The sequence below is a fragment of the Rhinoderma darwinii genome, chromosome 2, assembly GCF_050947455.1.
Source record: "Rhinoderma darwinii isolate aRhiDar2 chromosome 2, aRhiDar2.hap1, whole genome shotgun sequence".
NCBI classification, from domain to species: domain Eukaryota; kingdom Metazoa; phylum Chordata; class Amphibia; order Anura; family Rhinodermatidae; genus Rhinoderma; species Rhinoderma darwinii.
In genome coordinates this window covers 459132601-459276779 of record NC_134688.1, presented here as the reverse complement: position 1 = coordinate 459276779, position 144179 = coordinate 459132601, and the positions used below count along the sequence as shown (strand labels likewise).

The following is a 144179-nucleotide window of genomic DNA, read 5'->3' as shown; positions in this document are numbered from 1 at the left end:
CAGACAGCAGCAGGGCAGGCTCGGCTAGGACTAGGCAGCAGGTAGACGTCAGGCGAGGTGAAGCAGGTCAGACGTGGAATACAGCACAACACGACTTTGGCACAGCACAGTGCTCGACCAGGATGGTATGGAATGCAAGGAACAGGAACAGGTACAGGAAACACACTAGGAGGCCATCACATAGACAAACTAGGAAACATCAACAACGCTCAGGCATAGAAGCAGGGGGCTGGACCCCTCTTATAGTCCAGAGTACTCACGGGTCAAAGTTCATCAAAAGTCTGGTACACGCGCTGCCCCTTTAAGAGCGGGCATGAGCATGCGCGCGCACCCTACGGGATCCGGCTGAGGTGAGTGTAAGCGAGCGCTGGCGTATCCTGAGGAGGAGGCTGCGGCCAGCGCTTGCCGACTCGTGGCTGCAGCTGTCAGGAGGAGATTGGAGCTGACAGCCCGCAGCCACGGACATTACATGTTGCAATTCATTGTATACTGTCCGGAAGTTTTAACCCTTTGAACTGCCACCATGTGGTAATACATGACCTGACAATATTTCCAAACATTCCCCATAATCTTTTTTTTAGCTGCAGCAAAATCTATAGAATCAACTTAAAACGGTGCACACTATATGCTAATTACTCTATTATGGGTGATGGGGCAGAGCCGCTATCCTGAAGATTCACAGAGTCCTGACCACAAACCCTCCTTTCCATGCTTGATTTACATCCCCCTGGCTGTTCTACACTAATACCAGTCTCCTCCAACTTTTTCGATGCGCCATTGCCTTGTACTACTTGGGCACACACCGTGCAGTGAGGTGTTTCCTGCCCGGCTTCGTCGCTGCACCGCGCATGCCAGGGGAGTACAAGGCAACGGCGCATCCAAAAGAGTTGGAGGAGGCAGGTAGTGATGTAGAACAGCCTGGGGATGTGAATTAAAATCTGGGGGGCGCCATATACATTTTTGCCTCAGGCAGCAGAAAAGCTAAAATCGGCTCTGGATCAGTGGCATGTTTAGGATCGGGATCAGTGAGGGTATTTCAGAATGTTAAATTTCTGTTTAACCTCTTAACGCCGAAGGATGGATATATCCGTTCTGTGATGGCGCGGGCACTGACAGTGTACACATGCGATCAGCGTCAGGAGCACGGCTGTTATACACAGCCTGGCTCCTGCCACAACTGCCGGAATCGAAGCGTGCTTCGATTCCGGCAGTTTAACCCATTAAATGCCGCTGTCAATAGCGACAGCGACATCTAATGTGTTTGACAGAAAGGGGGGGAGCTCCCTCTGTCACCCTATCGGCGCCCCCACAAAGAAATCGCGGGTTGCCGTCGGGTTTCCATGGCAGCCGGGGGCCTAACAAAGGTCGAAGATTAATAGATTGCCTGTCAGTTTTTTTTTTAAATATCCTTTTTATTATCAGTTTTCACATTTTCTTACAAACATTTCACGTAAAAGTTACATCATGAGTGCGCAGCACTCTACTGTCATGGAATTAACTTTGAATTAAATTCAACATAACACATAAACATATAAACATATGAACATGGCATAATTGTCTATCTTCAGCTGGACCGAAAGCATGACTTCCCCCAACCCCGACACGACCTAGGTCATCCATAAGTTTCTACTCATCCTTTTTCCCCCAGCTGATTCAGAGTTGCAACCCCCCTAAAGTGCCTGCCAAGAGCTGTGTACAATACCACTTTGTGTACTGGAAGGGCCTAACAATTTCCGCTATTTCGGCTGCTGTACATTGCGATTCTATGAATGTTTGCCACTTATCAAATAGCTTCTTGGTTCCCGTTTCCTTCCGCCTTTCCACCTCCACCCTCTCAAGAACCAATAACTGTTTCAGCCGTGACACAATCATTTCTAATCCCGGCATGCCTGCCTCTAGCCATTTACTCAGGAGGCATCTCAAGGCTACCAGTAGAATCGTGTGCACCAGCGCCGGAGGTGATCTCACTCCTCGAGCACCCTCTTCCTCCGGCGGCCGCGCCAGATGGAATAGTAGCGCTTGAGGCGTCATTGGGAGATTCGTTTTCCAATGGTCCTCAATATATTTCTGTACCATCCCCCAAAATCGTTTAGTATGTACACACCCCCACACTCCATGCCACAAATTCGTCAGTGGTGTATTGCACTTGGGACAACTTGTAATGCGGTCAGGGAAAGATTGTGAAGGCAGAATATTGAAGCCATATATAGCTCTCATTTATCACACTCTTCCGTACCGTCTCCCAACCCCCCAGTATGATCTCTCCTATACCTGGATCCTGAGTCCACCGTTCCCAGCTTTTAAAACTAATCCTTGATTGTGGCCGAACAAAACCATCTCTCAATGCTCTATACAGCCCTGAAATGGTCGCCCGCCCAGTTTTTGGACCTATGACCTCATCCAGAGTGTGTGAGGTAGCTTCCTTACTCAAATCCCTGAGCCTGGAGGTGCAAAATGCTCGTACCTGAAGTACTTGCAAAAAATTGACCCTACCTGTTATGTGTCTGAGTTTAGTGGTGATTTCCTCCCCAGTTAACCACCTCTTTTCCTCTGTGTGCATAAGATCCCCTGCGTTGCCAATGCCTACCCTCCCCCATGAGGCAATTCCGTCCCCCTTGTCTATTCCCGGTAAAAACTCTGGATGTCCGCTTAACGGCATATATTTCGAGACCAGGTGAGGTAGCCCAAACTGTTTACGTACCACTTTCCAAGCTAGAACTGTATCTCTCAGTACAATGGAGGTTTTGAGACGGCACGGAAGAGAAGCAACTCTACAATGTAACAAAGCTTTTAGGTTCCAGGGTGAGGCATACTCCCCTTCCAGATCTCAGTTGGAATAATTGCTTGTCTCATGAAGCCAATCCACTACATGGCGAAAAAGACAGACCACGTTATAACCCCTGACATTCGGAAAGTTCACACCCCCTTCTTGTTTACCCATCATTAACTTGGTGAGTGCTATGCGCGGCCTTTTTCCTGCCCATATGAATTTAGTGAATGAAGCCGTCAGTTTCGAGACATCCACATGCTTCAATAATAGAGGAAGTGTTTGAAAGGGGTATAGCAATCTGGGGAAACTAACCATCTTAATCAGATGGCATCTTCCCAGGAGGGACAACGGCAATTGGCCCCATCTAGTGAGTTCCGCTTGTATTTTTTTAATTAACGGGGGATAATTTAGGCCATACAGAGTGTCTGGTACCCTCCCTATTTTGATACCCAGATAAGTAATGCAATGCTCAACCGGTGATATCCCGCAACCCAAGGATTGCCAAAAGGTCTTAGGCAATGGCCTGCCCAACTCCAGCAGTTCGCTCTTAGCTATGTTGACTTTATATCCCGAGCATTGCCCAAATTCCTGTAAAAATTGAAAAACCTTCCCTAAATGCTCTTGAGGATTCGACATAAACAGTATGACATCATCAGCGAACAGGGCTAATTTCACTGCACAAGACCCTACTTGAATGCCTCTGAACATATCCGATTCCTCCAGGTATCTAGCCATAGGTTCCAATGCCAGATTGAATAACAGGGGTGATAGGGGGCAACCCTGTCGTGTTCCTTTATGTAATTGGAAGGGATCTGATAGGAACCCTGAGGAGTGAACACGTGCTTGCGGGCTATTGTAGACTCCCTTCAGGAAGACCCGGAAGTCTCCCTGAATGTTCATTTTGTCTAGCACCATCCCCAGCCATTCCCATTGTATGTTATCAAAGGCTTTCTCTGCGTCTAGCGCTAAAAGTGCCGGCCTGGTACCTGGCTGGGGATCATGCCTGACTGTTTCTAGCACCGTCAACACCTTGCGTAGATTTGTCACTGCTGCCCTGCCCTTTACAAAGCCTACTTGGGATTTTCCCACCAGTATGGGTAGATACATAGCCAGCCGATTGGCCAAAATTTTTGTGAGCAATTTCTGATCTTGGTCTATCAGCGAAATGGGACGGTACGCCCCCGGGTCAAGAGGATTCTTCCCCTTCTTGGGTAGCACCTTTATATGCGCTACTTTGGCCTCTGCTGGTAAAGCCCCCGTGCCTAGTAAAATATTATAGTATGCCACCAAGGTAGGGCTGATTTCCTCTCTCAGAGATTTAAAAAACTCCCCTGTGAATCCATCCGGACCCGGGGCCTTTCCGTTAGATAAGGTCTTAATGGCGCTCCAGACTTCCTCTAATGTAATCTCTGCGCTCAAGTGTCCATTTTGCTCCAGGGTGAGCCCTGGCAGCTTCACCTTCTCCAAAAATTCCCTCCCTTTTTGGAGATCTATGGGTGTTTCTGAGTAAAGGGCTTGGTAGTACTTACTTAATATGGTGTTGATTTTTTTTGGGTCTGAGGTAGGAGTTCCATTTGATTCGTTAAGTGTTGATATGTGCGACGGTGCATACCTCCCTTTTGCTAATCGCGCTAATAATTTGCCCGCTTTATTGCCGAAACGCATTAAATCGGCATCAAATTGGGACCAGTAAATACTCTCTCTTTTGTCTAACCATTGATCAAACTGTCGCTTGGCTTCCCTCCATTCCTCCCCCAATGGCAGTGATGGAGAGTGTAGAAATGCTGTGTATGCACACCGTAATCTGTCGCTCGCTGCCTTGTATCCTTCGGTCGTCTTACGTTTAAGATTAGACATATACTGCATGATTTTCCCTCGTATTACCGCTTTGGCTGTACGCCAATACAATGACGGTTCCGAGCGATGCGATACATTATCCCCATCAAATTCCATCCACCACCCCTTAAGCTTCTGTATAAAGCCCTCATCCTTTGCCAGAAAGGCGGGAAACCTCCAGATAAAATCCGTTCCTCTAGCTACTGTGTCGGCCAAGGTAATGGTAACCGGAGCATGGTCCGAAATGACTAGATCTTCAATTGTCGCTTCACGTAAACTCCGCGATAATGCGTCACTAACTAGCAAGTAATCAATACGCGACCATGACTGATGAACATGGGAGAAATGTGTATATTCCCGCGCATCTGGGTGTAGACTCCTCCACGCATCTATTAGGGCCATGTGTCTTAAAAAGTCGGGCAAGATCCTATCTCTATTTCTCTGCGAACTAGTCCCTGCGCTCCTATCTTCCTTTGAAGATCTTACAGTGTTAAGGTCTCCCCCTAGAATCAAAAACCTATTGCGATCCTGCTGGAGTTGGGTTTCCAAATGACCAAAAAAACCAGTGTTAACTGTATTTGGGCCATACACATTATGAATACTGATGGTTTCCCCTGCATGCTCCATCACTAGATGGATCCAACGGCCCTCGTCATCCCGCTCCTGGGACACCAGTGTAAACACAAAATTTTTATGTACCAAAATTATGACTCCCGCCTTACCCTCCCTTGCCGACGAGCCAAAAACCTGACCCACCCAGAATTTTTGCAAATACTTAAACTCCGGCTCGGTAAGGTGAGTTTCCTGCAATAGGGCCACATCTGGGTGCAATCGTTTCATGTGTCGTAAAAGCTTGGTCCGTTTCTATGGGGATCTCAGCCCTTTAACGTTCCAAGAGACTATTTTCATGTTATTGGGCCATGTATAAGATGAGCTAAAGTGCCTAAAAGTCGTGCTAAGTTCGGGGAATCAGATCCGCCTTTTTCCAAGAGCCATGTATAAACATTAACAACATAACCAAAACCCGGCTTATAAGCCAGAACCAACAAGGCCAACCGGCCCTTATCTAACGAAACCCTCAAATCACCTGCGGCAAGGGTTAGCAGCCCCTTCATACCCACTGGTGTACGTGACTTCACTTTTTTCTGTTATGTCAGAACATGCCCCTCCCTCCCCCTCCCCCCCAGCCTGCACATATGACTCCTTCCCTGAGGAAGTAACACCTGCCCTTGCCCCCTCATTACCTCTTTGTCGCCTGTGCACACTCTTATACATTCCCATATCATCAATTTTAACAGCCTAGCGTCCGTTTGGATTATATCCTCATGACTTTTATGCAAACAGACTTAAAATCACGTATCCACATGAATCTTGCTTCGCCTCAAGGTTTCCCTACCTCCTTTTCCCATATCTTCTATCACAATTTCCCCAGTCTGCCATCTGTGACTGATACAACTAATCCCTTGCGTGGGGGAGGCATTGTCTCATTCCCGGTCAGTCCCACCCACAAGGAAAAATCTCAGAGCCTGATCTAACTCCCTCACTAATCTCCTGTAGTGAAAATGCAGGGAAGTACCAGAGTGCATACATTTCAACCTTATAACATTGTAACATTATAACAATAGGCCAGCTGTTGACCGGTACAGAGTGCCGTATACTACCGCCAAATATCTCCCTCAAAACTTTCAAATTATCTGTAAACTTATCTGTATCTGGTCGGAATCTGCAATTGGTCTACAGCGTCCACAAAATCATCATCACATCAGCTTAAAGGCATGGTGTCGCCCGAAAAACATGTTTTTTTTTTAAAATTTAAACATTTAGTGTGTGGGTGATTAAACATTGTTCAAATTTTTTTTATTTTTTTCGCGAGTCAGGAAATATTATAAATTTTTTCACATTTATAATACTACCCATTTTTGGTCACTAGATGGAGCTAGTTCCCAAAATTGCAGCATTGCAACATTGGGTTAAAAGCTCTCGCTCTAGTGAGCTCTCAGCATCCCCCCCTCCTTTATCCTGGCTAGTGCCGGGATAAACGAGGGGTTTGAAAGGTTTAACCTCCTACACTGTGTGTCGCCATTTTTTGAGGTAACCCACAGTGTAGTAGGTTTACATACAGTAGTAAACACACACAAACACTAACATACATTGAAATCGCTTACCTGCTCCTGCCGCCGCGGCTCCCTCCGGCCCGTCCGCTCCCTTTGCTGCCGCTGTTCCATGTGCACAAGTCCGGAAGCCGCGACCGGAAGTAGTAATATTACAGTCCGGCCGCGACTTCCGGTCCACAGGAAAATGGCGCCGGACGGCGCCAATTTCGAATAGGACTGTGTGGGAGCGGCGCATGCGCAGTTCCCACACAGACGCCGTACACGGACGTGAATGGGACGGGAGCCGTTCACAGTCCCTATGGGACTGTGGCTGCCGTACTCCATGTATGTGTGTGTCGTTAATCGACACACACAGAAATGGAACAAAAAATGGCAGCCCCCATAGGGAAGAAAAAGTGTAAAAATAAGAAACAGTAAAACACAAACACACAAATGAATATAAACGTTTTTATTACAGCACTAACATCTTTAACATATAAAAAAATTATTTGCCATGACACTGTTCCTTTAAATAAAATGTGCTGAAAAGATCTTCGTCCGTCAATCAGGAGACGTGGATTGGGTGCGGTCACGCGTACGCCTCTGCGGTTTCGGAGAGTCCCCTCCATTTCCGGCTCGACCCCCCGGGATCTTCCAGGTGTGGGCATTAAGGGTATGTTCACACGGCCAAATTTCAGACGTATACGAGGCGTATTATGCCTCGTTTTACGTCTGAAAATAGGGCTGCAATACGTCGGCAAACATCTGCCCATTCATTTGAATGGGTTTGCCGACGTACTGTGCAGACGACCTGTTATTTACGAGTCGTCGTTTGACAGCTGTCAAACGACGACCCGTAAATTCACTGCCTCGGCAAAGAAGTGCAGGGCACTTCTTTCAGACGTTTTTGGAGCTGTTTTCTCATAGACTCCAATGAAAACAGCTCCAAAAACGAGTTGGTAAAAAAATGAGTTGGTAAAAATGCGAGTTGGTAAAAAACGTCTGAAAAGCAGGGTCTGTTTTCCCCTGAAAACAGCTCTGGATTTTCAGACGTTTTGGTTGACTACGTGTGAACATACCCTAAAGCTTCTGCCCAGGTTCGCTCCATATTTAGTCGGTTCCGTTTGGCTTCTCTCGACTTGCGATTCGGACTGTGTACTGGACTGTGACTCTCCTCTTGCTGTGGTCTGCGCCTACAAAGCTCCGTAAGTGCGTCCTCCGCTTCCTGTGGCGTGGTGAAAACCTTGTTCCGCCCGTTCTCTTGAAACACCCGCAAGATGGCTGGGTACTGCAGGTTAAAACGTATTTTTGCTTGGAACAGCGTGGTGCAGATCTTGCTGAAAGCCCGCCTTCGTTTTGCAACCTCCGCCGAGAAATCCTCAAAAAGTAGCACTTTCATGCCCAGTATTTCCAAGGGACGCGATCTGCTGCGGAAAGCTTTCATAAGTGCCACCTTATCATTGTAATCCAACAGCTTAAAGATTACTTGTCTGGGACGAAGCGAACTGTGGTCGTCTGTTGCTGGGAGGTTTCTGGGGTCCGGCCTCACTCTGTGCGCCCTCTCCACCCGGCAGGGACGGGGAAGACCTAAAGCTTCCGGCAATGTCCTCTCACACACTCGTTGCAAATCAGAAGATATCACCGCTTCTTTCAACCCCACCAGTCGCAGGTTGCTCCTCCTGGAGCGGTTTTCCAGATCCTCCACCTTGTCCCCCAACTGCGTAGTAACAGACAGCACCCCTCTGAGTTTGGATTGCAGACGCTCATTTTCATCCTCCAGCAGCGTCATACGCTGCTCTAACTCATCAGCTCTGATAGTTACTTGTGCCAGCTCTGCTTGCACGCGGTTTAGGGAATCTTGCACCGTTTTTTCCAGCGCCTTTTGCAGGTCTGGCGCTATCTGTTTGGCTACTTCACGGGCCAGGGCTACATAATCAATGGCTGCAGGAAGAGCGGACATTATGTGCTCTGTCGGGCTTGAAAGCTGGGACTGATGGTGCTGCAGCTCATCTTCCTGTGTGTATAGCAGGGTCGCAGTGGCGGGAAGCGCCGCCATCTTACCTCCCTTTACCACGGCTGCGGCTGAGTCTTCCATGGCTGGCTTCTGCGCGCTTCTGAGGAGGTACCTGTCCATACAGGCACCACCTGTGATGATTCCGTGTGCAGGGCTGGTGACTTCACCGCTGATTGTCGCCGCCGAAGCGACTATTGCAGGCAAATAGGCTGGACAGGAGCGGGAGCTCAGTCACTCGAGTCCTGCATCCCCAGCGCCGGAACCGGAAGTAGTCTTGCCTGTCAGTTTTACACTGACAGTATATCAAAGCATTATTGCCTAAGTATACCAAAGCATTATATAAGCAATCAGCAGATCAGATGGTGAAGTCCCCTGGTGGGACTAAAAAAAAAAATGTAAAGCAGTTAAATAAAGTTTGTGAAGAAAAAAAAAAAATGTAAAGCAGTTAAATAAAGTTTGTGAAGAAAAAAAAAAATGTTACAGTCAAAATAAAATAAAACCAAAAAGTGGTTTTATTTAGTAAAAGTGTCAAAACAAATAACACATACACATATATGGTATCCCAGCGATCGTAACGACTTGAAGAATAAAATGAACACATTAATTAAACCGCCGGATGAACGGCGTCCAAAAAAACCGCAATAAACAACGGCAAAATTCTCTCTTTTCTCCCATTCCCCCACATAAAAAATTAAATAAAAGTTAATATATAAATCCTATGTACCCCAAAATAGTACTAATGAAAACTACACCTTGACCCTCAAAAATCATGCCCACATACGGCCACATTGACGGAAAAATTAAGTCTCTTGGAATGCGGCGACGCAAAAACAAGTAATTTTTTTCTTAAAGGCTTTTTATTGTGCAAACATAGGAAAACATATAAAACCTTTACATATTTGGTATCCCCGTAGTCGTGCCGACCCATAGAATAAAGTTAACATGTTATTTACGCTGCACAGTAAACGGCGTAAATTTATAACGTGAAAATCAATGCTGGAATAGCTGCTTATTTTCAATACTCTCCTAAAATAAAGTTAATAAAAGTTAATCGATATATTATAAGCATCGAAAAATGGTACAATTACAAAATACAACTAGTCCCGCAAAAAACAAGCCCTTATACGGCTATGTCGACGGAATAAAAAAAAAAAGTTACGACTCATGGAATGCGACTGTGAGAAAACAAAAAATAATCCTTGGTCATTAACGCGCAAAATGGCCCGGTCATTAAGGGGTTAATATACGTGTTTCCAGGCCAACAAATAACTTATTTACACAGATTACAATGCATTCCTCATAGTTTTGATAGGATTATTTCATAATATAACAGTATGAACGGCAGCCAAGTCTAGGTATTAGGTTATGTCCAGACATGCAGGTAACTGAAATTTTTACATAGTACAGATAGGGATTTTTAAAAACTCCCTTTACACCATGTTGTTAAGAATCTTGAGCTTTTTAACCCCTTCCTGCCGCAGCCATTTTTCAGATTTTCATTTTCGTTTTTTCCTCGCCACTTTCCAAAAGCCATAACTTTTTCATATTTCCGTCGATATAGTCCTATGAGGGCTTTATTTTTGCGCGACAAGTTGTAGTTTTTCGTAGCGCCATTTATTGTACCATATAATGTACTAGGAAACGGGGAAAACAATTATTCGTGGCATAGAAAATGAAAAAAAACCTGATTCCGCTATGATTTTTTGCTCTTTGTTTTTACCGAATTCACCGTGCAATTAAAACAACTAATTAACTTTATTCTGCGGGTGAATAAGATGATGGCGATACCAAATAATTATAGTTTTTCCTATATTTTATTACTTTTACAAGGAAAAAACTAACTAAAAAATAAAAAGTATTTTGTGTCGCCAAATTTAGAGCCATAACTTTTTAATTTTTCTGTTGATTAAGCGATATGAGGGCTTATTTTTTGCGGGATAAGCTGTCGTTTGTTAAGAACATACGAGTTATTGATCACTTTTTATTCAATTTTTGGTGGGAGATGAGGGGACCAAAAAATAGCGATTGTGGCAGTTTTAAGTTTATTTTTACGGCGTACACCGTGTGGGTTAAATAATGATATATTGTAATAGTTCAGACTTTTACGGATGCGGCGATACCAATTATGTTTAATTATTTACTTTTTTTCAATGCTTTAGGTGGAGAATTGGAAAAAGTGTTTTTTTGAATTTTCAATATTTTTTTTGTACAGTTTTTTCATTAGTCCCCCTAGGGCACTTGAACCAGCGATCGTTGGATCGCTTGCACCATATACTGCACCATATACTGCATTACTACCGGGTTTTGACGTAGCCATACGTCAAATGTCGGGAAGGGGTTAAACCAGATATACTGGGGCAATTTATTAAAACTGCCGTTTCATACAGCAGTCTAAATAGAAAGAAAACTTGGAGTAAAATGCTACACATTTATGAACAGGGGAAAGCATCTTAATAAATGCCCTGCATCGTTCACCCAGGCCGTGCGCCATCCATTTCCCCCACAATTTTTTAAAAAAAATGTAAAAACACATATTTACCTATACTCACAGCTCCTCTTCTCCCCCTTTCTGTTCCCTCAGCATTCCCGCACAGCAAATATAAGGTCGTGGCGCCAAGTAGCATCAGGGCATTATATGAGACGCAGCACTTCAAAGTCTTCAGTACTGCGTTGCAAACAACGTCCTGACCCTGGCTGGTGTTAGTATATTGTATGAGCTGCGTCATGCTGAGGGAGCCAGAGGCAGAAGAGGAACGCTGAGATGAGAATAATTTTTATTTTAACCGCCCCCCTTTCTGCAATAGTGGCGAGGGCAGTGTTAAAGGCCACTTTTTGGGCCCTTTTGAGACTTTTCTGTGGCAGAAAACTGGCATAGAAAGGTTGATAAATTACCCACACTGTGCTTTACGGCCAGGTTCACACATAGCGAAAATACTGCAGATTTTCCGCAATAATCCACAGCATGATAAAGTAGCAGCAGAGTAGATAAGATTTGAACAAACCTCATCCACATGCTGCGTAAATAATAAGTGGAAAGACCGCAGATATATCGCAGATGTTGCTTTTTCTGTGGCGGAAAAGCTGGGATTCCACCGAAAAAATCGTAACTCAGGAAAAATAAAAATCTTGTACTTACCCAGAATTCTGTGCTTCTTCATCCAGGCCGGCCTTCTTGGATGACGTTTCATCCAATGTGACCGCTGCAGCCAATCACAGGCTGTAGCGATCACATGGGATGAAACGTCATCCCAGTGCTGCAGGACGTCAGGACGTCGAAGGTACGCGTCTTCATGGTAAGTAGTATAGCCATAATTTTTTTCAATTGCAAGATTTCCACAGCGGATATTCTGTGATTGGCTGCAGTGGTCACATGGGATGAAACGTCATCCCAGGAGGACAGCCTGGAGGAAGAAACACAGACTTCTGGGTAAGTATAAGATTTATTTTTTTTCTGAGTTGTTTTTTGCGGCGGAATCGCTGAATTCAATGGGGAAAACCCACAACAAATAAAAAGCGTTTATGAAAATACAATTGACATGCTGCAGAATAAAACTGCGCACCACACGTAAATTTCTGAGCAGTTTTTCCGCTCACTATTAAAGCAGCGTGCTGATGAGATTTGTTCTACCGTATCTCATCCACTTTGCTGCTACTGTATTGTGCTGTGGATTTTCAGCAACAAATTCCATTGTGGACAATCCGCAATATTTATTCAACGTGTGAACTTACCCTAAAACGTTGTCATTGTTATTTTATTTCCATTTAATTGCAGTCTGCAGGGTGTTTTGTTGCAGTATAGAGGATCTGTCAGCTCTCCTGTGTGGTGTAGTATAGAGGATCTGTCAGCTCTCCTGTGTGGTGTAGTATAGGGGATCTGTCAGCTCTCCTGTGTGGTGTAGTATAGAGGAGCTGTCGTTCTCTTGTGTGGTGTAGTATAGAGGAGCTGTCAGCTCTCCTGTGTGGTGTAGTATAGAGGAGCTGTCAGCTCTCCTGTGTGGTGCAGTATAGAGGATCTGTCAGCTCTCCTGTGTGGTGTAGTATAGAGGATCTGTCAGCTCTCCTGTGTGGTGTAGTATAGAGGATCTGTCAGCTCTCCTGTGTGGTGTAGTATAGAGGATCTGTCAGTTCTCCTGTGTGGTGTAGTATAGAGGATCTGTCAGCTCTCCTGTGTGGTGTAGTATAGAGGAGCTGTCAGCTCTCCTGTGTGGTGTAGTATAGAGGAGCTGTCAGCTCTCCTGTGTGGTGTAGTATAGAGGAGCTGTCAGCTCTCCTGTGTGGTGTAGTATAGAGGAGCTGTCAGCTCTCCTGTGTGGTGTAGTATAGAGGAGAGCTGTCGTTCTCTTGTGTGGTGTAGTATAGAGGAGCTGTCAGCTCTCCTGTGTGGTGTAGTATAGAGGATCTTTCAGCTCTCCTGTGTGGTGTAGTATAGAGGAGCTGTCGGTTCTCCTGTGCGGTGTAGTATAGAGGAGCTGTCGGTTCTCCTGTGTAGTGTAGTATAGAGGATCTGTCAGCTCTCTTGTGTGACGTAGTATAGCGAGGACGTCAGCTCTCCTGTGTGGTGTAGTATAGAGGAGCTGTCAGCTCTCCTGTGTGGTGTAGTATAGAGGATCTGTCAGCTATCCTGTGTGGTGTAGTATAGAGGATCTGTCAGCTATCCTGTGTGGTGTAGTATAGAGGAGCTGTCAGTTCTCCTGTGTGATGTAGTATAGAGGAGCTTTCAGTTCTCCTGTGTGGTGTAGTATAGAGGATCTGTCAGCTCTCCTGTGTGGTGTAGTATAGAGGATCTGTCCGCTCTCCTGTATGGTATAGTATAGAGGAGCTGTCAGTTCTCCTGTGTGATGTAGTATAGAGGAGCTTTCAGTTCTCCTGTGTGGTGTAGTATAGAGGATCTGTCAGCTCTCCTGTGTGGTGTAGTATAGAGGATCTGTCCGCTCTCCTGTATGGTATAGTATAGAGGAGCTGTCAGTTCTCCTGTGTGATGTAGTATAGAGGAGCTGTCGGCTCTCCTGTGTGGTGTAGTATAGAGGATCTGTCGGCTCTCCTGTGTGGTGTAGTATAGAGGACCTGTCAGCTCTCCTGTGTGGTGTAGTATAGAGAAGCTGTCAGTTCTCCTGTGTGATGTAGTATAGAGGATCTGTCAGCTCTCTTGTGTGGTGTAGTATAGAGAAGCTGTCAGCTCTCCTGTGTGGTATAGTATAGAGGAGCTGTCAGCTCTCCTGTGTGGTGTAGTATAGAGGATGTGTCGGCACTTCTGTGTGGTGTAGTATAGAGGATCTGTCAGCTCTCCTGTGTGGTGTAGTATAGAGGATCTGTCAGTTCTCCGGTGTGGTGTAGTATAGAGGATCTGTCAGTTCTCCGGTGTGGTGTAGTATAGAGGATCTGTCAGCTCTCCTGTGTGGTGTAGTATAGAGGAGCTGTCAGCTCTCCTGTGTGGTGTAGTATAGAGGAGCTGTCAGCTCTCCTGTGTGGTGTAGTATAGAGGAGAGCTGTCGTTCTCTTGTGTGGTGTAGTATAGAGGAGCTGTTAGCTCTCCAGTGTGGTGTAGTATAAAGGATCTTTCAGCTCTCCTGTGTGGTGTAGTATAGAGGAGCTGTCGGTTCTCCTGTGCGGTGTAGTATAGAGCATCTGTCAGCTCTCTTGTGAACTTAGCTTTTGAAAAGGGCATCATTCCCAAGAAGATATATGATGGATTGGTGACCTCTGCCCCAAAAATACCGACCCTGTATTTCTTGCCTAAAATACACAAAAATCCCACCGACCCCCCTGGACGTCCGATCGTCTCCGGCATTGACGGACTCTGCGACCCGATATGTAAATTTATTGACTATTATTTGAAACCACTGGTCGCAGAGTTACCGTCATATGTCAAGGACACGACGGACGTCCTTAGGAGGATCGATGGGATTCAAATTGAACAAGATACGTATCTCGTGACTGCTGACATAGAATCCCTATATACCAGTATTAAACATCAAGATGGGCTGGGGGCGGTCCGCTTTTTCCTGGGGACCAGTAACTGGGATGGCCAACTATGTGATCTGATTATGGACCTATTACAATTTATTTTGAGTCATAATTTTTTTGTATTTAAAGATCTTTTTTATTTACAGAAACAGGGTACTGCAATGGGGGCGGCGTGCGCTCCGTCCTATGCGAACCTGTTTCTCGGTTTCTGGGAGAGGCAGGTTTTCCATGGGGACGGAGCCTGCGCCGCCGACCATGTACTTTCCTGGACACGTTATATTGACGACATTTTCTTTACCTGGCAAGGACCGGAGTCTGGGCTGATGACCTTTATGCAGCATTTGAATGACAATCAGTTCAATATCAAGTTAACGTATAAACATCATCCCCATCGAGTAGAATTTTTAGACATACAAATATTCACCGATACTCTGGGCTTTCTACATACCGATGTGTTCCGTAAGACCACATCGGTTAATGCTTTGCTGCATGCGTCATCAGCCCACACTCCCTCCACTATTAAAGCCATCCCAGTTGGTCAGTTCCTCAGGATGAAGCGGATCTGCTCCTCAGATATTCTGTTTGAGCAGCAGTCAACTGATCTCTCTAAAAGATTTAGAGAAAGAGGATACAGTAACAGGAATATAAAATTAGGCTACAGGAGAGCGAGATCTACCCCCCGCACGGATCTCTTTAAACCAAAATCACGAGCCACTAACAATTCAAATGTGCGGTTCATATCAACCTTCAATGGGCAGTGGGATGCAATGAGGACCATCTTAACCAGGCTTTGGCCGATTTTAAAATCTGAACCACAGTTGGCACAGGGTTTATCAGTAAGACCACTAATGACAGCAAGGAGATCTAAAAATCTTAAGGATCTCCTTGTTTCCAGTCACTATGTACCCCAACAATCATGTCCATTTGGGTCGCGAGGGCCTAGGAAAGGGTGCTTTCCATGTGGTGACTGTAAATCCTGTGCCAACATTTGCCGTGCAACGCACTTTTCCACTGTTGATGGGAAAAGACAATTCCAAATTAGAGAATACATCTCATGCAGCACCACCCATGTGGTGTATTACGCGACGTGTTGGTGTCCAAAAGTCTACGTGGGACTCACTTCTAGGGAGCTACGGGTCCGTACGAGGGAACACGTGCGTGACATTATGGGGGCAAGAGAATCTGTCGACATTACACAATTAAAAACACTACCGAGGCACTTTAAGACACATCATGATTGTAACCCCAAAACTTTATCAATACGGGGTATTGAGAGGGTTCATTGTGGCATCAGGGGGGGTAATGCGAAGAAGATTCTTGCACAGAAAGAGTGCAGGTGGATTGTCCTATTGGGGTCAATGAAACCTGACGGATTGAACGAAACATTAAGTTTTGCCCCTTTTCTGTAAAGTCTACTGCTGATTTTATCAGTTATTAATTATGTTTTTTGTATTATAGTTATTTAGTTATCCTTCTACTTGTCCTATGTGTTTGGTATCCTGGTGTGGTGCAGATCGGAGGCGACCTATCTGAACTCTGAGAAGAAGATAAGATCAAGAAAAGGAAGATATATATTTGATTCTTTTTGATGATAATCACTACTCTGTAACAAAGTAATATGAGATGTAGATGGCGCTACTGTGCCGTAATACTTTGTCCTGATATAGCTTTCCTATGAATGGCCTGTCATGAGACTAATTTAAATACAATAGGGTTGAAATGTAACATTCTTGATATTTACGCACCCCGGAACAATGTCTAATTTAGTGAATCTCTGGAGTTATATGTACTGATGCAACTGAGTTCGTATATAATATCACTTGGGGAGAGAGCTCTCTATAACGCTCTACATTTCACTGGGTGTTTGTCTTGATAGGGAATATCATACAAATGTGTATGATTCTGGTATTGCATAAGGCTATATCTATCAACCTTATGCTCTTAATATTAGTATTAATATTTATTTTTGTTTGTTCACAATTTGTATATTTTAACACTGTATTCTTAATTTATGTCCAATGCAATACAATGTATGTGCTTTGACATATCATACACATTGTTTTCTTTCTTTTTTGTCTGTTTCTCACTTTATTCATAAAATTTATGTATTTGTTTATTGTGATCAGACTGCATATAACTGTGCATCACGTCTCTAAATATATTCAATTCATTATTTATTTATGTATTAATCATTATTCTGTATCACTGACCTTCTTTTATTGCATCTTCACATATGCCTTTGATTCCTATTGTAATCTAAGACGATCGTATAATGATATCATTATGTCAACGGAACTACTAAAATACAATATACAATGTACATCTAAGACTCTGGGATCCTGATCTTGTCAAGTGTGCCCTTTGAATCCACTTACCTCCTTGATGACGTGCGCTTGCTCGGTGGGGCGGTCTGCGGCGATGCCTGCCCCCTTCGGCCTCGATACATGCACTGCGCATGTCCGGAACTCCCGTTACGCGTCGGGAATCCGGATATGCGCTCCAGCATGCGGGGCCGGATGTGGGGCATGCCTCTCTTCCGGTCGCGTCATCGGACAAGCGCCGACTCTTGTCTCGGCGCTAATATGGATTTACCTCGTTATGTACACACACTATAAAAGGACTACACACACTATGGGCTTAATGTACCCCCTGAGGAAGCAACCAAAGATAGCGAAACGCGCGTTGGGGTTGTACTGTGGACCTCTCAGCACGGACATATCGTGAGACTCTCACTTTTTAATGGGTAAGACAGCATCACTATAATTGCTCACCATACAATTACTGATTTTCCCTATGTCACTATATTGTGGCCAGGTATTGATCCACTTACCACATAAACATTAGGACTTTGATAATTATCAGTATATGATCCACTTGGATAAGATACCTTATATACTTTTTTGTATGGGTAGTGAATACGGGTCTGCCCTAATATACCACTCTGTTGTCTAATTCTGTCCTGTGCTGTATTGTATACCACGGTATTAGTACTAGAGTCTTTTTATGATGTGTTTTTAAATGTATGTCATTTTTTATTAATAAAATTTACATATTCTTGCATACTTAGACGTTATAGCTCTTTTTTCTTCGGTATGGTTCTCCTGTGTGGTGTAGTATAGAGGAGCTGTCGGTTCTCCTGTGCGGTGTAGTATAGAGGAGCTGTCGGTTCTCCTGTGTAGTGTAGTATAGAGGATCTGTCAGCTCTCTTGTGTGACGTAGTATAGCGAGGACGTCAGCTCTCCTGTGTGGTGTAGTATAGAGGATCTGTCAGCTCTCCTGTGTGGTGTAGTATAGAGGATCTGTCAGCTCTCCTGTGTGGTGTAGTATAGAGGAGCTGTCAGCTCTCCTGTGTGGTGTAGTATAGAGGAGCTGTCAGCTCTCCTGTGTGGTGTAGTATAGAGGAGATGTCAGCTCTCCTGTGTGATGTAGTATAGAGGAGCTGTCGGCTCTCCTGTGTGGTGTAGTATAGAGGATCTGTCAGCTCTCCTGTGTGGTGTAGTATAGAGGAGCTGTCAGCTCTCCTGTGTGGTGTAGTATAGAGGATCTGTCAGCTATCCTGTGTGGTGTAGTATAGAGGATCTGTCAGCTATCCTGTGTGGTGTAGTATAGAGGAGCTGTCAGTTCTCCTGTGTGATGTAGTATAGAGGAGCTTTCAGTTCTCCTGTGTGGTGTAGTATAGAGGATCTGTCAGCTCTCCTGTGTGGTGTAGTATAGAGGATCTGTCCGCTCTCCTGTATGGTATAGTATAGAGGAGCTGTCAGTTCTCCTGTGTGATGTAGTATAGAGGAGCTTTCAGTTCTCCTGTGTGGTGTAGTATAGAGGATCTGTCAGCTCTCCTGTGTGGTGTAGTATAGAGGATCTGTCCGCTCTCCTGTATGGTATAGTATAGAGGAGCTGTCAGTTCTCCTGTGTGATGTAGTATAGAGGAGCTGTCGGCTCTCCTGTGTGGTGTAGTATAGAGGATCTGTCGGCTCTCCTGTGTGGTGTAGTATAGAGGACCTGTCAGCTCTCCTGTGTGGTGTAGTATAGAGAAGCTGTCAGTTCTCCTGTGTGGTGTAGTATAGAGGATCTGTCAGCTCTCCTGTGTGGTGTAGTATAGAGGAGCTGTCAGCTCTCCTGTGTGATGTAGTATAGAGGATCTGTCAGCTCTCTTGTGTGGTGTAGTATAGAGAAGCTGTCAGCTCTCCTGTGTGGTATAGTATAGAGGAGCTGTCAGCTCTCCTGTGTGGTGTAGTATAGAGGATGTGTCGGCACTTCTGTGTGGTGTAGTATAGAGGATCTGTCAGCTCTCCTGTGTGGTGTAGTATAGAGGATCTGTCAGTTCTCCGGTGTGGTGTAGTATAGAGGATCTGTCAGTTCTCCGGTGTGGTGTAGTATAGAGGATCTGTCAGCTCTCCTGTGTGGTGTAGTATAGAGGAGCTGTCAGCTCTCCTGTGTGGTGTAGTATAGAGGAGCTGTCAGCTCTCCTGTGTGGTGTAGTATAGAGGAGAGCTGTCGTTCTCTTGTGTGGTGTAGTATAGAGGAGCTGTTAGCTCTCCAGTGTGGTGTAGTATAGAGGATCTTTCAGCTCTCCTGTGTGGTGTAGTATAGAGGAGCTGTCGGTTCTCCTGTGCGGTGTAGTATAGAGCATCTGTCAGCTCTCTTGTGTGACGTAGTATAGCGAGGCCGTCAGCTCTCCTGTGTGGTGTAGTATAGAGGAGCTGTCAGCTCTCCTGTGTGGTGTAGTATAGAGGATCTGTCCGCTCTCCTGTATGGTATAGTATAGAGGAGCTGTCAGTTCTTCTGTGCGGAGTAGTATAGAGGACCTGTCAGCTCTTCTGTGTGGTGTAGTGTAGAGGATCTGTCAGTTCTCCTGTGTGATGTAGTATAGAGGAGCTGTCAGTTCTCCTGTGTGTAGTATAGAGGAGCTGTCAGTTCTCCTGTGTGGTGTAGTATAGAGGATCTGTCAGCTCTCCTGTGTGGTGTAGTATAGAGGATCTGTCCGCTCTCCTGTATGGTATAGTATAGAGGATCTGTCAGTTCTCCTGTGTGGTGTAGTATAGAGGATCTGTCAGCTCTCCTGTGTGGTGTAGTATAGAGGATCTGTCAGCTCTCCTGTGTGGTGTAGTATAGAGGATCTGTCGTCTCTCCTGTGTGGTGTAATATAGAGGATCTGTCAGCTCTCCCGTGTGGTGTAGTATAGAGGATCTGTCAGCTCTCCCGTGTGGTACAGTATAGAGGATCTGTCAGCTCTCCTGTGTGGTGTAATATAGAGGATCTGTCAGCTCTCCTGTGTGTAGTATAGAGGAGCCGTCAGTTCTCCTGTGTGGTGTAGTATAGAGGAGCTGTCAGCTCTCCTGTGTGGTGTAGTATAGAGGAGCTGTCAGCTCTCCTGTGTGGTGTAGTATAGAGGAGCCGTCAGCTCTCCTGTGTGGTGTAGTATATAAGACCTGTCAGCTATTCTGACATGTCTGGTTTAAGTAAACACTTCTCATGAATTCTTTATGAGGCATATTTTTTTAGAACTCGTGTTGTGCTGTTCTGTTATTCCTCCTGGAAATGTATTCATGAATTGACTTTGGGCGCAACCACTCCATTTCTTAATAGGTTGTGTCCCTACTCAATCTGACACTGTCAGCACTGATTGGACAGTTTTAGATCGTGTAGAGACCGACCCCTTTGACAAGAGGAATGGTATCACACAGTTGTGAAAGTTATTCACTCATTTCCAGGAGGAATAACGGAGAAATGGCACAATGCAGATTTCTAAGAGAAGAAGTTCCAGAATTGTTATTTCATGGGGACAACAATCATTTACTCAATCAGACCTTTCAGGAGAGCCGAGAGGTTTTATTTAAAGGGGTATTCCAGTTTGAAATCAAAGTTCTTCTTTGTATAATGAAAAGTTATAACATTTTTCAATATAGTTTCAATTCCTCATGGTTTTCAAGGCCTCTGCTTGCTGTCACTCAACATGAACCTACATTATTTACTTTCAGGGGATAAAACTTGTCCTGGTTATGTGATGGACACACAGGTGCATGGCTCGTTACAGAACTCTAAAAACTGTAATCAGTAATATTGGATGGGGTCATGTGCAAATCTTCCCAGCACGTGATGTGGGTGTGACAGTAAGGGTATGTTCACACGCAGAGTTTACAGACATATTTTGGGGCGTAAATGCCTCAAAATACGCCTTAAAAACCTCTAGCTAAACTCCTACAAAAATCTGCCCATTGAATTCAATGTGAAAAAAACGCATTTAGTTCAGACGGGGTTTTTTTTACGCTGCGGTTTTAAAAAAACATAACAGGAGAATGTCATTTCTTGACCCGTTTTTTTTCAGCTGTTTTTCATTGTGTTAATGGAAAAACAGCTCCAAAAACAGCTCCTAAAAACACCTCAAAAAAAGTTTTCGGTTACAAAAACGGCTTCCCGTTTTCCCTTGAAAATGGCTCCGTCATTTTCAGCCGTTTTTGAACGTACCGTTGTGAACATACCCGAATGGTTTAATCCATTTCCACTTCCTCAATACTGCACTTACCTTCCACTCACGTTGCAATTTGAGCATAAATCACACCCAAACACAGTGCACACACCCCAGACACACAACCCGCTGCTGCCACCACTTACTGAGGTCCGGGCAGATAGTTACCCAACATACACACTGCTCTCCAGCAGTCAAAGGGATGACAGACCCAAAAAAAGACATGCTATGGATTCTCTTGTATAAACAAGGACCAAACTTATTAAAGTTTGATGCTTTAATATAAAAGGTGCAGTGCTTACAAAAGTATAGAAAGAATAAAATACAAAATTGCAGAGAAGTTAAAAAAACAAAAGTAGTAACAGAAAGTCAGCAAGGACTCATGCACACGACCGTAGTGATGTGCACGGCTGTGATTTGTGGCTCGGACGGCCATGGAGGTCACCCGCAAATCGCAGGCCGCGCAAATGGCCGCGTGCATTCATTTCTAAGCCTGGACCTCAAGGTGCTGCCATAATAACACGTCCGTTCTTTTTGCGGTCCAGGCTCCTGGGCCATTTACGGACCGTGGAAACCACGGTCGTGTGCATTGGCCCATTGAAATGAATGGGGCCGCAATTCACCCGCAGATTTGCGGGTGAATTACGGCAAATACGTTCGTGTGCACGGGGCCTAACACTATCAATCATTAGTCTGTTCTGTTTCCATGAGGGTAGGAAAGAATAGAGATGCGCACTTCAGACTTTAATTTGCCCCACAATGTGAACCACTTTCTTATTGTCCAAGTCATATTTTTATACCCTTCGTCCTTGGCTCACATATACGGAACTGCCACCACTACATTAGATAAATGAGGTCTGTGAATGGACAGTGAGGTGATGAGGATCATGAATATTAAATAATTTATTGTCATTTTATTCAACTCACTATGATCCCTTAGTCCGGGATGAAGAGATGTTCATTTGCCCATCTTTGATGTCTATACAGACCAGACTAGGTAGTAATGGGACACTATGGGGCAGATTTACTTAGGCTGGTGTTTCATACGCCAGTCTTAATCCAGACTTTGCAGAAGTTAAATGCACCAAATTTTTCAAGAGGCGCACATCTCAATAAATCGGACACATTGTTGGCGGTCCAGGCTAATCCGGATATGAGCAGGTGTAAATTTGCACTATCTGTTACAAGCTCTGGCAGAAATGATAGTGACTCTGTCGAGGCATTGGTGGTCCCGCTCCATCCCAGTTAACTCTGCCCACTTTCAACACTTCTGAAAAGTGGCAAGAGAAGTAAAAAGTCAGAAATGTTAGAATATATATGGCGGGCGATACAATTTTTTATTGTTTAAAGAGGCTCTGTCACCACATTATAAGTGCCCTGTCTCCTATATAAGGAGATTGGCGCTGTAATGTAGGTGACAGCAGTGCTTTTTATTAAAAAAAACGATCTATTTTCACAACGTTGTACAGGGGAGTGCATGACGCTGACCAATCAGCATCATGCACTCCTCTCCATTCATTTACACTGCACTAGCGATATAAATATATCACTATGTGCAGCCTCATACACAAGCCCTAACATTACTAGTGTCCTGATAATGAATACACATGAAATCCAGCCTGGACGTCATGTGTACTCAGAATCCTGACACTTCTGACTCTTTTCTGTGAGATTCCGGAAAGTGAAACCAAATCTCGTTTTGCTCCGAGATCTCGCGAGATTTCGTATCCGTTGCTGGAATCTCACAAAAAAAAGAGTCAGAAGTGTCAGGATTCTGAGTACACATGACGTCCAGGCTGGATTTCATGTGTATTCATTATCAGGACACTGTAGTAATGTTAGGGCTTGTGTATGAGGCTGCACATAGTGATATATCTATATCGCTAGTGCAGTGTAAATGAATGGAGAGGAGTGCATGATGCCGATTGGTCAGCGTCATACACTCCTCTGTACAACGCCCACTTGGTCGAAAGTAAAAGTACGCCCACTTGGACATTAAGAAAGCTCATTACCATAAACCAAAATCGCTCCTAACGTTGTGAAAAAAGATCGTTTTTTTTAATAAAAAGCATTACTGTCACCTACATTACAGCGCCGATCTCCTTATATAGGAGATAGGGCACTTATAATGTGGTGACAGAGTCTCTTTAATGCCACAAAAGTGTCGTAAAGCCCTTCGTTAATTCCCATGTCTTTACCAAGGGGCCCTAAACTCTGGTCCCTGCTATAATCCCTGGTCCAGCAAATACAGAACAACAAGAACATTTCATGGCCACTCTGGATATTTCAAGAGTTTATTGTCCTTACTCAAGAAATTAACCATGTGTTTGCCAGTTACGCACGGACATATTACCTATTCGTTACAGGTGTACATAGCTTGGAGCATTACTTGGTCAATTCTATTCTAAGTATATTGACCCATTGGAAGAAACAAATATGACATTTTGACCGTCCTTGAACTTGCTCAAGCTGTTCTTTGAAAACAGGAAGGATTGGTGGTGGTCCAACATCAAAGAATAACAGAGAAATAATGCCTTTATATAAATATCTATATCATATATACATATATACACACACACACACACACACACACACACACACACACACACACACAGCTGTACAGTAAACAAAAAAAACGACTTTATTTCTGCTACCTGCAAGAGTCATCCAAAGAAAAGTCCATGGGTGTTTAAGTTATGGCTAATGGTATGTGCACATGTAGTGTTTTCAGCTGTTTTTCGGCCTGTAAACGGCCCGAAAAACGGCTGAAAAATCGGAAGCAGAACGCCTACAAACATCTGCCCATTGATTTCAATGGGAAATCCCGGGTTCTGTTCCGACGGGGCGTTACTTTAAACAGCCGAAAAAGAAGTGCAGGTCACTTCTTGAGCCGTTTTTGGAGCAGTTTTTCATTTACTCTATAGAAAAACCGCTCCAAAAAACGGGCGTAAAAAAGAATAAAAAAATGGCTGAAAATTAGGAGCTGTTTTCCCTTGAAAACAGCTCCGTATTTTCAGATGTTTTTGAGTTTGTGTGCACATACCCTTAGGCTGCATTTGCTCATACATATATTAGATCACGGTGACTGTCCAGCTGTTGAAAAACTACAACTCCCAGTCTGCATCGGTCAGACATGCTGTGAGTTGTAGTTTCACAAATGCTGGACAGTCACTGGTTGGAGATCAATGCATTAGAAGGTGGAAGAAAACGACAAAAGCATTTCCAAAACAATCATACATGACAGACAAGTGTATGCGCACATTAAAGGGGTTTTCTGGTCTTTAAAAATGATGAGCAGATGACGGGGTGGCATTGTAAAAACGTGACAGGAATCTACTTGCAGATATGGATTTGGGAGTGTAATATGACTTTTTTTGTCACAGAGTTCAGGTTTCTTTTGTGTATTGCAAAAGTGTGAAAATTGTCCCCAAGCCGTTGGCAGTGAAAGTGTTAAAGAGGCTTTCCCGGCCATATTGGTTGTCACCTTTAAATTAGCAACTCAAACTGATAAAGCCGTCATTCTGCCAGGATTTTCTAACCACAAAGTAACAATTCTAACATCAGCTGTCACACGACAGATCCAAATGGAGCCCGACAGACCCCAATAACTTACAACGAGGTCCATCAAGGTTCCTTTGAAATTTCCAAAGCTTTTAACCTACCAATGTGGGTGTCGTTTGATTCTGCACTGGATGTCGATTTCTACCTTCTCATCTCACGAGGTTTTACATTTTAGTAGTTAATTTTGCATTTAAAAATGCATAAAAAAGGTCCATAAGATGTAAAGAACATGATCCTACGAGCAGATAGATTGCAGACCTGTTGCTTTGTACATCAGCTATTAGTATAAAATGTGGTTCTACACGGATTTGTTGCGTGTATATATATACACACACACACACACAGATGTGTGAATGTGTATATATTTCTATATATACATCTCAGTGGTTAAAACAGAAAATGTTTTTCTAAATACAAGTGGTTATAAATGCAGAATGGTATAAAGATCATCTTCTCATGTAGCCTGAAATCAGGTGGTTATCAGAGTCATTGTTCTCCGAAATGTCCTCTTCCTCCTCGTAATCACTACAGAACTCTTCTTCAAGGCCATCAACACCTAAACAGATGTCATTGTATTGGTCTAGTACAATCCCAGCTTCGTGTGACTTTATTGAACCTTCTGCCTCCTCCTGTGGAACATCTACCTGCTTGAAACCCGTCCAGACCTCTGCACGGTCGGCTATGGAAACAGTGTTCAGGTTTATGTTGAAGATCCCACTGGTGTCAAATGGGCGGTTTGAAGAGTCATCAGTGGCACTAACTGGCAGATGGGCAATGGAAGACCCTCTATCTCCTAGATGTCCTACAGAAAGGTCTTCCTCAGCAGAGCAGTTTGCTGGTCCACTTGACCCGATGGATGACGAGACAGCTGAAGGAAGATCTCCACTTGTCGTGGTGCCACTTATGTCACTGTCCAGGAGTCTTTTTCGGTTTGCATAGCCTCCTTCACAGTATTTATCCTCACTTTCTTGCTTTTGCTTCTCCTCAAGTGTTTCACTTATGTCCACAGAAATAGAAAATGTCGGGGAGGTAAATTCACTTACATCTATGAATGCAGTCTCGGAAGTTGGCATGGATTTCTTGAAAAGAAAGAAAATCTGATCAGAAAGCCGTCACATTACACCCAAAGATCTTATTTTACACAGTCCAGTGCTAAAAACAAGGAAAAACAGAAAACTCAAACAAAATTCTTGCCAGTCTTCTTCCATGCTCTCTTCATAATGACCACATTAAAAAACTAAAATTCCCTTGAGTACATTGGTGGCAGCACTGGTCTCTAGCATGAAGATCTGGCATTGTTACCCATTTACTAAAACAAAAAGTACAAAAACTAGAAACTACTAGATCAAAAACCACTGAGAGTAAATCGGTCCCCTTAAAAACAACCTTTAATAATTGTATCTTGAGTTAAAAAAATAAATGTGTGATTTATCATATACACTATGTGGCCAAAAGTATGTGGACACCCATCCTAATTATAGAGTTCAGATGTTTCAGCCACACCCAATACAAACAATTGCATAAAATCAAGCACACAGCCATGCAATCTCCATAGACAAACATCAGTAGCAGTATGGGTCATACTGAAGAGCTCAGTGACTTTCAACGTGGCACTGTCATAAGATGCCACCTCTGCCACAAGTCAATTTGTGAAATTTCTGATTTGTTAGACCTGCCTTGGTCCTCTGTAAAGTGCTATTATTGCGAAGTGGAAGGGTCTAGGAGTAACAACAGCTCAGCTACAAAGCGGTAGACCATGTAAACTCACAGAGTGGAACCACTAAGTGCTGAAACACGTGGTACAAAAAAATAGCCTATCCTCGGATATATCACTCACTACAGAGCTCCACAGTCTCTGGAAGTGACATTAGCCCAAGAAGTGTGCGTCCCGAAACTTCATGAAATGGGTTTCCATAGTCTTAGGCCCCATGCACACGACCGTAAAAAAGCTCAGTAATTGCGGACCGTAATATGGTCCAAAATTACGGACCCGTTCGGTTCTATTGGCCACGGACAACTTTCCATATCGCTACGGATAGGTGTCCGTGCCGTAGAACCGTTCCGGGAATTATGGAGCATGTCCTACTTTTCCTTTTTTATGGGCAATGCTCCCATACTTTGTATGGGAGAACAGCCTGAATGCGTGATTATGGGCACAGCCGTGTGCATGAGGCCTAAGATCTCCATGCTCAAAGCCAATAGTCTGATGGAGTGGTGCAAAAGCACAACGCCACAGGACTCTGGGGCATCGTGTTCTCTAGAGTGATGAATTATGGCTCACTATCTGGCAGTCTGATGTTGGAATCTGGGTTTGGTGGATGTCAGGAGAACATTCCATACCAGGATATATAGTGACTACCGTAAAATTTGATGGAAGAAGGATAATGGTCTTGGGCTGTTTTTCAGGGTTCGGCCCCTTAGGCTGGGTTCACACGACCTATTTTCAGACGTAAACGAGGCGTATTATGCCTCGTTTTACGTCTGAAAATAGGGCTACAATACGTCGGCAAACATCTGCCCATTCATTTGAATGGGTTTGCCGACGTACTGTGCTGACAACCTGTCATTTACGCGTCGTCGTTTGACAGCTGTCAAACGACGACGCGTAAATTGACTGCCTCGGCAAAGAAGTGCAGGACACTTCTTTGCAATGTAATTTGAGCCGTTCTTCATTGAAGTCAATGAAGAACAGCTCAAGATTACGGGCGGCAAAGATGCCTCGCATAATGCGAGGAGCTTTTACGTCTGAAACGACGCAGCTGTTTTCTCCTGAAAACAGTCTGTCTTTTCAGACGTAAAAGACAGTTCTCGTGTGCACATACCCTTATTTTGAGTGAAGAGTAATGTTAATGCTACAGCATACGAAGAAATTTTGGACAATTGTAGCTTCCAACTTTGTGGGAACAGTTTGGGGTTAGGCCTTTTCCTATTCCAGCATGACTGTGCCCAAGTGCACAAGGTCCATAAAACACGAGGGCAGAATTAATAAGACTGTCACTTCATAAGCCAGTCTTAGTATGAACACCTCTGGAGTAAGATATGCCTAATGTATTACGTATCTGGCGTAAATTATAGTGAATTTGTTGGGCCGCGAGTGGCCCCTCCACTTATGCAAAGTCCAGCACAGTTTATTCAAAAGTAGCAGAGGTGGCGAAAAATGTCAAGTCGGAAATTATTGCACAAATATTTTGTGCGCCATAATTTGCAATATTTTTACGCCATAATACTGGCGATGGTGTGAGGGTGTGGTGAGTATGAACGCAAGTGATTGCACAGAGCCCTGACCTGAACCCCATACAAAAATTTTTGGGATGAATTGGAGCCAGACTGTCTCCTCCAACATCAGTGTCTGACCTCACAAATGAGCTTTTGGCTGAAGGTTCAAAAATTGCCACAGATACTCCAAAATTTTGTGGAAAACTTTCCCAGAAGAGTGGAAACTGCTATAGCTGCAAAAGGGGCCCAACTCCATATTAACAGCCATGGTTTTGCAATGGGATTTTTAACAAGCTCATATAGGCGTGGTGATCAGATGTCCACATACTTTTGTCCATATAGGAGTATCAAATGGACAAAACCCACATACAAACACTAGTCCCTAGGACTTAAAATGTATAAACATAATATCTCTTTGTAGCGTGGCAAACATTCAATATTCATATGTCATTTTCTAGCAGTACAAAACCAGTGATTTGCATTTTTGGCAAACAGCTAGTATTATGTGAAGAGAAGCGTGCTTTCTACAACCTCGACATACCACTTCCTGCATTGTCACTTTGATGCCAAGCCATGGACAGGTGAAGAACACTGAACATGAGAGGACTACCAAATATTTTTCTTGACCCTTAGTCACACACTGTCGGACAACATGAATACAGTTAAGCACATGGCGACCCCCGGTTCTCCAGATATGTGCGGGGCCCACACATTCATAGACACACAAGGTCATATTGATGAATCATTCATTCATGTCCTATTTATTGAAGCCCCCACTCACACACTTTTTATAACACTTAGTGTCGGCAGTATACCAGAATTAAGGATAGGTCATCAATATCAGATCAGTAGGGGTCCAACTCCTGGGGTCTATAGCACGCAGTTTTTAGCAAGAATAAATCTTTTTAAAAAGTCCCTGCGTCTTATAGTCGGCAGTCAAGGGACCCGGCAGCGCCGGGTCCCCTGACCGCTTCTTACTTAAAGGGAAGATGTTGCGAAAAAAAAATAATTTTATATAGAAATTTGCTTTTAGTGTGTTATTAAAATACATTTTATTTATTTGTGTTTTTGTGTTTTACTTTTTTCTTTTTTCGTACTTCTACTTCTCTATGGGGGCTGCCATTTTTTTTTTCATCTCTGTATGCGTCGATTAACGACACATACAGAGATGGAATACGGCACATACATCCCCATAGAGAATGCAAACGGCAGCCGTTCCATCCACTATGCTGTACGCCGTCTGTGTGGGAACGGCGCATGCGCTGCTCCCACACAGTCCAAAAGGAAGGTCTTCGGCAGAGCGACATCCGGCGCCATTTTCATGTGGACCGGAAGCCGCGGCCGGACAGTAAGAGGACTACTTCCGGTCGCGGCTTCCGGACATATGTTCCAGGCAGCGAAGACGCCAGGATAAGGGAGGGGGGATTGTGTGAGCTCACTAGAGCGAGTGTGTCTACACCAAATTTGCAGCATAAAGCAATGAGGTTGCTTTACCACATTGCAATTTCGGGAATTGCTCCCTCTAGTGACCAGCACATGGAAATTTTATAAATTAGAATCTAATTTATAATATTTCCTGACTTGTGAAAAAAATTAAAACAATGTTTAATCACTTAAATACTAACTGTTTAACTGAAAGAAATAAAAAATAAAATTCTAGCGACACATTCCCTTTAACCCCTTCCTGACCTGTGATGTGCCTACATCACGGAGCGGGGAGGGGATGTTTGGCGCAGAGCGGGCTCCATACACTGCAGATGTCGTCAGCTGTGTTTTACAGCGGACACTCTGCTCTAACGGCCAGGGACAGTGATGGCGCGGTTCCTGGCCGTTTAACTAGTTAAATGCCGCGGTCAATAGCAACCACAGCATTTATAGGGGTCTTCCCATGAAGGACATTTATGACATATCTACAGGATATGTCATAAATGTCAGATAGATGCGGGTCCCGCACCTATCTCTAGAACGGGGCCCCCTAAACCCTGTTCTATCTTACCTGGCTCCGCTGTCTCCCGGCCACTTCCTGGTTAAAATGGTCGAGTTACTGAAACAGCCGAGTGCTCGCTGAGCTACGCTGTTTCCGTAACTCCCATAGAATTGAATAGTTACGGAAACAGCGTAGCATGCTATGCTGCTTCTGTAACTGCCATTTACTCCTATGCGAGTTACACGGTTTCCGTAACTCATCCATGTATTGCAGTGTGTCGTACCAGCGATCTAATGATCGCTGGTTCAAGTCCCCTAGGGGAACTAATAAAATGTGTAAAAAAAAAGTTAGATCAATTTTCAGGAGTGTAAAAAATTTTTAAAAGTTAAAAAAAACAAAAAACACCTTTTTCCCATTTTTCCCCAAGCAGAATGTAAAAATAAAAAAATTTGTATTGCTGTGTCTGTAAAAGTCATAAACTATTACAACATAGCGTTATTTGACTTACACAGTGAACGGCATAAAAAAAAAAATTTAAAACCCCAGAATCTTTGTTTTTTGGTCAACATAGCGCTAAAAAGAATGAAATAAAGTGATAAAAAAAATTGTATGTACCAAAAAATGGTGCTAATAAAAACTACAGCTCGTCCCGCAAAAAATAAGCCCTCACACTGCTCAAATGATGAAAAAATATTATATACATAAATTTTTAATTAAAATATTTTTTTTTAACCAATAGTTTTTGCTTTGTAAAAGAAGTAAAATATTAAATTTTTTCCTATTTTCCGTTGTCTAAAACCTGGGTGCGTCTTTTAGTCCGAAAACTACGGTACTTATCAGACACAACTTTATACTTGGTAGTTAATGGGCTCAGTTGGGTTTCCGTCAGGCTGTCCATAGTTTTACCAGAAGAAATAGCGCAGCAAGCTGTGCGATTGTTTCCGGTATTCTCGTCTGGATCTGCGACAATGTATTATATGGTCGCTCATTGAGTGTTGTATATTTTCCCTCTATTCATATGAATATACGTTCTAGAAATAATGGCTGTACTGGAAACTAATTACAACACAGGTTTGATGTAACAGGGCAGCATGAAGCTTTACTACACTAGTCCATGCAGAGTCATACAGTATAACAATGTTATATAACCTTCTATTAGAGGTGTATGGCTGAAAATTCTCTTGGCGTATACGTCCGACAGGAGGCTCAAATGTAATGTGAAGCTGTGCGTACCACTTCCCTCCTCCATTACCAAAGATATAATAGAAAAAAGACAAAAAAGTGGAAAGTGGATACAAAACACCACAACACAGTAACACTATACCTACCAAAACTTTTGGGATAAAGCTCCTTGCTCTGCAGATGTATCCTGAAATGTCCAGTACACTCAAGCAAATGACTAAACCAATCAAGAGCAGAATTCCGCAGACTACAGACACAATAATATATACAGTGCCGCTCCCTGTAATAACAAAGAAAACTTTATTTAAAAAAACAAGATTTTTTTAAACGAAAGGTGTCAGAGACAATAAATATATAACAGCGATCAGCCATAACATTAAAACCACTGATGGTGAGGTGAAGAACATTGATGATCTGGTTATAATGGCGCCTGGCACGTGGTGGGGGGGGCGGGGGATATATTAGGCAGCAAGTGATCAGTCAGTTCTCGAAGTTGATGTTGGATGCAGCAAAAATGGGCAAGTGTAAGGCGGGATTCACACGACCGGGTCCCGCCCGATCCCGAGTGTCGGCCGGTAAAGTCGGCCATTTTGCCCGGCCGGTTTGCATAAAGTTTTGCATCCGTTCCGGGCAGATCTGGACAGTGAAATCAGCGGCAACTCCTGAAGGGGAATCCCCATGTGTTCGGGGATTCCGCTTCAGGAGTTTCCCCTGATGTCACTGCCCAGATATGGACAGAGACATCAAGCGCTCTGTCCCGGAGCGGAATCCCCGAAAACACGGGGATTCCGCTCCTTCAAGGAGCTAAAGTGCGGCTAGCACATAGCAGAGCGGGGAGATACCTCCCTGCTCTGCTATAGTGGCATCGCTACAGTAGTAGCAGCCGCAGCAGCAGCTGCTAGCGGCGCCATCGAAGGTGTCGCCGGGCCAGGGCGCTTTTAAAACAAGCTGGGGAAGGGAGCCAGCGCAGCACTCCCTTCCACCTGCTGTACACCCCGGCCCTGCCACACAGTGTACAGCCATTCGTCCGAATGGCATCAACTCCTCCTCCTCGCATGCACTCTGTACTGTGAGGAGGAGGAGATAGAGAGCAAGCGCCGGAAAACCCGGCCATCACTCGGGACACATTCCGGTGATGGCCGTGTATTACCCGGCCCCATAGACTTCTATGGGAGCCGGGCGGCCGGGTACCCGGCCGAAAATAGAGCATGTCCTATTTTTTTACGGCCGGTTTTCCCGGCCGTCAAAAAATCGGTCGTGTGAATAGCCCCATTAGGGGTCTATTATTCCTAATGCAGCCGGGAAACCCTGTCATGTGAATGAGGCCTAAGGATCTGAGCGACTGTGACAAGGGCCAATTTGTGATGGCGGACAACTGGGTCAAAGCTCCAAAACGGCAGGTCTTGTGAGGTGTTCCTGGTATGCAGTGGTGAGGACCTACCAAAAGTGGTCCAAGGAAGGAGAACCGGTGAACAGGATCATGGGCGTCCTAATCTCATTGATGTATGTAGGGAGTGAAGGCTAGCCCGTCTGATCCCACAGAACTACTGTAGAACAAATTATTTAAAAAAGTTACTGCTGTCTAGTGCGTGCAGACCGGTCAGAGTGCCCATACTGACCCTGTCCACCTACAATGGGCACATGAGCATCAGATCTGGACCATGGAGCAATGGAAGGTGGCCTGGTCTGATATTCTTTTACAACATGGATGGCCGGGTGCGTGTGCGTTGATTATCTGGGGGGAGATGGCACTATGGGTTTACACAGCCGGTGGAGGCAGTGTGATGCTCTTGGTAATGTTCTACTGGGAAATCTTCGGTCCTGGCATTCATGTGGATGTGACATGTACCACATATATAAACTTTGTTGCAGACCAGTACCCCCCTTCATAGCAGCGCCCTCTTTCAGCAGGATAATGCCCCTGCCACACTGCAAAAAATTTCAGGAATGGTTTGAGTAACATGACAAAGAGTTCAAGGTGATGACTTGGTCTCCAAAAACCCCAGCTCTTAATCTGATCGACCATCTGTGGATGTGCTGGAAAACTAGTCTGATCCATGGAGGCCGCACCTCACATCTTACAGGACTTATAGGATCTGCTGCTGACGTCTTGGTGCCAGACACCACAGGACACAAATGGAGTCCATGCCTCGAGGGGTCAGAGATGTTTTGGCGGCAGGACGGACCTACACAATATTAAGCAGGTGGTTGTAATGTTATGGTTGATCAGTGTATATTTTAAATAATAGTAATAACAATATCCAGGTAGCGTCCTTTAGGTTCTTTTTGATGGCAGACCTCTGTTGGGTACCCAGCCCTCATTTTACCCCATCAGAATCACACGATTGCATGGGGCACTGATTGGATGACATAGACAGCACCCTGTATTTGTATAAGTCCTTAGGCGCAGCGGTAGCTACTCAGATAACTCTGCCGGTTAGTAACTCTCGTTCAGGGTCAGAGAGTAGACCTAGGTTGTGTCATTTCTGTAGTGTGTACAGGGTTTATCGTGGGGTAACTTAAGCTCTAATACTACGTGTGTGATCATCTATGGGATCCACTTACCGTGCGCATGGTCCTCAGTGACGACACATTTCAGTTCAGACAGTATTGGGGTCTTGAAGTTCACCCTTGCACTTACAGTTACAGACACACAATAGTTGGTATTTGGCAGCAGGTTGGAGATAATTTTATTCTCTTCATTGAGATCTATTTGAAGGGTTTTGACCTGTCAAGGTTAACACATTAGTGTTACAAAATAAACCATCAGCAGCAATATATATTTTAGCAGAATTAGACAGTGGACATTGAGATTTAGTTTTTTGCAACTTAAGCTTGAAATGTAGGATTCCTTTAAATTTTAGGAAAGCTGGGTAATAACCAATATGGCCGCCACTACAGCTCTATGGTTGTCACCCAGGTTTCCTATACTCCTAAAAGATATTTGCCTAGTTATGTAGGGACGTAGGATTGAACACTGCACACCAAGGGCGACAAACCCTTAGAATGTGCCTAAATTGACGTTCATTTTTCTAGAAAATCCTCTCAAATGCCATCTTGGTCCTCCTATAGATCAGCTATATTTGTCCCTTGAAGGACCAATACTACACTAATCTAAAGGCCCTTATATATTATATATTTAAGTGGACATGTTCCCTTTAAGAGTGGCACTATAAGTTGCCATACGGTCGTATACTGCTTGAAGGACTCTGGAGAAATCCCAATGGGGATGAAACGCGTCAGCTGTTACATTTAACATACGCACGGCACAGAGAGACATCACCTTCAGCGTTGCTGAAGGCTGCACGAGATGCTGGACAACACTGTTTTAATTTACCGCTTTGGCCGCTAAGTACTTGGATTTCTCCCCCCTGAAGCTTATACCTTCTCTGCGATAATTGCAACTAACTTACCAGTTAGGTAATCACTGAGATTGGGCTTCTGTGAATGGGGATTTCCCGCATTTCCCTGGGCAGCCGGGATTGCCTTGAAGCCGTACCATACGGATGCATCTGACTCGGGAGAGGACAGGGCTGAGACCACCCCTGGTTAGTCCGGAATGGACACTACTTACTGCCTGGAGAAAAACCTATACCTCTTCCGAAAAGGAAAACTGGGCCAAATAAAAAAAAAAAAAAAAAAAGAGTAATCTTCTGCATTTGATGTGAAAGCTGATAAGCTGCCCCCAAAAAAGGAAGATAAACGCAGAGGAGTATAAATTGCTATTTTTTCATCCTGTCCAAACTATCTGCATTATGAAATCTCTGTTATATGGACATACTAGTCCTTCTCAATGAATTAAAATATCAAAAAGTTAATTTATTGGCTGAACAAGATGGACGTCTAGGAAGAGAGCTTTCCCCGAGACCGCCGGTATCCAAACTTAATCCTGCAGTTCAGCCATATTATTTTCGCTGGGATTCTGTAGTATACTGGTGACTGAGCATTCTGAATCGTATGCAGTGAAAATTTGTCTCCGCGGTACTAGCGAGAGACACGAGGCAGGCTCTGACATTGAGGCCTGAATCGCCACGAGGGGATCTCTTCTGCTTGCCTGCTCCCTCTCCTCCTCATCTCACATCTTTGCCTGCGGGTGAGATCTGGAGCCTACCGGATTGTCTGGCCGGAACTTTGGCCGTACCTGTATCGGAGGATCTGGAGGTTTTTTGCCACCTGTTACTGCGGCCTGCTGGAAGCACGCGACCGCGGCCTGGATTTGGCTTCTCACACATCTATAGAGTGGCGTGCACCACCACGAAGAGGCCTCCCTGCATCTACTCCCGGAGGTTTCAGTCCTGTGGTGCTGGCTGACAGTGAGTAACTAACACATTTACTGAGCATAGCTCTAATTTTTATGGAGTACTCAGTGACTGTTGGGGCCTCTATTGACTCACATATTGCAATTGCTGGGGTCTATGGCCCAATTTTAGTTTTTTGGGACGGTCTGTAAAATGGTGCCAATCTGATTTGATGGACAGAGAGGAGAGGTTACTTGAAGAGCACAGGACGATTGTATTGCAACTTATTAAGTATTGATCAGTGCATAGCCATGGTCAAGGGCAATAAAGCTGAGAACTGGGATACCCGCAAGCAAAAAAAAAAAAAAGTCAATCTGACATGGATGCATTTTTGAGTAGAAGGTCTCCTACTTTGAAGAAAGATGCTCATTAAAATGTGCAGGCTACTTCTCAACAACCTAATCTGATGGATTCCTGTGGTGATAGCTCATGGGATGAAGCTCCTAGAGGCGTTAGCTCCATAAATTTATCAAAGACTGCTATGCAAAAGATAATAGAAAATGCACTTAAAGAGGCTCTGTCACCAGATTATAAGTGCCCTATCTCCTACATAATCTGATTGACGCTGTAATGTAGATAACAGCAGTGTTTTTTATTTTGAAAAACGATCATTTTTGAGCAAGTTATGAGCTAGTTTAGATTTATTCTAATGACTCAATGGACAACTGGGCGTGTTTTTACTTTTTACCAACTGGGTGTTGTACAGAGGAGTGTATGACGCTGACCAATCAGTGACTAATCAGCCTCATACACTTCTCATTGTTCCAGCCCAGCTTCTTTCACTGCACAATCACACTGTGCTGTGGATCATGCTAGGCTGGAACAATGAGAAGTGTAGGACACTGATTGGAGGACGATGATGTGATCGACACTGTAATGTAGATTACAGCAGTGTTTTTTATTTAGAAAAACAACCATTTTTGACGGAGTTATAACCCATTTTAGCTTTATGCCAATGAGTTTCTTAATGGACAACTGGGCAAGTTTTACTTTTTGGCCAAGTGAGCATTGTATAGAGTGTATGACGCTGACCAATCAGCGTCATACACTTCTCTCCATTCATTTACACAGCACATACACACTAACGTTACTGAAGTGTCCGGACAATGAATAGACATTACCTCCAGCCAGGACATGATGTGTATTCAGAATCCTGACACTTCAATAACACAATCGCGACACTACAGCACAGCAAGCGTAATCTCTCGAGATTACGCTGTAAACTGTCATTTAAAACGAGATTACGCTTGCTGTGCTGTAGTGTCGGGATTGTGTTAGCGAAGTGTCAGGATTCTGAATAGACATCACATCCTGACTGGAGGTAATGTATATTCATTGTCAGGACACTGCAGTAACGTTAGTGTTTGTGTATGTGGCTGCACATAGAGATATAGCTATATCGCTGTGTGCTGTGTAAATGAATGGAGAAGTGTACGACGCTGATTGTACAACGCCCACTTGGCCAAAAAGTAAAACACGCCCAGTTGTCCATTAAGAAACTCATTAGGATAAAGCTAAAATAGGTCAGAACTGTCAAAAATGATCGTTTTTCTAAATAAAAATCACTGCTATAAACTACATTACAGCGCTGATCACATTATGTACAAGATAGGCCACTTATAATGTGGTGACAGAGCCTCTTTAGCTCTTTCTGGGACTAGTGGTTTCCCCCGTCAGACGTTCGAAGCATACTTTTCCATCCTTCCTAAGGATGACAAAGATCTAACTCTTTGTAGTAGCTATCGCCCTATCTCGTTGCTAAATGTTGATATTAAGTTATATGCTAAGACACTGGCTAATAGACTAAAATTCCATTTACCAGAGTTGATACATCCTGAACAAGTGGGCTTTGTAGCTAGGAGAGAGGGCAGAGAGAATACTTTGAGGCTGCTCCATTTGATCCAATTGGCTCGCCATAGAAAGTTTCCTCTAACTTTGTTGTCAACGGACGCTGAAAAGGCGTTCGATCGTGTAGATTGGACTTTTATGGTCGGAGCTCTTCGGAAATTTGGTATACCGGAATTTACCATTGCTCAAATTATGGCTTTGTATACGTGCCCCATAGCTAGAGTTCGAGTAAATGGCACTTTGTCTCCTTCATTTGGAATCTTGAATGGCACAAGGCAGGGTTTTCCGCTATCGCCTCTCTTATTTGTTTTAACGATTGAAACATTAATTCAGCATATTCGCCAGAATACACAGATTAAGGGCGATGAAGTTGGAGAACAGTTGAAGTTGCATCGGACGGCAGCTTTCGCAGATGATCTCCTGATCCTAACTTCAAATCCGAATGACTCCTTTTTGGTCTTGGCAAAAATATTTGCACGTTTTGAAATCTTCAATTTTAAGATTAATCCTAATAAATCTGTGGCGCTTAACATATCGTGCTCTAGGGAGGTGGTAGCGGCGGCCCAGACTTCGTCTCATTTCACGTGGTCATCGAGATCTATAAAACATTTGGGTTTGCAGATATCCTCTTCCCCAGACTCTTGGTTTCTCCTCAATTATAAGCCTCTAATGTCCCATATTGAAAATATGATGAAAAACTGGAATATTCCATATATTTCCTGGATGGGTAGGTGTAATCTTCTAAAAATGTTGTTCATTCCCAAATTGACTTATTTACTACAGACTATGCCCATTTTTCTCCCACAACATTTTTTCCGACAACTTAATGGCAAACTCTTGAGTTTTGTTTGGAACAAGGGAGGGCATAGATTGGCCCATAGTACTTTGATTAGGCCGAAATTGCTAGGAGGTCTTAATTTCACAGACACTTAAACATTCTATCAGGCTATTCAATTGAGTTGTATCATGGATTGGTATGGTACATCACGTTTAAAACTTTGTCTCTGCTGAAGAAGAAATGTGTGGGAGGTCTTTGACTCAAATTTTGTTACGTTCTGTTAGTCTTGCCCGGGGGTATCTCCTACTAATTTGCTTACAAAAGCGACACTGGCAGTCTGGAAAAAATTATCATTTGAGGCAGACATCTGTCCTGCTCCATCACCATTGATAACTTTGGGAGATCTGTTGGGTCTCCGTGATTTGAGAGGTAGTACCAATCCCTTACTCTGTACGGAATTAACCCCTTGAGGACCAAGCTCATTTTGGCCTTCAGGAATAGACCCATTTTTTCAAATCTGACAGGTGTCACTTTATGTGGTAATAACTTGGGAATGCTTTTACCTATCAAAGCGATTTTGAGATTGTTTTCTCGTGACTTATTTTACTTTATGATAGTGGAAAAATTTGGGTGAATACCAAAATTTAGTGAAAAATTGCAAAAATTATCATTTTTCTAAATTTAAATGTATCTGTTTGTAAGACAGGCAGTTATACCACAAAATTGTTGCTAATTAACATCCCCCATATGTCTACATTAGATTGGCATCGTTTTTGAACATCCTTTTATTTTTCTAGGATATTACAAGGCTTAGAACTTAAGCAGCAATTTCTCACATTTCAAAGAAAATTTCAAAAGGCAATTTTTACATGGGCCAGTTCAGTTGTGAGGTGGCTTTTAGGGCCTTATATATTAGTAACCACCAATAAGTCACCCCATTTTAAAAACCTTCACCCCTCAAAGTATTCAAAACAGCATTTAGAAAGTTTCATAACCCTTTAGACGTTTCACAGGAATTAAAGCAAAGTAGAGGTGAAATTTTCAAATTTCATTTTTTTTTTTAGAAATTAATTTTTAATCTATTTTTTTTTTTGTAACACAGAAGGTTTTACCAGAGAAACGAAACTCAATATCTATTGCCCAGATTTAGCAGTTTTTAGAAATATCCCACATGTGACCGTAGTGTGCTAATGGACTGAAGCACCGGCCTCCGAAGCCAAGGAGAACCTAGAGGATTTTGAGGCCTCCTTTTTATTAGAAAATATTTTAGGCATCAAGTCAGGTTTGAAGGGCACTTGCGGTGCCAAAACAGTGGAAATCTACCAAAAGTGACCCCATTTGGGAAACTACACCCCTTGAGGAAATTATCGAGGGGTATAGTGAGCATTTTGACTCCTCAGGTTTTTTGCAGAAATTATTGACAGTGGGCCGTGAAAATGAAAATCTACATTCTTTCAAAGAAAATGTAGGTTTAGCTAGTTTTTTCTAATTTCCACAAGGACTGAAGGAGAAAAAGCGCCGCAACATTTATAAAGCAATTTCTCCCGAGTAAAACAATACCCCACATGTGGTAATAAACGGCTGTTTGGACACACGGCGGAGCTTAGAAGGGAAAGAGCGCCATTTGGCTTTTGGAGCTAAGGGACCAAAACAGTGAAAACGCCAAAAAAGTTACTCCATTGAGAAAACTACACCCCTTGAGGAATCCATCTAGGGGTGTAGTAAGCATTTTGACCCCACAGGTGTTTCATAGATTGTATTAGAATTGGGCAGTGAAAATAAAAAAAATCCTTTTTCTTCAATAAAACGTAGCTTTAGCTCAAAATTTTTCATTTTCTCAACAAATAAAGGAAAAAAAAAAGTACCCAAAATTCGTAAAGCAATTTCTCTGGAGTACGGCAATACCCCACACGTGGTCATAAACTGCTGTTTGGTGCACACGGGAAGGGAAGGCGCGCCATTTGCTTTTGGAGTACAGATTTTGCTGCATTTGGTTTCTGGTCGCTATGTCGCATTTGCAAAGTCCCTGTGGGACCAAAATAGTGGAACCCCCCAGAAGTGACCCCATTTTGGAAACAACACCCTCAAGGTATTCACCTAGGGGTGTAGTGAGCATGTTAACCCCACAGGTGTTTTGCAGAAATTTGTGTGCACACTCTAATTATTATGCGGCGTTTCCCTGTTTTAGAATCACCCTACATGCGGCCCTAATCTTTTGCCTGGACATTAAACAGGGCTCAGGAGTGAAAGAGTACCATGTAAAATTGAGGCCTAATTTAGCGACATATAAAGTATTGGTTCACAATTGCAGAGGCTCTGATGTGAAATAATAAAAGAAACTGCTGAGAAGTGACCCCATTTTGGAAACAGCACCCCTCAAGGCATTTATTAAGAGGTGTAGTGAGCATTTTCACCCCACAGGTCTTTTCCATAAATGATTGCGCTGCGGAAGGTGCATATTAAAATTTTTCCCTAGATATGCCAATTCAGTGGCAAAATATGTCGTGCCCAGCTTGTGCCACTGGGGACACACCTAAAAATTGTTAAAAGGGTTCTCCCGGGTATGGCGATGCCATATATGTGGAAGTAAACTGCTGTTTGGGCACACTGTAGGGCTCAGAAGGGGGAGGGAGCGCCATTTGGTTTTTGGAGCGTGGAATTTGCTTGGTAATAGTTTTGTTTGGAGTCTTACTGGTGTTTCCGTTTATAATGTGGGGCATATGTGAGCTGGGCAGAGTACATCAGGGGCATAGTCAGGTGGTAATAATAAAGTAAAAAAAATAATAAAATAATCCATTAGATGTGACACAATCCTTTCTGCACAGGCCGGTGTCGCACTGATAAATGTCCTTCCTTATCCCCCTTTTGGTCCACACTCCGCACCTTTTGGTCCACACTCCGCACCTTTGCAGTTTGCTGGGAAAGCGTTGTCCTAGTATAATACGGGCGCCCTCGCTTCCAGCAGATATGTTTGGGCCCTCCCCTTCCTGGTTCCCTAATTTTAGTGCCTTGATACATCGCCTTTTGAAACAGAAGAAATGTTCCCCTCGGGCAGCACAACTGGATATTTTTCTTTCCGGACTTATTGGAGCCTTAACTTATTTTATATTTTCATCGACGTAGTGGTATGAGGGCTGTTTTTTTTGCGGAATAAGCTGTAGTTTTTATTGGTACCATATTGGGGTACATGCGACTTTTTGATCACTTGTTATCCTTTTTTTGGGAGGCATAGTTTTTTTAATAAAGCATTCACGATGCGTTATAAACTACATGTTACCTTTATTCTGTGGGTCAGTGCGATTCCGGCGGTACCTAATTTATAGCACTTTTTTTATAACTTTTTGCACAATAAAATTACTTTTGGAAAGAGAATGTATTTTTTCTGTCGCCATGTTGTGAGAGCCATAACTTTTTAATTCTTTCGTCGACGGAGCTGTATGAGGGCTTGTTTTTTGCGAGACGAGTTATAGATTTTATAGGCACCATTTTTGGATACATGCGACTTTTTGATCACTTTTTATTTCAATTTTTGGAAGACAAAGTGACCAAAAAAACAGCAATTATGACAGTGTTTCTTAGTGTTTTTTTAACAGCATTCACTGCGCGGGATAAATAACATAATATTTTTATAGTTTAGGCCGTTACGGTCGCAGTGATACCAAATATGTATGGTTTATTATTTTTTTCAATAATAAATGACTTGATAAGGGAAAAAGGGGGAGATTGTGTTTTATTTTATTACTTGAAACTTTTATTGTATGTTTTACAACTTTTATTTTTACTTTTTTTTACACTTTTCTTTAGTCCCACTAGGGGACTTGGAGATCCAACTGTTTGTTTGATGTTCTAATACATTGCACTACTTATGTAGTGAAAAGTATTGGAACTGTCAGTTGTTCACTGACAGCAAGCCGATCAGGCTCCGCCTCTGGGCGGGGACTAATCAGCTTCCGTAATGGCAGACAGGAGTCCATTGTTAGGGCTCCTGTAGCCATAGTAGCAGTCGCCAGCCTTGCCATCGCATGGCAGGCTGCCGATTTGCTACAAACCTCTAAGATGCAGCGATCGCAATGGATTGCTGCATCGAAGGGGTTAATGGAAGGAATCGGAGCAAGGTCATAACATACAGCGGACACACAATGATGTCGCCGGCTCAGCTTCTGAGTCGCAAGCTGAGCCGGCGCCATCTTGCCGACGATACCGGAAGCCTTTTATACCCTGCCGCCGAGCGGGGCATAGGAGGCTTCCGTTGCTGGCAGAGGTTCCCATCACGTTACTGTACGTGATTGGGCGGGAAGGGGTTAAAGGACACGACATTAGGAGAAATAGTAAATAATGGAGAATTTCCTTCCTTGGCACTTTTAAGAGAAAAATTTCCAAAAGTCCGCTTGAACTACCTGAATTATATGCAATTGTTATCTAATTACACTTTCCTACTTAACCCCTTCCCGCTCCTGGACGTACTATTAGGTCATGGCAGCTGTATCGTTCGCGCTCCATGACCTAATAGTACGTCTCGGGAGTAACGGCCGTTTCGGCCGTCCTCCCGACACATACAGGAGATGTGACAGCTGCTGTCTCATACAGCAGCTGTCACAGCTCCTACAGCGGGGACCGATCGCTGTGTCCCCGCTGATTAACCCCTTAAAAGCCGCGTTCTATAGAGATCGCGGCTTTTTAGGGGTTAAACTGCCATCGCCGGCCTGCTACACGACAGCGGCCGGCGATGGTGACTACGGCAACCGGACACCAAACAATGGCGTCCGGCTATGCCATAGACGGAAGCCCAGTGGGTCCTGACAACGACAACGTCAGGACCCACTATGCTTGCTGTCAGTGAGTAGCTGACAGTTCTAATACACTGCACTACGCATGTAGTGCAGTGTATTAGAATAGCGATCAGGGCCTCCTGCCCTCAAGTCCCCTAGTGGGACAAAGTAATAAAGTGAAAAAAAAAAGTGAAAAAAAGATGTGTAAAAATAAGAAAATAAAAGTTTTAAAAGTGTTAAAAGTAAAAATCCCCCTTTTTCCCTTATCAGTCATTTATTATTAATAAAAACATATAAACAAACAAATAAACTATACATAATTGGTATCGCCGCATCCGTAACGGCCTGAACTACAAAATTATTTCGTTATTTATCCCGCACGGTGAACGCCGTAAAAGAAAATAATAATAAACCATATCAGAATCACAATTCTTTGGTCACTTCACCTCCCAAAAAATGGAATAAAAAGAGATCAAAAAGTCGCATATACCTAAAAATGGTACTGATCGAAACTACAGTTCGTTACGCAAAAAATAAGTCCTCGCACGGCTTTATTGATTGAAAAATAAAAAAATTCTGGCGCTTAGAAGAAGGCAACACAAAAAGTGAATGATTTTTTACAAAACGTATTTTATAGTGCAAACGCCATAAGACATAAAAAAAAACTATAAACATCTGATATCGCCGTAATCGTATCGCCCCGCAGAATAAAGTGAATATGTCATTTATAGCGCACGGTGAACGCTGTAAAAAAAAAAAATAGAATAAAAAAACAATAGTAGAATTGCTGTTTTTTAGTCACCACGCCACCTAAAAATAGAATAAAAACTGATCAAAAAGCCGCATGTACCCCAAGAAAACTACAATGGATTCCTCAAGGGGTCTACTTTCCAAATTGGGGTCACTTTTGGGGGGTTGCCAATGTTTTGGCACCACAAGACCCTCTTCAAACGAGACATGGTGCCTAATAAAAAGGAGGCCTCATAATCCACTAGGTGCGCCTTTGCTTCGGAGGCCGGCGCTTCAGTCCATTACCGCACTAGAGCCACATGTGGGATATTTCTCAAAACTGCAGAATCTGGGCAATACGTATTGAGTTGCGTTTCTCTGATAAATCCTTTCGGGTTATAAAAAAAATGGTATAAAAGAGGATTTTCTGACAAAAAAAAATAATGTAAATTTCAACTCTACTTTGCTCTAAATTTCTGTGAAACACCTAAAGAGTTCATAAACTTTCTAAATGCTGTTGTGAATACTTTGAGGGGTCTAGTTTCTAAAATGGGGTATTTCATAGGGGTTTCTAATATATAGGCCCCTCAAAGCAACTTCAGAACTGAACTGGAACCTAAAAAAATAAATCAATTAGGCAATACTTTGCTTCTTACATTATACTGATAATGAGCTGTGCCCACCCCGAGATGACCCCAGTTTTGACCGTTTGTATAAACGGAGACCCCTATTAGACCGTTTCAGTGCCCGGTTTTCCCAAGCATACACCCCCGAGAAGTGTATTTCTATTGATGAGTCCCTGGTACATTTTAAAGGGAGGGTTCAATTCCGAGAGTACCTGCCGGGTAAGAGGGCAAGGTATGGCGTGAAGATGTATAAGCTGCGAGAGTGCATCAGGGTATACCTACAGGTTTAGGATATATGAAGGAAAGGCTACCCCCAAACCAGACTGCAAACCAGACTACAATAGGTACATGGGAGGGGGGGGGGGACTTGTCAGATCAAGCCCTACAGCGCCATGCGGTGTGGTATAAGAAGTTGGCCAGGCACATCATACAGATGGCATTGTACAATGCGTACGTGCTACATCGATGTACAGGCCAGAGGGGAACTTTCCTGGAATTTCAAGAGGTGGTTATCAAGAACCTAATCTTTAGGGACCAAGAAGGGGGGGGGGCACCCAGTACTTCTGGAAGCGGGGCCACACACATCGTACCAGGGCAACACTTTCCAGGAGAAGTTCCCCAAACTGGCAAGAAGGGAAAAAGTCAAAAGAGGTGCAAAGTCTGTTATAAGAGGGGGATAAGGAAGGACACAATATATCAATGTGACACGTGTCCCGAATAACCAGGGCTCTGTATGAAAGGGTGTTTTAAAATTTATCATACATCCCTTGATTTATAATTTACCCCAATTTTACTTACCCTGATGCACTCCGCACAACTTATTCCCCCTCGTCTTTCCCCTCTGGGCTCTGCTGTGTGCCCAGGCAGCTGATAACAGCCACATGTAGGGTATTGCCGTACCCAGGAGAACCCACATTATAGTTTATGGGGTGTAGGTCTCCGGTCAAAATGCTCACTACACCTCTAGATGAATGCCTCAAGGGTGTAGTTTTTAAAACGGGGTCACTTCTTGCGGGTTTCAACTGTACTGGTACCTCAGGGGCTTCTGCATACATGACATCGCACTAGAAAATCCCCAGTAGGCCAAATGGTGGTCCTTTCCTTCTGAGCCCTCCCATGGGCCCAAACGGCAGTTTATCACCACAAATGGGGTATTGCCGCACTCAGGACAAATTGGGCAACAAAATGGAGTATTTTATTTCTTGTGAAAACAAGAATTTTTGAGCTAAAACGACATATTATTGGAAAAAATATATATATTTTTAATTCCCAGCCCAATTCAAATAAGTTCTGTGAAGAAACTATGGGGTCTAAAGGGTCACATTACCCATAAATGAATTCCTTGAGGGGTGTAGTTTCCAAAATGGGGTCACTTCTGGTGGGTTTCCATTGCTTTGATACCTCTGGGGTTCTGCAAATGCGACACGGCACCCGAAAACCAAACCAGCAAAATCTGCACTCCAAAGAACACACAGTGCTCCTTCCCTTCTGAGGCCTCCCATGGGCCCAAACAGCAGTTTATCGCCACAAATGGGGTATTGCTGCACTCAGGAGCAATTGGGCAACAAAATGGGGTATTTTGTTCCCTGTAAAAATAAGAAATTTTGCTAAAAAATGACATCTTATTGGAAAAAATTACATTTTTTTCATTTCACAGCCCAATTCAAATAGGTGCTGTGAAAAAACTGTGCGGTCAAAATTGTAACAACAACCATATTTGAATTCCTTGAGGGGTGTAGTTTCCAAAATGGGGTCACTTCTGGTGGGTTTCCATTGCTTTGATACCTCTGAGGCTCTGCAAAGGCGACATGGCACCTGCAAACCAATCCAGCAAAATCTGGACTCCAACAAACACACAGCGCTCCTTTCCTTCTGAGCTCCCCCATGGACCCAAACGGCAGTTTTTCACCACAAATGGGGTATTGTCGCACTCAGGATAAATTGGGCAACAAAATGGAGTATTTTGTTCCCTGTGAAAATAAGAAATTATTATCACAAATGACATTTTATTGGAAAAAATGTCATTTTTTTAATTTCACAGCCCAATTCAAATACGTGCTGTGAAAAAACTGTGCGGTCAAAATGGTAACAACAACCCTAAATGAATTCCTTGAGGGGTGTAGTTTCCAAAATGGGGTCACTATTGGGGGATTCCTACTGTTTTGGCACCTCAACACCTTTTCAAACCTGGCATGCGGCCTAAAATATATTCTAATAAAAAAGAGGCCTCAAAATGCACTAGGTGCTTCTTTGCTTCTAGGGCTTGTGTTTTATTCCACGAGCGCAGTAGGGGCACATGTGGGACATTTCTAAGAACTGCAGAATCTGGACAATACGGATTTAGTAGTGTTTCTCTGGTAAAACCTTCTGTGTTACAGAAAAAAAATTTAATACAATTGAAATTCAGCAAGAAAAATGAAATTTGCAAATTTCACCTCCACTTTGCTTTAATTCCTGTGAAATGCCTGAAGGGTTAAAAAACTTTCTAAATGCTGTTTTGAATACTTTGAGGGGTCTAGTTTTTAAAATGGGGTGTTTTATCAGGGTTTCTAATACATAGGCCCCACAAAGCCACTTCAGAACTCAAGAGGTACCTTAAAAAAAAAAGGCTTTTGACATTTTCTTCAAAATATGATATGAAATGTTAAAGACTTTTGTGTCAAAAAAGACAAAAGTATAGAAGGTATGATACCTTTATTGGCTAACCATAAAAAAGTTCTATATGCGGCTTTCAGAGCGCAGAGGCTCCTTCTTCAGGCAGTTTACAAATGAATGACTTAGAAAAAAGCACAACATTTAGATGTTACACAAAGACAATTAGTACATGAGGTGATACATCATTAAGATAAGCCGGGGCAATAAAACTGAGGTTATAGGGGTGATGACTTAGGAGTTAAGGCATCTGGAGTCAGTCTGATGGGGGACGTGACGTGTGTCCATGTAGTGGCTTATAAATCCTGGTGTCAGATTGAGGCCTTGTGTCAATGACTGGAATATTATCATCATCTTGAATTCCCAAATTTTTCTTTCTCTGTTGTTCTTAAAATGACCCTTCAGAATGAGTACCTTTAAATCTGCCAAACTGTGATCAGGTCCAGAGAAGTGTTTTCCCACGGGTGTATCCACCTCCTGTTTTATTGTATGTCTGTGAAGATTCATCCTGGTTTGTAGTTTTTGTATTGTTTCTCCAATGTAGATTCCTTTATTGATGCCCCTTGTACACAGGATCATGTACACGACATTGGGGGATGTACAGGAGAATGTGCCAGTGATTTTATAGTCCTGCTGCGTGTTTGGTATGTGGATGGTGTTTGATGACCAGATGTTGGTACAGGTCTTACATTTTCTACTGTTGCAAGGAAAAGTGCCAGTCTCTGATGGTGGTGAGAGGGAACTTCTGACCAGGAGATTCCTTAGGTTTGGTGGTTGTTTGTAGGCAAGGAGAGGTAAATCTGGGAATATTTCCTTCAGTTTATTGTCTTTGTTAAATATGGGTTGGAGATCAGCAGCAATTTTCCTCAAGATGTTCATTTGTGGGTTGTATATGACCACTAGGGGAACCCTGCTGTTGTCTTCCTTCTTTTTGTACTCCAGAAGATTGCCCCTTGGGATTCTTGTTGCTCTGTAGATCTGATCATCTATAATCCTTGGATGGTATCCCTGTTGTAAGAATGTATTCCTCAGTGATAGCAGGTGTTGTTTTGTGTCTTCACAGTCTGAACAGATCCGTATGTATCGCAGTGCCTGGCTGTAGATGATGGATTTCTTTATGTGTCTCGGATGGAAGCTGTTCCATCTCAGATATGCTGGACGGCCTGTAGGTTTATGGTAGATTGTTGTTTGTATTGTATTGTCTCATGTATATGGTCATGTCCAGAAAATGTATTTGAGATGTAGAGTAGTTGAGAGTGAGTATGATGGTAGGATGGAACTTGTTGAAGTTTTTATGGAAAGAAAGCAGTTCATGTTCAGAGCCTGTCCAGATTATCAGCAGGTCATCAATGTACCGGAAATATGCTAGAGGTTTAGTTGCGCAGGTTGATAAAAACTCTTCCTCTAAGTTTGGCCATGAACAGGTTAGCGTATTGTGGTGACATTTTGCTACCCATAGCGCTTCCCATACATTGCAGATATATGTCTTTGTCAAATAAAAAATAATTGTGATGGAGTACGAACCTGATGAGTTGTAGGGCTGGCTCTGTCGCTAGATTGTTCTTTTGAAGAAAGTGTTGGCATGCGGCTATGCCATCCTCATGGGGGATGTTAGAATATAAAGATTCCACATCCATAGTTGCCAATATTGTTCCCTCTGGTAGTGGACCTAGGGCTGAGAGTTTGCAGAGGACGTCTGTGGTGTCCTGGACATAACTGGGTGTGCACCTCACCAAGGGCTTTAGAAGATTTGGTATCATACCTATTATACTTTTGTCTTTTTTGACACAAAAGTATTTAACATTTCATATTGTCTCTGGCTAACACGGTACTACACTATTTTTTACTGTACTTCTTCAAAATATGAGAAATTGCTGTTTATGTTCTAAGCCTTGTAACGTCCAAGAAAAATAAAAGAATGTTCAAAAAACGATGCCAATCTAAAGTAGACATATGGGAAATGTGAACTAGTAACTATTTTGGGTGGTATAACCGTCTGTTTTACAAGCAGTTGCATTTAAATTCGGAAAAATGCAATTTTTTCTAAATTTTGCAATTTTTCACCAATAAACACTGAATATATCGACCAAATTTTACCACGAACATGAAGCCCAATGTGTCACGAGAAAACAATCTCAGAATCGCTTGGATAGGTTTAAGCATTCCGACGTTATTACCACATAAAGTGAAATATGTCAGATTTGAAAAATGGGCTCTGAGCCTTAAAGGAACAGTGTCATCACAAATTATTTTTTTATATGTTAAAGATGTTAGTGCTTTATTAAAAACGTTTATATTCATTTTTGTGTTTGTGTTTTACTTTTTCTTATTTTTACACTTTTTCTTCCCTATGGGGGCTGCCATTTTTTGTTCCATTTCTGTGTGTGTCGATTAACGACACATACAGACATGGAATACGGCAGCCACAGTCCCATAGGGACTGTGTGAAAGCAAAAATATTTTCCAAAGTGTTTTAGACTTAATGTATATCTTATATACTTATATCCTTATATGCTTGTACAAGTTAGTTATATTAGAAGGTAGATGCTCTGGGACTTTAAGGAGTAGTGCCGTGTGCAAAGTACTACGCAGTAATAATAAGAATTAAAATGGAGAATCATAGTGCGTGTGCAAAACACTACGCAGCAATAATAAGAATTAAAATGGAGAATCAGTGCTGTGTGCAAAGCTACGCAGCAATAATTGGGAAGATGAGGGAACGGCCCCCCTAAGAGCCAATTAAGTTGTGGAACTTTATCTAAACTTTCTGACTCATTTGTTGTTGAAATTTTGTTATAAATATCCGTGCTGATAAGAATAAAGTAGAAGCATTTTCATACAGTAACGTGTCTGTGTGTTTTTGCTACTCCGAGCTGCTCGTATTCATAGGATGATTTTTAAAAGCTAATTTGGAGCTGGATGGAACTCAAGGCGTAGTGTATGCTAGAATTGCACTCACAGTTTATGGCGCCCGAACAGGGACTGCGGCACTAGGAGCCAGAGACCACCCGAACCAGGCAGAGGAGACCGGACGGGAACGTGTAGACCAAGAGCTGCAGCATAGTGTAAGAAGATTTGATTCTCACATTTTGCTCTGCATCTCCCCGTCTGGCCCCCCCTATTTTCGGATGACTAAGGCTCCACCTTAGGGAGTAAGGTATGAAGCCGCAGTTCCAGAACCCTGTACTCCCTTAGAAAGTAAGTGCCTGACTTCCATCTCAGTTTGTGTGAAAGAGGAAACTCCTGTTAGAAGTCAGTTTAGTTTGTTATACTTCTAATCTATTTTGTGTGTGTGTGCGTGTTGGAAAGGGCTGCTCAAAGAGGAAACTCCTGTTAGAAGTCAGTTTAGTTTGTTATACTTCTGATCTATTTTGTGTGTGTGCGTGTTGGAAAGGGCTGCTCAAAGAGGAAACTCCTGTTAGAAGTCAGTTTAAGTTATTTTTAGGGTTGAAAGGATACCCAGTTTAGTTAGTTTGATTTCTGGGGTGAAAGAGACCCAGAATAGTAGTTTAGTTTGATTTCTGGGGTGAAAGAGACCCAGAATAGTAGTTTAGTTTGATTTCTGGGGTGAAAGAGACCCAGAATAGTAGTTTAGTTTGATTTCTGGGGTGAAAGAGACCCAGAATAGTAGTTTAGTTTGATTTCTGGGGTGAAAGAGACCCAGAATAGTAGTTTAGTTTGATTTCTGGGGTGAAAGAGACCCAGAATAGTAGTTTAGTTTGATTTCTGGGGTGAAAGAGACCCAGAATAGTAGTTTAGTTTGATTTCTGGGGTGAAAGAGACCCAGAATAGTAGTTTAGTTTGATTTCTGGGGTGAAAGAGACCCAGAATAGTAGTTTAGTTTGATTTCTGGGGTGAAAGAGACCCAGAACAGTAGTTTAGTTTGATTTCTGGGGTGAAAGAGACCCAGAACACTTTGATTTTTGGGGTGAAAGAGACCCAGAACAATTAGACTTTTGGGGTGAAAGAGACCCAGAAGATTTTGGGGTGAAAGAGACCCAGAATAGTAGTATTAGACTTTTGGGGTGAAAGAGACCCAGAAGATTTTGGGGTGAAAGAGACCCAGAATAGTAGTATTAGATTTTTGGGGTTGAAAAGAGACCCAGTTTAGTTGTATTAGAAGTTGTTTGCATGAGCGTGCGTGTCTGTTGGACTTGTCTAAATTTCAGTATAATAAAATAAAAGATAAAGAAACCCGGGAGTTTGCTGGTCTGATGGAGAGGTCTGGCTTTGCATCTGTGAATTACAAAAAACCGCGGTAGGTAAGGAGCTTATTCTTACACCATTCACACATGTATTGCGTAAGCCTCAAAATTTAGCTGGCACTTTATCCAGCAGTGGTATGAAAGATGAATCCAAAAAGGTATGTTGAAACTTTCTGTGTAATGAAAGGTTGCAGAGGTGCGTACGTGATTTTGAACTGTTGATATGAAATACATGAGAGAATTTTTGCCAGCAATTATATTGTTAAAACAGAGGAAAAATAAAAAAAATTGTGAGAAGTGTAAGACCTCCCCCTTGGAATGCAGTGACGTAGCGCATGGCGGAGAGAAGTCGTAACTCACATGTGAAGTATTTGAAATGAAAGGATTGTAGTACCAAAAGCTATACCCCGGCAGTGAAGGGTTTGTAGATGTGTGAAATGAATGTGACTAACTCCTGTTTGATTCAATGGAGGTTTGTAAAGTATGTGAAGGCAAAAGAACACACTGTAAGGAAAAAGATTGTTGAAGAGGCTGGCAGCCGTACGATGGGAAGTTTGCATGTGATAAAGACAATGGTTTGTGGAATGTTGAGAAATGGAGTGGAGTGGCCAGGACAAGGCCAGGGGCGGACATACCGCATGTGCAGCCGGTGCAGCTGCACAAGGGCCCCGCGTGGGAAGGGGGCCCGTTCCTCTGCTGGCCGACTCAGTTCTCAGCTGCGCGATGCTGAGGACTGAGACAGAGGCCCGTGGACAGTAGCTGCGAGCCCATCAGCGGGCCCCCCGTGGACAGTAGCTGGGCCTATCACTGAGTCGGAGGCCCGTGGACAGAAGCTACGGGCCCATCAGCACCCCCCCCCCGTGGCGCAGCGTGTATTACATAGCTGTTCGGGGGGGGGGAGTTTTGCGACAGTTCAGTCCCCCGTGGCATATTAGTTGCCAGAGCGAGCAGCGTGTATTACACATAGCTGCTCGCCGGCAGGGCGCCGATCAGCTGTTGAACTGGAGGGGGGGGGGAGTTTTGCGCTCTGCCACAGTTCAGTTCTTGTGAAATGTGGCGCCGGCAAGGCGCAGTTCAGCTGGAGAGGGGGGGGAGTTTGCGCTCTGCTCTCTGCTGCTCGCTTCCACAGTTCTTCGGCTACTTGTGGACAGAGCAGAGCTGACAGCGACACACAGCCACAGAGAGCCATTAGTGGAGTGGAGAAGCCCTGCTGCAATATTTACAGCAGCTACAGACAGACAGTATGTATATGGAGAGAGAGAGGCAGTATGTATATATATATTTATGTATAGTAAATAATATCATTGCACTGACACTGCAGTAGTTGTACATTTTCCAGTGCACAAGACAGTGTCATTTATTACACTGTCTTGTGTGCACTGGATGATCACTCACTGCAGGAAGAAGCCTTAACGTCAGTCAGTAAGCAGGGCAGCAAAGCTGCAGTCATTAAATGCCCCGCAGTTCCCAGGCTTGGGATCCCTTGGCTGAAGCATGGAGATCTAAATATATCCGCCCGCCCAATGGCTGCCACGTGTGACCTTAGACTGGATTCACACTTGCGTCCAGAATTCCGTTTTCCTGTTCCGTCAGAGGAGCAAGAAAACGGAATTCAATCTCCGTTACATGACCGTGCCCGACGGAACCTATTCACTAAGCATGCTGTGCTATTGTGTCAGGTAAAATGACGGACACTCCGATGGAACCATTATAGATTTTTTATTTTTTTTGTGCTAATACTAATTTACAAGTTATCCTGTAAAAAACAAGTCCTCACACAGCTCCGTCAACAGTAAAATAAAAATGCTATGGGTCTTTGAATGCGGCGACACAAAAACAATTAAAAGAGTTCTTATTGTGCAAAAGTAAAAAAAACATACAATAAAATACCTGTATATAAATTTGGTACTTCCGTAATTATACTGATGCGCAGAATAAAGTCAACATGTTATTTACACTTTATGGTAAACCCCGTAAAAAGCCCAAAACAATGGACTTTTTTTTAACCATTATCCCCCCCAAAAAAAAAAAAAAAAAATATATATATACTGTATATATATATATATATAAAAGTTATACAATACATGATGTATAACTATATTTGGCTCCAAAATGGTGCCATTAAAAAATACAATTCAGAATGCCCCTGTAACAATGCCAGTGCAGCATTTCTGAAAAAATGGTGGATAATGTACATCCCCCACCAGTACAAAGGGAATGTTCAGCTACATGTTCCATGTGCATTTTTTATGGCTTTTCCCCTTTGCATTGCAAAAGATGAAATCCACAGCAAAGCAAATCTGCTATATATAGGGCATGACAACCTATGAAGAATGAAGTGCAAACACAGTGCTCACATCTGTGTCGGAGCCTCCATCGCAGATTCCGTAATTTTTACTAGAATAGTGCTGTATGCAGCGTTATTTTTCCCGTCAAAATGACAGACACCGAGGTGGAATGCTGGTGTCCGTTATTTGATGAATCCGGCACTGTGCCATGGTTTCCATTTATGAAGGAAACCTTGACGCAGAGGTGAACATGGTATAACATCATATTTGTTAAATAGGCTATAATATTTACTCATAACATAGTAAACATAAATTACCATCTACTTTTCAGAATGGCGCCTGGCCCAAAACCTAAAAGTGGTGCTCAAAAGCGCAGACAAAGAAAGGACGAGTTAGCGCAGACGGCTAAACTACCAAAAATTAGTTCATTTCTTAAACAGGCTGAGAAAGAACAGAGTGAGATACCAGCCCCCTGCAGCAGCACTTCTGGTGACAGTGGTCAGATCAGCTTTATAGAAGAATGTGAAAGCAGTGCACAGGCAAGTGGCCAGGGTGAGGAGAATGAAAACTTACCAAATATATCTACTGAGGCTTCAGAAAATGCAGAGTGCTCAGAGACAGCGTCGAATAACGAATCCTGTGAAGCAGTTACTATAGAGAGTCAGAGTGAGGAACCTTCCAGAGAATATCTGGATGAAACATTTGTAGATGATGAAGGTCATGATACAATTGCTGATAAATTTCCAACAGACCGTGGTAATTTCCCATCAGAGCTTACAGACAGTCAAACAAAGAGATTCATCATTTCTCAGGGGTCTTGTAGGCCACTCATAACATTTCCACGAGACCAAAAACAGGGAGGACGTTGTTTTTCCCATACATTTTACACTAAGAGAACACAAGCTGGAGTATTGCTCCAACGTTCATGGTTGTGCTATTCTCCAAAACTAGACTGTGCCTACTGTGAACCATGTTGGCTTTTTGCTGATCGTACCTGTGGTGCCTACAATTCAGCATGGGTGAATGGTATGAGAAATTGGTCCCATCTAACACAGGCAGTGCATTATCATGAAAGCTCCATGCAGCACATTCATGCTTGCATGTTGATGCAGCAGTGGCGCAGTCACGGTACTGTAGATGAAGAAAACGAAAGGGAAATTAGAAAGCAAAAAAACTTCTGGAGGCAAGTGCTTGGCAGAGTGATTAATGTGACATTAACACTAGCAATGTGTAATCTTCCTTTCAGAGGTCACACAGAAGTGATAGGCCAAGCAAACAGCGGTGTTTTTTTGTCTTTTATTCAGTTGCTAGCAAGGTATGACTCTACTCTGCAGCAATATATGGTTGTGTTCAGATGGCACTGGTTTCTTTGGGTGCTCGAGGTAGGGTCCCAACCCGGGTATAGGTTAAGAATTTGTACTCGGCACACCTTGCTTGTGTTACAAAAATATATTTTTATTTTAATTATGGATGCCAGAGGCTGTATGTGCGACGTCGACGTTTCGGTCAGACAGACCTTCGTCGGGCACTAGAGAAATGTACAATTGATTAGATCATGGCATGGGTATAGGAGAACTATCACTTAAGATTTACATGATAACATCATAAAACATGTCATATAGGTGAAAAAACAGAGCGTATAACTGGGTCAATTCAAACAAAGTACACCTAACACATAGGACTATGAAATCAACGTGAAAATTAAAATCGAAAACAAAAACAAAAACGAGGAAACAGAGACCTGGATCCCATGTACATGCAACACATCAGGGAATGTACCATATGGCTATGGAGAGAAATCTTTTGTCTAGGAAACTCATAATTTGGACGATACGAATCGTTGTGCGCGCACAAGGCGCGGTGGAATCACATGATGATCTATGGTACTGATTTAAGGCATAAATATAGATACGGTCGTCATATTTTACGGACAATATGGAGGTACAACTCAGGTATACACAATGCAGGTATATATAATGCAGAAATAAACACAGAATGCATCACTGAAGAAAACATGGACATAGACATGTCATATAGAAGCGACCAGAAGGTGGAGACAAATAGATGATACAGGTGAAATAGCGGGGGTGTAGTACCCTAAACATCTTCAGATGATGTGTATCTTACCTGAGCCGTGCTGGGGACTGGATCGGTACAAAATGATGCGTGTATAGCGCTGCTGTGGTCAGTAACCGGCGGCTTACCGCTCTGTGTTGGCGCTGGTATACCCTGGTCACTTCCTGGTTTATATGTGTGTGTAAGATGGTGGGTGTGTCTAGACGTGTGGAATGTATCAGCCAAGATGGCCGTGCGTTCCACTGACACGTCGGTGGAACGCATGCGCATGCTCAGAGGGAATGGTTGTGTTGGGCAGAGGAATATCACTATAACTGTAGATAGTGTGCTTGGTTGGATATAATAACAATATTCCAGACTAGATAGTCTGTGGGTAGATGGCTACGGGAGAAAATACTGGAGCGCTATTGATTTGAGTAATATGCCTTAAATCAGTACCATAGATCATCATGTGATTCCACCGCGCCTTGTGCGCGCACAACGATTCGTATCGTCCAAATTATTAGTTTCCTAGACAAAAGATTTCTCTCCATAGCCATATGGTACATTCCCTGATGTGTTGCATGTACATGGGATCCAGGTCTCTGTTTCCTCGTTTTTGTTTTTGTTTCCGATTTTAATTTTCACGTTGATTTCATAGTCCTATGTGTTAGGTGTACTTTGTTTGAATTGACCCAGTTATACGCTCTGTTTTTTCACCTATATGACATGTTTTATGATGTTATCATGTAAATCTTAAGTGATAGTTCTCCTATACCCATGCCATGATCTAATCAATTGTACATTTCTCTAGTGCCCGACGAAGGTCTGTCTGACCGAAACGTCGACGTCGCACATACAGCCTCTGGCATCCATAATTAAAATAAAAATATATTTTTGTAACACAAGCAAGGTGTGCCGAGTACAAATTCTTAACCTATACCCGGGTTGGGACCCTACCTCGAGCACCCAAAGAAACCAGTGCCATCTGAACACAACCATATATGCATCTCCTCTTCAGACGAGCACGGTGAATATGTCCAATCCAACCTTTTCCTACAACAAGGAGGAAACAGATAGTATCCTATCTACAGTCACCACATCTAGGGATTTTCTACAGATCCCACCAACAGAAATCCGGAACAGGGATTACGAAAGGAATAAGAGGAAACTCATCAACCAGGAGCTACACAGTGCCACATTGGCCGAATATATTAAGGTCCAACGGATTCCTCGAGGATTACGCGTACAAATCAAGCCTACCATCTTCAAAGAAGACCCTGATTACTGTACGCAGTTCGAACACATCCTCAATAAATGTTCATTTGATCTGATGACACTCACTGTATCATACCTACAGAAGAATATCACAGAGCTTCAGGAGAAAATCGCAGCCTCCGAACAACAATTGAAAGCAACCCTCTCTAGTTCAGAGTTCTCTGAGTTCGACAGCAAATTGAGAACAAATCTCAACACCCACCGAAGCGAGGTTGAGGCTTTCAAAAGAAGCAAGTTCCAAAGAGATCAAGAGGATTACCTAAGGAATAGAGTATATAGATGGCACGAAGGATTCACATCCATGCGACCACAACGCAGAACACCATACCAGTCATCGGACTCATCGCAATCCGGATCGGGTGGAGAAGGATCGGACTACCACTATCCTGGCTACTCAAACCAAGGCAGATTTCGTTTTTTAGACCAACGCAGGGGCAGGCGCCCAAGAAGAGGACGAGGAGAGGCAGCAGTAGAAGACACAAATCGACTGATGACGACGAGGTCGCAGGTATGACGAGCACCCCACAACCATTGGTAGTCAATATCTCTTCGAAATTACTAGGTCCAGCCGAACTCCTCTTACTACAGAAGGGCCTTTCCTTCTGCCCTACTTACCGGTACGATCTATTCCAGCTGGATATGGATCTTAACCGCTTCTACAGAACCTTGCGTCTACGGGTCTTTTTTTCCAATAAGGGGGAAACACGAGGACCGGAAGGTCCCGCTACGTCGAGTGTGATCCCCACGATCACCTCGAAGGAACTGGGTCTGAGGAACAAGAGTTTGTTTGCTCCCCCAAAGACTTCGCCCCCATTGGAAACGTTTATTGGACTGGTCCAGAGAGACGTGGAGAACTTTCGCCACGACTTCGACCAAGGTCTTTTCAAAAGCCAGACCAACATGAGTAATGTTGAGAGGCAAGCCTTACTCTCCCTAACAAACGATAGGGATCTGATCATCAAACCCGCTGACAAAGGCGGTGCTATAGTTGTTATGGATAGGGACACATATATAGAGGAAGTTCTTAGACAGCTGAATGACACGTCAGTATATAGACGTATTGATCATGACCCAACTAGTAGAATCATGACCAGAGCGACTAAGATTCTAGATAAATACGTAACCAATGGCACCATAGATCAAGAGACAGCATCATTCCTGACAAATAGGTATCCAATTACACCGGTGTTCTATGTCCTCCCGAAAATTCATAAAAGACTCGATAAACCCCCCGGCAGACCTATAGTTGCATCTACTGACTCTATTCTCTCACCCGTCTCAAAATTTTTGGAAAAAATACTTACACCGTTAGTTAGGAAAACAAAATCCTACCTATTAGACACTACAGATTTTCTCTCACATATCAGAGATTTGAAGACAGTATCCACGGAGACCATTCTAGTCACACTAGATGTCTGTAGCTTGTATACGTCCATCCAACATCCAAAGGGCACACAAGCAGTACATGAGATTCTAACTGACACTAGCACAAATCCAGATGTCATAAACCTCTGTGATGAATTACTCCATCTTGTACTCACTGACAATTTCTTCCTCTTTGAGGACCAGTACTATATACAGCTACAAGGTACGGCAATGGGCTCCAACGTTGCCCCCCCATATGCGAATTGCTACATGGCCCATCTAGAAGAGCATCACATCTATCCCAATAACCTCTTCATAAAACACGCACGTATGTGGAAGAGGTACATAGATGACATATTTTGCCTATGGGAAGGACCAATTGATAGCCTTCTCAATTTCACTACTTATTTGAACAACATCTGGCCAGAACTTCAGTTTACTCTGAGCCATGATGTGTCTAAAATCAACTTCCTTGATACTACCATTATTAAAGATCCATTTGGCAATCTTAGCAGTGACCTCTTTACAAAAGAAACGGATAAGAATGGTTTACTACACTACTCCAGCTGCCATCCATTAACTACCAGAAATTCGTTACCTAAATCCCAGTACACACGGGTAAATCGGATTGTAGATAATCCACAACTTCTGAGAGAGAGAACTGACAATATGACCAGAAAGTTCCTAGAAAGGGGTTATCCTAGTAGAGTCTTAAAATCAGCTCAAATACCAACTGTTCCCCAAACCCTGGACAAACCTAAACGTATTCCCTTCGTACATGTCTATCACCCTTGTACCTATAAGATCCATCACGTCATCAGGAAACACTGGCCCCTATTACAAGAAGCCTACCCACAAATTACTGAGTTCAAATCCCCCTTCTTACCCTGTTTAAAGAGAACAAAAAATCTTAAAGATAAGATTGTTAGGGCTGACATCGGATCGTCCCGTAAAATTTCTAGGCAGACTTTCTTGAACACACCCAAGAGGGGCACCTTCCCCTGCAGAAGCTGCCTCCAATGTTCCCACATCATTAGGGGTGACAAAATACACCATCCATCGTCGGGACAAAGTATTCCAATCAAAGAATACTTTGATTGCAACACCAACTTCGTGGTCTACTTGATTAAGTGTCCCTGTGGACTAGCCTATGTAGGAGAGACCACACAACGAATCAAAGATAGAATCAGCCAGCATAAGTCCAACATCAGATGTAGCAAAATATTACTTCCTATCCCTGCGCATTTTGCCCGCCATAAACATAATATTTCCCAACTTATGTTTCAAGTTATTGAACACGTCCCAGCTCATAGAAGAGGGGGTGACAGGATTAATTCTCTGAAACGGAGAGAAGCCTACTGGATTCACAAACTCCAGACATTAGAACCAAAGGGCCTGAATAGAGAGTATGAGATTAGTAGCTTTTTATAACAGTATTCGATGCCGAGATGTCTCGGGTAACCATATCTGTAGTGTGATTCCGTTTATCTATTCCAAGGCGTCACCTCTCTGTACTGTAGGAAAATTAGGTCTTACGTATTGTAAATGTACCATACTGTTATGCGATTGTCATTAATACTGTTTGCATCTGTTTCATCACAGACACGATGATTTTCCCTGAGCCTGCCTATACTGCAAGAGATCCCGCCTATACACCATCCAAATTGACACGGTATCCTTTTAACTAGGGCATACTAGAGTTATCCAGTTCTATTCCCCCTCTTTTTCCCTGCATCTGTACTTATAGCGCAATGTGGCAACCATTCCCTCTGAGCATGCGCATGCGTTCCACCGACGTGTCAGTGGAACGCACGGCCATCTTGGCTGATACATTCCACACGTCTAGACACACCCACCATCTTACACACACATATAAACCAGGAAGTGACCAGGGTATACCAGCGCCAACACAGAGCGGTAAGCCGCCGGTTACTGACCACAGCAGCGCTATACACGCATCATTTTGTACCGATCCAGTCCCCAGCACGGCTCAGGTAAGATACACATCATCTGAAGATGTTTAGGGTACTACACCCCCGCTATTTCACCTGTATCATCTATTTGTCTCCACCTTCTGGTCGCTTCTATATGACATGTCTATGTCCATGTTTTCTTCAGTGATGCATTCTGTGTTTATTTCTGCATTATATATACCTGCATTGTGTATACCTGAGTTGTACCTCCATATTGTCCGTAAAATATGACGACCGTATCTATATTTATGCCTTAAATCAGTACCATAGATCATCATGTGATTCCACCGCGCCTTGTGCGCGCACAACGATTCGTATCGTCCAAATTATGAGTTTCCTAGACAAAAGATTTCTCTCCATAGCCATATGGTACATTCCCTGATGTGTTGCATGTACATGGGATCCAGGTCTCTGTTTCCTCGTTTTTGTTTTTGTTTTCGATTTTAATTTTCACGTTGATTTCATAGTCCTATGTGTTAGGTGTACTTTGTTTGAATTGACCCAGTTATACGCTCTGTTTTTTCACCTATATGACATGTTTTATGATGTTATCATGTAAATCTTAAGTGATAGTTCTCCTATACCCATGCCATGATCTAATCAATTGTACATTTCTCTAGTGCCCGACGAAGGTCTGTCTGACCGAAACGTCGACGTCGCACATACAGCCTCTGGCATCCATAATTAAAATAAAAATATATTTTTGTAACACAAGCAAGGTGTGCCGAGTACAAATTCTTAACATCTACTCTGCAGCAGTTATTGGAAATGCCAAGGGGATCTGTCCGGTATCTTAGCCATAGAGTACAGGATGAGATAATTGCTTTATTGTCAAAGAAGATAGAGCAGGATATTGTTAATGAGATCAAGAGCTCTCCATTTTTTTCCATAATAATAGATACAACACAAGACATTTCTAAAACTGACCAACTTAGTCAGATTTTTCGTTATGTGACAGTTGAAACAAATCAACAGAATACTGTTACAGCATTAAAGATAAATGAAGTTTTCCTCGGATTTCATGCCATCACGGATCAGACCGCTGCAAGCCTTGAAAAAGAAATTGTATTAAGTATTGAAAATAAGGGTCTTGACATAAGTAGATGTCGTGGACAAGGGTATGATGGTGCAGCAAACATGAGTGGCATATATACAGGCGTGCAAGCAAGAATTTCTAAAAGGGAACCTTGTGCACAGTATATACATTGTGCAGCTCACAATTTAAACCTTGCTTTAAACGATTCTGTCCGATACATCCCAGAAATAAACAAATTTTATGATGTAATCGAAAAATTGTACCAGTTTTTTGGAAACAGTATCAAAAGATGGGCATTATTGTCAGAAATATCTTCTGCATCTGAAACTGCTAACATTACGCTGAAGAGACTGTGTCCAACTAGATGGTCTTCCAGGAATGATTCCATCACAGCACTGAGGTACCGTTACACGGATATACTAAAGGCACTGACAAAAATCATCCTGAAGTCAGACAAAAATTCCAGTGACATCAACGATGCCTCTAGTCTAAAAAAGAACATCAGCTCCTTTGAGTTTGTGATGATGGTTGTCCTGCAGTCAAGGATTCTGGATGTTGTAGGACCAATTTCAAAGTGTTTGCAAGCCAAAGACACAAATATAGAAAAAGCAACACAATTACTTCAGAACGCAGTTGAAGTTTTTCAAAAGTTCAGAAGTGACTATCAGGGAGCGAAAGACAGTGCCATAAAATTATCAGAAAAGTGGGGCATAGGAGTTATATTTGAAAAAAGAAGAAATAAACGTGTAAAACGACAGTTTGATGAGTTGTGTCAAGATGAACGGCTCAACGATGCTGAGAGGTACTTCCAGGTTAACATCTACAATTCCTGTCTAGACACAATCATAATGCAACTAAAACAAAGATTCCAAAGTCTTCATGCAACAGTGAAAAAATTTAAAGCAATCCTTCCCAGCTCACTTTTGTCAGCAACTGATGAGGAACTTCAGAATGACGGAGAGAATCTTGTGAAGCATTTCAAAAATGACTTTTCACCAGCTCTCCCTGTACAACTCATTTCTTTCAGAACGTGCTTAAAATCACAAATTGCACAACTGACCACTGTAGAAGAAATAGCCAAGCTATTAATTGTTGAAAACAGTGTGTTATCTACAAGTTTTCCAGAAGTGTGCACAGCATATATTTTGTTCTTGACATTGCCAGTAACAGTGGCTAGTGCTGAACGCTCGTTCTCAAAACTAAAACTAATCAAGAACTACTTGCGGTCTACCATGGGACAAGAAAGGTTAAGCGGATTGGCTATGTTGTCCATAGAAAATGAACGTGCTAGAATGATTGACTTGAATAAGATCATTGATGAATTTGCAGAAAGGAAGGCAAGAAGGAGGAGTTTTAAGTGAATCAATCAACTCTCAGACAGACCAGTAAATGACAGGATCAAATATTCCCAGTTATCTGCCTAAACAGATTGAGTTTTGCTCTTTTGCATACGTTTTTCTATGCCTACATTGTATGGTTGACTACTTTTCAGTTGCCTTGATTCGGCTTTGTTGTGTAAGTTTAAGTACACAGTATTGTTTATTAGCTTTGTATAGTAAGTATTATTTATTTAAAAATGTTTTGCTTTTTTTTCATTGATTCCTCATGGCAATACTTTTACATTCCGTATGTGACATATTGAGATTCAGTCCTGCTTGATAGGTAACAGTGCAGTAAGCTAAGCATGATAAGATCATCTAAATTATTGCATCTCAGTTGCATGAGTGCTTTGTGTTATATTCAATGATTCAATTTAACCTAAGTCTCTAAATGTGGGCAAAGAAAATAAAAAACCTATACTCACCTCCTCCCTCGCCTCCGTTCACCCGCCGCAGCCCCCATCCTCCTGTCTCGGTCTGTGTTACAAGTGTACAAGGCTGCACTGGTGACGCGCTGCCGATGGCACGTGACCGCTGCTGCCAATAACTCCTCATTGGTGTGCTGCTGAGGACAGTAGTTCCACAGCAAATCGCTGTTGAGGGCATTGATTGGCTGCAGCGGTCATGTGCCATCGACCGCGCGTCACCACAGCAGCTTTGTAAACACAGAAAGGGATAGGGGCTGCGGAGGGGGAACGGAGGCGCCGGAGGAGGTGAGTATAGGTTTTTCATTTTCTTTGCCCACATTTAGGGACTTAGTTTAGATAAGAATTTAACCCGGAAAAAAATGTGTTACTTGTGTTCTAAACTGGTAATAAAATGTACAATATAAATCTTCCTTCATAATTTTTATTAGTAAGGTTTATTTTTATATGCATATATATGTTTAGGTAACTTTGTCGGTATTGGGGGGGGGGCGGGGGGGCCCTGGCACATTATCTGCACAGGGGCCTTTTGCAGTCTGTGTCCGCCACTGGACAAGGCATAAGTTAAAATGACAAAGCAGGTGATTACAGGTGGTGACAAGTAAGTTGATGTGAGAAAGAACAATTTGGAAAAAGGTGTAAATTTTGATAGGAGTGAAGGAAACGGAGCAGCCGGGTACAATGCAGTGACTAATGTGGGTCAGAACAGGGGGAGTGTAACATGTGTGATGTGATGTGACATCTGTGTGATGTGTGTAATGTAACATGTGTGATGTGATGAGACATCTGTGTGATGTGTGTAATGTAACATGTCTGAAGTTTGAAACTAATGGCCACACTATAAAGCAGAACTATATTGTATGTTCTTATCTTGAACAGCAGTAATGTCTAAAATTCCTAGTGTTTTGTGTATGGGGTTAAAAATCCGAATGGAATGTTTCTTATCTTCACGCACGCGCAGTCGTCTGTAACTACACCAAGCGAGAAAAATATAACAGCCGGCTGGATCTGTCTATAAAAAGATAAAATTTACACTGCAGATTTATGTGTTATAATGTGATAAGATTTAATGTTGGAATGTTTTGATGTTGATTCAAATGAATTAAAATACAGATATTGTGAGACACGGGGTCTTGATGATGTATGTGCCCCCTCTGTTCCCTATTCTTATGTACAGCTTATTGGTTTGCAGTAATTAATATTACCAGATATATCATTTTCTGTTTTATTGAATAACTAATTACATTTGTTTTGTTTTTGTTTTCACACATGAGGCACGTGCTATGGGGCTGCCTAAATGTTATTTTTGAAAATGTGAGATGTTTTACAGGTAAATGGTTGCAGGTCATTTTAAAGATAAAATGTATTTTTGTCAGGAGAAAGTCATCTTTTTTTGTTCCAGGCTGTTGTGTATTACAAGGGGTTAAATTAGTGCCCCCCCAATAGTGTGTTTAATCTCATTATGTTAATATGTAGTTTTGAACCCTGCTACATTATTTTCGCAGAGTCCAAATAGGAGGGAATGTTGAAGGGACTGATCAGGTAGTTTTGTTTTGTGTTTTATTTTGTTTTGAATTAATGAATTTGGTTCTAGGAGATGTACAAAATGTGTATGAGCTTCAAGGACCATCCCCCTCCAGCATATTTACACAGGAGGCAGAGGTGACGTCACTCACAGATGAGTCTTTACAGATTTAGATGGGGAGAAGGAAAAATAAAAAAAAAATAAAAATAACATTTTTGTCGGAACATTGTTTATTTTATGCCAGATTTCAGTAACATATTTTGTTTGTTTTTGTATTAATCAGGTATTTACAGGACCTGGTGGGTGGGATTTACAAGTGTTCTGGATTATCAGATGAATGTGGAACAATAAAACTCCATCCTTTTGAAATGTTCTATCTATATGTGACATGGGTTTCCAATGTAAATTTGTAATAAAGAGATATTTGATCATACAGCATGTGTAGAACAGGATACGAGGCACAAGGTAAATTACACAGAAACCACTCTCACCTTCTTGTTCATCTCAAGGAGCAGAGCTGGAGGTGCTCGCTGAGGCTTGTAACCTGGCAGAAGGTAAGACGGCCGACATTTACACTGACTCTAGGTACGCTTTTGGCATCGCCCACAATTATGGGCCCATTGGTAGTAGGAACTTTATTGGATCATCGGGTAAGCCAATTGACAGAGCAAGAGAAGACAGACATGACAACAAGAGAATGTGCAGCCAGGTATCAGTAAATTGGCTTGTCCCTGGATACAATAATGCCACCACTAGGTTTGTAGCAGCCGGCATGATGTGCGCACGGCATGACATAGGTAAAACAGCAAAGGTACCTGTGAAAAGTGCAGCCCGGCCAGATTACCCGTCCCAGCGACTGCAGAACATACAACTACCCGAGGTAGAAGTGTATGACAATGTGCTCGTGTGTGTAGACCTGTTCTCAGGGAGGCCTGAAGCCCGGCCTGTATCGTCCCCACTGCAGAACTTGTGTGTAGTGACAGGGGAATAGTGTTCTCCAAAATATTGAACTGATGTTTGTACAATAAGATGTCAGTAGTTCTCCAAATGTTGTCCCAAATTTAGTTTGTTTAATAACTGTATTCAAGAAGTAAAAACTGTGGTTACGTTTTATGTAGAGTTCTAGACCAGCGTGCCTCAGTATTGGACTATAGGAGGCGTCAGATAAAGGTACAGAAATGGAATATTCCCATTTGAAAACATTTTTATTTATTCCTTTTTTTTTTGTTGTTGTTGGAAAGGAAAATTGTGAAAAGAAGATTGTGTGCAGTGTATGTGTGTATATATATATATATATATATATATATATGTGTGTATGTGTATGTATGTATATATATATGTATATATATAAGAAGAAAAATGAGTTTGCATGTATCACTTCTAGTTATTGCTCAATGTGAACGTTTAATGTAAAGATGTTATTTGTTAATGTTTTTTTTCCCCTAATTGAATTATCTAATTAAGATCAATTAATGTTTATGCGATGAAAAAGTTTGTTCTCCACAGGAAGAGTCCAACTGGGAGCGGAAGGCGTGAGAACCAGATTCTGACAGAATGTGGACGGATAAGGGAACGTGAACCGGTAACACCCAAGGCACTCTTGATAGCACTTGTATTGATGGTGTATGACCTCACATATGCTCCAAGACTGCAAGGATCGATTTGGTCTAATTGGTATGTCCCAGGCTTTACAGCTGGTGCTGCTAAATTCTGTTAGAGCTGTTTGATTTGCCTACAGAACAGTCCTGGTAGACCGGTGTCAACCTTATCATACCCGCATCCCACAAAGAGAACAGACCTTGAGAGGCCTTCCCATGCAATACAAATTAGAGTAGGAAAAATTGGTTTGCGACATTTGTCAGATAAACATGTGGAATCTGTGTATATTTTGGTGAGCTGGAAATGTTCCAGGCAATCAGCTCAGATCAAGGTACAAATCCTGCTGAAAAGAGTGACACCAAGTGCAAATGAAATGTACCCAATAATTACATATCTTCTAGGTGCCCTGTCCATTGGAGCAGAGAAGTTTTTCATATATAAAAGGTGTTTGTTTGTTTGATTTTTTAAGGGCCTGACATTGTTATTGTATGTACTTAGAACAACTTTTATAGTACGTAGATGTTATCACCAGATTAGTAACAATTGACAAGGGTTGGGGTTCCCCAGCAAGTGCCAGTAAACATGAACTAAAAGATTTTTAATACGATGAACTCCATTACTGAGATGTGGCAAACGCAGCCGGAGCCAGTACAACGCGTTTGTCATGAACTGACGGAAGTGTCACAATTCCAAGCAGCCGCCCAGACAAGTAAGAAGACAGCTGAGCGGAGGGTTTGTGGGGTCACAATAACACCCCACTAATCCGCCTACGTGGGATCTCACACCAGGCTCACAGCATGAGGTGTTGTGTATAGCCCGGTGACGTATACTAAGAGAGAAGGACCAAACCAAGTCCTGATGACATCAGCAAAGATCAAAGTAAAGACCAAAGACCTGAGTGAATCTGTCAGCAGTATCAAGCGTTTTAATAAGTAAGTGACTAGGAGGGGGTAATCATAAATACCCCATTGGACACCACTGTGCAGTCTGACTCCACAATTGTATGGGTTACGCTGAGGCCGACAGTCAGTGAAGAACAGAAGATAGAAGAGGATGATGATGATAATGATGATGTACAAGATTTGTCAATACACTAGTGGGACCCCATGCCCAAAACTGGACATTGGTGATGGCATCATATAAGTTGTGGCCCTATTTATATATAGTTTGAGTATTATAATCATAATATATAATTTCTGTAATTAAAATATGAGAAAAGGGAGGGTTTGTAAAGGACGGTTTATTTGCTTATATTCTCTGTATGAAATTACATTGTGAATTATCAAGCAGGATGCCGAATTACAAAGATATGTATGATGTGAAAGTGATTATGATAATGTTTAAATGATTTAGTTTTGTGCAGCAGCCATTTTGTCTGGAGTTCCCATCTTGGTTCTTTTGTAGTGAATAAGAAAGTCATTTCCTTTAACACAAGTTATGTTGATTTCATATGTTTTATCTTTGATTTTGGGCTCCCATATGAAGTTTGTAGAGAAAGAACAGGGAGTGAGAAGGGAGAGTGGCAAATATGCTTGTGGGAGAGCCTCCCCCATCTTACAGAAAATGTTTGTATATAGAGATAAAACCACAGAGCGTATGTATGGTTACGGAGGACCCAACACACTAAAACCTTTTTATTACAGGTACCCTTTTCTGGATGTACATTTAATGTTAGTTATATAGAATGGAAGAACCAGACTATTGTATTTCTCCCGGATTTGGATGAGATTGTAAGCACAGTATGGGTACCGGACCCATTGCCAACACTTAATATTAGTTTCCCCTTAGATGAGTTGAACAAAGTTCTAAAAGACGCAGAAGAGTTAAAAGAGATGGTTAGGAGACATAATGTTACACTACAAACAGTCAAAATGAATGCTGTTATAAGTGGGAAGACATTTAGGATCCCAGATTAAGGAGGACACGGCTCATCACTGGTATGATATATATGTACTGTACACAGGGTTTTCTGCCAGTTCAGTGTTAAGCTATTTATTCCAACTATTAATATGTATTATGATTGTTTTTGTTATTATGACTTGTTTTAATTGTTATGTGTTTTATAAGATACGGAGAGCTCTCACAGCGAGGTCTCTGGAGATAAGTGACAGGTTGTTGTGAAATTAGAGGCAGGTAAAGATTACCAGACCTATAAAGTCACAAAAGGGGGGAAATGTGAAAGCAAAAATATTTTCCAAAGTGTTTTAGACTTAATGTATATCTTATATACTTATATCCTTATATGCTTGTACAAGTTAGTTATATTAGAAGGTAGATGCTCTGGGACTTTAAGGAGTAGTGCCGTGTGCAAAGTACTACTCAGTAATAATAAGAATTAAAATGGAGAATCATAGTGCGTGTGCAAAACACTACGCAGCAATAATAAGAATTAAAATGGAGAATCAGTGCTGTGTGCAAAGCTACGCAGCAATAATTGGGAAGATGAGGGAACGGCCCCCCTAAGAGCCAATTAAGTTGTGGAACTTTATCTAAACTTTCTGACTCATTTGTTGTTGAAATTTTGTTATAAATATCCGTGCTGATAAGAATAAAGTAGAAGCATTTTCATACAGTAACGTGTCTGTGTGTTTTTGCTACTCCGAGCTGCTCGTATTCATAGGATGATTTTTAAAAGCTAATTTGGAGCTGGATGGAACTCAAGGCGTAGTGTATGCTAGAATTGCACTCACAACTGCGAACGGCTCCCGTCCCATTGACTGCAGTGTACGGCGTCTGTGTGGGAACTGCGCATGCGCCGCTCCCACACAGTCCTATTCGAAATTGGCGCCGTCCGGCGCCATTTTCCTGTGGACCGGAAGTCGCGGCCGGACAGTAATATTACTACTTCCGGTCGCGGCTTCCGGATTTATGCACTTGCACCAGCGACAGCAAACGGAGCGGACGGGCCGGAGGGAGCCGCGGCGGCAGGAGCAGGTAAGCGATTTCAATGTATGTTCGTGTTTTTGTGTGTTTACTACTGTATGTAAACCTACTACACTGTGGGTTAGCTCAAAAAATGGCGACACACAGTGTAGGAGGTTCAAACCCCTCGTTTATCCCGGCACTAGCCAGGATAAAGGAGGGGGGGATGCCGAGAGCTCACTAGAGCGAGGGCTTTTAACCCAATGTTGCAATGCTGCAATTTTGGGAACAGCTCCATCTAGTGACCAAAAATGGGTAGTATTATAAATTAGAAATAATTTATAATATTTCCTGGCTCGTGCAAAAAAAAAAAAAAAAAATTTGAACAATGTTTAATCACCCACACACTAAATGTTTAATTTTTAAAAAAAAAACATGTTTTTCTGGCAACACATTCCCTTTAAGGCCCAAACTAGGCTGCGTCCTTAAGGGGTTAAGCAGGGTTCTATTGTTAGGCCATTGACGTGGTTTGAGTCTTTGTGGTCTTCATCCACACCAATTTCCAAATCCATTTCATTGATATATAAAAAACTTGGATCTATGAATACGGAGATTCCAGGATAGGTTAATGCTCGTTTATCTTTCAACATGACCATATCTTTTTTGGATGATGTGTTAGTAATGAGGTGGATATGTATACTGTTTCTAGGTGTTATTAAACTAAAATCTACTTGTTCCTGTAGATTGCTGTATAGTATATATAGAAATACGATGTTATAATTTCTTTATGATTGTAAATGTCTATTCAAAATTGTATTTTGATATCAAACGTTTTGGATGTAAAAATGGAAAATCAATAAACAAATTTAAAAACAGTTACATTTATTTCAGTAATTCAATTTAAAAAGTGAAACTCATATTCTATAGATTCATTAAACACAGAGTGATCTATTTCCAGCATTTTTTTCTTTTAATGTCGATTATGGCTAACAGTTAGTGAAAACCCAAAATTTAGTGTCTAAGAAAATTAGAATATTATATAAGCCCAATTTCAAAATTTATTTTTAATACCGAAATGTTGGCCTACTGAAAAGTCTGTCCAGTATCTGAACTCAATACTTGGTCGGGGCTCCGACTCTGCATGAATTACTGCATCAATGCGGCGTGGCATGGAGGCGATCAGCCTGTGGTACTGCTGAGGTGTTATCAATGCGGCGTTGCATGGAGGCGATCAGCCTGTGGCACTGCTGAGGGGTTATCACTGAGGCGTGGCATGGAGGTGATCAGCCTGTGGCACTGCTGAGGTGTTATTAATGCGGCGTGGCAAGGAGGCGATCAGCCTGTGGCACTGCTGAGGTGTTATCAATGCGGCGTGGTATGGAGGTGATTAGCCTGTGGCACTGCTGAGGGGTTATCACTGCAGCGTGGCATGGAGGCGATCAGCCTGTTGCACTGCTGAGGTGTTATGGAAGCCCAGGTTGCTTTGATAGCGGCCTTCAGCTTGTCTGCATTGTTGGGTCTGGGGTCTCATCTTCCTCTTGACAATACACTATAGATTCTCTATGGGGTTTAGGTCAGGTGAGTTTGCTGGCAAATCAAGCGCAGTGATACTGTGGTTATTACACCAGGTATTGGTACTTTTGGCAGTGTGGGCAGGTGCCACGTCCTGCTGGAAAATGAAATCAGCATCTCCATAAAGCTCGTCAGCAGAGGGAAGCATGGAGTGCTGGGAAATGTCCTGGTAGACAGGTGGTGTTTTAGAATATTTTTGTATATTGTTATGTCTGATTATTTTGCAGGAAAAAATGTTTTCTATTTTTTTCCTTCACTTTGATATTTATTTAATACTTTGGGATAGAAAAGTGTATCATTTTTATTATTCAAAGTGCTTGTAGTGACCTGGAATTTTGCTTGTTTGTTTTTTTGTAAAAATAGTTTCTATATCTGGGTCGGCACCGTGTAGTATTTTTATCTACATAATTTTTGTGATCTCTATTCGATTAAATAGATCTTTCTTTAAGTCATAATTGGTATCGATGCGTTAGAAATTTCAGAACTATAACAAAATATATTATTTATCCTGCACGTAAATGCCGCATAAACAAAGAATAAACGCGAGAATTAAATAAAAAGTGATCAATATCTGATAAGTGATCAGCATGTACCCCAAAATGGTATTAATAAAAACTACAGCTGACCCTGCAAAAATCAAGCCCTCCGTCAACTAAAAAAGCTGAAAAATTATGGGACTCAGAATATGGCGACGCAACATTTTAAATTTGTTTTAGCTTTTAAAAAGTAGTAAAACATTAAAAAAAAACACACTACATAAATTTGATATCAACCTACTAATATTAACCTGCACAATAAAGTAAACATGTCGTCATTTTTATTGCACGTGTAACGGCCTGAAAACCAAACCCAAAAAACAAATGAAGGAATTGCAGGTTTTTTTTCCATTCCACCCCACAAAATCCTGCCAGTACATCACATGGTACATTAAAAACTACAACTCATCCCGCATAAAAATGAAAAAAAAGCCATTATATGTAGAAAGAAAAAAAAGTTATGGCTTTTGGAAGGCGGAGAGGAGAAAAGTATTAATGCCTTTGGTGTAAATGGGGATAATTTTATACATAAATATAATTTTTGGGTCAAAAAGTGTATTAATGCAAAAAGACCATAAAACACAAGATCCGCCCTTGAAACTGGGCAAACAAAAAAAGCAAAAAACAACAGCAACCAATGAACTGTAAGTATAAGGTCTACATACCTCCGTCATGTGCATCACCGTTATATTGCAGTCCAGATCTGGAAAGACCATCTCACTATTCATGCTAACAACCTGCTGCTTTTCTTCACTCCATAAATTAGAGACTGGAGGCTGGACAAAAACTTGGATGCAGCGATCACATGCAGCAATATCCACTATAGGGGGCCCCAGGACAGCTGGAAGTAAAACACAACACATATGGCTTAGGCCCCATGCACATGACGCATTCACATTACGGACGCATTCACATTACGGACGCATTCACTTCTATTGTTCACGGACATCTTCCCGTTTATTTATGGGAAGGTGTCCAGGCCGTAGAAGTGTACTGCAAAAGGTAGGACATCTATCTTTTGCTTTTTACGGTCCGTGCTCCCAGACTTTGTATGGGAGCATGGGCCGAAAATGCGGGCGGCCGTGCCCGCAATTGCGGCCCGTGATTATGGGAACGGCCGTGTGCATGAGGCCTTAGTTAGTCACATACATTTTCTGACCACTTTCATTAGAAGAAAAGATTATGGAATTTATACGTTTGAGACAGAGGAGACGTCTAGGATAAACCATAACTTGGTGATTGATGGGGGTCAAACTCACCAGATTCCTAAAATGAAGGGCCTACAGCATTTTTCCATCCCCACTACCGACCAGACGCTGAACAGAGAACGAATAATGTCCTATTCAAGTTAATGGTCTGATCTGTAGATCCTGCACAGGCTAGGAGTGTCAGTGTGCAGAAAGGACAAAAAAACAAAATGGGAAGGAGTTGGTGCCCTTTACCAGTGCCAGCACCATCGTTTCCTACACAGGGGTCTTTAAGGCCCTGTTCACATAGAGGTTTTTGCAGGCAGAAAAAGTAATCTGCCTCAGAATTCCTTCAGGAATTTTAAGGCAGACTTTGAACAGCCTGCGACTTTTAGTCGCAGTTTTCGGGGGTGTATTTTGCTCGCAGTCATTGAATCTAATGAAAGGACCACAAACAAGAAACGGCGCGAAAAATGCTCAGAAACTAGCGCCGCAGGGTTTTTTTTTTCCTCCCATTGATTTCAATGGGAGATCAGAGGCGGAAGCGGAAACCGCAGCAAGAAAGGACATGCCACCTTTTCTTCCTGCCAGTGGCCAAAAGTTGCCCGGGGAAAAAATTGCCTCTGCCTCCCATTGAAATCAATGGAAGGCGATTTCAGACGTTTCTTGGTTCACACCCCCTCCACACCTCAGTCATTTGCAAGAAAGGAAGTACCCGGAGGTATCTTGAAAGAGAACAACTCAAGAGGCAGAGCTGAAAGGGACCCAAATCTGGTAAGGCTTCGTTCACATCTGCGTCGGGACTCCGTTCATGGGTTCCATCAGGGGAACCCATGAACGGAACCCTGACTAAAAAAAAAGGAAACCAGAGGTTTCCGTTTGAATCACCGTTGATTTCAATGGTGATAGATCAGGTGCAAATGGTTTCCGTTTGTCTCCGTTGTGCAAGGGCTCCGTGGTTTTAACGAAAGCAATACCGTAGTCGACTACTGGGCCAGCTCGGAGCAATCAGAATCACTGCAGCCCTGTCTTCCCTGATTATCTTTAATACCCTGGGAATTAGAAAGGGGAGGGATGGAAAATCCCAATTCCTGACCCTAGGACTGACTCAAAGCGTCCACAGCTAGAGGATGATCTAGATGGTTCAGAGAGTAAAATTTCCCTACTTGCTTGTTCTCCCTGGTGGCAAAGAGATCTATCAGAGGAAGACCCCATCTGGAAACAAGCTGCAGGAAAATATCCCTGTTCAAGCTCCACTCGCCTTGCCTGATTTTGACCCTGCTGAGGAAGTCTGCAACATAAGGGTATGTGCACACGATAACTGGCTTTTACGTCTGAAATTACAGACCGTTTTCAGTAGAAAACAGCTGCGTCGTTTCAGACGTAAATGCTCCTCCTCGCATTTTGCGAGGCTTCTCTGACGGCCGTAATCTTGAGCTGTGCTTCATTGAATTCAATGAAAAATGGCTCAAATTACGTTTCAAAGAAGTGTCCCGCATATAATGTATACAAGTGTCCCGCATATAATGTATAGAAGTGTCCCGCATATAATGTATAGAAGTGTCCCGCATATAATGTATAGAAGTGTCCCGCATATAATGTATAGAAGTGTCCCGCATATAATGTATAGAAGTGTCCCGCATATAATGTATAGAAGTGTCCCGCATATAATGTATAGAAGTGTCCCGCATATAATGTATAGAAGTGTCCCGCATATAATGTATAGAAGTGTCCCGCATATAATGTATAGAAGTGTCCCGCATATAATGTATAGAAGTGTCCCGCATATAATGTATAGAAGTGTCCCGCATATAATGTATAGAAGTGTCCCGCATATAATGTATAGAAGTGTCCCGCATATAATGTATAGAAGTGTCCCGCATATAATGTATAGAAGTGTCCCGCATATAATGTATAGAAGTGTCCCGCATATAATGTATAGAAGTGTCCCGCATATAATGTATAGAAGTGTCCCGCATATAATGTATAGAAGTGTCCCGCATATAATGTATAGAAGTGTCCCGCATATAATGTATAGAAGTGTCCCGCATATAATGTATAGAAGTGTCCCGCATATAATGTATAGAAGTGTCCCGCATATAATGTATAGAAGTGTCCCGCATATAATGTATAGAAGTGTCCCGCATATAATGTATAGAAGTGTCCCGCATATAATGTATAGAAGTGTCCCGCATATAATGTATAGAAGTGTCCCGCATATAATGTATAGAAGTGTCCCGCATATAATGTATAGAAGTGTCCCGCATATAATGTATAGAAGTGTCCCGCATATAATGTATAGAAGTGTCCCGCATATAATGTATAGAAGTGTCCCGCATATAATGTATAGAAGTGTCCCGCATATAATGTATAGAAGTGTCCCGCATATAATGTATAGAAGTGTCCCGCATATAATGTATAGAAGTGTCCCGCATATAATGTATATAAGTGTCCCGCATATAATGTATAGAAGTGTCCCGCATATAATGTATAGAAGTGTCCCGCATATAATGTATAGAAGTGTCCCGCATATAATGTATAGAAGTGTCCCGCATATAATGTATAGAAGTGTCCCGCATATAATGTATAGAAGTGTCCCGCATATAATGTATAGAAGTGTCCCGCATATAATGTATAGAAGTGTCCCGCATATAATGTATAGAAGTGTCCCGCATATAATGTATAGAAGTGTCCCGCATATAATGTATAGAAGTGTCCCGCATATAATGTATAGAAGTGTCCCGCATATAATGTATATAAGTGTCCCGCATATAATGTATATAAGTGTCCCGCATATAATGTATATAAGTGTCCCGCATATAATGTATATAAGTGTCCCGCATATAATGTATATAAGTGTCCCGCATATAATGTATATAAGTGTCCCGCATATAATGTATATAAGTGTCCTGCATATAATGTATATAAGTGTCCCGCATATAATGTATAGAAGTGTCCCGCATATAATGTATATAAGTGTCATTTGACAGCTGTCAAACGACGACGCTTAAATGACAGGTCGTCGGCACAGTACGTCGGCAAACCCATTCAAATGAATGGGCAGATGTTTGCCGACGTATTGGAGCCGTATATCAAAGAATAATACGCCTCGTTTACGTCTGAAAATAGGTCGTGTGAACCCAGCCTAATTGTCCTTTCCCCTGCAATGAACTGTAGATAAGCTGTAGAGGTGGAGTTCTGCCCAGAGGAAAATTGACAGTGTTTGTGCTTGGAGGTGAGGAGCTCTCGGACCTCCCTGGCGATTTATGAAAGCCACAGATGTGGTGTAGTCTGAACAAATTCTGACATCCTTTCCCTGTAATAGGGGACTTCCAGCTAGGAGACCCTTCTTTATGGCCATCAATTCCTTGAGATTTGAGGAGCGGGATGTGGTCAAAATTGCTTTCCGGAGGGAGCACTGGTTGGAAAGAAAGAGATCAATTACCCTGTTCTTTAGCGACTGGACTTTGAGAGAGGGGGGGGGGGGGGGAAGCACTTCTGACAAGTGAAGTCTAGCTGAATACCCCTCCCCAAAAAAATCTTGATTTTGGAGTGGGCGAGAGATGATTTTTCCCTAGGGTGGAGAGGATGAGTTGACAGTGGTTGGTCAAAGATTGGCGACAGGACGATATCAGTAGAAAATAGTCTAGATTGGGTACTAGAAGTAACCCCTGGATTCTGACAAAGGCCACTATTTCTAAAATTACCTTCGTGAAAATCCTCGGGGCCTGAGAGACCCCAAAAGGGAAGAGCCTTGTACTGGACATTGAGAAGGCTTCCCTTCATCTAGACAGCCAGCCTTAAAAACCTCTGGGAGGATGTATGCATCGGTAAATGGTAATACGCAGCCCCTAGGTCTAATGTGGCCATTACACAGTGGGGAAACAGAATGTCTTGTGTGTTAACTTTTTTAGGGACCGGAGGTTGATAACCCTGAACTTGCCATTGGGTTTCTTTACTAGAAATGGGGGGGGGGGGGGGGTAAAAACCCCTTTCAATCTCTGCAGGGAGAACCGGAACTAGCGCCCCCTTCTCAATCAAGGATTAGACTTCCCCTAGTAGGGCCTGCCTGTCTCTTGAAAAGATCCCTTGGATTTTTTGCTGGGATAAATCTTCAGGGGGAAGAGAGAAACTCTAGTCTGAGACCCTCTCTTATCCCCTGTAGTTAGTACCCAGTGGTTGAGATATTTCCACAAGCCTGAGGAAAAAAATAAATAAATGAGAGAGAGAGAGAGTCTTCCCCCCACTGGAGGCCTGACATCATTGCTGGCTTATTTTATATTTATCCTGCTGGGGAAAAATAAACCCTTTACCCTTTTTGTTAAAGGGAACCTTCCTTCCCCTTGAGGGTCAAGATAAATTTTTATGGAAAAAAAACCTGATTCCCGCAGGGGGACCTAAAGGCTGAGGAACAGGGAACACCTTTCTATCGGATGCCTTATCTAAATTATCATCCAAACAGGAGCCAAGTAATAGATCTCCCTCACAAGGAATCCCACACAGCCTATTTTTGGATCCCTGATCTCCCCTCTTCCATATTTTAACCCATAGAGCCCTGCGGGTGGAGTTAGACATAGCCGCAGCCCTAGCTGATAATTCTACTGAATCAACGATGCATCTGCCAAAAAGTCTGCAGCTTTTGCAAAGGAAGGGAGAGAAGCAAGAAGTTGTTCTCTTGGGGACTTATCTTTTAGGTGTATCTCTAATTGCCCCAACCAGACCTTCATAGACCTAGCCACACAAGTAGCAGCAATGCTAGGTCTAAGGCTACCTGCTGCAGATTCCCAGGACCTCTTAAGTTCCCAGTACCTGCTTTTCAAACCAGGGGATCCCCTAAACTCCTTAAATCTTCAAAAGGGAAGGACCCCTTTTCGCGACACTGGGGCGTTCACACTACAGGCCTTATCCCAAGTAGCGGAGTCTTTTTCAACAAAGGGATATTTCCTTTTTATGGAAGGAGGAATGATTCTTCCATTCTAGGTCAATTCAGATGTACCGGAAATACCCTCTTCTGCCTAGGAACTAATCGTTCAAACAAAATCTGACACGGATCTAGATTGCTTGATATCCTCTAACCCCATTGTTGCCCTAACTGCTTTTACCAAATGTTCGGTATGTTCTGCCTGGAAGGAGGTAATACCAGACTGTTCTTCATTAGATGAATTTGATCCAGAGGCTACTTCATTCTCATCTGAAGCTGAGCCGGAGTCATCAGCACGAAAGGGAGCAGAGGGTGCACCCGAGGAACTAGCCTGAAAACTCTTCCTCTGGAAAGCTTCCAATGAGGAAGCCACTTCATCCTTCACAATTTGCTTGATACTGTCTATTAAATAAGGCAATGACTCTATCCAGGCAAAAGGATTTAGAGTAAGAGGATGATAAAGTCTTTTTACAGATTCCACAAGTCCTGGCTTTACTAGAGCTGGACTTCTTAACCACTTTAGTAGTCTATAAAAACATAAGGCATAGAAAACCATCAAGATTATGGAAAATGTATCATACCGAATGTTCAGTGGATCCCATCATCCCACAGGACAAATACCGGACTCGGAAGTCTGGGGGCTTCTGATGGGTCAGCGCTTCTTGAATGGACATCACCTGTATCAGTCATTGGTGATTCACCACTGTGATGTCTCTGGTTTTACAGCTCACAGTAATTACAGGCGGAAAACCTTGTTTTTGCAGAGGATCTGCAGGAGTTGGCTGCCTCCCTGTTGCCTATTTATATAGCGACCAGAAGTGCTGTTATTCCTCCCACTTGTTACCAGCACGTCAGACGCCACCGGAAGTGACGTCAGCAAAACCAGAAGTGACGTCAGCGAAACAGGAAGTACCCAGTTACCGGAAGGGACATCAACCATAGCCGGAAGTGACGTCAGGCACATCTCAGACACTGTCCAGCCCACACTGAGAATCCTACCTGCCCACAGAACGTTCACCACTCCAACTTCCAAGAAGGGAAGAGTTTCCTGGACAAGCATGCTGCCCGACAGACAGGAGGCAGCACACGGGGAAGCAGACTAGCTAAATAGGATGCGTTTTACAACGACTTATACCAACCATACCAGGAAAGGAAGACAAAATCATTCCAGCTTCCAGTCCTCAGCCCCGGGTGTGAATAAAAAATGAGATACATATCTCCAATGGGAGCAGAAGATCCCCAGGACAGCCAATCCGGAGGACAGGAAACCTGAAACCGATGTGTGGAGGGGATGTGAACCTTTTTATCTCCTGAGGTTTCCTGTCCTGGGATGGGTGGTCTCCTCGCATGGGTGATGTCATGAGGGATTGTGAGCAATGATTAAAAAAAAACAAACCTTGAAATAGCTGGATGGATGGTAACCTGCATGTACTTACTCTCCATAACTGGTGTCAGGGAAACAGCAGTGGAATGATCTGAAAAGTTATCGTCTATGAAACTGAAGACCTTCATCTTATAATAATGGGTGATATTTGTGAGGTCCTCGGTCAGGTCACAGCGCCGTGTTGTAACATTGGCGCAATATTTTGTCTTCTGAAAAGTGTAGCTTAATATAAAAAGGAAAACAAAGGTTAGTGATATTCAATTGTTCAACTGTAATAGCATGAATAACCAAACTAGCCAGACGCAGCAGTCCCAGGGGGTGACATTGCACTAACTAGATGCTGTATGGTGTATTAACAGCTACAATAGAAAAAAAATTAACTTAATCTCCAAATCTTAAACCATTAAGAAGGAAACGAAAGATGCGCTGTAAAAAAAAATAAAGCTAGCACCACGAACACAGCCACATTTTTCTTGCCTGCTTTAATCTATCATTTATTAAAAATGTCCAGCTTTACTTATAGACGCATCGGTCAGTTCTCCTGTGTGGTGTAGTATAGAGGATGTGTCAGCTCTCCTGTGTGGTGTAGTATAGAGGATGTGTCAGCTCTCCTGTGTGGTGTAGTATAGAGGATGTGTCAGCTCTCCTGTGTGGTGTAGTATAGAGGATGTGTCAGCTCTCCTGTGTGGTGTAGTATAGAGGATGTGTCAGCTCTCCTGTGTGGTGTAGTATAGAGGATGTGTCAGCTCTCCTGTGTGGTGTAGTATAGAGGATGTGTCAGCTCTCCGGTGTGGTGTAGTATAGAGGATCTGTCAGCTCTCCTGTGTGGTGTAGTATAGAGGAGCTGTCAGCTCTCCTGTGTGGTGTAGTATAGAGGAGCTGTCAGCTCTCCTGTGTGGTGTAGTATAGAGGATCTGTCAGCTCTCCTGTGTGGTGTAGTATAGAGGAGCTGTCAGCTCTCCTGTGTGGTGTAGTATAGAGGATCTGTCAGCTCTCCTGTGTGGTGTAGTATAGAGGATCTGTCAGCTCTCCTGTGTGGTGTAGTATAGAGGAGCTGTCAGCTCTCCTGTGTGGTGTTGTATAGAGGATCTGTCAGCTCTCCTGTGTGGTGTAGTATAGAGGATCTGTCAGCTCTCCTGTGTGGTGTAGTATAGAGGATCTGTCAGCTCTCCTGTGTGGTGTAGTATAGAGGATCTGTCAGCTCTCCTGTGTGGTGTAGTATAGAGGATCTGTCTGTTCTCCTGTGTGGTGTAGTATAGAGGATCTGTCTGTTCTCCTGTGTGGTGTAGTATAGAGGATCTGTCTGTTCTCCTGTGTGGTGTAGTATAGCGGATCTGTCGGCTCTCCTGTGTGGTATAGTATAGAGGAGCGGTCAGTTCTCCTGTGTGGTATAGTATAGAGGAGCGGTCAGTTCTCCTGTGTGGTGTAGTATAGAGGATCTGTCAGCTCCCCGTGTGGTGTAGTATAGAGGATCTGTCAGCTCTCCTGTGTGGTGTAGTATAGAGGAATAGAGGATCTGTCAGTTCTTCTGTGTGGTGTAGTATAGAGGATCTGTCAGTTCTTCTGTGTGGTGTAGTATAGAGGATCTGTCAGCTCTCCTGTGTGGTGTAGTATAGAGGATCTGTCAGCTCTCCTGTGTGGTGTAGTATAGAGGAGCTGTCAGCTCTCCTGTGTGGTGTAGTATAGAGGAGCTGTCAGCTCTCCTGTGTGGTGTAGTATAGAGGAGCTGTCAGCTCTCCTGTGTGGTGTAGTATAGAGGAGCTGTCAGCTCTCCTGTGTGGTGTAGTATAGAGGAGCTGTCAGCTCTCCTGTGTGGTGTAGTATAGAGGATCTGTCAGTTCTCCTGTGTGGTGTAGTATAGAGGATCTGTCTGTTCTCCTGTGTGGTGTAGTATAGCGGATCTGTCGGCTCTCCTGTGTGGTATAGTATAGAGGAGCGGTCAGTTCTCCTGTGTGGTATAGTATAGAGGAGCGGTCAGTTCTCCTGTGTGGTGTAGTATAGAGGATCTGTCAGCTCCCCGTGTGGTGTAGTATAGAGGATCTGTCAGCTCTCCTGTGTGGTGTAGTATAGAGGAATAGAGGATCTGTCAGTTCTTCTGTGTGGTGTAGTATAGAGGATCTGTCAGTTCTTCTGTGTGGTGTAGTATAGAGGATCTGTCAGCTCTCCTGTGTGGTGTAGTATAGAGGATCTGTCAGCTCTCCTGTGTGGTGTAGTATAGAGGAGCTGTCAGCTCTCCTGTGTGGTGTAGTATAGAGGAGCTGTCAGCTCTCCTGTGTGGTGTAGTATAGAGGAGCTGTCAGCTCTCCTGTGTGGTGTAGTATAGACAGGCTCTCCTGTGTGGTGTTGTATAGAGGATCTGTCAGCTCTCCTGTGTGGTGTAGTATAGAGGATCTGTCAGCTCTCCTGTGTGGTGTAGTATAGAGGATCTGTCAGCTCTCCTGTGTGGTGTAGTATAGAGGATCTGTCAGCTCTCCTGTGTGGTGTAGTATAGAGGATCTGTCTGTTCTCCTGTGTGGTGTAGTATAGAGGATCTGTCTGTTCTCCTGTGTGGTGTAGTATAGAGGATCTGTCTGTTCTCCTGTGTGGTGTAGTATAGCGGATCTGTCGGCTCTCCTGTGTGGTATAGTATAGAGGAGCGGTCAGTTCTCCTGTGTGGTATAGTATAGAGGAGCGGTCAGTTCTCCTGTGTGGTGTAGTATAGAGGATCTGTCAGCTCCCCGTGTGGTGTAGTATAGAGGATCTGTCAGCTCTCCTGTGTGGTGTAGTATAGAGGAATAGAGGATCTGTCAGTTCTTCTGTGTGGTGTAGTATAGAGGATCTGTCAGTTCTTCTGTGTGGTGTAGTATAGAGGATCTGTCAGCTCTCCTGTGTGGTGTAGTATAGAGGATCTGTCAGCTCTCCTGTGTGGTGTAGTATAGAGGAGCTGTCAGCTCTCCTGTGTGGTGTAGTATAGAGGAGCTGTCAGCTCTCCTGTGTGGTGTAGTATAGAGGAGCTGTCAGCTCTCCTGTGTGGTGTAGTATAGAGGATCTGTCAGCTCTCCTGTGTGGTGTAGTATAGAGGAGCTGTCAGCTCTCCTGTGTGGTGTTGTATAGAGGATCTGTCAGCTCTCCTGTGTGGTGTAGTATAGAGGATCTGTCAGCTCTCCTGTGTGGTGTAGTATAGAGGATCTGTCAGCTCTCCTGTGTGGTGTAGTATAGAGGATCTGTCAGCTCTCCTGTGTGGTGTAGTATAGAGGATCTGTCTGTTCTCCTGTGTGGTGTAGTATAGAGGATCTGTCTGTTCTCCTGTGTGGTGTAGTATAGAGGATCTGTCTGTTCTCCTGTGTGGTGTAGTATAGCGGATCTGTCGGCTCTCCTGTGTGGTATAGTATAGAGGAGCGGTCAGTTCTCCTGTGTGGTATAGTATAGAGGAGCGGTCAGTTCTCCTGTGTGGTGTAGTATAGAGGAGCTGTCAGATCTCCTGTGTGGTGTAGTATAGAGGATCTGTCAGCTCTCCTGTGTGGTGTAGTATAGAGGATCTGTCAGCTCTCCTGTGTGGTGTAGTATAGAGGATCTGTCAGCTCTCCTGTGTACTAAAGAAAACCTCTCCTGACATGTCTGTTTTAATAAATACTTGTATTCCCCATAAAACAACAACAACAACAACAACTCTGGAGCATCTTTTCTTAGAAATTTGTATCGTGATATTCATCTGTTACTCCTCCTGGAAATGTATGAATAAGTTGAGAACCGTGTGTTACCGATCCCATTGTCATAAGCGTGTGTTCCTATACACTCTGACACTGTACATGCAGGGCTGACCATTTTAGGCTGTATAGTGACACACCCTAGTGACAGTGAATGGTAACACCCAGTTTTCAACATATTCATACATTTCCAGGAGGAAGAGAGGAACGCCACAATGCAGAGTTCAATGAAAAGATTTTTCAGATATTTCAAGGGGAATAGAAGTATTTACCTGAGCAGACGTGTCCGGAGAGATGACAGGTGATCTTCAGTAGAGTATAAAGTGACTGCATTGCTTGTATTTGTCCCCTATAGAAGGAAGCGTACAGTATCAGGCCATTCCGGACATCCGTTATATGGATTACACACATTGCAATACACAATTCACAAAGACTATCAACGGGTGGTAACACGCTTAAAGGGGCCTTCCAGTTTCAGCAAATATTAATGAATCTATAATTAAAATCGATGCAATTTTTCAATAGATTCCTCACGGTTTTAAAGATCTCTGCTTGCCGTAATTCAAAAGGAATATTCATTGTCCAGTGGCTAAAGATCAGTCCTGGTCATGTGATGGAAACACAGGTGCCAGTCTCTTTACTAGATGAAGCTCTGACAATTGTACTGTAACGAACCCTGCACCCGTGTGTCCATCACATGACAAGGACTGATAAGTAAAGTGTCCTATTCTTATTGAATGACAGCAAACAGAGATCTTGAAAATCGTTAGAAATTGATAAAGAAAGTATATTGGAAAATTGTATAGCTTTTCATTACAGAAAGATCAGCCTGTATTTGCTAAAAACTGAAATGTCTTTTTAGACCTGGATAACTGAAAGTGCACCCCTAGTAATTATTAACATGCTGCCAATCTGCTTAGTTATAGGTCGAGGCTCAGTTCTATAGAACCCAGACCAGTCTCGTGTCCTTTTACGCAGGAGCCAATCCAAACAAGCAAAGCTTCCCTGTAAAGCATAGGGGAGGAACAAAGCAGCAGCCTTAAGAGGCTCTGTCACCAGATTATAAATGCCCTATCTCCTACATTATCTGATCGGCGCTGTAATTTAGATAACTGTGGTTTTTATTTTGAAAAATGATAAATTTTAAAGGAAGTTATGAGCAATTTTAGATTTATGCTAATTAGTTTCTTAATAGACAACTGGGAGTTTTTTTTACCTTTTGACCAAGTGGGCGTTGTAAAGGCAAGTGTATGACATACTTGTCTCTCCATTCATGTCCATTTGTATTCACTGTACACTATTCACTGTACACACAGCGTGCTCTCGCGAGATGACGCTGTGCTGTGATTAAGTCCCACAGAAACTTTACCGAAGTGTAGGGAGTGGGAATAGACATCACGTCCTGGCTGGAGGTGAGGTCTATTCACACTCAAGACACTGCGGTAAAGTTAATGTAGGTGTATTTAACAGCACAGCGTGATCTCCAGAGATCACGCTGTGCGGAGTAGAAATGGACATGAATGGAGAGAAGTGTATGATACAGATTGGTCACTGATTGGTCAGAGTCATACACTTCTCGCCACAACGCCCACTTAGTCAAAAGGTAAAAAACGCCCAGTTGTCTATTAAGAAACTAATTAGCATAAATCTAAAAATTGTTCATAACTTGCTCAAAATTGATAGTTTTTTCAAAATAAAAACCACTGTTATCTACATTAAAGCGCCGACCAGATTATGTAGGAGATAGGGCACTTATAATTTGGTGACAGAGCCTCTTTAGCCCCAATGAATCCTGATTCAACTTACTACATATCAGAATAGATCACACAGTAATAGATGGGAGACACTTTGTTCGGATCCTCCCAGGTCAGGATATGTTTGAAATTTTTAGAAAAGATTTTGAGGTTTCTTGGAGGTAGTAGAACAGCAGAAACTGGATGAATGGTAGAAAAAAAAAAATTGTAAGAAAAAGAACAAAATTAAATATTATATATATATATATATATATATATATATATATATATACACACACACACACACATCAACAATATAAATGGACATTTTTTAACTTATGAGATCCATCAGGGAGTGTATTCCTTTATGCACTTGGCTATATACAGACTGCTCTGGGGCCATACCATACCAGTGTATATAGTATTCTCCTTCGCAAGAAAAATTACCAAGGTATGTTCCCCTAGGAGCAATATATGGCGACACACAAAGTTCATAATGGTATATAATATGGACTCATAAGGATTCTGTTGGCTGCCATATAGGGTCCATATATTTGATTTTTTTCTCCCCCCTACTAGGCGGATCATAGCACGACTCCATGCAGATGTTAGGCTTCATTCACATCTGCGTCAGGGCTCCGTCTGAGCTTTCTGTCGGAGGAACCCATGAACGGAACCCTGCCTGAAACAAACGGAGACCACAGGTTTCCGTTTTAATCACCATAATTTTATGGCGGCTAATCCGTTGCAAATGGATTCAATTTGTTTAAGCGTTCCGTCATTTTGATGCAATACTGTAGTCGACCACGCTATTCAAAACAAGGGGACCTTTAAAAACAATAATGACAAGCGGAAACCATTTGAAATCAATGGTGATGCAAAAGGAAGCCCATGGTTTCCATTTGTTTCAGTCAGGGCTCCGTTCATGGGTTCCCCCAATAGAAAGCTCCGACGGAACCCACGAGCAGAGCCCTGACGCAGATGTGAACTAAGCCTTACAGAAGCAAACCGGCGTTTTTTCCTGCTCCCTCCCATTTTAATATGTGGTGACATGTAGTGTAAAGTTATGTATCAACTTACCCGATGCTGTATTTCACGGGTAGTCGATCGGTTCCGGGCCGCTGCTAGGTCAAGTGATCTTCACGGACTCTCTGAATCCTAAATCGGCTCCTGTAGAAACTGGAAGTCAATGTCTCAATGCAAATCTACGAGTCTCTCCATGTGAGTCTTATAGACTTGCATTGAGACACTGACTCAGGGCTCTTGCACACAACCGTGTGTGTCGCCCGAGTCCCGTCCGTGGAAACAGAGGACATGTTCTACCTTTCCATGGATCGGAGAGTCAGATCCGATTCACCCGCTGAAGTGAATAGCTCTGTGAAAACTATCGGGAGCCACTTGGATGCCGTGACAAACTGTGGCACTCGGTCGTGTGCACGAGCCCTTGGGGTTTTTACAACAGGCGCTGTAGGATTCAGAGTGAAGATCACGTCATCCTGCGGCGGCCCAAAACGGATCAAGTACCCGTGAAACACAGAACCAGGTAAGTTGATACACAACATTACACCACATATTAAACACACCGGAGTGATTCTTTAAATGGTGTCATACTTCAAAAGTAGTTGAAACTCAGAGATTTCTGTCCAAAATAAATTTAGAAGTTTTTGCTTGAAGTTCAAGAAACGGAGCTCTAAACAAAGAATAACTTCAGCCCTACCAATGGACACTGCTTGGGGCTATTCCTGTCCCTGTTGTGACTCATATTTCCAGAATCCTTTTTGATGAGAAATTTGTGATTGTAATGTTTTGTTATGATTAGAAAATACTAATTTCTTCATATAATCAGAGTTTTCCAGTCAGCCATAGAAACGCCCAAAAAATACAACAGAGCCGCCCGGCGAATTTCAAAGTCATTATAGTTGGTTTGTGTCTCCATAAGTAGAATATAGGCAGACTTCATAAAACAGACTAAACAGCCCAAAGCCAGAGTGGGGAACCCACGGGAAAATTAAAAGGGGTTTATCTGGTTTAGAAAACCCATGTTGAAATCCCCATTAGCATATGGTAAGTTAATTCAGGGTCCATAACTATTAGCCACAAAAGAGAGGGACTACAAAGAACGTGGCTCACTATGGAGGACCAGCATGTCCACGCATTACATAGACAGCCCACGGATTTCATTACGAATGGTGTAATACTTCATTCCTCCTGTGGGGGTGCTAGAGGGAAACAGAACACTTTCTGCTGATTCCTGTACAGATTACAGCTGATCACTGGTGGTCCCACCAGCAGGAATGTGATCAGCTTTTGTCAGGGATCCAAAGTGGACATCAAACTAAGTGTTATGGATGAGCCTACAAATACAGGAGGCCCTGTAGCCGCAGTGCTCAAGATCTGCTCTAGAAAAATGACAAAAAGTGTAATACATTCTCAGAGAATCCCCCATGCATTCTGTCTTGCGTTCTCTCACAGCGCATGTCCACCCAAAACTTCATTTAGACATAAACGCAGGTTATTCAGTCAAAGTAGCAAATTCTTGTTCTTGGACTGTAAGCATTTTGGGAGTCCAAGCTTTTATATAATTAAAAGGGTCTTCTGCTACTCTCAAAGATGAAGAGCTGTCAAGTTGCTAGAGATTCTACTCTGCTCATTCTTAGGGCCTGTTCACATCTGCGTCAGGCTTCCGTTCATTGGCTTCGTTTGACCTTTCCATCGGAGGAACCGATGAACGGAAAGCCAAACGGAAACCATAGCTTCCATTTGCATTACCATTGATTTCAATGGTAATGCTACCGTTGCAGTTGGTTTCCGTTACGTAAAGTTTCTGTTTTTCTTGCGGAAACAATAGAGTAGTCTAATAAGAATATTTACGGAACGAAAATTAACTGCATCGCAAGAATTACCATTGAAAGCAATGGTAATGCAAACGGAAGCTATGGTTTCCGTTTGGCTTTCCGTTATTCGGTTCCTCAGACAGAAAGGTCGAACGGAACCGATGCATGGAAGTCCAACACTGATGTGAACAGGCCCTTAGTTGTACCTCTTTCTTGGTCGCCACTATTGTTCCACCAGGGGTCATCACCCAGCTTAATAAAAAAAAAAAATATAAGAGATTCAATAATATCCATATAACCTAAAATTAACCAGCACATATTTGGTATTCCCATGACCGGAACGATCAGCTGATTTTGCTGGTCACTCATTTGTTGTATTACAGGTGTATGGCCATCCATGTAATACATGGTTAGTCCTAATAGGTATTTTACAAGACTCTAAGGAACTTTGTAAGGTCCCAGTGTCCCATGGAGACACCAGCACTGGGGGCTGTCTCCCTTGTACAGAGCTGCGAGCATGTTTGACTTCAGCGGTGAAGGAGAGAACTCCCGGGATTGACCCGAATCCGGCAAATGTGGGGAGATCAGGTTTGTATATTAGGGCCGCTTTCCCATAGCTGATCTGAAGTGTATACTGGCAGTACCCGCAAGATTGTTATAACGAAATGCACGTTATGATGCGGTAAATGACAGTTGTCCCTGATGGGAATATTCCCCTCGGGACAAGGAGTTAAATATGGAATGCAAGCGCAAGATAAGAATTCTTCATTGGTTTTTATTTCCGGTGTAATGCCCCATCCTATTAAAGCATAGAGGAAACAACTCCACTATCCTTGTAGTCTACACTAGTGAATATTCTGAAAAGATCACATGGTTTTTCAGGAGTTTGTTTTGCATCAGTAAGTTATAACAACAGAAATTCTAAGAACATTTGCCCAATACAGGCTGAAAACCAAATTCCCATAGTATCATTTGCCTACACAGCAGAATACACCATGGACTTGTGGTACACGACACAGTCATGCAATCTCCAGACAGGTAGCAGTATGGGTCGTACTGGAAGGCTCAGGGACTTTAAACGTGGCACTGTCATAGAATGCCACCGTTGACCCAATTTTCGATTTGATAGACCTTCCCCGGTCACCTGTAATTTCTATTATTGTGATGTGGAAGCGTCTAGGAGTAACAATAGCTCAGCTGAGTTCACCTAAGATCACCATGCACAATGTAAAGCCACCGCCACTGGACTCTGGAGCATCGTCTTCTCTGGAGCGATGAATCACGTCTCACTGTCTGGCTGACTGATGGAGGAATCTTGAGTTTGGTGGATGCCAGGAGAACGCTACCTACCGGAATGTATAGTGTCTGCTGTAACATTTGGTGGAGTTGGGGTAATGGTCTGGGGCTTTTTTCGGGGTTTAGCGCCTTATTTTTAGTGAAACGCTACAGCATTCAAAGACATTTTACAGAATTGCATTTTTTCAACATTGTGGTAACTGGAGTTCGGCCTTTCCTGTTCCAGCAAACAGCAAGGTCCATAAAGACATGGGAGGTGGATATATCAGCCAGGCGTAGAAAAGTCTGGAAAAGGCCCAAAAGGGGCAATTTACGTCGAAACGTTTGACTTGTGGGTCTTTTTTTCCCACCCTTGCAGCTTTTTGTAAAAGGACGTTGCTCAAAAAAGTGAATGGCCCGACAAATTTATTATAATTTATGTCGGAAGGGACGTAAATTATAGCGGAGATCTACTCCAGCGTAGATTTCACTCTGTGGGGTATAGCAAGGTAGAGGCCCATGCCGGGCCACGTACCTTGACCCCCAAATCAGACCACCCCTTGTCAGACCACCCCCCCATTGGACAATAAAAATATAATAAAGTATACTTCCCTCACTGCTATTCTTCTCACCTCCTGGGTCCCCTGTGCAGGTTGCGCTGTAGTGACGCCAGGCAGCATCAGGATCTTGTATGTGACGCAGCCCCGATGACGTTGAGTGCTGCACCACATATAAGGCCCTGACGCTGCGATACGTTTGTACCAGTCGCAGCATGCGCGGACTGGAGAAGCGAAGAGGAGCGGTGAGGTGAGCATCCATTTTTCTTTAATTGCATGCTAGCAGAAAAACGTGACATGTAAACTAAGAGATGTGCACCTGTTAATGAACCTGTTTCATCTGACTCCAGCGGAGCAGATAGGCAAGACTGACCTATGAAACACCAGTCTTATAAATCTGACCCATGGCGTGAGGTGTTTGGAGGAACTCGAGTGGCTGCATAGAGCCCGGACCCCAACCCTATCCAACATCACTGGGATTAACAAAAGTGTATTATGCTTACTTTTCTAAAATTCCATACCGCCCAGTCATATTATTGGAGAAATCCTTTAACCCTTTCAATACGAGGCACTTTTTGGTTTAGAGGATATAGCATATTTTTTCCGCTTTTGCCTCACTGAATTCCAGTATCCATAAATGAATTTTTTTCGCTTCTGTTGCTGTTTGAGGTATTTTTTTTGGCGTTTCCGTATTTTATTTTTTTTTGTATAATTTTTCGGTACATAACATAGTGTTTAATTTATATATATTTTTTTTAACAAAATAATTACCAAAACAATAACATTTTGATATTGATTTTTTTAATGCTTTTATTGTTCCGTTGTTCTCCGAACACCTTAAATTAGGTTTTCAATTTTATTGCAAGGGTTGTAAGGTTAACGGTATTTATGTTTTTTGTGTAATAAAAACACTTTGGCTACAGTCATACAACAGAGAAAAACGGCCATGTAATGTCCCAAGGCCGTTTTCAGAACAATGAAGTTCTATGGGTGTATTCACACGGCCATTTTTTAACGACCCATGAATATTGGCCGTCAAAAGATAGGACACGTTCTATTTTTGGCCGTTTTCATGGCAAGAAGGCTCCCATAGAACTCAATAGATCAGTTTTAATGGCCATTTTACAGGAATCAATCCTTGTGATGGTCAAGGACTCCCTGGACACAGCACTACTTTGAGCGCTGAGCCTGTGGAAGCCCTTGACGTCACTGTCCATATATGGACAGTGACTTCAGGGGCTCCCTCTAGAAGCGGAGTCCCCCGGACTGAGCATTGCAAGATCTCTGGCCGGGGACTCCAGTCTTGGGAAAGCCCATGACGTCACTGTCCATATATGGAATACCCGTCTAGAGCGTTGTCGACGCTCTGGCTGTGGATTCTGCTCCTGGAGAAGCCCCTAGCGTCACTATCCATATATGGACAGTGACATAATGGGCCACTCCTGCAGCGGAATCCCGGGCCAGAGTGTTGCCGACGCCCTGGCAGGGGATTCTACTCTTAGATAACACCACCACCCATGCCTGTAGATAGCACCACTGTAGCTCCCTCTAGAAGAATCCCTGGCCAGAGCGTTGCTCCTAAAGGGAGCCCCTGTCGTCACTGTCCATATATGCAACGCACTGGCCGGGATTTCCGCTCCTAGAGGGAGCTAAAGTGGCGCTATATACAGGGAGGATGGCACTGTCTAGGGAGGTATAGCTATATATGAGGGGGTGGCAGTATCTACAGGGGAATCTGGCGCTATCTATATGGGCACGGTGTGTGGCAATATCCACAGTGGGCACTGTACCACTATCTACATGGGCACTATGGTGTTTTCAGGGGGTTGGGACAAAAAAAACCCTAACAAATTAAATCCATCCATTTTTTTCTTAATGGCCATTAAAAAGGGACAGACTAACTGGAAATGGATGAAAATTTGGAGACATACTGATGCAAAACGGCAATGAAAAACTGAAAGTTGATCAGTTTTTAATGGACATTTTTTTTCACAGTCATGTGAATGTAGCCTTTGTCTTTTCTCTTCACATGTAGATTTTAATTTAAAGAGGCTGTTACCAGTTTATTAATTCACTATCTCCTAACTAATCTAATAGTCGCTATGCTGCTGATAACTACAATGTGATTTGTTTTAAAAAAAAAAAATCTATTATTTGCAAAGTTATGAGCATTTTTCTAAATATGATAATGTGCCTCTAATAGCCAATTAGGAGGTGGCTCTTTCTATTCACTTTGGGCGTTGTAATGTTTTCTGTATGACGCTGTCCAATCAGCATCATACAGTTCTCCCCCTTCCCTGCTCAGCAACACAGTGTGATCATATTGTATACAGCTTCTATTCCCGACTGTGTATTCAACCGGTGATATCTCCGGTTGGGTCACTGTGATCCTGGTGCCATATGAAGGATTAGAATTTCCTCTTTCATATGCCACCAGAACCGCTGTTCTAGGTGGTCCACAGCCGGAGATATGGCTGTTTGAAGTGATCCCCCTTCCCTCCAGCCTCAGTCTCTCACACTGTGTGAAGCAGCTTCATGCTGATAGGACAGCGTCAGAGGCTCCACCTCAGGAGAATCGCTGCTGTTACCTCCCACTTGTCTCATAAAAGCTCATTTACATATTTAGAAAAAAAAGATCATAACTTTGAAAATAATAAACGTTTTGGGACACAATTTTCACTAGCATTATCAGTGTGACAGCGCCTATTAGATTAGTCAGGAGATTGGGCATTACTAAACTAGTGACTGATCCTCTGTAACAAAATTATTTGGTTAAAAATTTCAATTATTTATTTTTTTGTCCCAATAGGAGACTTTTACATTACAATTGTATATATATATATATATATATATATATATATATATTATTTTTTTTTACTATGCATTGGAATACTTATGTTTTTTCAATGCATTACTGCCTGTGCATGTGAAATGCACAGGCAGCTGTTGGGCGTACCTATTTTAGGGCATAGGCTATGCCAAATTTAGGATTCCAAGTGCGCCATTTTGATCAATTTGTCACACGGTGCGCCACGTTCGTTGCCTCATAGGATTTATTTTACGACAATATTGTTAAATCTCTGAGAAAGTTAATGATAGTCTTTACATTTCAGTACATTCCACTGACTATTGTTAGAATAAAAAGGATGGATAAAATATATGCAAAAGAAAAATAGAAAAAAAAACAACTGAAAAATGTATAAAAGCAAAATAGAAAAACAAAAAAAACAAAACAGTAAGGCCTTATTCACACGAGCATATTTCACGTTCGTGTTACGCGCGTTAAAACAATGGACGTCACACGTTCCTATGCAATTCAATGGGGCCGTTCAGACATTAAAGGAACAGTGTCATGGCAAATAATTTTTTTTATATGTTAAAGATGTTAGTGCTTTAATAAAAACGTTTTTATTCATTTGTGTGTTTGTGTTTTACTTTTTCTTATTTTTACACTTTTTCTTCCCTATGGGGGCTGCCATTTTTTGTTCCATTTCTGTGTGTGTCGATTAACGACACACACAGACATGGAGTACGGCAGCCACAGTCCCATAGGGACTGTGAACGGCTCCCGTCCCATTCACGTTCGTGTACGGCGTCTGTGTGGGAACTGCGCATGCGCCGCTCCCACACAGTCCTATTCGAAATTGGCGCCGTCCGGCGCCATTTTCCTGTGGACCGGAAGTCGCGGCCGGACTGTAATATTACTACTTCCGGTCGCGGCTTCCGGACTTGTGCACATGGAACAGCGGCAGCAAAGGGAGCGGACGGGCCGGAGGGAGCCGCGGCGGCAGGAGCAGGTAAGACATTTCAATGTATGTTAGTGTGTGTTTACTACTGTATGTAAACCTACTACACTGTGGGTTACCTCAAAAAATGGCGACACACAGTGTAGGAGGTTAAACCTTTCAAACCCCTCGTTTATACCGGCACTAGCCAGGATAAAGGAGGGGGGGATGCTGAGAGCTCACTAGAGCGAGGGCTTTTAACCCAATGTTGCAATGCTGCAATTTTGGGAACTAGCTCCATCTAGTGACCAAAAATGGGTAGTATTATAAATTAGAATTAATTTATAATATTTCCTGACTATTTCCTGACTCGTGAAAAAAATAAAAAAAATTTGAACCATGTTTAATCACCCACACACTAAATGTTTAATTTTTAAAAAAAAAACATGTTTTTCTGGCAACACCATGCCTTTAAGTGTTTTTCACGCAACGTATGTCCGCTGCGTGACACTCACTGCATGTCCTATTTTTGTATGTTTTTTTGCGCATCACGCACCCATTGAAGTCAAAGGGTGCGTGAAAAAAACCAGGCAGCACATGGACGAAATACGCGCGCTGTCCGTGTTTCTCACGCACCAGTTGCTAAAGAAATGATTAGGGGAAAAGAAAACACCTCCTTCAATTTTTTTTGGGTGACGTAAAAAAACGCATGACATACCCGCGTAAAAAACACAAACACAGACGCGCACCGTACACGGATGCCACGTGGAACTGAAACGCAGGAAAAACGCAGCGTTTTTTACGGGCGCAAAACGGACACGTTCACGTGAATAAGGCCCAAGATTGGTGGATAATATCTGAAGTTCTTGAAAGGATAGACAAAGAAAACAGGAAAAGTATTAGGGGAAGTGATAATTTACTTTTTCAATAAAAAGGGAACGGAGCGCTTATTATGCGACATGAGCGGCCATACTTATCCCTTCATAAAGGTCTTTTCGTTGTATTTGCAGAAGTGGGTTTCCGCACTGTATCAGTCATGTGTCAGCATTCATCACGTGTATACAGATTGTTATACAGTCCAGAAACCCTCTTATAACATCATAGAGCAAATGTTAGTGTGCTTGGCTGCCGTGGCCACGTTATATCACACAGAGTTTGAAATGGAGAACCTGCGGCGGAAATAGCGGGCCGCAGCGGTGGCAACAGTTTATTTCAAGACTTCGTATACAGCATTAAAAGATTTTCATTTGTCTACATCCGACACAGTAAAGCTTTCCAAATTCACCAGGATTTAAAAAAAAAAAAAAAAAAAAAAAAAAAATACTTTCAGGCCACATATTATGAACACAATACCCAACCCCCATGGTTCTACTCAACAGAACTTAGGTCATAATACGGTTGTTGCGGACCCTAAAATATGGCTAAATACACAGTCTTTTGATGCCGGTCGGATTCATAAATGGAAGAGTTGGGGTGACAGCGGTGCAGTTACACAACCACATGGGGGGGGGGGGGAACAAAAAGACAAAACAGGGAGTTTATTGCATAGTGTTTAAAGAGGCTCTGTCACCAGATTTTGCAACCCCTATCTGCTATTGCAGCAGATAGGCGCTGCAATGTAGATTACAGTAACGTTTTTATTTTTAAAAAACGAGCATTTTTGGCCAAGTTATGACCATTTTTGTATTTATGCAAATGAGGCTTGCAAAAGTCCAACTGGGCGTGTATTATGTGCGTACATCGGGGCGTTTTTACTACTTTTACTAGCTGGGCGCTCTGATGAGAAGTATCATCTACTTCTCTTCAGAACGCCCAGCTTCTGGCAGTGCAGACACACAACGTGTTCTCGAGAGATCACGCTGTGACGTCACTCACTTCCTGCCCCAGGTCCTGCATCGTTTCGGCCACATCGGCACCAGAGGCTACAGTCGATTCTGCAGCAGCATCAGCGTTTGCAGGTAAGTAGCTACATCGACTTACCTGCAAACGCCGATGCTGCTGCAGAATCAACTGTAGCCTCTGGTGCCGATGTGTCCTCGCTCGTCTGACACGATGCAGGACCTGTGAGTGACGTCACAGCATGATCTCTCGAGAACACGGCTGTGTCTGCACTGCCAGAAGCTGGGCGTTCTGAAGAGAAGTGGATGATACTTCTATACACAACGCCCAGCTAGTAAAAGTAGTAAACACGCCCCGATGTACGCACATAATACACGCCCAGTTGTACTTTTACTTTTCAACACGCCCACTTGGACTTTTGCAAGCCTCATTTGCATAAATACAAAAACGGTCATAACTTGGCCAAAAATGCTCATTTTTTAAAAATAAAAACGTTACTGTAATCTACATTGCAGCGCCAATCTGCTGCAATAGCAGATAGGTGTTGCAAAATCTGGTGACAGAGCCTCTTTAACCCCTTCCTCCTGCTTGCATTCTGGGCCCTAATGACCAAGCCATTTTTTACGTTTTTCCATCGTCACATTCGAAGAGCTATAACTATTTTATTGTTCCGCCGATGCAGTTGTATGAGGGCTTGTATTTTGCGGGACGACTTGTAGTTTTTATTGGTACCATTTGAGAGTAGATGCGACTTTTTGATCACTTTTTATCACATTTTTTTTTAAGTCCGGATTAACAGAAAACAGCAATTTTTCCATTGTTTTTTATTTTATTTTTTACAGCGTTCACCGTGCGGGTTAAATAATGTAACAGCTTTATAGTCTGGATCGTTACGGACGCGGCAATACCAAATATGCGTAACCTTTTTGCTTTATTGTGTTTTTTTTCTTAATAATAATACAGTTTGTAAGGGGAAAAAGTGGGTTTTTCATTTTTTTTATTAACTTTATTCAACTTTTTTTTTTTACTAGTCCCACTAGGGGACTTCCATATGTGATCATCCGATCGCATTTATAATACACTGCAATACTTTTGTATTACAGTGTATTACTGCCTGTCCGTTTAAAATGGACAGGCATCTGCTAGGTCATGCCTCCTGCATGACCTAGCAGGCATTCATTACAGGCCCCCGGCTGCCATGGGAGACACAGACACTCGTATCGCCGGGTGTCGGTGGGAGAGAGAGGGAGCTCCCTCCCTCTCTCCAAAACCACTCTATTGTGCACCGCATCTGAGGGGTTAAACGGGTGAGATCGATACTTATGCCTCTGGCAGCTGAGAGCAGGGAGATTTGACAGCTCCCTGCTCTGTTTACTTTATTTTAACGCAGCGCCGTGGAATGGCGGCGCTGTAGAATAAAGCCCATTAATGACCGCCGTGAAAAGGCTAATCGGCGGTCATTAAGGGGTTAATAAATGGTTCAGGATTGGGTGCTTGTGGGATGAGGAGACTGGGAGACGCGACTATAGGTCTAGAGGAAATAATGTCTGAACCTCGGCAGATTTTTTTTTCTTGTTATTTAGTTACTAAATCAGAATATAAAACATTATAACGAGAGTTCTTTTAGGCCATGTTCACAGGAATTCCATTTTTCTGTTCCGTTATATTGGAGCAGAAAAACGTAAATCTATGCTTCGATGGATCGGTTACGTGACAAACACCAACGGCGCCAGATGAACCCCATTGACTTTAAAAGAAGCCGTCGGATTTTCGGCATTTTAGCAGAAAAAGTTCAGCTAAGTTTTACAGAATCTGTCTTCTAACAAAGTCTCCACGCAACGAACAAAGTGGATTAAAAATATTTTCACCCTCTTTGGCCATAACTGATAAAAACAAAAACAAACCACCACCTAACTTCATGACAAACAAAAAAGGAGAAAATAAAATAAAAAATTGTTTGCACATGATACGGGCTAAAAGAAAAGGGTGGGCATAGTGTTAGCATATGCCCTTGGAAAAGACATTTGGCGAAACTGGAGTCGGACTGAGCTGCATTGGCGTTTTAGCTTGAACCGTTTTATATTCCTTTATTTGATGGATGTTTGGGAGTACAATTAAAACCTTTCACATTACTTTTTGGAGCCGTTTCGTTATAGGGTTTGGTTCCCACACGATAAACTGATCTCTGGGTGCCTTGCTGCTGGGACCCCCAGTGTTCAGCTGTAATCTGCAGTTCAACCTCGCAACAAGTGTTCAATTCCTCTGCAGCGCCACCACAGGGGAAATTAAGCATTACATGGTGCCCTTTGAAGTGAATGGGCTGCCCGTGTAATGCACAGATGACTCATGTGATTAAAAATTACACCTCTTCTTGCCCAGGTAGCAATGAACACTCACCTTGTATCACAACATGGCAAGTGACCAAAAGAGTACTTAGTCCCCACATGTCAGGTGCCGATCACACACCGTGCCACATCCTCCGTCTACTGAAACCTGCAAAAGGGGAAGAATCACAAATAAAATACACAACATAAATAATATAATGTATGCAACAGTCTAAGAAAAATTGCCGGATGTAGCACGTCTAGCAAATTCAAATCAGGGAAATAGAGAGGATTTAGATGAAGGGAAGGGGTAAGGGTAAATCTAAAAACTTAGTTTCTAATATAGATCCAGACAAAGGCAAAAACTCCATAAAATGCACCAATCCGCCCAAAAAAGAAAAAATGTCCTTCTTCCAAGTTGCGATCAAATGGATCAACATTCCTACACGGACTTTTTACATTTACATAAGCGCTGGTATTATTTCATTCTACGAAATCAACTAATTCTTACTTGAAGCCATCAACTGGATGCCAGCTTTACGGCTATGTTCACACAAAGCGGATACTCTGCCTAAAAGTTCACAGACGAAGGAGCAAAGCGCTCAGCTGAGTGCTTCTGCACCTTCGTTTTAGCGACAGTGGGGGTCTCAGCATCCGGACCCTCACCGATCTAAATTTTTAAAATGTCTCTATGACGTATCTAAAGTTTGATGAAAGTGCAGTCACTCTTTAAAGATGTCGTTTACGTCAGACAATCTTCTTCCTTTGCCCAATCTGTAACATGCGCTGTGGGACGGGGACCCACAAAAAACATCCCGCATCACGATGTAACTGTACGTTGTGTTGAAGGCTGAATCGTACCACGACGCCAGCTGTAATATACAGCCACCCTCCCTGTTGCATTGGCCAGGATTGTACATAACTCCTATCCCAGTCTTTTTACCCCTTATATGCCGAGGTAAATAGAGACCCCAGCATTTAAGGGGTATAACACAGGCAGAGGGCTCCCTCTGTTTCTCCATCGGTACAACATGGATAGATGCAAGTCCAACCTCTGGACATATCTCGAGATAGGAGGTCCCCCTATTCGCCCTGTTATGGCTCAGTGGAAAGGTGGCCGGGAGGACGAAAACATCTGAGCTAAACCATCTTCCGCAACTTGTGAGACCTGCAAACAAACAGGCCACATACAGCTACATCCAGGGGAAAATTAAAAAGTGATGGCTCTTGAAAGGCAACGATAAACAGAAAGATAAAAAAAAAAATGAATTGCCCTGAAGGCCCAAAATAGACCTGGCCTTAAAATGGTTAAAATAATAATAGTAATAATCTCCTGTCGAATTAACAGAAATAGCCCCGATAGCGTGACCCTACATCGAATTCCTAGAAGTCAATAAGTCCTCAACGTAATTGGCAGAGACTTCATATATATATATATATATATATGAGTATTGGCACCCAGCAGCTTGGAAGTCCCGTGGATGTCAGATTATGGAAAATTTACTATATATCACCCATACAAATTTTTGTTTACATTTGCGTCAGAGGCTCCATTCGGCGCTTCTGTTTTTCATGTTATTCTGTTCGTATGACTGAACAGTAGAACGGAAAACCTAGCGCAGTTGTGAACAGACCCAAAAGGAGAAAAAAATAAAAATATCAAAATCAAAACCACAAACGCAGATTTAGTAACAAGACCAAAATTGAGGGGGAAGTGAGAACAATGCAGTTTTCACAGAGAAAAGGGACTTTTTACGCCTGACAAGCACCGTACCCAGAACAGCTCAATGTAAAACATGAAAGGTCCTACGGTTTTTGACCGCAGCGTGCTCAGCGTTCCACCCAGGGAATATTCAGCAACATGCGGATGAGATATTTTTAAAATGTCATCCACTCGCCTGCAACAGTCTTCCGCTATAGATTTCTGCCTGCAAATCCGGACGGAAAATCGTCTATCTGTGCAGGGGGCATAAGGCTGGATTCACACGAGGTCATTACGTTTGTAATGGACGGACGTATTTCGGCCGCAAGTCCCGGACCGAACACAGTGCAGGGAGCCGGGCTCCTAGCATCATAGTTATGTACGATGCTAGGAGTCCCTGCCTTGCTGCAGGACAACTGTCCCATACTGTAATCATGTTTTCAGTACGGGACAGTAGTTCCACGGAGAGGCAGGGACTCCTAGAATCGTACATAACTATGATGCTAGGAGCCCGGCTCCCTGCACTGTGTTCGGTCCGGGACTTGCGGCCAAAATACGTCCGTCAATTACGGACGTAATGACCTCGTGTGAATCCAGCCTAAGGGTATGTGCACACACACTAATTACGTCCGTAATTGACGGACGTATTTCGGCCGCAAGTCCCGGACTGAACACAGTGCAGGGAGCCGGGCTCCTAGCATCTACTTATGTACGATGCTAGGAGTCCCTGCCTCGCTGCAGGACAACTGTCCCGTAGTGTAATCATGTTTTCAGTACGGGACAGTTGTCCTGCAGCGAGGCAGGGACTCCTAGCATCGTACATAAGTATGATGCTAGGAGCCCGGCTCCCTGCACTGTGTTCAGTCCGGGACTTGCGGCCGAAATACGTCCGTCAATTACGGACGTAATTAGTGTGTGTGCACATACCCTAAGTCTTACGTTCGCGGCAGTAAGCTGCGTCTAATTTATTAAGAGGCGCACGCCTAATTTTGTCGCATCTCTGGTCTCCGTGTGCCACAAAGTGAAGTCTACGTCAGCTCATGGCAGTTTCTGGTGTTAATTTTAGTTAATCTGTCGGACAATGGGTGTCCCTCCCGCTAAAGCCCCACTCACTTAAAAAAAATAAAATAAGAAAAATATATATATTACAAAAAAATGCTGCGAGCGGTGGAAAACGGCAAAAACTCGCAACTGTGACATGGCAATTATATCTCGGGCTCTGTTCACACCTTGCTACTGGACTATGTCAGACTGAGCGTCCACATAGCATTCTATTGTGCAGACACATGCACGAATAACACCGCCATACACTGCCGAAATAGCAGCTAGTGCCCAGTGCTGCAGAGACTTTAGGGCATTAGCTCATTTTGCCCTGTGTATAACCCGGCCCGGACTATTTTACTTGTGAATTTCCATGCCATAAAAATCCACAGTGACTGCAAGTTGACAGGATTCTTCAAAATACCATTCACACTTCATGGGGAAAAAGAAACAAACATTAAGGGAAATGTTGCTGTAACTGTGGTTGTGTTTCTAACAGGGCAGGTTTTAGTGGGGTGGCAAACTAGGCAATTGTCCAGGGTCGCCACAGGAGCAACCAGAGAGCAGTGCCCCATTCAGAGCCTCCATCGCAAATTCGATGGGGAAAAAAAAAATAGTGCAGTATGCAGCGTTATTTTTTCTTGGAGGGGTATAGAACCCATGACAGGTCCTCTTTAATGTATTTATTAATCAAATAGTCAAAACCGGACACCAGGGGGGTAGAGAACACGATGAAAAGCAAAACAAGAACAGGGAGTGACCGAAAACACAAGTGTTCCGGCCGATGTGCACAGCAAAGAGGTAGCGCCAACTAGGGGTCAGCCTCACTATATGCACACAGCACTATTACAGCTCCATATGTGGCTCCAAGTTATACGGAGGTGTAATACAGAACTCAGACTTCTGGGGGACCCTAATGTACCTCCGTATGATTCCAATTTCTGGAGGATCGAAACGGTTTTTTATTTTGGACTCCATAGGATGTCATATTATGGAGTTATTCTCCCCAAGAGGTATTTGTTCTAGGGGGAAAACCCTGAAATATGGCATCACATGGAGTGCCTACTGCTCCATAGTACGTGTGCCACTGTTTATCCTCCACATGTCCTTAAAGCAGGTCAGCTTAAAGTGCAGCTAAACGTTTCAGAAACCTCTGACATGTCATTAGTTTAGATTGGTGGGGGGTCCGAGGGCTGAGACCCTCACCAATCGCTAGGACGAAGCAGCTGAAGTGCTCGTGTGAGCTCTCAGCTGCTTCGTGTCTGTTTGGCTTTTTCCTGAAAGTCGATGTATCGGAGTACGGGCTCATAGACTTTGTATTTGGGGCTCTTGCTGTGGAGCTCATTTTTGGCTTGATATGCAATACACGGGTTGGTATGGCTTCTGGGACCTACTCTGATTTTTGGTGATACCCTGGTCTCTATACCACTTTATTTACACTGAGATTTCAGTGTTAGCTACCAGTCTCTCGTGTATACTATTTTTTACAGGGTCTGTATTACATTGCTCTGTTTCAGCATGCTTTTTGGAGACACATTTTGTGGTGTCGGTTATCCTTGTACTGTACATTTATAGCATGACTGTCATAGTGACCCTGTCCGGTATTATTGAATGTTGAATATAGGCCATTCTGAGTAGCCTCATGTTCTCCACATTGTATATTTTAATTGTTTGTGGTTTTTAGGTCCTGATGGCCAACATGTTCTTATGTATATTGTAATAAAGAATTTATATTTTTTGCAAGTTACTTATTGTACTTGGTGTCATTATTTTTCCCTTTTGTGAGATTTGATTTGTCTTCACATACAGTTATAGGTATTTATTATTTTTTGTATTGAGTCCGTACACAGATACATTTATTTCCGTAAATAGTCGAGCGCACACGAAGCGGCTGAGCGGTCACACAAGGGCTTCAGCTGCTTCATTGTAGCGATTGGTGGGGGTCTCCGTGCTCGGACCACCTCCAATCCAAACTTCTGACATGTCACTATGACATGTCAGAGGTTTCTCAAACGTTTAGCTACACTTTAACATGCTGCCCTATGTAACGGGTCCGTACTCCTAGTAGCCAAAACAGGCTCTAAATGTTTTTGTGCCGAATTCATGAGAGGAGCGCTCCCCCCGCCTCTCCCTGCTCTCAGACCGGTGATTGACAGGCAGCTGTATACACATCACCACAGAGAGAGGAGGGGGGAGGCAGAGAGAGCGCTACCCCCGTGAACTTATTATATAGGGTATAATGTCAGAAGCTTGGATTGGTGGGGGACCGAGCACCGAGACCCCCACCAATCGCTAGAACGAAGCGGCTGTAGCATTCGCGTGACCGCTCAGCCGCTTCGTGTCTGTTCAGCTTTTTCCGGAAATAAATGTATCGGTGTACGGACACCATACAAAGTCTATGAGCCCGTACTCCGATACATTTATTTCTGGAAAAAGCCGAACAGAAATGAAGCAGCTGCTTCGTTCTAGCGATTGGTGGGGGTCTCCGTGCTCGGACCCCCACCAATCCAAACATCTGACATGTCAGTTGTTTGTCAAACATTTAGCTAAAAACGCATTTCAACTGCAACATGAGAACCTAGCAGAAGGCGACAGGCACACAGCCGTTCTTTACATCAGTGGGCTATCCATTCATTTAACAAATACCACACTGGCCCGATCATCTCTATGGCCCCATGCACACTACCGTGATTTTCACTGATCTGTGTGGGGGGGTCGTGGGACCGGGCCGCAAATCTCAGAGCAGGCCCTATTACTGTCTGTGTTTGTGGCCGGTCTCGTCCATTCAAGTCATACCTAAGGAACGGATGCGAAGGACACACGGATGACACACGGACCGCAAAAAACGGACAACGGATCGGTTGTTTATGGGCCGCAAAATACAAACGGTCGTGTGCATGTAGCCCGAGATGGAGAGCGCCCTCCCCCGACACACTGGCATTAGGTTCTCAAAGCAAGACGTAACCTCCAGTCAGTTTTCTTACGGACTTAAATGCATTGATGTAGCAGAGCTGACTTAGGACACTTTCACACAGACGTAATTGGTATCAGTATTTGTAAGCGAACACCAAGAGTGGGTGCAAAGCACGGAAAAGTTACAAATCTTTCCATTATAGTTTTTCTCTGTTTATGTTCCACTGGCTTATAAATGGCGAATAGAAATACTGAGAAAAATACGAAAGTGGCCTGAGTCAGATGCAGCAGAGCTGAACTGCTCTTCTCATGGCGATAGGACAATATGCGGTTTTAACGCAGTAGGTAAATCCCCTGTGCACTATCCAAAGCAGCCTCATATAGTGAAATGACAAATTTAGCTCTGCCACAAGTGCTTCCTCAGGGGGATGTGAGGAAGCACTTGTGGCGAAACGCGCGTCGGGGTCTATGTGGAGGAGCGGACATTATCACCTAGTTTGCTGATCATGGGTAAGGCTGGTGTCATGCTTATTGTTTTATAATACACCGTCACTTTACTTCATCCTCCTTTGTGTATATATGCGTAATGGACCTATTACACACTCACTAGGTTGGAAATCTTCTCCTTGTGAGGGGAGGTATACACTACTCTATATAAACAACTGCATGTTACTTTGTTACCCCATGTAAATGTACCAGCAACAATACTTGTTACTACTTCCGCCATTTCTTACTAGAGTCTTATCTTTTTGTATTTTTACATTGTTTGTGATATATGTTGAATAAAAGTTAAACATTTTTTATATATGAATTGGCTTCAACTTCTCTATTTTCTCGTGTGTTGAGAATAATACAGTAGCGGCAGAGTGGATGACAATTGAACAAATCCCATCCACACGTTGCGTAAATAAGTGGAAAAACCGCTCAGAAATTGACCTGCGGTGCGGTTTTTTAATCCGCAGCTTGTCAATTGTATTTGCGGAATCGCTGCTGTTTTGTTCCAGTTTTCTTCATTGAATTCAATGGGGAGATAAAACCCGCAACAAACAGCAGATGTAGCGTTTTTTTGCTGCGGAAAAGGTGCGATTCCGCCGTATAAATCGCAACTCAGAAAAAAAAAAAACACGTATACCCAGAATTCTGTGTTTCTTCATCCAGGCTGCAGCGGTCACATGGGATGAGTCGTCATCCCAGGAGGCTGGGCTGCAGGACGGCAGAGGGACGTGTCGCCATGGCTATGGGTAAGCATGAAACTATTTTTTTTACATGCAGATTTCCACAGCGGACATTCAGGCCGAAAAACGACACCGCAATTTGGTGCTGTTTTTCGGCCAGAATTCCGTGCGGCGCCCGGGGCGGATAGGCTGTGTGCTTTTAAGCAGCATATCCTCCCTGTGTGTACATAGCCTAATGGGAAGTTCACACACAGTGTTTTCAGGCGTATTTCGGGGCGTAAACGCCTCGAAATACGCCTGAAAAAAAACAGAAAAACCTACAAACAAATACCCATTGAATTCAATGGAAAAAACTGCGTTTCGTTCAGACTGGGTGTTTTCTTATGCTGCCATTTTAAAAGATGGTGCGTAAAAAGAAAGAGCGTGTCACTTCTTGAGCCGGTTTTGGAACGGTTTTTCATTGTATCGATAGACAAACAGCCCCAAAAATGTCTAGAAAAAAAACTCCCCAAAAATAGTTTTCAGCTTCAAAAACAGCTGAAAATCAGAGGCGGTTTCTTTTAGAAAACAGCTCCGTAATGTTCAGCCGTCTTTGCTCTTGAGTGTGAACATAGCCTTACAGTTGAATGTGACTGTGTAGCAGTTCCCTGCACAACGGGTGGCAAGGTAAAAGCTGAAAGGTCCTCAGTCTCGTCACTCTCAGGGTCGGTCGGGGTCTCAGAGTTCGGACCCCCACTGAACACTATGCCATAACATTACTAGACGGTAATACGCCTTTAACTACTCCTGTAATATATAGCATAGTATAATGACCACATATGGCGACACATTACAGGACAAATTTTTCGGCAGCACAACCACACAGCTGAAATCGCCTACAACCACTCGCCTATTCATGGAACATTTTACTACGGTATACGCAAAGCAGAACGGGTGATCATGGCAGCAATCACGATCAGCGCTGCAAGTGGATCACATAATAGTAGAATGCTAGCGATCTATTCACTAACCACTTAGGCTCTATTCACACGACAGGGTCCGAGTGTCAGCCGATAAAAATGGCCGTTTTGGTCAGTTTTTTTTGGCCGTTTTGCATCCGTTCCGGGCCGTGTTTCCCCCGTCCGTTTTAAAAACGTATGAATTTCATTTGTAAATTTTCTGCCACACGGTTCCCTCTGTAGATAATGCCACAGCCCCCCTGTAGGGAACGCCAAACAGCCCCCCTGTAGGGAATGCCACACAGCCCCCCTGTAGGTAGTTCTACACAGCCCCCCTTTACATAGTACACCCCCCATAGATGGCACCCTCCTAACCTTTCTGTAGATAGTGCCACTGTAGGGGACCGTTCCAGGAGAAGTCCCTGACTTCACTGTCCATATATGGACAGTGAAGTCAGGGACTTCTCCTGGAAAGGAATCCCCAATCACAGCGTTGCGGAAGCTGTGGCCAAGGATTCCGCTCCTACAGGTAGCAAAAAAATAATCTCCCTCTTCCTCAACACATGCAGTTCGCAACGGCACACATTCAAGCGATGGCCGTGTATTATCCAGACTTCTATGGGAGTCGGGCAGCCAGGAGAACGGCCGAAAATAGGGCATGCCACAAAAAACAAAACGGTCGTGTGAATAGCCCCATTTGGGGTCTATATCTCCTACTGCGGCCGTGTTATGGCCGTTTTTTGAACGGCCATTACACGGCCGGGAAACCCTGTCATGTGAATAGGGCCTTAATGACAGTCCACTGAAATTGTGTAGTCGCAGGGTTGGATGTCCGGATATCAGTCACAACCAGACACCTGAGAAAGAACCAGAATTGCATGTAAGTACATGAGGTTTTGCCACTGTGGGGTAATGGTGCTGCTCTCTGATGCACCACCACCCACCAAACCTAACATTTACACTAGACTACGGACTAACCGGCGGCGGCGTTTACACTAGACTGCGGACTGATTCACTATCCAAGGCATTTACTAAAAACACCACTAGGGGGAGCTAAGGAGCCTGCTGCATCATTGGCCTCAATAATAACCCAGAATGAAGTGAGCTCCCTCTAGTGGTTGCTGCAGGTAGACGCTTGTGTGTGTGTGTATATATATATATATATATATATATATATATATATATATATATATATATATATATATATATATACACACACACACACAGCAGTGCTAAAAATAAAATCACTTAGGCGCCTTTGGTTCAGAAGTAAAATTCTAGGAGCCAAATTATATTATTGGTAGCAATTGTGACCATTTTAGCGGCATCTGCAAATGTCCTCATGGGAGTCCTACCCTTATAGGGTGCTGCCAAAAACTGGGGATATCTAATACAGGAGCACAGCCCTGCTCAAATAGCAGCATAAAGTGGCAAGATAATAAAACTATACGATAGAATGGAGAAATAATAGTGACAAAATCACTATATATAATGAGCAGCACATACATAACACGGCCATACAGCTAAATAAAAGTTCTAAATAATATCCCCATACAGTGCCCAAGTAATAATACAGCCACACCATGTACATTATCCTGCTGCGTGCGCGTATATTATATACATAGGGCATCTTCCAGAACTACAAGTACCATCATGCCATGCCAGCACATCCTTACGTCACACATATGGTCACAGCATGTAGCAGAGCTGGGACGCACACGGACACACGCACACGGACACACACACACGCGTCTCTCGCTTCCTTACTTGATCCGGGATCTTTGTAACGCATATGGATTGTATTCCGAGAAACTGCTCAATCGTTTCTCCCGTCCCCTGTTACAGCCCATAGCTAAGGCGTGCTCTGATTGGCTGCAGTCATTTGATTGCCACCTGATCCGACAAATAGCAGTGGAGAGGGAGGGAAGTCACGTGGATCCTTTCACTCGCGGCAGTCCTGGGCATGTGAATTTGCTTTCCTTTTCGTATTACGTTACACGTTTTACGTTTAGAATTGACATGACATGTCTTTTTTATATATATACTGATACTTTTAAAAAAACAAAACATTTTTAGTGACCAGAAATATTTGTAGAAAAAAAATGCACAATAGATTAGGTGATATTCACTAATGTCATTATTTCCTGGGCTGGAATCACCCACAAGGAAAATGCTCCATAACGTGTAGTTGCTCACCGCCATTAGTGTGTCAGGAAGGCCACTCCCCCTTTTATGACACTAAAGAAAACAGGTCAGCTGACCTACATATAGATATACATATAGATATATGGGCACATATTCCAGGGGGCAGGCGGGGCATGTGCCCCCGGGCTCATTCCCTTTTCTCATCCCTTGGTTGAACTTGATGGACGTGTCTTTTTTCAACCGTACTACGTAACTATGTACACGCATCCCCTATAGATAGCGCTACACCCGCCCCCTCTGTACATAGTATGAGGGCTCTCTCTAGGAGTGGAATTCCCAGCCAGAGCATTGCCGAGCCTCTGGCCAGGGATTACTCTCCTGAAGGAGCCCCTGACATCACTGTCCATATATGGATAGGGATATCCGCGGCCAGAGTGTCGGCAACGCTCTGGCCAGGGATTCTGCTTCTAGAGGGAGTCCCCTCCCTACCTTCAGTCCTAGTTGCACCGAGGGGCACATGCATACCTCCCAACTTTTGAATTCAGAAAAGAGGGGCATTTTTAAGCCACGCCCCCTAACCACGCCCAATATCCCGCATAAACACATCAAATCACGGCCAGATCCTTCTGCAAATAACGCGCGCACATTCTCACTGCGGATCTCTAGACTGTCTGGATATCACAGATATTATATTTCAGGTTATATCTTCTTTGTGTTACTTTTCCTGTCTTGGGTATAACATTTGCTCATCACGGCGGCAGCAGCTGCAGGACAAACCAAAAGGCTGAGAACAATGAAAGTCAAGAGGGAGACCCTGTGGTTGATGAGTTTTCAATTGACAGGTAGCAGAGTTACATGATGGGGATTTTTTTTTCCAGTTGTGTAACTCTGCTACCGGTCAATGGAAAAATCATCCACCAGAGCAGAGGCGTAGCTAGGTTCTCCAGCACCCGGGGCAAAGATTCAGTTTGGCGCCCCCCCCAACCTCTTTCCCGACATCTCCTTCCCCCTCGCCGTGTTTGTTTTCTCTACCAATCGATGTGTCATTTCTTTTTATGTAATGCGAGCATAAAATTATTTGTACATTTCACAAGCAATATGGTCCTATATACAGCCCCAGAAGCAAGCTCACTACATATATACAGCCCCAGAACAAATACAGCTCAATTTAGTGCAACCCCTGCCGTATAGGTATGTACGGCGTAAAACTACAGCTCCCAGCATAGCCCGAACAATGATAAGGATATGCTGGGAGATGGCGTTTCACAAAAAATAAATCATATCATAATCATCTCGCTGCAGATCATACAGTGACTACATTACTGATTAGAGGCAGAATAAACATTTACATTAAGTGACTCACCGGTGACGTCTCAGATTCTAGTTCTTTCTCTCCATCCGGTCCAGACCTCTATGGTGACTTCTCCCGGTCCATCTCTGCAGTTTGCCGGTCACATGTCTTCAGCTTCTCACTTTTCCAACATTTCTGCACCTATAAATAAATATAAAGTTCTCATTATACCGCACACTACGTCCCTAAATATAATAGCGCCATACACTGCACCTCTAATTATAATAGCACCATACACCGTGTCCCACACACACCGTGACCCCTGTAGATAGTGCCTGCCATAGAGCCCCCTGTAGATAGTGCCCCCATATAGCCCACCCCTGTATATAGTGTCCCACAAATAACTCCCCCTATAGTGCTCTACAGATAGCCCACCCCTGTATATAGCCCCCTGTAGATATAGCCCACCCCTGTTTATAGCCCCCTGTAGATATAGCCCACCCCTGTATATAGAGCTCTACAGATAGCCCAATCATGTATGTAGCCCCCCTGTAGATATAGCCCACCCCTGTATATAGTGCTCCACATATAGTCCACCCCTGTATATAGTGCTCCACATATAGTCCACCCCTGTATATAGTGTTTCACAGATAGCCCACCCCTGTATATAGCCCCCCTTGTACATATAGTCCACCCCTGTATATAGTGCTCCACAGATAGCCCACCCCTGTATATACTATATACAAGGGTGGGCTATCTGTGGAGCACTACATACAGGGGTGGGCTATATCTACAGGGGGACTATATACAGGGGTGGACTATATACAGGGGGACTATATACAGGGATGGGCTATATACAGGGGGACCATATCTACAGGGGGACCATATCTACAGGGCTGGGCTATACACAGGGGGCTATATCTACAGGGGGGCTATATCTACAGGGGCTATATCTACAGGGGGGGCTATATACTGGGGTGGGCTATCTATGGAGCACCAAATACAGGGGTGGGCTATATCTACAGGGGGCTATATACTATGTAGCCCACCCCTGTATATTGTGCTCTATAGACAGCCCACTCCAGTATATAGCCCCCCTGTAGATATAGTCCCCCTGTATATAGCCCCCCTGTAGATATAGTCCCCCTGTATATAGCCCAGCCCTGTAGATATAGTCCCCATGTATATAGCCCCCCCTGTAGATATAGTCCCCCTGTATATAGTCCCCCTGTATATAGTCCCCCTGTAGATAGACGCCCCCCTGTAGATAGACGCCCCCCTGTAGATATAGCCCCCCTGTATATAGACACCCCCCCACGTAGATATAGTCCCCCTGTATATAGCCCAGCCCCTGTAGATATAGTCCCCCTGTAGATATAGTCCCCCTGTATATAGCCCACCCCCTGTAGATATAGTCCCCCTGTATATAGCCCAGCCCTGTAGATATAGTCCCCCTGTAGATAGACACCCCCCCACGTAGATATAGTCCCCCTGTATATAGCCCAGCCCTGTAGATATAGTCCCCCTGTATATAGCCCAGCCCTGTAGATATAGTCCCCCTGTAGATAGACACCCCCCACGTAGATATAGTCCCCCTGTATATAACCCAGCCCTGTAGATATAGTCCCCCTGTAGATAGACACCCCCCGTAGACAAAGTCCCCCCCGCAGATACAGCCACACGTCTATTACAATTTTAAAAAAATCAAATAAAAAAATTCAAACTCACCTTATTCCCGCTCCCACGCCGTCCGGCAGCCACGGAGATCTGCTCTCTTCTGCGCAGGTCTCCAGGGGGTTGAACACAGCGTCTATGAAAGGCGCTGATTGGCGGGGCAGGATGACTTTCCCTGCCAGTCAGTCAGCGCCTTTCATCGACGGAAGCGTCACTGGTACAAAAGGTACCAGTCGCTTCATTCGTGGAGAGGCGCTGAATGGCCGGGCACGGAACGTGCCCGGTCATTCATTGCTTCTAATTGTACCTGTGTCCTTGCGACACAGGTACAATTATAGTGCAGGAGGAGGGGGCGCTGGCGCCCCCCTCTGAACTGCGCCCAGGGCACGTGCCCCGCCTGCCCCCCCTAGCTACGCCCCTGCACCAGAGCCCCCCTGTAGATCGCTCCACACACAGCCCCCCTGTACATAGCACCAGACACAGCCCCCCTGTAGATTGCTCCACACACAGCCCCCCTGTAGATAGCTCCACACACAGCCCCCTGTAGATAGCTCCACACACAGGCCCCTGTAGATAGTGCCAGACACAGCCCCCCTGTAGATAGCGCCAGACACAGCCCCCCTGTAGATAGCGCCACACACAGCCCCCTGTACATAGCACCACACACAGCCCCCCTGTACATAGCTCCACACACAGCCCCCCCTGTACATAGCGTCAGATACAGCCCCCTGTTTTGGGCCGTTTTTCCTGGCCATTTTGCATCCGTTCCGATTTTGTTCTGGGCCGTGTTGCAATTTTTAACGGATGATTTTAACCCGTTTTGCATCCGTTTTATTTCCCTGTTCGCTTTAAAATCGGATGAATTTCATTTAAATTTGTTGCCACACACAGCTCTCTGTAGATAATGCCACAGCCCCCCTGGTAGGTAATGCCACACAGCCCCCTGTAGGTAATGCCACCCAGCCCCCTGTAGGTAATGCCACCCAGCCCCCTGCAGGTAATGCCACCCAGCCCCCTGCAGGTAATTCCACCCAGCCCCCTGCAGGTAATGCCACCCAGCCCCCTGTAGGTTGGACCCATCTCCCCCCCTTCCAGGAGAAGTCACTGACTTCAATGTCCATATATGGGTCGGGGATTCCGCTTCAGAAGTGAGTGACGTTGCTGTGTCCATATATGGACAGTGTAGTCACTCACTTTTCCTGTAGCGGAGCAAAAAAAGACCCTCCTCCTCCTCACATGCACTCTGCACTGTGAGGAGAAGAGAGAGTGCGAGCGACGGAAGACACGGCCGTCACTCGGGACACATCCGGTGATGGCCGTGTATTACCCGGCCCCATAGACTTCTATGGGAGCCGGCGGCATGGTAAACGGACGAAAATAGGGCATGTCCCATTTTTTGACGGCCAGGTTTCCCGGGCCGTCAAAAAAATCGGTCGTGTGAATAGCCCTATCACTCACCGTCAGAAGAAGGCAGGAGTCTTGCAGCGGCGTTCTCACTGGTGTCGATGCCGGCCCGAGAGTGAACCAGTCCAAGCACATGACCGGTGAGGTCAGATCACAGGTCAGGTGACTGGACTGGTCCACTCCCGGGCCGGCATCAATCCCAGCGAGAACACCGCCGCAAGACTCCTGCCTTCTTCTGACCGCTGCTGCAGTCAGCAGCGATCAGCTGTTCTGATGCAGCGCCCAGCGGGACATTTACAGGCCGCGCGGGACGGCGGGACAGCGGTGAGAAACCGCGACTGTCCCGCCGGATCCGGAATGGTTGGGAGGTATGGGGCTGTACGACTGGTACTGACGTCAGGGGCCCAGCCACATGGCTGAAAAAAAAGGGCCCGTCCAACTCACAGCACACTACCCCCCTCCCGGCACAAAATATATGAGATAGATAGATGGTCAAGGAGGACACAGCACCACAGAGACTCTTTAGCAGTGTATGAAAGTTGCTGTATTTTTATTCAAACATGTACAACAAAAAAAGTGCATACCGAGCTGAAAAGTTTCGATAGGCAAACCCACAGTTGTCAAGCATACAGGTGATTGTACATAGTGGCTCTATATACCCCACCCCCTACATCCAGCACTCACAACACATGTGCGGATGACTCACCCTTAGTATCTTAGCCACCCCAGTAAACATCCCATCCACTGGTGAAAACTTCTCCCAAACTCCACATTTATTCATTTCTATCACATATATGATAGACAATAGTGAATATTGGGTGTCCACAAACCTCACCGCAACCACCATGTTATTTAGGCATTGAAGCCCCTCTGGCTTCTGTATTCCAGACAGGCACAATGGTATTGTTTATACGCAAAATAGAAAATATGTAATTTTTATTAACCCCTTTAGGACGCAGCCTGGTTTGGCCTTGTGGACACAGATGATTTTTTCAAATCTGACATGTGTCACTTTATGTGGTAATAACTCCGGAACGCTTTTACCTATCCAAGCGATTCTGAGATTGTTTTCTTGTGACATATTGTACTTTATGTTAGTGAAAAAATTTGGTCGATAAATTCAATATTTATTTGTGAAAAACGTCAAATTTTAGAAAAAATTTGCAAAAATTAGCATTTTTCTAAATTTAAATGTATTTGCTTGTGAAACAGATAGTAATACCACACAAAATAGTTACTAGTTAACATCCCCCATATGTCTACTTTATGTTTGCATCATTTTTTTTCACGTACTTTTATTTTTCTAGGACGTTACGAGGCTTAGAACTTTAGCAGCGATTTCTCATATTTTCAATAAAATTTCAAAAGGCTATTTTTTCAGGGACCAGTTCAGTTCTGAAGTGGCTTTGAGGGCCTTATATATTAGAAAGTCCCCATAAATCACCCCATTTTGAAAACTGCACCCCTCAAAGTATTCAAAACCACATTCAGAAAGTATTTTAATCCTTTAGGCGTTTCACAGGAATTAAAGCAAAGTAGAGGTGAAATTTCCAAATTTCATTTTTTTTGCCGAAATTCATTTGTAATAAAAAAAAATCTGTAACACAGAAGGTTTTACCAGGGAAACACAACTCAATATTTATTGCCCAGATTCTGCAGATTTTAGAAATATCCAACATGTGGCCCTAGTGTCCTAATGGACTGAAACACAGGCCTCAGAAGCAAAGGAGCACCTAGAGGATTTTGGGGCCTCCTTTTTTTAGGAATATATTTTAGGCACCATGTCTGGTTTGAGGAGGTCTTGTGGTACCTAAACAGTCGAAACCCCCAAAAAGTGACCCCATTTTGGAAACTACACCCCTCAAGGCATTTTTCTAGGGTTATAGTTAGCATTTTGACCCCACAGTTTTTTTGCAGAATTTAGTGGAATTAGTCTGGGAAGAAGAAAATCACCTATTTTTTTGTGGAAACATAGAATTTTTTCATTTTTACAAGGAATAAAGGAGAAAAAGCCGCCCAACAATTGTAAAGCAATTTCTCCCGATTACGGCAATACCCCATATGTGGTCTTAAACTGATGTTTGAACCCACAGCAAGGCTCAGGAGGGAGGGAGCGCCTTTTGGATTTTGGAGCGCAGATTTTGCTGGATTGGTTTTCAGTGCCATGTCGGGTTTGCAACGCCCCGGAGGGACCAAAACAGTGGAAACCCCCCAAAAGTGACCCTATTTTGGAATCTACACCCCTCAAGGAATTTTTCTAAGGGTATAGTGAGCATTTTGGCCCCTCAGGATCTTTTTTAGAGCTAAGGTGACCAAAAAACAGCAATTTTGGCGCTTTAAATTCTTTATTTATTACAGCGTTCACCGTGCGCAATAAATTACGTTTTAATTTATTCTGCCGGTCGGTACGATTACGCTGATACCATATGTGTATAGTTTTTTTTAAGTTTTGCAGCGTTTGCACAATAAAATTAAGTTTCTATAAAATAATTTATTTTCTGGGACACGCTATTCTGAGCCGTAACTTTTTTATTTTTTCGTCAAAAAAGCTGTGGGAGGTCTTGTTTTTTGCTGGACGGGTTGTAGTTTTTATTGGTACCATTTTGGGGTAAATGCGACTTTTTGATGGTGACCAAAAAATAGCGATGCTGACAGTTTTCCGTTTATTTTGTTTGCGGCGTTCACCGTGAGGAAAAATTAACATTATAGTTTCATAGTTTGGGTCGTTACGAACGCGGCGATACCAAATATGTTTACTTTTTTTTAACGTTTTCATTTTTTCCCTATAATAAATGACTTATTATAGGAAAACAAAACCTTTTAATTTTACACTTTTATAAAACATTTTTATTAACTTTTTTTTACTTTTTACACTTTATATTTTTGTTTATGAACTTTTTTTTTACTTTTTACACTTTATTTTTTTGACCTGCAGCTTTGATCGCTGCTAGAATACATTACACTACCTAGGTAGTGTAACGTATTCCAACTGTCAGTGTGACGTCACAGTCACTCTGACAGTTGGTCTACGAGGATCAGCAGAAGCTGATCCTCATAGGCTGACATACATGGCAGACCTGGGGGCCGTTGTCTGACCCCCGGGTGCCATCAGAAGCCCCCACGATTGCATGGGGGCTGCTGATGCGCTACAAACCCGCTACATGCGGAGATCGCAATCGAGCCCCGCATGTAACGGGTTAATTGCCGAAATCAGCGGCGATGAGCCGCTGATCGGCAACACTGGAGAGTGTCAGCTGTCGGGGACAGCTGATCTCCAAGTTCCCGATGCACACTGTCGCCGACAGTGTGCATCGGGAACGGCACAGTGACTTTCTGTCACTCTGACAGGAAGCCTATCAGGACCAGCCGAAGGTTGGTCCTGATGGGCTTCCGTCCATGGCAGACCCGGAAGCCATTGTTTGGCTTCCGTTTGCCATACTAACTATCGGCAGACCCCGCGATTTCGGACGGGGGTCTGCCGATATGCTAGAAACCCCTAAAATTCGGCGATTGCACCCGATCGCCGAATTTAAGGGGTTAATTCGCCGAAATCAGCGGCAAAGGACCGCTGGCCGGCAAGAGGGGAGTGTCAGCTGTCGGCGACAGCTGACCTCCCAGTTCCCGGTGCACACTGTCGCCGACAGTGTGCACCGGGATAAACTCAGTAACTGTACGTCCTCGTGCGGGAAGTAACCTCCCGCAACGACGGACAGTTACGTCCTGGTGCGGGTAGGGGTTAATATCCTTGGCGGCCATGGATCGGTACACTCAGCGGTTGCGGTGAGGTTTGTGGACACCCAATATTCACTATTGTCTATTATATATGTGATAGAAATGAATAAATGTGGAGTTTGGGAGAAGTTTACACCAGTGGATGGGATGTTTACTGGGGTGGCTAAGATACTAAGGGTGAGTCATCCGCACATGTGTTGTGAGTGCTGGATGTAGGGGGCGGGGTATATAGAGCCACTATGTACAATCTCTTGCATGCTTGACAACTGTGGGTTTGCCTATCGAAATGTTGCAGCTTGGTATGCACTTTTTTTTATGTACCTGTCTGAATAAAAATACAGTAACTTTTTTACACTGCTAAAGAGTCTCCGTGGTGCTGTGTCCTCCTTGACCATATTGATGTTGGATTAGGTATCCCATTGACAGCATGCACACATATCACACATATCTTTCATATCATATATATATGTATTGTAGATTTTTAGGCTGGGGCTACACGGCGACTTTCGCTGCGACACTGGTCACATGCACAAAGATCGCTATGAAATCAGCTTTGGAAAGTTTTCTCTCGAAAAGCCAGTTTGCTTACATTTATTGTAAGCTCCGCTTTGCGCCCAGCGTGTAAGAAATGCGAACACATTTAGTATTTCTGAAGTCGGCAGAAGTTGCCAAATATGTATTCAGATGTGTTTACCAGTGGCTGCACCAGTTGTCAAAAAACATCATCTAAAATTACATATTCACATTTTTTTTAACATTTTAAAAAAAAAGTTAAATATATCACTTATTTTTTTTTTTACACAATATGGAAGCTCAACATGTTCTGAGAAAAACAAGACCAAATACATGTAGGTTGGAAGAGTAATAGAAGAACAATTTGCTTTTAAATTGGCTAAAACACCTATTTTCAGTGCGGGTTTACCTTGTTTTGAAGGATGGAATAGCATAGTAGACTCTGCTATTCCATCCTGAGAGATCCTGCAAAAAAATGTATACCGCTCCTGACAAAACTATATGGACAGTAATGTTAGGACCTTCCCAATGCCGGAGTCCCCAGGCAGAGCATCAAAATCGTTCTGCCATTGGACTTCGGCCCTGGGGAAGCTCCTGACATCACTGTCCAAATATGGACATCAGGAACAGCGCCGGAGTCCCTGGGCAGAGCTCTACTAGAAGCTCTGTCCGGGGACTCCAGCCCTGGTAAAGCTCCTGATGCCACTGTCCATTTAGGGACAGTGACTTCGGTAGTTTCACCAGAGCCATTCCCCGGGCGACGTATCCCACTGTATGGCATATGCCATACAGTGGGATACGTTTTAGCTGAATTGAACAAAACCGGTGCATTAACGGTTATTAAAACCAGGGCATTAACCAGTCATGTGCCTGACTTATGGTTTCGTTTCACTGTAATTGACATCAGTACCAAAATCAGTTGGTGTGCATAACATACAAACGTGAGCGCACCACTTTCCGTAGCCCAACCCCCAGTAATGAAGGGGGGTCCAGACTCCTTGGCTCTATGGGGCCCAGAAATTCCTGATGGCGGCCCTGAGCACATGCCCCGCCTGCCCCTGGAATATGTGCCCATATACGTAGGTCAGCTGACATGTTTTCTTTAGTGTCATAAAAGGGGGAGGGGCCATCCTGACACACTAATGACGTTGAGCAACTACTCGTTACGGAGCATATTCCTTGTGGGTGATTCCAGCGCAGGAAATAATGACTTTAGTAAATCTACAAGGGGGGTGGGGGTGGCACTATTTACAAGGGGATGTCTGGCACTATCTACTTTGGAGAGTATGACACTATTTACAAGGGGGTGTGTGTTGCACTACTGGGGGGGAGTGTGGCAATATCTACAGGGGGGCTGTGTGGCGCTATTTCCAGGGAGGGGCTGTGTGGTACTATCTACAAGGGGGCTGTGTCGCAGTATCTACAAGGGGTGTGTGTGGTACTATCTACAGGGGGGGCTGTGTGGCACTATCTACAGGGGTGCTGTGTGGCACTAGCTACAGGGGTGCTCTGTGGCACTAGCTACAAGGGTGTGTGCGGTACTATTTACAAGGGGTCTGTGTGGCACCATCTACAAGGGTGCTGTGTGGCAGTATCTACAAGGGGGCTGTGTGGCACTATCTACAGGGGTGCTGTGTGGCACTAGCTACAGGGGGGCTCTGTGGCACTAGCTACAAGGGTGTGTGCGGTACTATCGACAAGGGGTCTGTGTGGCACCATCTACAAGAGGTCTGTGTGGCAGTATCTACAAGGGGGGTGTGTGGCACCCTCTACAAGGGTGCTGTGTGGCAGTATCTACAAGGGGGCTGTGTGGCACTATCAACAGGGGGCTGTGTGGCACTATCTACAGGGGGCTGTATGGCACTATCTACAAGGGTGTGTGTGGTACTATCTACAAGGGGGCTGTATGGCACTATCTACAAGGGTGTGTATGGCACTATCTACAAGGGTGTGTGTGGTACTATCTACAAGGGGGCTTTGTGGCAATATGTACAGGGGTGTGTGGCACTATCTACAGGGGGCAGTGTGGCACTATCTACAAGTGGGGGCACCATCTACAAGGGGGGCACCATCTATAAGGGAGGGCTGTGTGGCACCATCTACAGGGGGAGTGTGTGGCACTATCTATAAGGGGGTGTGTGGCATTTTCTACAAGAGGATGTTGTTCATTATGTCACCATATAGTCTCATTAGCTTCAGTTATACAATCTGTTTTAGTCCGGCACTGATCTCTTTAATTTATTTTCTTTTAATTTATTGTTATGTTGACTCCCTTACAGAACTATATTGCTTGTAAAATGTACAAATGGTTTTATGCTCAAGTTACAGTAATGAAAATGTGAAAAAAATAAAAATCAGCAAACACATGGCGAGGGGGAAGGAGATGTCGGGAAAGAGGTCCGGGGTGGGGGGCACCGAACAGAAACTTTGCCCCGGGTGCAGGAGAACCTAGCTACGCCTCTGCATATTCTCATACCGGCCTCTAGTAAGCCGTATGCTAGTATGTTTTTGTGGTACCATATGGCTTGTTTACTGAACTGCGCACTTCACTGCCATTTGTCTATACGGCATAGAGGTGGAAATGGAGATTGTCTTGAAGGACACGCCCTCTTTTTGAGACAATTCTGATAAGTTGATGCAAAAACGTGGTGGGGCTTGATCAATATGGCGTTCATGTTGATCGGCTTCTTTACAGAGTAATTACGACATAAAACCGGCTTAATGTGCCGCATGAACAGCGCTATTTTTTATTGTTAGCGCATCACCCGCAATGAGTTGTGTGTAACAGTGATTTCAATATGGCGTAGACACGTCAAACAAATCAGTTGTGTGAACCAAGGACTTAATTATATAATTCGTTGCCTTTTTTTTTTTTTAAAGCTTTTATCTAATAGAAATAGCGTTTATAGTCAATTGCGCTGTTTCGTTTTATAGCAACGTACTTTGCAGATGTTCTTCGAAAAACGACCTACGACACTATATGTAACGTAAAAAAAAACATAATAAAAAAAAGGAAACGAAAATAAATGTCCACCTATTATTACCATTTTGGGGGAAATGATTAACTTTTCTGGGCCAGTTTTCTGGTGTAGAAAAGTTGCAAATGGCACAAAAGTCGCAATTTGTGATAAAAATTGCGTATTTGGTGATGTTTTCCTTCACTTATGACACTTTCTCTATGAGTCCTGGCAGAATTTATACAGCTCTTCACCTGAAAATACTAAAATAATGAAAATTCTCCTATTTAAGGTAATGCTTCTCCTAATTAGTGGGTTCAGATGTTTCAACCACACCCATTGCAAACAGGTGCATACAATCAAGTACACAGCAATGTAATCTCTATAGACAAACATTGGATTTAGTATGGGTTATACTGAAGCGCTCAGTGGCTTGTCACTGGGCCATATAAGTTGAACTAGTTTACTGACCTGAATAGCACTGTCTCCCTGATTCCAGCGCTGTTTTTATTTTTTTCCTGGACCCCCCCATTCCAGAGATATGGCCCAATGTTGTGTTGGCGCCCTCTGTGTTAATTTGCTGTAGTTAGCCAACAGGGTGTGAACTACCCTCGAGCTGCCTTGCACTGATTGGTCAGAATCAGAGGCAGGGAAGCTAGCTCCACCCCGTTGGCTAACTACAGCAAATTAGCGAATAGGGAGCCAGCACTACAGTGGGTCATATCTCTGGAATGGGGGGGGTCCAGGAAAAAAAGAAAAATAGCGCTACTATTCAGGACAGTTAACCAGTTCAACTTATATGACCTAGCCACAGGTCCTCTTTAAATGTGGCAAAATGTAGTCAAAGCAGAAATCATTAATCATTGACATTTACTAATAGAGCAGGTTTTACCCGTGTTTAGAGAGTCAATGTTTTACTCCAGGACCAGTCAAGTAGGAGGTGAGTCACTTAGCCTGCTGATCATTGTAGTACCTCTGCAGACGTCCTCTTTATGGAAAGGATGGATGGAGGTCGAGAATGATGACGAGATGTGGAAGGATCTTTAGATGATGTGAAGATGGTTGTCAGTTCAGTCTTATGTACCATAACCAGGGCCAGACTGGTAGCCGAGTAACAAATACATAGTGGAGCAGTACAGCAGGGCTCACCTATCCTAGCGCTTGATCCTGCGATAATGGCTGATAACAGAGAACAACGACATTTACAAAAACTTTTCCGGACACCTGATGTACCTATGTGCCAAATTTGGGGTCAAATGGTCAAACGGGATGTCTATTCACAATTCCTGCACTTTGTTAACGTTTCTGTGGTACTTACAGCAGAGCAAAGCGCAATATCGCGAGATCACGCTGTAAATGACAGGTTACAGCGAGATTACGCTTGCTCTGCTGTAAGTACCACAGAAACGTTACCGAAGTGCAGGGATTGTGAATATACATCCCATCCTGGCTGGAAGGAATGTCTATTCATGGTCTAAACACTTCAGTAACGTTAATGTGTCAGTATAAGGCTATGTTCACACGCAGTGACCCAAAACATCTGAAAACACGGAGCTGTTTTCAGGCGAAAACAACTCCTGATTTTCAGAAGTTTTTGTAGCAACTCGCGTTTTTCGCGGTGTATTTTACGGCCGTTATTGGAGCTGTTTTTCAATGGAGTCAATGAAACACGTCTCCAAAAACGTCCCAAGAAGTGACGTGCACTTCTTTTTCGCGGGCGTCTTTTTACGCGCCTTATTTTGACAGCGACGCGTAAAATAACACCTCGTGGGAACAGAACACTGTAAAACCCATTGCAAGCAATGGCCGGATGTTTGTAGGCGTGTTAGGGGCGTTTCTTCAGGCATAATTCGAATTACGCCTGAAAACACTGCGTGTGAACATACCCTAAGACAGCACATACTGATCTAGCAGGATCCCTATGCGCGGAGTAGATGAATGGAGAAAAGTGCATGACGCTGATTGGTCACTGATTAGTCAGCGTCATACACTCCTCTGTACAACAGCCAGTTGGTCAATAGTAAAAACACGCCCAGTTGGGCACTAAGAAAGTCATTAGCATGAAGCGAATAAATCGCTAATAACATGGTATAAAAAAGATCGTTTTTCAAAATAAAAAGCACTGCTGTCACATTATAGCGCTGATCTCCTTATGTAGGAGATACTGCACTTATAATGTGGTGACAGAGTCTCTTTAAAGGGAATGTGTCGCTAGAAATTTATTTTTTATTTTTTCTTCAGTTAAACAATTAGTATTTAAGTGATTAAACATTGTTTTAATTTTTTAAATTTTTTCACAAGTCAGGAAATATTATAAATTAGATTCTAATTTATAACATTTCCATGTGCTGGTCACTAGAGGGAGCAATTCCCAAAATTGTAGCATTGCAATGTGGTAAAGCAACCTCATTGCTTTATGCTGCAAATTTGGTGTAGACACACACGCTCTAGTGAGCTCACACAATCCCCCCTCCCTTATCCTGGCTAGTGCCAGGAGAAGGAGGTGGTTGAATCTTCTAATCCTCCTCTACTGTGCATTCGCTCATGTAGGAGGATTAGATACAGTGATAATCAGACAGTATAACACGAACATAATACACACATCACATACACAAACATAACTTACCTGCTCCTGCCGCCGCCGCTGCCTCCGATCCTACTCCTCGCGTCTTCGCTGCCTGGAACATATGTCCGGAAGCCGCGACCGGAAGTAGTCATCTTATTGTCCGGCTGCGGCTTCCGGTCCACATGAAAATGGCGCCGGATGTCGCTCTGCCGAAGACCTTCCTTTTGGACTGTGTGGGAGCGGCGCATGCGCCGTTCCCACACAGATGGCGTACACTATAGTGAATGGAACGGCTCCCGTTCGCATTCTCTATGGGGATCTATGTGCCGTATTCCATCTCTGTATGTGTCGTTAATCGACACATACAGAGATGAAAAAAAAAATGGCAGCCCCCATAGTGAAGTAAAAGTCAGAAAAAAGTAAAACACAAAAACACAAATAAATAAAATGTATTTTAGTAACACACTAAAAGCAAATTTCTATAAAAAAAATAATTTTGCTACACTTTCCCTTTAAGTAAAACAAAAAAGTTTTTGGTGTCTCTGCTCTCAGAAGTCTGTGATGTAAAAAAGCTGTTACTTCGCTTGTGCTGCCATCTAGGGGACAAAATATAAATTGCAGATACACTTACGTTAGTGTTCTGCGGTGTGAGATGCGAACGCTACGAGGCACATTCAATTTCTATCCTAGCGCACCAGGAGTCACGATAATGAACGCTACATCTGTCGTTTTTTTTATTTATTTTTTTACTATTGTTATGTTATCTAAATTTAAGATTATAATCTTTGTCTCATTATGATTATTCCTATTATTGCAGTCAGCAGCGATCAACTGTTCTAATGCAGCGCCCATCGGGACATTTACAGACCGCCCGGGACGGCTGGACAGCGGTGAGAAACCGGGACTATCCCGCCGGATCCGGGACGGTTGGGAGGTATGCAATATTGTGACGGTTAGAACTCGGGACTGGAGCATGTCACTATTGGGTGAGGCTAAACCAAACCGAAGACGGAGTCTAAGGGATCTCCACTTTAAACAAATAGTCAAATCCAAAATTGTAAGCAACAAAAACCCTCAGAAATGATCAGGAGCCAAAGAGCCATTTTGCCCAGAAAAGGAGTGGCAGTTCTCAGTGTATATATATATACCAGTAAAACCTCCCTAAAAGACCACCCCTTTAGGACCACCCCCATACCCGACCAAATTTTTCTGTAATGGATTTCCCCACCGTTATAGTCTATGGAAGCTGCTCCTCTATAAGTCGACCAAATATTTTTTTGAGCACGTTTTTCAGTGGGAACCCTTTTGAAAAGACCACAAATTGGACTTTGGACGTATGCAGTGAATCATCTTGATGCGGGTCCGCACTGCACCACACCACATCACCGGACCAGGGAGAGCAGGAGTAGCAGCATTTCTAGCACCACAGAGCGTCAACGAAGAGGAAGGGGAGAATGGAGGGGGCAAGGGAACCTGCAGACTGCCCCTAAGGCACGGGTCTCAAACTTGGCCGAGTAAGTGGGCCACATATAGCTGAAATTTGCTTACTTAAATTTTCATTTCCTGGAGTCCGGAGGCAGCACACAAATGAGAGGTTATCTCCCTAGGTGTAATTAGAAGAGAACAGGTTAACAAGCAATAACCAATTAACTAGTAATGCAAGGACCTCCTCCTATATAAGGCCCAGAGAAACCCCACCTCCTTGTATCATATGTAGCAGTTAAAATAATTAATCAGGGTGCGAAGCTGTGCTGCCTCCGGATGCCAGAAAATTTTGGTAAGCAAATTTCAGCTTTCCTGATCGTCCGTCGGCAGCACACAAATGATATTTGTAAAGCAATGTTTATAGGGTGGGAGATCCAATCGCTTTATTTAACACCATTTTGCCAAAGGCTGAGCCCTCGGAAGCAGAAACGTCCAACCTATAGTGACGGATGAAGGTTGAAGGTGATGCCCAAGTTGCTACTTTGCAGATCTGTTCTAAGGGCATACGACCAAATTCTGCCCATGAGGTTGCAGTAGAATGAGTGGAGTGAGCTCTTACATGGATTGGAGCCATCTGCCCGGACAGAGAACAACACAGACTGATGGTGTCTTTTATCCATCTAGCCAGGGTAGCTTTACAGTTTTTTTGGCCTTGCCATGAAATTGTAAGAATAAGGATTCTGAATGGTTGTGTCGTCTGAAGGTATGAGAGCCCTGCTCTTTTTACATCCAGAGTATGTAGAGAGGCTTGATGATCCAATTCTGGTTCAGGAAAAAAGACAGCTAGGATGATGTCCTGTTCAATGTGTGACGCAGAAGGAATTTTAGGTCTGAAATTTGGAAGAGTTTGAAGGATGATGCAGTCATGTAATATGCAAAGATATGGTTCTTTGCATGACAGGGCCTGCAGTTCTACTCTCGTTGCCGAAGTGATTGCCACTAAGAATAGAGTTATGTAGGATATGTGTTTCAGGCTAGCTTGAAGAATAGGTTCAAATGGAGGACCAGTTAATGCTTGGAGGCCCAAGGATAAATCCCATGAAGGAACAGGATTATGAACCTTAGGTTTTAGATTTCTTATAGCTTTGAAGAATCTACGGATCAGAGCTGGATTAGAAAATTTATGGCTGTGAAGTGCACCTTCAGCGTGTTGTATTTAAGGCCTTTGTTGAAACCTTCTTGGAGAAATTGACGGGATGCGAGAACGTCCATAGAGACCGAGTTTGAGAAAGCCAGTCTTTATAGATATTCCAGACTCTATTGTACACAGAAATGGTGGCTGGTTTTCTAGCCGGAAGTAGTGTTTTAATGACCACTTCTGTCAGGCCTGATTGAGCGGGAGTCCCTAAAACAGTCTCCAACCCTCAGATGTAAGTTGCAGACCTGTTGGTGAAATTAACCTTCCTGGATGAGGAGGTCTTGATGGGCTGGCAGTTTCCAGAATCTGCCTCTCGAAAGATATAATGCGAGAGAAAACCAAGCCTGGCGTGGCCAGAAGGGTATCACTGCGATGGCTTCTGCTTTCTTGTCTAAGATTTTCCTGAGGACTTTCTGAATTAGAGGAAAAGGCGGGAAGACATAGATCAACTTGTTGGACCAACTTATCGACAGTCCATCTATGGTTACTGTGTGACCTATTGGGGACAGAGAACAAAATGTTTTGTTTTTCGTGTTGTCCCATGATGCCATCACGTCTAGATCTGGTACTCCCATCCTCATGGTGATCTGTCTGAATATCTCTGGATTCAGGCTCCATTCTCCTGAATGTAGAGTGTGCCGACTTAGCCAGACTGCTTGGTGGTTGAGAGAACCCTGGATATGAACTGCCGAATATTCAGAAGATTGGATTCGGACCATGTCATAATAGCTCTGCACTCTTTGGAAAGTTGATGACTCCTCGTGCCGCCCTGTTTGTTTATATAGTAGACCAGGTTGTCTGTCTGGACCAGGACATTGCGATTGTGAAGGACAGAGTGAAAATGATGAAATGCTAGCTTGACTGCTTTTAATTCTCTTAAGTTGGCTGAAAGAGACTTCTCACGAGGTGACCATATTGAAGGAGACTTATTGAAGTAGTCCTCGAATCCGACGTAGTCCAACAACGGAACCTGTAAAAAAAGCACAAACACAAAAAAAACACATTAGTCACACATGTGGTAGGCTTAGATACAGGGCCCATGTGTCATACTGTCTGTTAGACCATGTATCTAAGCCTACCACAAGACAGCCTTAGAGACAGCAAATAGTAATATTATACAGTATAAGCTTACTGTTTGCTGGGGCATTGTATCTAAGCCTACCACGTGGTAGACTTAAATAAAGGCCCCCTGCAGACAATTAATGTTATACTTACCCTCCTCTTCGGCTCAAGCCGCAGCGGAGGTCCTGACCCATCCAGTGTCACGACGATGTGTGCGGCGCACAGCGTCGTGACATTATGCTTGTCGCACAGCGTCGTGACGTCATGACGCGAAGAGACGTCAGGACCTCCGCTGCGCTTCGGACATTAGACAGACATTAAACAGATACATGTGGGACATTACGCAGATACATAGCTAGACCTTACTTCACCCGGAGCAATGGTTTAGTTTGCTGCCCCCACCCTTCTATCCAGGGGCGTAGCTAAAGGCTCATGGGCCCGGGTGCAAGAATTCAGCTTGGGCCCTCCTACAACTCCCAAACACCACCATCATCATTATCATCAGACCCCTGTGCGTGCCTATGCCCAGACGCCTTGCCCAACAGCCCCCATAGTATAATGCCCCCACACAGTATAATGCTCCCATAGCTGCCCCCACACTGTATAATGCCCCATAACGTATAATGCCCCCCATAACAGCCCCATACGGTATAATGCTCCCCATATCAGCCCCCATACAGTATAATTCCCCCATATCAGCCCCCATTCAGTATAATGGCCCCATCTTATCAGCCCCCATGCCATATCTGCCCCCCATGCAGTATAATTCCCCCCACACAATATCAGCCCCCCCATACAGTATAATGCCCCCATATGTGCATAATAAAAAAAATAGCATAATTACTTACCTATCCCCATTCCCACGCCGGGTGCACGTTCCTTCGCCTCCTCCGGTCTGTGCTATGAGTGACTCAGTGCAGGCAGGCGCGATGATGTCGCTACATCCCGCCTGCCTGCGTCGAGCCGCTCAGGGCACAGTGAATGCTGGATCAAGGACATGTCAGCTCCTTGCTCCAGGATTGGATGGAACCGGGACCTCGGTGAGTGACTCGCGACCCCCCGGAGGTCTTCACACGAACCCCCAGGGGGACGCGACCCACAGTGTAAGGATGTCACGATACCAAATTTTGGACTTCGATACCGATATTTCGTTTACAGTAATAAAAAAAAAGTTCTTTCGTTTTCTAATGTGAGGCACGAGGTGTGATGATGAATTTTGAATGTGCCTCACGTTAATAGTAATTAATCCCGTCATGTTTCTCAGTCATAATGGGTTAATGTGTAAGGTACATGATGGGGTTAATTACTATTAATGTGAGGCACATGGAGGTTAAATTCATCGCACCTCGTGCCCCACTATAAGTGATAGAAAGCAGTTTATTTCATTTTCTTACAGCGTACACATCACAAGTAATGCAAAAAAAAACGTTGTGCAGGTTATTACGGCTGCGCCAATACTGATTATGTGTATATTTTATGTATTGAGACTTATTTTAATGTTTATTGTAAAAAAGGCGTATGTGTATTTTTTTTATTTAACATTACTTTGTTTTTAAATTATTTTTAAACTTTAATGTACTGGCATATATCAGATAGTACACAGGCAGTTGTTAGGACATACCTCAGTATGCCCTAACAACAGGAAATATGGTAAGACAGCCCTGGGGTCCTTCAATAGACCCCAGGGCTGTCTGCCCATATATGGTATGGCCCTCGAACGCGTCACAGGAATTCCCATCATCACATCATGCTGACGGCGTGCACATGTCAGGACTCAGGAGCGGGTCAATGGCTGTATTACACAGCCGCAGCCCCGCTCTCATAGTCATGTGTACTATACTGTGATGTATTGTGCAGTTTGCGGTGGAGAGAGATGGGGGGGCTGTGATTTAACGCCCCCCCCCCTCTCGACCGCAAACAGCACAATACATCACAATACATTACAAGGCATCACAACACAACACATTACATCACAATACATTACAACACAACACAGACTGCAGCTTACCTGGAGTCCTCGGCACCGACTCTTCCACTCCACTGTCCGGAAGACGTGTCACGTGACAATACGGTCACATGGTACACTAAGTGTACCATGTGACCGTAACCAAGAAGTGCCGGCTTTACGGCACAGAAGATTTTTTTTGGAAGCATACAGTATGGCAACGGGGGGCCAGTGGGCCCCCCAGGCTTAGGGGCCCGGTCGCAAGTGCGACCGCTGCGACCCCTATAGCTACGCCACTGCTTCTATCTAAATATCCTGACCAAAGCAAAGTGACTTGTTTGCACCTCCTGGCACCCAGCACTCGGGAAGAACATGCCCTGGTAGCCCTCCCCTTAGCTACACCCCTGCGTAAGAATAAAGCAATGTCCTGTGTAAGTGAAATTACTTAGGAGATAAACGCAGACCAGAAAACAGCGGGTCCTCCCTCCTGCCAAATTACCGGGTGCTACCGCCAGCCCTGATTGGACGTTTTGGAGTGCAAAAGATTTAACTGAAAAATGGTGAGATTGGGTAGAACGGTGTGTCAGCAGCATCACAATTACAATATATTCAGCTGTAAACCTGACAACACTAAGGATATAAATGACGTCATCTCTACGATCTTCCTGTTTTCCTAATAAAGAAGTAATGGTGTGGGAGACGCCATGGCGATCAGGGTCTGGCACCCGACATGCCCGGCACGCCAAATAGAGAATTACGTGGCCGCCATTCAGATGAATAGCTGTGAATGTAATACATGGATGTCCAGTCTGCCAGAGCGAGAGTTGCTGTGTGTTAGCGGCTCTCTGGCCTGGCTCTTAGAGATGGGTGCTGAGAGGGGTCACCCCCTTTATGACGTCTATATGCCCTAATAAGACATATAAAAAGGGGTTATCTTCATGAGACAACCCCTTTAACCCTTTCTTTCTCATTTTTTCAAACCCTTTTTGCGTAGTCAAACCTCAATACCCATATCCCTGCTCCACCCCTTGTCATCCCACTTTACCTCCCAACATTTTAATCTCCATTTGCGGAACATTTAGACCCTACCTCTGATCCACCCAGCAATGCCCATAAAACATACCAAATACGCCCATTTTGGATGCATAATGAATGTATAAGCTCCACCCCTTTGCGGTCCATTTCATGGTACAACCCTGTGTAATACGGGACTGTCGGGCGGTATTCTTACACTACATGGTCGTCTTTCTATGTGCAGCGCAGCAGAATATATTGTTGTTTGGTAAGTAAAAAAGTAAATCTTTATATATAAATTTTTTATGAAAATAACGTTTTATGTATAAAATAATATATACAAATATAATAAATCTTCAGCAGCGTAACTATAATGGATGCAGAGGTTGTGGTCGCACCAGGGCCCTGGAGCTTGAGGGGCCCAAATGTTCTCTGCCCCATATGAGGAGACCAGTGCTATAAATGCCACATGACAGTTTGGGGTCATGTTACTGGTTTTACATTGGGGTCCAGGAGCCTCGGGTTACGTCTCTGTAAAGCTGCGCTGGAGTTCAGACGAAGGGTCCTAACACTGTAATACAGACTAGGGGCCCATTTTCTCAGGGTCTGGCTCCTTTTCTTCATTGCTGGGTGATGTTTCCTCCAGGTCGTCCCTCAGGATTATCCAGTCCTCCTTTAGGCTCTTCCTGAATTTTATTGTTAGAACCGGAGAAGAGAAAGAAGAACAGGACACGTTATATCCATTCCTATTCCCTGAGATTCCACGACATATAACAGTCTCTGGAGAGGGGAGGACTGAGCAGACAACAGAAGAGAGAGGGTCCGACAGCTGAGAGCGCCACAGTCCCCTCCTCCGCCAAATGTGTAAGAAATAAGGAGGGAGCAGTGTGAATATGTAGAATAGATCTGATCTCATATACTGACCTGGAAATCCCGATACAGCAGGATTTGACTTATACAGGAGCTGAATAACACCAGCCATTCCAGGATTGTTAGGGATGTTTTTGCAGACTGAAAAAAAGAGAAAAAAATACGTTTGACTTTGTCTTTTCTGTTCTTCTTACCCTTCCATGTAGTGATAAATTATTACTGGGCCCGGGTGCCCCGGGATTGTATATATTATATTCTATACAGCCGCTTCTTAGTTGTATCTGTGTCTGGAAAAGCAGAGTAACAACCTATATGTCCGCCATCACAGCGCTAATAGTTGTCATCCAGGTTCTACATCCTCATGAATAGCAGTGATACGTCCTCCGCTTCCATATTACTGCAGAACTCAGCAGATCACCCAAAACGTCAAGAAAACTGGCGTCACCCCCCCTGTTAAGGGCGTTTTCATGGCAGTCGTATTGTTGACACCCGGCTTTCCCAGAATAAGATATATATAAGAAATGGCTGTATAGAACTATGAAGAACTTGATCCTGAATGGTAAAACACACATACCTGTATACAGTGATCGCTGGTACAGAGGGCATACATAGCCATTTTACATGCCAACTCTGCAAGGAGGATGTATATAGGAAAATAACCGCACACCTGTAAGATGGACTTTATATGTGTCACATGTAAGTGGATAATCTAAGCTGTAAGGAGCGCGGCAGACGATGATGTAATGACATAGAGGAGGGGTCCTGCCACTAAACAGCCACTGAGGCATGAGCCACAAAGCCCCTCATTATACCTCAGTGCTGTTTATAGTCCCTTCTGTGATGCATAAGCTGAAATATAATAACTATTTCTTCCACATAATGGCGGCTCCATTAGAAGTTAGCAGGAGAGGTAGGGGTTAATATTATAGGTCACTTTATGGAGACAGAACTTCCCCAATGCCCACTTGTAATGTGCCCAGAAAAAAGAATATTCAATATGTCCCTTTATTTGCTTCAGCTGTGGGTGCTGGTGGTCATGTCCCCAGGAGAAGTCCAGGGTTGGCAGCGCTGGTGACGTCATCTCTACTCATCACCCACATTGGTGTTATCTGTAGTGATGATGGCGGGGCACAGGAATAAGGAGATCTATCATTACAATAAAGATGCTGCTCGCTATAAATGATAACGTGGTGACTCGGAAAGGATACTGCTCAGGAAGGCCAGAAACATCAGTACGGACAGGGCAGCTTTCGTACAGCGTACACAGCGGACGTTCCTGGATGCCGTGTACAGAGGTCCTGCCAGGCAGATACTGTAGAGTCCGGTACATAACATTGCTGCAAAGCCAATATAATTTCTCACACAGGATTCCTAGAAGGAAACACACAGAATATATTACACGTCCCATCATGGATTACATGTCATCATACAGCGCACATGTCCCCCATATTATTAGATTATCCTGGACACCTTCCATTGTCCGGTTATACACAGTCCCTGCAGTGCTCCTTGGTCAGGGGTCATAGATGAGCAGCTGAGGGTCCGGCACCCTGAGGGGCCCTTACTCCACAGTGTAGGATCCTGGTTAACACTATATACACCAACCTGTAAATATATGGCTATCAAGTTCCCCACACAGGCCGTCCATCCGAGCGCCAGCAGCAGTTTCCGGAAGATGGCGCCACAGATTTGTCTCTCAGCCGCTCTGATCTCTATGAGTCTGTACATTACGTACATGATGGCGACTTCTGAAATACAGAACAAGACATCAGCCCATAGATGTTACATGTACTACACACAATAATGATATGTTATATAAATGTGAAGATAATAACATGTACAGGGGACGTATCACCCAATAACTAGGCAGATTCACCATTCAGGAGTCTGGGAAAGTTGGGTAACAACCTCTGTTGGAGCTGTCATAGCGGCCATGTTGGTTGTTACTCATCTTTCCCAGAGACGGATATAGGTCTTATATTGAGCTCTATCCCAGATATAAATATAAGGCACTTACTTAGTAGGTTAGAGATGGTGGTCACTATCATCAGCACTATGGACTCTGGGATCTTCGCTCCAGTGTCGCTGAGAAGAGATAAAATCCATATGTAACATTAGTAGAGCTCCGTGCAGGTGACTAGAGCTCTCAGTAACACAAGTGACTTCACTGCCGGAGTTCTAGCAATTCCTCCATGTTACTAAGTGACCAAGAAATGAATCTTAATTTGGCCACTGCTGGAATAAGTGCTGGATACATTATAGCGAAGCTCTGGTTATTCCATCATGATTCCCTAAAATCAGGTTATTATCAGAAATGACCCTTTATGAGCTGGAATCACTTTCTACATCACTGTCCCCAGGCCGATATCCCAGTCAGTGCTGTCAAATCATAAAAAGTGACATCATGGGACTCAAGTCATGGAGAAGCTGGTACTGGACGGCAGCAGTGGTTATGTAGCCGGGGTCTCACTTTACCTCCCATATGGCACAGCTCCTCTCTGATTTGGCTGCCAACCAAATGTAAACAGAACGACCACCCTCTTTACACTGGGCAGATATCACCTACTATTATCCGGCTACAGAGACATGATCGGGATACACTTCTTTCACCAACCATGCCCCAGTAATGCCCACAGAACAACGCACCCCCTTACATCACATACACTGCAGCACATTCCTCCTCCTTGTCACATACACACATACAGTAAGTATTCAGTATATACCTCCTTACACCTGAGTTGTTACTTACAGAGTTTTTTCCACTAAAGTAAGAGATCCCATATTGCTGGGATATGTAATCACTTACTGACTCATGGGGGGGGGGGGGGGGCAACTGCCAGAACCCCTAACAATCCTTAGAATAAAGGGCCACATTACTAGATAAGCTTTTCCCTGCACAGCCGCGCTCCTCACCACCCGCTGTGCAGGGAACAGTAACAGGAGCCCCATTGTAATTCCCTGCACAGCGGGTGGCCGGGAGTGTCACTGTACAGGGGCAAGACCAAAGGGACCTTGGTTCCCTTCATTCTCTGGATTGACAGGGGTCCCAGAAGTCAGACCCCCACCAATCAGAATGTGATGGCATATCCTTGTCAGATACTATAACCTTCTATGATGGGAATATCCCTTTAACATGAAATAATTTTTTTTATCCTAAGTTCCTTACATTAAACCCATTCCCATGAATTCCCTGGAGTTATATACAAAAGGGTCTAAAATAAAGTTTTTCTAATCTAGAACCTCATGACCCAGAATTCTTGTTACTATTAACATTCCGTCTTTATTAAGTGTCTCTACATTGTCTATAAAGAGTCTCTTACCTGATGCTCATCAATGGTGTCTCATAATGACCTTCAGCCATAGTCATGGTGTAAGTGGTAATAATACCGATGAAGGTCCACGCTGCCCAGAGACATGGCAGAATAGCCAAGCCTGGGCTCAACATATTGGTGATATATATGTCGTTCAGAAAAGCAGTATATAAATATATTTCGCTAACAAAAGCAGTAGCCTTCTCCTCCTTCTATCCGAAATCAGAGAAAGTGATCAGTTTTCAATTTACCTGTCCTTTGATAGGCACCCAGCTGATGATGTCACAACCCAGCTGATGATGTCACAATGACACAACAACCCAGCTGATGATGTCACAATGGGGCCTTGACATTGACCAGAGCTGGAAAAACTGTTAGATCAGAAATAAAGTTATCTTGTAGAAGTCAATTATAAATATCCGATAAATTGTTATTGATGTATTACGGCCAATCACGTTTCCCCATTTTGGTATTTCAGGAGCCGCTGTAGATTACAGTTACAGTTGCAGCGTTGCTTCATCGTCACATCATAGGCATTATATTATAATAAAATGTATTAATTTTACCACTTACTATTATTCAGGAGGGAGATAACTCTATAGAACAATGCAAATTTATATATCAGTGGGGCAGGATTTCTGCAAATTTGAATAAAAAGTGGCGTTTTGGGGGTTTTTCCGGGCGGAATACTTTTATATTTGGAAATATTCTATGTAGATTGGGCATGGCGGTATGCAGAGTCTTAGCTAGGTTCTCCAGCACCCGGGGCAAAGATTCAGTTTGGCGCCCCCCCAACCTCTTTCCCGACATCTCCTTCCCCCTCGCCATGTTTGTTTTCTCTACCAATCGACTTGTCATTTCTTTTCCACATTTCTTTTTATGTAACTCGAGCATAAAAACATTTGCACATTTTACAAGCAATATACACAACACCAGAATAGTGCTCAGTACATAAATACAGCCCCAGAACCAAGCTCAGTACATAAATACAGCCCCAGAACCATGCTCAGTACATAAATACAGCCCCAGAACCAAGCTCAGTACATAAGTACAGCCCCAGAACCAAGCTCAGTACATAAATACAGCCCCAGAACCAAGCTTAGTACATAAGTACAGCCCCAGAACCAAGCTCAGTACATAAATACAGCCCCAGAACCAAGCTCAGTACATAAATACAGCCCCAGAACCAAGCTCAGTACATAAGTACAGCCCCAGAACCAAGCTCAGTACATAAATACAGCCCCAGAACAAAGCTCAGTACATAAATACAGCACCAGAACCAAGCTCAGTACATAAATACAGCCCCAGAACAAAGCTCAGTACATAAATACAGCACCAGAACCAAGCTCAGTACATAAATACAGCACCAGCACAAACACAGCTCAATTTAGTGCAACCCCTGACGTATAGGTTCACACTAAATTGTTTCCAGCTCCCAGCATGGCCCGAACAATGGTGAGGAGGCTGGGAGTTGCTGTTTCACAAAAATAAATCATATCATAATCATACCACCCATCATCTCGTTGCAGATCATCCAGTGACTACAGTGCTGATTAGAGGCAGAATAAACATTTACATTAAGTGACTCACCGGTGACGTCTCAGATTCTAGTTCTTTTTCTCCATCCGGTCCAGACCTCTATGATGACTTCTCCCGGTCACAGCCCATTTCTGCAGTTTGTCTTCGTCTTCTCACTTTTCCAACATTTCTACACCTATAAACAAAGATAAAGTTCTCATTATACCACACACTATGTCCCTAAATATAATAGCGCCATACACTGCACCTCTAATTATAATAGCACCATACACCATGTCCCACACACACACAGTGCCCCCTGTAGATAGTGCCTGCCATAGAGCCCCCTGTAGATAGCGCCCCCTGTAGATAGTGCCCCCATATAGCCCACCCTTATATAGTGTCCCACATATAGCTCCCCTATAGTGCTCTAAAGATAGCCCACCCCTGTATATAGCCCCCCTGTAGATATAGCCGACCCCTGTATATAGTGCTCCACGTATAGCCCAACCCTGTATATAGCCCCCTGCAGATATAGCCCACCCCTGTATATAGTGCTCCACAGATAGCCCACCCCTGTATATAGCTCCCCTGTAGATATAGTCCAACCCTGTATATAGTGCTCCACATATAGCCCACCCCAGTATATAGCCCCCCTGTAGATAGAGCCCCACCATAGAAAAAGCCCCCCTGGTAGATAAAGCCCCCCCATAGGTAAAGCCCCCCCCTGTAGATAATGCCACACACTTTTTTATTACGATAAAATAACAAACTATTCAAACTCCCCTTAATCCCGTTCCCACGCCGTCCGGCAGCAAAGGAGACCCGCTCTTTTCTGCGCAGGTCTCCTGGGGTTGAACGCTTCCCTGTCATTCAGCGCCTTTCAATGCCGCAAGCGGCGCAAAGTATCGCGCCGCTTCACTCGTAGAAAAGAGCTGAATGGCTGGCAGTGGCGGATTAAGTAGACATAGGCCCTGGGCTGTTCCACAAACTTGGGCCTCCCTTCCCCACTGCCGCTCTGCCGTGTCTATAGTGAACACCACCTTTTTGTGTGAGCATTGACAATTGGGTGTTACGATTCCCCTTGTCAAAGGGTTGTGTCCCTACATACTGACAGTCTCCAACCATCGCTGACAGTATCACTCTGTGTAGGGACACATCCCCCTCACAATGGGAATGATAACACGCATTTGTCTATTAGCTCTGGGTACACAGAGATATGTAGAATACAAGGATTACCTGCAACAGACATGTCAGGAGAGGAGATCCCCTATAGATCCAGTGACGTCTTCTCTGATGGGAGCCGTTTTCTTTTCTTCTCCATCTGATGCAGACCTTTATGGCGACTTCTCCTGATGAGACATCTTTGCCCATCGCTTCTGCAGCCATTTCCAGCCCTTATAGAAACACACAAATTTAGACACCAAGGCCCAGGACCATGCATCAAAGGGGTTGTCCGGGCACAGACCGTTTTTTATACTGATGACCTATCGATGTGCCCGGACAACCCCTTTTACTCAGGCTAATAAATTTGTAACCTAGACTAGATTATACAATACCTACAGACCCCAGACATTCTAAACTATTGCAGTCCCGAAACCAGGCCCCCCTAAACAAATACAGACCCCGGAATAATCACGCTGAATAAATACAGACCTCAGACCGGACCCCTAAATACAGACACCAGACCTGACCCCCTACACTAATAATGACCCCGGACCTGACTCCCTTAATACAAACCTCAGACCAGACCCCCTAAACTAATACAGACCCCTAAATAAAGACCCCAAATCTAATACAGACCCCTAAATACAGACCCTATAAACTAATGCAGACCCCAGACCACACCCCCAAATACAGACTCCTTAAATACAGACACCAGACCTCAAACTAATACAGACCCCTTAAATACAGACTCCAGACCAGACCCCCTATTCTAATAGAGACCCCAGACCAGACCCCTAAATACAGACCCCTAACCTAATACAGACCCTAGATCAGGCCCCCTAAATAGACCCTGTAAACTAATACAGACGAGAGATAAGACCCCCTAAATGCAGACCCCTAAATGCAGACCCCTAAACTAATACAGACCCTAGAACAGGCCCCCTAAATAGACCTTATAAACTAATACAGACCCCAGACCTCAAACTAAAACAGACCCCCTAAAAACCGACCCCAGACCACTTAAACTAACACAGCCGCCCTAAATATACAGACCATAAACCCCTTAAACTGATACAGACCCTAGACCAGACCCCCAAAATACATACCCCTTAAACTAATAGACACCAAACCTTCTAAATACAGTCCCCAAACCAGGCCCCCTAAATACAGACCCCACACCAGACCCCTAAATACAGTCCCCCTAAATACAGACCCATTAAACAAATCAATCCCCTTATACTTACAGTCAGTCTTCTCTGTGGAGTCGCTGCTGATTCTGCTTCTGCTTCTGCTGCTGCTCGAGCTCCTGCGGTCATGTGACCAGCAGGTCTCTAAGCAATAGTAAAAACTTCAGAAATAAGGTCATGTGACCTTATGTCTAAAGGTCCTTTTGCAGGACATACACATTTCAGTTTCGTCGCGGTTTTTGTACCATGATAATCCACCATTGATGGCCGGGCACGGAACGTACTCGGCCATTCATTGTGTAATGACAGGGATAGGGAAACAGACAAGTGAGACCTAATCTACCCGCCACTCAGTCCCTGCCTACTTGCAACGACCCGCCCTAGGCGACGGGGTACAACTGGGCGACGGTCCCTACACTCAGTAAGTGCACGACAGACAACCAGACAAGGAAACACAGAACAAAGGGAAACGGGGCAGTTGCCCACGGCAACACCGTGAGCAACAAAAGAAGTAAACGAGCCGAGTCAAAGCAGGAGAGTACGAGGTGCCAAACGCAGAGCAGGAGAGTAGTGAACAAGCCGAGTCAAACCAGGAGTGTACGAGGTACCAAACGCAGAGCAGAAGAGTAGTCAGTAAGCCAGGGTCATATGAAGCAGGGTCAAATAGTACAGAAGCTGCAGCAGGGCCAGGAAACCAACAGAGAAGATTCACAAGCAAGGAGGAACAGGAAAGGCAGGTATAAATAGACAGAGGGCGGGAGCTAGCTCCGTCTGGCCAGACTGTGATAGGCTCTCCCACTCCTAAGCCTGCCATCCTGAGTGGTGGAAGATGGAGTCAGTCTCACAGACATAGAAGCAGGTGCAGACTGATTACCTATGGGCGTGGATACAGAAGCTGTGCCTGGCAGATCCTTAACAGTACCCCCCCTTTTATGAGGGGCCACCGGACCCTTTCTAGATGGACCTGGTTTATTGGGGAAACGAAGGTGGAACCTCCTGACCAATATCCCAGTGTGAACATCCCAGGCGTGTACCCAAGTCCTCTCCTCAGGCCTGTATTCTCTCCAATGGACCAGGTACTGGAGGGAGCCTTGGACCATCTTGCTGTCCACAATCTTGGCCACCTCGAATTCTACCCCCTCAGGGGTGAGAACGGGGACAGGAGGTTTCCTCGAGGGAGACAAGGACGGGGAGCAGCGTTTAAGGAGGGAGGCATGAAACACGTCGTGTACTCGAAAAGATGGGGGCAACTCCAGTCGGAAGGAGACAGGATTGAGGACTTCAATGACCTTGTACGGCCCTATAAACTGGGGAGCAAACTTCTTGGACGGGACTTTAAGGCGCAAGTTCTTAGACGATAGCCACACCAGATCCCCGACCATAAACAAGGGGTTAGCAGAACGTCTTCTATCTGCCTGAGTTTTTTGTATGCTCTGGGATGCCTCTAGGTTCTTCTGAACCTGGGCCCAGACTGTGCACAGTTCCCGATGAACGACCTCTACCTAGGGATTGTTGGAACTACCAGGTGAAACGGAGGAGAACTGTGGATTAAACCCAAAATTACAGAAAAAGGGGGAGACCCCTGACGAGTTACTGACCCGGTTATTAAGGGAAAATTCGGCGAGGGGAATGAATGAGACCCAATCATATTGACAGTCAGAGATAAAACACCTTAAATATTGTTCTAGAGACTGATTAGTCCTCTCGGTTTGGCCATTAGTTTCAGGATGGAAGGCAGAGGAGAAGGACAGATCAATCTCCAACTTTTTACAGAAGGCTCTCCAAAACAAAGAAACAAATTGTACTCCTCTGTCAGAAACAATATTGACAGGGACCCCATGGAGACGCAGGATGTGTTTGACAAACAAGGTAGCTAACGTCTTAGCATTGGGTAGTTTTTTGAGGGGCACAAAGTGGCACATCTTACTGAAGCGGTCTACTACAACCCACACCACCGACTTGCCTTCAGATGGAGGCAAATCAGTGATAAAATCCATGGAGATATGGGTCCAAGTTCTCTGGGGAATGGGCAAAGAACGTAGTAAGCCCACTGGTCGGGACCTGGGAGTCTTGGACCTAGCACAAACCTCACAAGCGGCGACGTAGGCCTTAACGTCTTTAGGCAACCCAGGCCACCAATAGTTTCTGGAAATGAGGTGCTTGGTACCCAGGATGCCTGGATGACCAGATAGTGCGGAGTCATGATTTTCCCTAAGTACCCTTAGCCGGAATTGCAGGGGAACAAACAGCTTGTCCCCAGGAAGGTTCCCGGGAGCTGAACCTTGATCAGCAGCAATTTTAGAGACTAAATCAGAATCAATAGAGGAAATTATTATACCTGGAGGCAAAATACAAGCAGGATCTTCCTCCGAAGGAGGGCTGGCCATGAAGCTACGCGACAATGCATCAGCCTTAATATTTTTAGACCCAGCCCTATAGGTAACCAAAAAATTGAATCTGGTAAAAAATAACGCCCATCGAGCTTGTCTCGGGTTTAGCCTCTGGGCCGATTCTAGGAAAACCAGATTCTTGTGGTCGGTAAGGACAGTTACCTGGTGCCTAGCCCCCTCCAGCAAGTGGCGCCACTCTTCAAATGCCCATTTAATGGCTAAGAGTTCGCGGTTGCCAATATCATAGTTACTCTCAGTGGGTGAAAACTTCCTGGAGAAGTAGGCACAGGGACGGAGATGGGTGAGGGACCTGGTACCCTGGGACAAGACAGCCCCCACTCCCACCTCGGACGCGTCAATCTCCACAATAAATCGCTCCATTTGGTTGGGCTGAACCAACACCGGGGCCGAAATAAAGCACTTCTTAAGGGCCTCAAAAGCCTGGACAGTATCAGGAGGCCAGTGGAGGAGATCAGCACCCTTGCGAGTGAGGTCCGTAAGAGGCTTAGCGATGACCGAGAAGTTAGCAATAAATCTCCTGTAATAATTAGCGAACCCCAAGAAGCACTGTAACGCCTTCAGGGAGGCAGGTTGGACCCATTCCGCAACAGCCTGGACCTTGGCGGGGTCCATGTGGAATTAATGAGGAGTGAGGATTTGACCCAAAAATGGTATCTCCTGCACCCCAACCACACATTTTTCGGTCTTCGCAAACAGTTTGTTTTCCCGAAGGACCTGGAGCACCTTCCTGACATGCTCAATGTGGGAGGACCAGTCCTTGGAAAACACAAGTATGTTATCAAGGTACACTACAAGAAATACCCCCAGGTAATCTCTTAAAATCTCATTTATGAAATTCTGGAAGACCGCGGGAGCATTACACAACCCAAAGGGCATGACGAGGTATTCGAAATGACCTTCGGGCGTGTTAAACGCAGTCTTCCACTCATCCCCTCTTTGATGCGGATAAGGTTATACGCCCCCCGTAGATCAAACTTAGAGAACCATTGGGCCCCCTGAACCTGATTAAAGAGATCAGGAATCAAAGGAAGGGGATACTGGTTCCTTACAGTGACCTTATTCAAGTTACGGTAGTCAATGCATGGCCTAAGACCACCATCCTTCTTCCCTACGAAGAAGAAGCCAGCACCTACCGGAGAAGTAGAGGGGCGAATGTAACCCTTGGCCAGGCATTCCTGGATATACTCTCTCATGGCTTCACGTTCGGGACAAGAGAGATTAAATATCCTACCCTTAGGGAGCTTAGTTCCTGGTACCAAATCGATAGCGCAATCGTATTCTCTATGAGGAGGTAACACTTCGGAGGCCTCCTTAGAGAAAACATCAGCTAAGTCCTGAACAAACTCAGGTAGCGTGTTCACCTCCTCAGGGGGAGAAATAGAATTAACAGAAGAACATGACGTCAAGCATTCATTACCCCATTTGGTAAGATCCCCAGTATTCCAGTCAAACGTGGGATTATGCAACTGCAACCAGGGAAGGCCTAAAACCAAATCGGACGATAATCCCTGCATCAACAGTACAGAGCACTGCTCCAAATGCATGGAGCCAACAAGGAGTTCAAAAACAGGGGTATGCTGTGTAAAATAACCATTAGCAAGAGGAGTGGAGTCGATACCCACTACCGGGACAGGTTTAGGCAAATCAATCAAAGGCATAGCTAGAGACATAGCAAATTCCACAGACATGATATTAGCAGACGACCCTGAATCCACGAAGGCACTGCCGGTAGCAGACCTACCACCAAAAGAGACCTGAAAGGGAAGCAAGATTTTATTACGTTTCATATTTACGGGAAATACCTGTGCGCCCAAGTGACCTCCCCGATGATCACTTAGGCGCGGAAGTTTTCAGGCTGCTTATTCTTACGCCTAGGACAGGTGTTCACTTGATGCTTGTCATCCCCACAATAGAAGCAGAGACCATTCTTCCTGCGGAACTCTCTACGTTGTTGTGGGGACACAGAGGCCCGAGTTGCATGGGTACCTCCGAGTCTTCCATGGAAGAACGAAGCAACGGAACCTCTGGAGGCATCATGGGGGAGTCAGAGGAGAAAACACATAAACGTTCACGTTGTCGTTCCCTGAGACTTCGGTCAAGTCGTACCGCTAAAGCCATAACCTGGTCTAGGGAGTCAGAAGAGGGATAGCTAACTAGCAGGTCTTTCAGGGCATTCGACAGGCCCAACCCAAACTGGCACCTTAAGGCAGGGTCATTCCACCGAGAAGCTACACACCACTTCCTAAACTCAGAGCAATACTCCTCCACAGGTCTCTTACCCTGACGTAAGGTCACCAGCTGACTCTCGGCAAAAGCAGTCCTGTCAGTCTCGTCATAAATGAGTCCGAGAGCAGAAAAGAAAAGATCAACGGAGGAAAGTTCAGGGGCGTCAGGAGCCAAGGAGAAGGCCCATTCTTGGGGCCCTTCCTGGAGCCGGGACATAATTATACCCACCCGCTGGCTCTCAGAACCTGAGGAGTGGGGCTTTAAACGAAAATAGAGCCTACAACTCTCCCGAAAGGAGAGTAAAGTCTTCCGGTCCCCTGAGAACCGGTCAGGCAACTTGAGGTGGGGTTCAAGAGGTGAGGTGAGGGGCACTACCATGGTAGCATCAGGCTGGTTGACCCTCTGAGCCAGGGCCTGGACCTGTAGGGAGAGACCCTGCATTTGCTGAACCAGGGTCTCAAGGGGGTCCATAGTGGTGTGAGGGACCAGGGTAGAGTAGGTATATGGCTTGTGAATATGTAATGACAGGGATAGGGAAACAGACAAGTGAGCCCTAATCTACCCGCCACTCAGTTCCTGCCTACTTGCAACGACCCGCCCTAGGCGACGGGGTACAACTGGGCGACGGTCCCTACACTCAGTAAGTGCACGACAGACAACCAGACAAGGAAACACAGAACAAAGGGAAACGGGGCAATTGCCCACGGCAACACTGTGAGCAACAAGAGAAGTAAACGAGCCGAGTCAAACCAGGAGAGTACGAGGTGCCAAACGCAGAGCAAGAGAGTAGTGAACAAGCCGAGTCAAACCAGGAGTGTACGAGGTACCAAACGCAGAGCAGAAGAGTAGTCAGTAAGCCAGGGTCATATGAAGCAGGGTCAAATAGTACAGAAGCTGCAGCAGGGCCAGGAAACCAACAGAGAAGATTCACAAGCAAGGAGGAACAGGAAAGGCAGGTATAAATAGACAGAGGGCGGGAGCTAGCTCCGTCTGGCCAGACTGTGATAGGCTCTCCCACTCCTAAGCCTGCCATCCTGAGTGGTGGAAGATGGAGTCAGTCTCACAGACATAGAAGCAGGTGCAGACTGATTACCTATGGGCGTGGATACAGAAGCTGTGCCTGGCAGATCCTTAACACATTGGTTCTAATTGTACTTGTGTCCTATAGGCGCAGGTACAATTATAGTGCAGGAGGGGGTGGCGCTGGCGCCCCCTCTAAGTTGCGCCCGGGGCACATGCCCCGCCTGCCCCCCCCTAGCTACGCCCCTGGACGTGTGGATTGAAGGCATGCTGGGATTTATCACACAGCTGAGTTTCCTACGTTTGGCAAAAAAAAATCATAAACTGTGGTCAAATAGGCGATCATCTATCTGGGAAATCATCTAGAGTGCCAAGACCAGCATGAGTAATGTAAAAACAGTCAGCCAATCAAAAGAACCCCAGGTACTTGTGCTGCCTAGATTATATATATACACTACCGTTCAAAAGTTTGGGGTCACCCAGACAATTTTATGTTTTCCATGAAAACTCACACTTATATTTATCAAATGAGTTGCAAAATGACCAGAAAATATAGTCAAGATATTGACAAGGTTAGAAATAATGATTTTTATTTGAAATAATAATTTTCTCCTTCAAACTTTGCTTTGGTCTTGGAATGATGCATTTGCAGCAATTACAGCATTGCAGACCTTTGGCGTTCTAGCTGTTAATTTGCTGAGGTAATCGGGAGAAATTTCACCCCATGCTTCCAGAAGCCCCTCCCACAAGTTGGATTGGCTTGATGGGCACTTCTTGCGTACAATACGGTCAAGCTTCTCCCACAACAGCTCTATGGGGTTGAGATCTGGTGACTGCGCTGGCCACTCCATTACAGATAGAATACCAGCTGCCTGCTTCTTCCCTAAATAGTTCTTGCATAATTTGGAGGTGTGCTTTGGGTCATTGTCCTGTTGTAGGATGAAATTGGCTCCAATCAAGCGCTGTCCACAGGGTATGGCATGGTGTTGCAAAATGGAGTGATAGCCTTCCTTATTCAAAATCCCTTTTACCTTGTACAAATCTCCCACTTTACCAGCACCAAAGCAACCCCAGACCATCACATTACCTCCACCATGCTTGACAGATGGCGTCAGGCACTCTTCCAGCATCTTTTCAGTTGTTCTGCGTCTCACAAATGTTCTTCTGTGTGATCCAAACACCTCAAGCTTCGATTCGTCTGTTCATAACACTTTTTTCCAATCTTCCTCTGTCTAATGTCTGTGTGCCTTTGCCCATATTAATCTTTTTCTTTTATTAGCCAGTCTCATATATGGCTTTTTCTTTGCCACTCTGCCCTGAAGGCCAGCATCCCGGAGTCGCCTCTTCACTGTAGGCGTTCACACTGGCATTTTGCGGGTACTATTTAATGAAGCTGCCAGTTGAGGACCTGTGAGGCGTCTATTTCTCAAACTAGAGACTCTAATGTACTTGTCTTGTTGCTCAGTTGTGCAGCGGGGCCTCCCACTTCTCTTTCTACTCTGGTTAGAGCCTGTTTGTGCTGTCCTCTGAAGGGAGTAGTACACACCGTTGTAGGAAATCTTCAGTTTCTTGGCAATTTCTCGCATGGAATAGCCTTCATTTCTAAGAACAAGAATAGACTGTCGAGTTTCACATGAAAGCTCTCTTTTTCTACCCATTTTGAGAGTTTAATCGAACCCACAAATGTAATGCTCCAGATTCTCAACTAGCTCAAAGGAAGGTCAGTTTTATAGCTCCTCTAAACAGCAAATCTGTTTACAGCGTTGCTAACATAATTGCACAAGGGTTTTCAAGTGTTTTCTAATCATCCATTAGCCTTCTAACACAGTTAGCAAACACAATGTACCATTAGAACACTGGAGTGATGGTTGCTGGAAATGGGCCGCTATACACCTATGTAGATATTGCATTAAAAACCAGACGTTTGCAGCTAGAATAGTCATTTAGCACATTAACAATGTATAGAGTGTATTTCTGATTAATTTAATGTTATCTTCATTGAAAAAAACTGTGCTTTTCTTTGAAAAATAAGGAAATTTCCAAGTGACCCTAAACTTTTGAACGGTAGTATATATATATATATATATATATATATATATATATATATATATGCACACATATATATATAGCTGAAATCTGCTTACCGAAATTTTCATTTCCTGGAGTCCGGAGGCAGCACACAAATGAGAGGTTATCTCCCTAGGTGTAATTAGAAGAGAACAGGTTAACAAGCAATAACCAATTAACTAGTAATGCAAAGACCTCCTTTATAAGGCCCAGAGAAACCCCACCTCCTTGTATGGTATGTAGCCATTAAAATAATTAATCAGTCCTACGGACTCCAGGAAATTAAAATTTCAGTAAGCAAATTTCAGCTTTCCTGATCGTCCGTCGGCAGCACACAAATGAGATTTGTAAAGCAATGTTTATAGGGTGGGAGATCCAGTCGCTTTATTTAACCCCTTAAGGACGCAGCCTTGTTTTGGCCTTAAAGGGAATGTGTCGCATTTTTTTTGTTACAGTTAGTGTAACATTGTTATAATTTTTTTAATTTTTTCACAAGTCAGGAAATATTATAAATTAGATTCTAATTGATAACATTTCCCTGTGCTGGTCACTAGAGGGAGCAATTCCCAAAATTGCAGCATTGGCATGTGGTAAAGCATTGCTTTATGCTGCTAATTTGATGTAAACACACTCGCTCTAGTGAGCTCACAGAATCCCCCCTCCCTTATCCTGGCTAGTGCCAGGAGAAAGGAGGGGATTGAATGTTCAAACCTCCTACACTGTGTGCCACCATTTTTTGAGCTAACACACAGTGTAGTAGGCTTACATACAGTGGTAATCAAACACTAAAACACGAACATACACAGACATAACTTACCTGCTGCTGCCGCCGCCGCTCCCTCCGGTCCGTCTGCTCCCTCCGCTCCTAGTGCTTGCTTCAGAACACATGTCCGGAAGCCGCAACCGGCAGTAGTCATCTTACTCTCCTGCTGCGGCTCCCGGTCCACAAGAAAATGGCACCGGATGTCGCTCGGCCGAAGACCTTCCATTTGGACTGTGTGGGAGCGGCGCATGCGCCGTTCCCACACAGACGGCGTACACCATAGTGAATGCGAACGTTTCCCGTTCGCAGTCTCTATGGGGATGTATATGCCGTATTCCATCTCTGTATGTGTCATTAATCTACACATACAGAGATGAAAAAAAAATGGCAGCCCCCATAGTGAAGAAAAAGTTAGAAAAAAAAAAAGTAAAAGACAAACACAAATAAATAAAAAATGTTTTAATAAAACACTAAAAGCAAATTGATCTAAAAATTATTTTTTTTCGCGACACCCTTCCTTTAAGGCTCAGAGCCCATTTTTGAAATCTGACATATTTCACTACTTTATGTGGTAATAACGTCGGAATGCTTAAACCTATCCAAGCGATTCTGATATTGTTTTCTCGTGACGCTTAGTGCTTTATATTAGTGG

At 43.8% G+C, this 144179-nt stretch overlaps 2 protein-coding genes across 2 annotated transcripts; both read right to left on the bottom strand.

The window, feature by feature from the left end:
* Positions 1-23423: 23423 nt before the first annotated feature.
* Positions 23424-105911, bottom strand: LOC142743621 (interferon alpha/beta receptor 2-like). Its single transcript, XM_075854558.1, has 8 exons — positions 105829-105911; positions 96366-96461; positions 83812-83938; positions 78372-78541; positions 71493-71668; positions 33595-33757; positions 31176-31309; positions 23424-25783 (listed from the first exon to the last, which is right to left on the bottom strand). The coding sequence occupies exons 2-8, from the start codon at positions 96412-96414 to the stop codon at positions 25151-25153; spliced, it is 1452 nt and encodes a 483-aa protein (XP_075710673.1). The 5' UTR covers positions 96415-96461; positions 105829-105911; the 3' UTR covers positions 23424-25150.
* Positions 105912-123609: 17698 nt separating this feature from the next.
* LOC142741908 (uncharacterized) lies at positions 123610-131347 on the bottom strand. The gene is made up of 7 exons (XM_075851230.1): positions 131178-131347; positions 129875-129942; positions 129463-129605; positions 129066-129228; positions 128432-128487; positions 127912-127998; positions 123610-123936 (listed from the first exon to the last, which is right to left on the bottom strand). The coding sequence occupies exons 1-7, from the start codon at positions 131300-131302 to the stop codon at positions 123610-123612; spliced, it is 969 nt and encodes a 322-aa protein (XP_075707345.1). The 5' UTR covers positions 131303-131347.
* Between the last annotated feature and the right edge of the window lie 12832 nt (positions 131348-144179).

Coding starts and splice junctions, on each gene's coding strand:
- LOC142743621 (XM_075854558.1), bottom strand. CDS start 96,414: ATGTGGGGACTAAGTACTCTTTTGGTCACTTGCCATGTTGTGATACAA. Junction 83,939..96,365: donor TTGCCATGTTGTGATACAAG/GTGAGTGTTCAT, acceptor CCATTCATCCAG/TTTCTGCTGTTCTACTACCT. Junction 71,669..78,371: donor CCTGACACCAGTTATGGAGA/GTAAGTACATGC, acceptor TTTTACTTCCAG/CTGTCCTGGGGCCCCCTATA.
- LOC142741908 (XM_075851230.1), bottom strand. CDS start 131,302: ATGTTGAGCCCAGGCTTGGCTATTCTGCCATGTCTCTGGGCAGCGTGG. Junction 128,488..129,065: donor GTTTCTGGCCTTCCTGAGCA/GTATCCTTTCCG, acceptor TCCTCCTTGCAG/AGTTGGCATGTAAAATGGCT. Junction 127,999..128,431: donor CCAGCGATCACTGTATACAG/GTATGTGTGTTT, acceptor TCTTTTTTTCAG/TCTGCAAAAACATCCCTAAC.